Genomic DNA, 144,179 nt, shown 5'->3' with positions numbered 1-144,179 from the left:
GAATATGAGTTAAAATTAAATTATTAAGATTTAAATTGGGTGTTCAGCCACAAGTGGTGACTTTTCAGCCCTGTTAAATATATATATGATTTGGTTATTACCATGAAGACATCATTTGCTTCCGCAATTCTGAGATTTTTGTGTAGGGAAAATTCTAAACCTACTTGTATTGTGTAATGGGGAAAAGGAACTTATATACTAACTTACTAACTAATACAGAGAGCGAATCGATTCAATTGAAGATTGCATCGATTTTTGTCGGAATTTGCTTATAATATTATGTGACATTACATCTAATGGTTCTATATTTGTGAGTCTGTGTAACTCATTTGTACTAAACCAGGGAGGACGCTTCAGAATCATTTTCAGAATTTTATTCTGAATCCTTTGAAGCGTTTTCTTCCTGGTGGAACAACAGCTTGACCAAATTGGTACCGCATAAAGCATGGCTGGTCTGAAAATTTGTTTATAAATTAACAATTTGTTTTTTAGACAGAGCTTAGAATTTCTGTTTATAAGAGGATATAAACATTTAATATATTTATTACACTTTGCCTGGATTCCTTCAATGTGATCCTTGAAAGTGAGTTTTTTGTCATACGTTAAACCTAAGTATTTAGCTTGATCAGACCATGTCAATTCCAAGCCATTCAATTTGAGAATGTGATTATTGTTTGGTTTAAGAAAAGAAGCTCTTGGCTTGTGAGGAAAGATAATTAATTGCGTTTTTGCTGCATTTGGTTTAATTTTCCATTTTGACAGATAATCACTGAAAATATTTAAACTTCTTTGTAGGCGACTGCAGATCACTCTTAGATTTCTACCTGTGGCTAACAGACTTGTGTCGTCACAGAATAGCGATTTCTGACAACCAACGGGTAGATTTGGAAGATCAGAAGTGAAAATATTATACAAGATTGGAGCTACACTCGAACCCTGCGGAACACCGGCTCGTACGGGTAGCAATTCAGATTTACAATTCTGATAGCTAACCTGAAGAGTACGATCAGTTAAATAATTTTGAATCATTTTGATCAAATAAATAGGAAACTGGAAATCAGACATTTTTGCTATTAAACCTTTGTGCCAAACACTGTCGAATGCTTTTTCTATGTCTAGAAGAGCAACTCCAGTGGATAACCCAGAAGATTTATTTGCTTTTATCATGTTCGTTACTCTGACAAGTTGATGAGTAGTTGAATGTTCATGACGAAATCCAAACTGCTCTGGTAAAAAAATTGAATTCTCATTTATATGAGTCATCATTCTTAACAAGATAATTTTTTCAAAAAGTTTACTGATAGAAGAAAGTAAGCTAATTGGGCGATAACTTGATGTTTCTGCTGGGTTTTTATCAGGTTTTAGGATAGGAATTACTTTAGCGTTTTTCCATCTTTTTGGGAAGTAAGCTAATGAAAAACACTTGTTGAAAATTTTAACCAGGAGTCTCAAGGCAACATCGGGAAGATTTTTAATAAGAATATTAAAAATTCCATCATTACCAGGAGCCTTCATGTTTTTAAGTTTTCTAATAATTGATTTAATTTCATCAAAATTCGTCTCAATAATGTCATCGTGTGATAACACTTGAGTTGAAATATGATCATATTTCAGTGAGACTTCATTTTCAATAGGACTCACAACGTTCAAATTAAAATTGTGGACACTCTCGAACTGCTGAGCAAGTTTTTGAGCTTTTTCGCCATTTGTAAGAAGTATTTGATTTCCTTCCTTGAGAGCAGGAATAGGTTTCTGAGGTTTCTTAAGAACCTTAGAAAGTTTCCAGAAAGGTTTAGAATATGGTTTAATTTGTTCAACTTCTTTAGCGAAATTTTCATTTCGCAAAAGAGTAAATCTATGTTTAATTTCTTTTTGTAAATCCTTAACTATGTTTTTCATAGCAGGATCACGAGAACGTTGATATTGTCGTCGACGAACATTCTTCAACCGAATGAGCAGTTGAAGATTGTCATCGATGATAGGAGAATTTAATTTAGTTTGAGCTTTGGGAACTGAAAGATTTCTAGCTTCGATAATATAATGATTCAAATTATCAATTGCTGTGTCGATATCCGCAGAATTTTCTAAAATAGTTTCATGATCCACATGATTTTCAATGTGAGATCTGTAATCCAACCAATTTGCTCTATGATAGTTGAAAATAGAACTAATTGGATTAATTATAGCTTCGTTGGAAAGTCTGAATGTTACAGGAAGATGATCTGAGTCAAAATCAGCATGAGTAATCGGTTCACTACAAATGTGACTTTGATCTGTTAGAACCAGATCAATTGTAGACGGGTTTTTCACTGAAGAGAAACAAGTAGGATTACTGGGATGAAGAACTGTAAAGTAACCAGCTGAGAGTTGATTATGAAGTATTTTACCATTACTGTTATTTTGCCTACAATTCCACTGGACATGCTTAGCATTTAAGTCCCCTATTACGAAAAATTTCGATCGATATCTTGTAAGTTTTTGCAAATCGCCTTTAAAGAAATTTAATTGTTCGCCGGTGCATTGGAATGGCAAATATGCTCCAGCGATGAAATAAATTCCATGAATGGTTTCAACTTCGATTCCCAAGGTTTCAATAACTTTAGTATTGAAAGAAGGTAAAATTCGATGTTTAATTTGCCGTTGGACAAAAATGGCAACTCCACCACCAATTCCAGTAAACCTGTCAAATCGATGAACCACATAATGTGGATTACTTTTCAATTTTACATTTGGTTTAAGAAAAGTTTCTGTCACAATGGCAATATGAATTTTGTGAACTTTGAGAAAATTATAAAATTCATCTTCACTCGATTTCAAAGATCGGGCATTCCAATTTAAAATATTCAAATAATTATTTAACATCACTGTTAAATTTTAAATTCATTATAATATTATTTGCAAATTTCCATCCGATTTGAAATGCTTCAAAAAGTGATGAAGTCGAATTCATTTGGATGATCATTTGAAAAAGTTGATCTTGTAGGTAGATCATTTTATTTTCAGTTATATCGCCTAAATCGACTTCATTTAAAGAAGCGAATGGCATTGAAGGAATATTTGTAGGTAGACTGCCATTAGAAGAAGATGATTTGGCCGGTCTACCTATTAATAAATTGTTTTCGTTAGAAGAAGAACTGCAAGGCGGTCCTGTGTTTTGATTATTTACATTAGAAGAAATAGGAGATAGATTTCTACCTAATATACCAGCATAAGTGAAATTAGAAGAAGATGATGACGAGGTCGATCTACCTGTCAATAAATTGTTTTCGTTAGAAGACGAATTGGCAGGTGCCTTAGAAGAATTTTCAGGTATGTTCTGTAAATTTAAGGTCGTTGATTTGACTTGTTGTCTAAGCGAACGAGCGTTTAAAATTTTTTCCCTGACAGGACATTTCAAATAATTGGATTTATGATTTCCATTGCAATTTGAACATGAAAATTTATCAGTGGTTTCATTCATTGGACAAGCGTCTTTCGAATGCGATTTACCACAATTCAAACACCGTATATCCATATGACAATTTTTGGTTCCATGGCCGAAGCCTTGGCAACGACGACATTGCGTTAAGTTTGCAATACGATTATGCCGTTTATAATGTTCCCAATGAATTTTAATGTGGGAAATGAAACGTACTTTTTCTAAAGTTTTCAAATTGTTTACATCACTTCGATTGAAGTGTATTAGGTAAAGTTCATGGGAAATTCCAGAGCGTGGTTTAGAAGTACCATTCGCTCTTTTTTTCATAAGTATTACTTGGGAAGGGGCAAAACCAAGCAATTCTTTTAGTTCATTTTTAATTTCATCAATACTTTGATCATTTGATAATCCTTTCAAGACAGCCTTGAAGGGTCTGTCTGATTTTATATCATATGAATAAAATTTATGAAGTTTTTCGGACAAATATCGAATAAGACGTTCGTAATCTTCCAATCCATCCACCAAGACTCGACATTCTCCTCTTCGTCCGATTTGAAATGAGACTTTTACTTCCGGGAGAAAAGTAGAAAGCTCAGTACGGAATGCTTTGAAGTCGGAAATCATCACCGTCACTGGTGGCATAGATTGATGTTTCTTCCCAGAACGACAAGCGTCCATTTTGGGAATTTTTGAAGAATTTTCTTCTATGTCGCTACAATCGGATTCAGGAAGAATCTCGTAAATATTGTTAGACGGCATAGGATCAACGGTAGGGAAATCCGTCCGTTGTCTTTTATTTTTACATTCAGATTCTATAAGATCGTGAATGTTATTAGAAAAATGTTGAATAACGGATTGTGATTTATTCCGTATTGAATTATTTTTAGCCTTAGGCTTGTTGCCTTTCCGGTTGGACGCAGGCATTTTTGAAATTAATGAAATTTTAAATTAAATTAACTAGGCTAAATTAGTCTTCGATTAGACTCCTAGCTAGCCTTAAAAAAGGCTGATTAATTTCTTAGTCACTCTAATATCACTCTTTGTATCACTTAGTCACTCTAATATCACTCTTTGTATCACTTAGTCACTTAGTTAGTGATTCAGGTAGCCTTGAAAAAGACTGAAGCCTTGAATCAATGAAACTCTAGGTAGCCAGAAAAAAAAAATCCAGGAGCCAAGAGCTATACGCGTGCGGTGCGAACGACTGTTCAACACCGACTGTCAATCATAACGTTGATAAACCCTGTAATGTACGTATAAAGTTTCCTTCATCGTATCCAGTTTTGAAAATAGTATAATCTTACCGCAAGAAAAAATAATAATGAAAAACCAAAAAAAATATTGAAAATATTTTCAAAATGAGAAACTTTCCTGTAACTTGTATGAAAATAAACAATTATAAAAATGACCAAACAAAACACAATTTTCAAAAATTTCTTCTAATATGTTTAGATATTTGATCATGATGATGAATAAGTCGCCACTTAATTCAAATATTTAACAGTGTGAAAATAAAAACAGAGTGCAAAAAGATTGGCGAAAATAAAATCTGACGTAGGTAGAAGGTGAATTGGATTGATAATAGAGTGTAGAGTAGAGTTTTGTGGCAAAATGATGACACAAGAGTGAGACTGAAAATTGAACTACGTACTGGTCGTGCAAAGTGAGAACAAAGACGGAATTTTCCACAATTGGATTGCTCTCTGAGTTGTATTTCATCACATTCAGAAAAGTTAAATTTACAAAATAAATTGCCCGGAGAGAAGAAAGTTGTGGGTTCAAATCCGATCTCTGAGTTAAAGTTTTGTTTTGAAATTTGTAATCTTCTGTTTAATTCATCTTTTTCAGGTCAATTTTTCGTCGATTACTGACAAAATGTTCGATAATATATTTAAACATGAGTGTTTTGAACATTGCATTCACTGCACCATCGAATGACCTTACTTCCCTCACTCGGCAGGAATTCGCTGTTTTGTCGCAAAATCACTGCTGGCCGTCGCCAGTGTCCATCGGGGTCCGATGACCCCAATCAAATGTTCGGAACTTCTTCTGCTGCACAAACACACGCTGATAACGATCTCGATGGCGAGATCGAGCCAATAACCGTAGCAAACCGAGGAGCAATCGGAAGATCGTAATCTCGTAAATCGATTCCCTTTTTCCCATGGCATTACTGCGAACGGCAGCATCCTCCTGCCGAGGGGAAATGGGTCGCGGGATCACGGATTGAACAAATATTCAAATCGCGCCGGAGCAGTTGCTGTTGTTGTTGTTGTTGGTATTTTTTTGTCGTTGCGAGTAAATACTTATGCGACAACGAAGACGACGATCAAACTGCCGAGTAGTTGGAAAAGGCCGGCGCACGTCAAATCTTCCTGCCCGCAACGCGCGGTGAGGAATGATTTGGTTTCTTTCCGCCAGGTTGTTGGTTGGATTTTAATTTTTTTTGCTATGCTTTTCCACCCGTCATCGCCACTATCGCAGGCCGGTCCGTTCCGGATTTTGCAATCCACTCCGATGAAGTGCAGGAGTCGACCAAAAGGTAGTCAGCCGGTGAAGATAAGAATCTACGCGAGCACACCGTAGCTTTCGCGAGACGGTTTCGGATTGGCTCCGAAACCCCCGGTTCATGTCAAAGAACTCGGAGAGAACGCTGCCGTATAATAAAAGTCGCTGCGGTCACACACCAAATCGAATCGTTGCGCTGCAAGGTGTTCCGAAGGATGCAACACAGTGGACGGCAGGTCGGACGGTCGGAACCTCGGTAGGAAGATTACGATCAATTTTGATATTTTTGACCGCAGTTCTATTTATTTTATTTTATGCTTACTCTGCTGGTTGTTTCACTTTATTACTTTTAATATAGGCGGCTTCCTCTTGCCAGTGGTCTGCGGAGAAGATGTGCATAATTCAATTGCTGCGGACCTGACCATGGCATCCAACTCACGGATAGCCAGGCAGGCAGGAAAGAGAAAGAGAGCTTTGCAGAATCAGCACAATGTTTGTTTTATTATTATCATTTCATGTTTAAATGTCGGATTGTGCTTCAACTCGGGCGAAGCTATTGGCGGAGGATTGAAAGTGATTGGAGTTTTGCTCCGCTCTTTAGCCAGCGACCGGTAATTTGTGGTCTTATCAAAATATCTAGAAATGTCTTCGCCTCTGTGTTGAACCGGCGACTTTGGTGATTGCCATGCATTGAAATGGTAGCAGTAGTTCGAAGCAGAATTCCCTGTCCAGGTAGAGAAGATTTGTAAATCAATAACAAATTTTATTATTAAAACCAAGTATCTCAATGGCAACAATTAGCATTATTTTGTTTGAAATAAAAGTTAAATTATCAAAAATCATAACAATAACAATCAAGTGTAAAAATCTGTTATTGCATTTGACGTACAAATTGGTTCGGTTCGTTTTAAAAAGATGGCTCTGGCTGTTACGGACATTGTACAGTAACAACTGATGTCGATAGTTTCAAGAGGTTAGACATCTGTCATTAATATTCAGTTTATATTGCTGCAAGATTTTATAAAAAAAAACTATGTTTTTTACTGTGTTAGTTATAAGCAGTTTTGTGTTTACTAAGCAGCATTTGCGGGAAGTTTTAGTTTTTTGTTTCAATTGGAAGAAAGGTGCAGCTGAAGCGCATCAAAAGCTTGTAGATGTTTATGGTTATAATGCTCCAACTGATAAATCATGTAGGAAATGGTTTCGAAGTTTCAAGCCTCGTCCTAGACAACCAGGGAACCCTACTCGAAGACAAACAGTTAAAGGCATTACTCGATGAAGATTCCAGTCAAACGCAAGAGGAGCTTAAAGATTCATTGGAAATGGCTCAACAAGCAGTTTCTGTACGATTAAAATGCAAAGAAATAATTCAAAAGCAAGGCAGTTTTGTGCCTTATGAACTGAAACCGAGAGACATTGATAGCCGATTTTTCACTTGCGATCAGCTGATTCAAAGGCAACAAGAAAAGGGAATTGCTACTGGGTATGGGAAATGAATGGTCTATGATAATCCTAAGAAATAAAAAAATACAACGCTATTTCAGGTCAATTGTTGGCGTCGATCTCAACATCAACCTTAAAACCGAATGAGTATTAATGGTTCGAAGGTCATTTTGTGCAGCTGCTACAACCAGGCGATCGGTATAGGCTGCAATTGATGCGTTTTAGCTGTACATAACGAGAAGAACGGCCGGGATACAAGCAAAGACATGATAATGTTACACTCCTGCATGACAACGCTCGGCCATATGTCGCATAAGTCGTACACAAATATTTGGACACGCTCAAGTGGGAGATTTTGCCGCATCCGCCGTATTTTCCTAACATTGTTCCTTCTATTTGTGTTTTAGTCTTTTTGTTGAGACGTAGTGCCGTCTTGAGCTAGTTTTAAACACGATCAGTATGTAACGGGGAAGCAGATTTGAAAATTGACATGCGAATGCAATTATATAATGAATACTGCGAAAAAAGTTACCGCGAAGATGGAACTCGAACCCGCAGGTAACTCTTAACCGAGGAAATTGTTTTACCAATTAAATTACCCTGCATTTGAAAACACATGAAGTGTCTCTCGGGCACAGTCACAATTTTTATTGGAATGCTTCATAATGACAGTTCCAGTGGAGAAGTTTAAAATCTGTTAAAACGCCGGTAAAAAGCACACCGAGAATTAGGTACATACGAAATATTCAGTAACCTTGCACTATGGTCCGAAACGGGAAATTAGTGTGACAAAAATATTTTCACTATTTAATGTAAGTTTTTGTAGTTAGTGTCTTCACAAAAGTTGTTTGTAATCAAATGGCGATACTTTTGATAAAAAAGTTACTAGGGTGGTCCTTATTTAGATTGAAATCTGAAATCTAACTTTCTTAATTTAACTCAAAAATGATTTTATTGTGCAGTAAAGTTGTAGGAAATTTCATTGCGAGCAACTTTGCTAAATAAAGTACCTCTCTAGCTCTTTATTTGATCGAGTTACATCAATTTTCCCGAGTGAAGGTAGGGTGGCTCCTGATATATCACTTTCTTTGTTCCAACTTTTTTGTGAAACGTTCCACCGAAAAGTTGTCATTAGAAGAGTTGTTGAACTAGTCATTGCGCGTAATTTTGCTCAACCAAACTTTTTCATATGAGCTACCAGTAAAAAGTTATGATTGTTTTTCCATCGCTCAAATATCAAGTCAAGCTTCAAATATTAATATTCATTAGATGCCAGATCGATAAAAATGTATCTTATGCGGTTCCTGAAAGGTCATAATATAAGTGAAAATTCCAGAGAAAATTGGAAGGGTGTTATTTTTTTAACTTATTTAAATTAGTTTTAAAAATACCTTCAAAAAACTAAAAAACATTGCATAACTTTTAAACACCTTATCGTATCAACATACTTTCTTCAGCAAAATAATAATATCAAATTAGTTCTACAAATGATCCATACATTGTCCTTTCGAGAAATGAGACACACAAAAACTACAGCTGAAAATAGATTGCAGTACAATTTTAATACATTTATTACCAATATAACTACTTCAATTGAGTTTGAGCAACTGAGGATTAAAGATACTGTGTAATATGGTTATTCCGAACTAGTTGGCCATGATAAATTTATGAACACAAATTTTCATGATCTCGACAACCATTCCAACAAGCTGATGCAAGTTGGTAAAATGCAAAAAAATTTATCCACATCGTGCCAAGAAGCCTGACACTGGCCCTTCTTTCTCATCCACTTGTTTACCGAATAGCCTACAAAAGCCGGAAAACGACGCACAATGAGTTTTGGTTCGAATAAATACATTCTACTCATTGTAACAAACTAATGATTTCCTTGGGTTTCAGGAAGTGCTTTGACTTCCAAAAAATCTATTTTCGGCTGTAGTTTTTGTGTGTCTCATTCCTCGAAAGGACAATGTATGGAAAATTTGTTGAACTAATTTGATACTATTGTTTTGCTGAAGAAAGTATGTTGATACGATAAGGCGTTTAAGAGTTATGCAATGTTTTTGAGTTTTTTGAAGGTATTTTTAAAACTAATTTAAATAAGTTTAAAAAATAACACTCTTCCAATTTTCTTGAATTTTTACTTATATTATGACCTTTCAGGAATCGCATAGCATACATTTTTATCTAATGACTATTGATATTTGAAGCATGACTAGTTTTTGACGAAAAAACAATCATAACTTTTTACTGGTAGCTCATATGAAAAAGCTTGTTTGAGCAAATTTATGCGCAGTTCAACAACTCTTTTGAAGACAACTTTACTGTAAATCGTTCCACAAAAAAGTTAGAACAAAAAAAGTGATTTTTCAGGAGCTACCCTACTTTTACTCGGGAAAATTGATGTAACTCAATCAAATGAAGAGCTAGAGAGGTGCTTTTTTCAGCAATGTTGCTTGCAATGAAATTTCCTACAACTTTACTGTATAACAAAATCATTTTTGAGTTCAATTAAGACAGTTTGATCTCAGAAATAAGGACCACCCTAGTAACTTTTTGCATCAAAAAGAGCGCCATTAGATTACAAACAACTTTTGTGAAGACACTAACTACAAAAAACTAATATTTAATAGTGAAAATATTTTTGTCACGCTAATTTCCCGTTTCGGACCACTGTGCATTGTTATTTTTCATATGCAGCGTAGTTTAATTCGTAATACAACTTTCCCGGTTAAGAGCTAGCTACGGGTTCGAGTCTCGTCTCTGCGGTAACATTTTTTGCAGATTTCATTCCATAACTATATTCGCATGTCAATTTTACAATCTGCATTTTCTACTACAATACTTTACCTTCTATTAAATATCTAGTATCGCTATGACAAAACAATGAATATCGTACAAATAGTCAGCTTATAAGAAAGTACAGGGTTGCGCAAAGGAACTTGACACATTTAGCTCTCCGGTTACACTGGAACCAAACAAACGAGGGAGATTCCGAACACGGCGTCGGAAAGTAGAAGAACACAGATAAAAATATTTTCTGAATTTACATCTATTTTTATGCACTTATTAGGAGCAGGCAATGAAGCATAAAGTTACTTTACAATTCTGTAGGTTTCAATATATTTTAGCCTAAAAAGTAAGCGTAATTAAAAGATACAGTTCTATTCATCGAATGGAATCCAATTTAATTTTGCATCGATCATAGTTTTCAATCAAACTTTCGATTCAACCCGTGTCTGTTCCATTTCATTATTTCTTTCTGTGAATGAAGGTTTATTTTCGTCTAGTAGTTTTCCGCCATGGTGCACTGTAGTGTCGCTCACTGCGATTTTCTTTTTAACTTTCCTAAGGTTATACGAAGGTGTCACTCTGTTTTGGACGGAGCTTGTATTGTCCCGTTACACGAAACCGGTAACCATTGTTGTTGTTTTTGTACCGAAGGAGGCCAAACTCGCCAGAACTTCGCCCAATAGGCAAACTCCGTGAGATTATAAAGGGAAAGCTTCGGCAAACAGGAAGATCTCAAAAACGACAAAGATTTGAAGAAAGATTGAATGAAAGTCTATAAGAAAAATGGCGCATGTGTTGCCCAAAAGTTTGAAGTCCAAAGTGCGAGCCTTTACTCTAGGAGAGGCGGTTGATTAAACCATCTGCAGAAGAACATAGAAAATATGAGTTTATTCATTCCATGAGAGTTTCTTAAGTATCCGACTTATAATGAATTTTTGGTGATCAGTTTAGTCTTTTGCTCTTTCTCGAATACAGTTTTTAGTCTTTTTCTTGTTTATAACTGTTATGTACATATCATTCAATCATACAAGATGCGCAATATTTGTTTCAATAAACTGGTTCGTAGAACGAAAAATTCTATGACAGACGTGGATCACTTTCCAATGAAAAATAAACGACTGAAAGCAAAGATCGGATAGGTGAAATTGAGTTTGAAAACCCCGTTTAAGTATATTTGAACGCAAAAGCCGGACAAAAAACATCGAGAGCAAAAACCGGACACGGATTCGACTGTGAAAGAATCGTTGAAAATATGTTTTCTGCATGAACCGGGAAAAAAACACAAAATGCAACAAAAACCGGACAAAAATTTTACCGGATCAAAACACCTTTTTTGCAAAAACCGGACAACAAAATTTTGAATGATAAGACCGGCCAAGAAAATAATTAGTTCTTCCAAAACTTTGTTTTTATCCGGTTTTTGCATTCAAAACGTTTTTTTCCGGTTTTTGAAAAAAATATCCATTTAAATGATTGCTAAATCCGTGTCCGGTTTTCGCTCTCATTGGTTTCATGCGAGTTTTCCAGAATAAGTTGCACTTATCCGACTTTTACATTCAGCCATTCAAATAATCTTATAAAAAGTAGCAGTCAGTATTTCAGGGCATAAGATACAGGAGCTACAAGGGAGTTGTCCTTTGTTCGAACTACACGAAGGAATTGACGGAAACATAAAAAATCATTACTTGTTGTTGCTGTATATTTCAAGAGAAGTATTGTTTTGCAATCACTTGAAAAACCGACTAGAAAAAATTGATTCGGAGGGCCAAGTGTCATATACCATTCGAAACGGGTCATCGAGCTGAGCAATGTGTGCGTGTGTGTGTGTCAAATAAACTCACTAGGTTTTCTCGGAATGAAAACTCTCACGGTCTCATACGGAATTCCTGAATTTCATCCCAATCCGACTTCCGGTTCCGGAGTTCTAGGGTAAAGTGTGCTAAAAATCGGTAGCCATTATCAGTAGGCAACTAAACAAACCGATTCCAACTATCCTGGTTTTCGGTCTCCGGTTCCGGAAGTACCGGAAATAGTGGTCATATATTCCAAAATGGATCTCACTCACCTTTCTCAGCAATGGTTTGACCGATTTTTACAAACTTAAATTCAAATGAAAGATCTCACAGTCCCATACGGAATTTCTGAATTTCATCCAGATCGGGCTTCCGGTTCCGGAGTTATAAGGTAAAGTGTATTCAATTATGTACCCCGTCACTTAAACTGGCGGAACAAAATCCGTCAAAAAATGTTGTAAACTTGACTCAAAACCGTTATTCCCGATCTTATGGTCAAATGACATATTTTATGGTCCTACCAAAAATTACTGCATATTCTCGGATACAACAAAAATTTAAACCGTTGCACAGTGATGCCAAGGTGGCAGAAATCCAAAAAAATAAATTTATTTTTTTCCTGCACTGTATTAATTTTTTTGAATTCTCAGATAAGTGAAAGATTACAGTTTAAAGTATAAAAATTTTTGAATAAGAAATCATCTCCAGTTCACAAACTTTGGTTTATAAACTGGAAAAGAAATTAGTTAAAGCTCCTAATCAATCCTGAAATGAATAAAAATACACAAGTTAATTTATTTTAAAAAAAGTCGTCATTTTCCGGTTCATGTCCATGTCCATCATGTCACTTTTAGGTGGATCGAATGTTTTTTCATACATTATCAAGATGGAAATATATTCAGAGACCTCAAATTATTAATAAAAAATCATCCAGCTGACGTTTATCGACGTAATTATGGTTTTTGCCAACTTTTGTATGGAGAGGTATCACTGTGCGTCGTTTAGAGTACGATGGCAAAATTGTATAAAATCTTCAAAATTTGAATAAAAATTAGTAGAGTCTGTACGTCATGTTAGTTGGTGACCGTGAACCGACCTCGTTTTCTTAAGGGTGACCTACGCGAGCAAAGCACTGTTTCATTCTGTACACACTATAAAATTTTGCAGAATTCGGTAATTTTTTACCGAATTTTCAACAGCTGAACGTTCGGTAATCAGTTCGGTAATTAAATTGATTACCGATCGTTCGGTAATTGCTGAACTGTCAAACAACTACCGTAAACTGTAAACCAAATGGATCTATCTGATTGTTCGGTAATTTTTTGTTTGTTTGTTTTCCTTTGGTTGAAATTCTCGATTTTCGGATTACAAAAAACAACACAAATTCAAAAAAACGAATGAAGGAAATTCCAACCTGTTGAGACTATGGTTTTATTCCACAAAAAAGGGTCAAATGTTCCGGCTGACTGGAATTATGAGCGCCTTCCAAAACACTGCACAATCCGTCGAGTTCACCAGAAATTACCCTCGAACGATTTGTGTAGGCAGCAAGTGGAAAAGTGATTTATTATTTGCTGCTTATAAGTAAACAAAAAGTTTTTAGTGGTTCTAATGTTTTAAAAACTTTAGCACCTGTACCTCAATCCATTCGATGTACTCTTTAAGAATTTTTTTGCTTGGTTAATAAAAAGACACTGACTGAAAATTTTAATAACTGTTTGACAGTTAGTTTAACAACAATCAGTTTTGACAGAAGTTCGGTTATTGAAAGATAATTTTACCATACGGACAGTATTTTTTTTACCGTACTCGGCGGCTATTCAGATATATCGTATGAATTGTATATCTATTTACAAAATGCTGTAACGAAAATTTACGTCAAACTGATCGTTCGGTAAAAAATTGCATAATTATTGTAAAATATAACTCATGTATCGAAATATCGGTCATTTTTATAGATTACCGAAATTTCTCGTCAAAAATATTGCCGAACAAAGGAATTGATTCTTAGTGTGTATGTTATACTAGTTAATGCACAAACAATCTCTTTCAAAAATCGAAGAGAAAATTTTTGAATAGAATACCACAATATTATATATGAGAAAGGTATCATTACACCACTAGGGGGATTAAAACAGGATTTCATTTATATATTTATTTATTAGGAGTAAAGGAAAAACCCGCTGGAGCTGAGATTTTTGTTCTCCTTCTTCACTAGGCATAAAACCTTCTCATCTTTTTTATCAACAGATTACATTTGTCCCAATTCTTCAAAATTATTTAAGCTACAAAGCTAACTAACAACTATTCATATAGACTAATTAATTGAATAAAACTAGCGGGTCAACATTCGGTGTTTGATGGTATTACGCGATAAATTGAAATCAAATTCATCAGTGCAAATATTGAATAAAAAATCGTGCTATCTCGTGTTAAACACAGTTGTCAGAGCAAGAAACATCGCTCACTGGTCGTTTGGAGCATTTTCATTTCAACGTAACTCTTATGTATCGTAGACACTGGTAGATCAATGATCCGACTTCAAAGAAGGTAATAAGTTGGAATAAGTTGGTATGTATTCGGGGCTTGTTTTTACTCGATTGAAACAGTTGCAATGACCACCTAACCATTGCACAGTCAAAAATACTGACACTGTCCTAGAAATTCAAATTCACTAATTAAATAAATCCATTTATTACACCACTCAAAACTCGCCGGAAGCGAAAACAATTACTCGCTCGGCCATTGTCAATGAGTGACAGATTTTAATGATCCTACCCCCGACCTACGACCGGTGACCGTTGAAACCCCCCACAATGACTTCATTCGTTCAACCAAACAGCAGAACTTGTTACCATGTTGTTCATGTGTGTGTGTGGACACCGAAAACTGTCGCGTACCGCAAGGTTTCGCCGCTATTCATCGTAGCTTATTATCTGCGTTTGCTGTATGACTCGGAATTTACCCGCCGAAAAAGCACATTCGTCATTCAGTTGTTCTGGCCTCGGGTTCCAAAAAAAAAACACAAACCACAAAAGTTTCGAACTGCGAACCGTATCGGACGTCGACAAAAACACTCTCCTCATGTCGATAGCGATGGGTCCTCCGGGAAGTTCAAAATTTTGTAACATTGGACAATCGTTTGAATGGGGCAAATTTCGTCCACAGCGCGAGCAGCATTGTTCGGAATTTTCGAGCTGGAATCAACAGAACATACGGCAGCTCACTGTTCGCAGGTCATCATTGGGGCGGCTAGCTAGCAAGGACGGGTCCACACACACGTCGAATAAACGGACGAATGACAATGGATTGGAAATTGTGCGGTGTGGAAGGTAATTTTGCTTTGTGACCGACACAAAAAAAAATTTTTTTTTTCGACAACGACAACAAGCATTATCTCCTATCCATTCGGCCGGTTACCCAGTCGAGCGGCGAAGGGTTGAAAATCATGTTGGAGTGGGTGCACTGTGTATGTTTTGGTTCACTCGAACTCACCACAACTCGAACCCGGTGTTACAACCCTTCTAGCGGGCAACGATGGCCACAAATTCCGAGCCGGGTAGCAAACCAGTAACTTTTCTCATATATGCAGTAAGTTGATTTGCTGGTGATGTTATCAAATTTTCGAGCCGGTTCGGGGAAATTGTTTGGCCGGTGACCAACCGAAAGGATGCACTTGAGATTGTGTGTAACCACGAGATGACACGGTTTTAATTATACACATCCGGGTGTGCACAAATCAACGCACGGGTAGGGTTTGTCAATGGACGGATTCGATCATTTCGGTGGTTTAAGGTGAAGCAGTTCCGGTGAGTGACGACATAAAAGGTTGCGTGACGAGTTGAAAATTAAAAAGGCCGTGCATACTTCACCGTTTGTCCGGTTGGCCTGGTTACCGCGTGGTTGATCAGTTCGTTATAGGCCACGGATGTGTAACAGTGATAAGATGCGTGCTTAAAGTAGGGGAAATCGATACTTTTGATTAAGGATATGTTGCTGAAAACTAGTAGTTTAAAGTATTAAGAATATATTTGATCCCGACGCATCCCTGTTTAGCTGCTTATGTTGAACTACTAACAGATCGGCTGAAAAGTTCGTATCGTTTCTATGAGAGGGCGCCACTAGAATTAAATCCATACCATTTTCAGTTAGTACCAACCTTCAAAAGATACGTGTATAAATTTGACAGCTGTCTGATTATTAGTTTGTGAGATATTGCATTTTGTGTGAAGCTACATTTGTTATTGTGAAAAAAATGGAAAAAAAAGGAATTTCATGTGTTGAAGAAACACTACTTTTTGATGAAAAAAGTGCCGCCGATACCAAAAAATGGCTTGATGAGTGTTATTCAGACTCTGCACCGGGCAAAGCAACAATTCGTAAGTGGTTTGCAAAATTTTGTACTGGTCATATGAGCACCGAAGACGATGAACACAGTGGACGTCCAAAAGAGGCTGTTACCGATGAAAACGTGAAAAAAATCCACAAAATGATTTTCAATGACCGTAAAGTGAAGTTGATCGAGATAGCTGACACCCTAAAGATATCAAAGGAACGTGTTGGACATATTATTCACGAATATTTGGATATGAGAAAGCTTTGTGCTAAATGGGTGCCGCGTGAGCTCACAATCGATCAAAAACATCAACGAATTGATGATTCTGAGCAGTGTTTGGAGCTGTTATATCGAAATAAAACCGATTTTTTTCGTCGATATATAACAATGAACGAAACATGGCTCCATCACTTCACTCCGGAGTCTAATCGACAGTCAGCTAAGTGGACTGCACGCGATGAACCGAACCCAAAGCGTGGAAAGACTCAACAATCGGCCGGTAAAGTTATGGCGTCTGTATTTTGGGATTCGCATGGTATAATTTTCATCGACTATTTCGAATAGGAAAAAAACCACCAACAGTGACTATTATATAGCGTTATTAGAGCGTTTGAAGGACGAAATTTAAAAAAAAACGGCCTCATTTGAAGAAGAAAAAAGTTTTGTTTCATCAAGACAATGCACCGTGTCACAAGTCGATGAAAACCATGCTGAAATTGAACGAATTGGGCTTCGAATTGCTCCCTCATCCACCGTATTCTCCAGATTTGGCCCCCAGTGACTTTTTCTTGTTCTCAGACCTCAAGAGAATGCTCGCTGGTAAAAAATTTAGAAGCAATGAAGAGGTAATCGCTGAAACTGAGGCCTATTTTGAGGCAAAGGACAAATCGTACTACAAAAATGGTATCGAAAAGTTGGAAGATCGCTATAATCGCTGTATCGCCTCTGATGGCAATTATGTTGAATAATAAAAACGAATTTTGGCAAAAAAATGTGTGTTTCTATTAAACGATACGAACTTTTCAGCCGAACTGTTAGGTGACATAGCAGTTCAATATGAACTGGCTTTCATCGTATCAAAGAACGCTCACTAGCAACTCTTCACACAATTCAATCAGTGTCATCAAAGAGAAACGGATATCATCGCAGCAACCGACATGGTTAATTTAACATAGAATAGACACCAGTGCGAGAGCGAATTTCTCTCGATGACCTGAAGTTAGCGCTGAGAATCAAAGGTTAGCTCACTGCTGTGCTCAATTCTCTCTGAACAAACAACTTATTCTCGTTTCGCGATCCGATTCTGTAAGGGCAGTTGATAATTGCGATAGAATCATTTTACTATTTACTATATCGATTTTGATTGGTTCTTTTCGGCAAGCATTAACTGAGAGAGACGAAAGATATGAAATGAAAAGACGGATAGGTATTCTAGATTGAATCAGTTATAAATTTAGAACGGAAAAGTTAGCCGGTGTCAGTAGCATAGTGTGGTGAAGAACTACACTTGTTACACGACCATACTTGGGGACTCGAATTTAGTGTTCGACCCCCTCAAGTAGAAGGTAAAATAGAATTCATTTCTTTCTTCTGATCATGCCTATATGAGCCTGCCTAGGCTAACTTTTCCGTTCTAAATTTATAACTGATTCAATCTAGAATACCTATCCGTCTTTTCATTTCATATCTTTCGTCTCTCTCAGTTAATGCTTGCCGAAAAGAACCAATCAAAATCGATATAGTAGACATTATGCGGCAATTAAAACCAAATAACATATCATTTTACTATTGCCGCTTATTCTGACTATGTGCATATAACCTTTGTATAAGTTGTGTCTATGAAAATGTAAGTGAATTCTCCACACAAGGATTTTGAAATATTGCAACCTAGTATGAGAATCATCAAGTCGAATCATCGTGTCGATTTTCTGCGATAATTGTCAACTTGCGATTCTCTCTTGTTAAATTCCACACAGAACCAATCATTATCAGACTGCAATTTTTTTCAAGGGCCGTGAAATACTCACAGTATGAAGTGGAGCAAAGAAATGTAGAAAAATTCTCTCGCGGTTCATGCATTGAGAGACTCGAGTTCTTGTAGCATCTCATACCGGATTGAAAATATTGATAAATATCGAGCAGTTTCTGTCCAATTTTTCGGCAATCACCAACACTCGTAGAATGCTCTATGAAACCCTTTATATTTCTTCCCCGTATTATGAATAGATTTCCTAAATGTCTGAGTCGGAATGTTAAAGAAAAACAGTAGAATTTGAAGAAGGGGATCTAGATTTTAGAGAAACGAAATCTGTCATCAGAGTTTCACTATTGTAGCAATTGATAAACGTAGGAAAATTGCTTGGTAATGAATAATCATTTTATGAAACAGATATCATTCAATTCTAATGCAGAGTTCCGTACCACTTTCCATTTTCGCATCTAGACATAGATATAAAAAAAAACAGATAATGTTCCAAACGTAACGCATCTCACCATTTCATACTAGGTAGAGGTTACGCAAGTCTCTAACCTCTCCAATAGCTGCGCAATGGGAAGTAGATTAGCTTAGCTAGATTAGACAAGGATATACAGTTGCTGTCGTCGTCGTCGCCGCCGCCGCGGCCGCAGCAATCGCAGAAGAAATGGAAACGGACAGTGCCTTCCCATAAACCATCCCATGGACATCACACGATTGCTGGGTACTAATCTTGTGCAAACACACACACACAAACACGCATGTGTGTGCCCGTCGCGAACCGAGAATGCATGTGAGCTAAAACAATTATTCAATTTGCACGCGGCTACGCGCAAAGTCACGAAATGAAGGTTTTCTTTTTATTTGCAAAGGTCACGGCACTTGGTCATGTGTACGCCCGTTTGCGCTGCACCGTTTGCATACCAAGCAGGTCCGAAACGAAGGCGCGTGAGAATTCCATGTGTGGGCTTCGGTGCTTCGCGCTCATCGATGAGCAGTGTTGAGGTAGGAGGTGGTGTCCCACCGTAACGTGGAATTGAATAAAGTCATCTACCAAAGTTTGAGTCCGAAAGTAATTCGAAGCTCTTATTTTCCCCCAAACAAATTCGTTTCTCTTCGAACATCATGTAAACATTGAAATTGACCAAGTTCGATTGCCGTCGATTCCTCTGACATGCACCCGTCTGCCGCCATCGCCATCCAACTCCACAGGAAAAGCTAGACTGCTTTATGATCATACTCCGGCGTACCGGCGCATGGCTAACCCGAGAAAAAATGAGGCAAAGGACGACCCGGTCGAGCCTCGCGGAAAACTTGTCATTCAATCGCTGATCTGCGACTACCTTTATCGGGAATGACTTTTCTTTCGCTTCAGGTTTTTTTCTCTCTACTCTGTCGTTCACTCGCCCATCCGTTTCTTCATCCATGACGTGTCCAATAAATTGACAATCTCCTGGGAAGCGAGCGAGCGATCGAGCGAAGGAACGCGGCAAACGCGACTCGAGGTCCAAATGAAGACTTCTGAACGGCTGATGGTTCTACGGCGCGTCGTTCCCAAGGATCTGCCCGCAGCAGCCGCCGTATCATTACCGTCGGTTTCGGTCTTTCGGATTATCATGTAAAATTGAGATGAATGTGACAATCCGTGGTCAATTAGAGGAAATAAAATAACTACGCTGAAAGCCGCGCGCTCGTGGTCGTCCCAGTGCAACGACGCGGCCGAATGGGAAACTGCGAGTGCCCGCTCCCGGTTGTTTCTGCTCAGCGCAGCCAGTCAGTCAGAATTGTCGTTGAAATGTGGAGAAATGTGACAGGTTCGGGAAAATTTATGTCTTATTTAAGCGATTTTGTCAATGCCGGTTATAGGAACTCGGTTGTGCTACTGCGAGCACTGAAGATTGGTGGTTGGTTTTTATTTTCGCATGTCGCATATACAGAGCTGTATCTTTGGGTCTTCGCCGTTTGTAAATCGGTTGATTGGTTGTGAATGTATTAATATGTATGGTTTGTTAATATGGTTTTGTATTAATATGTTGTTATGAATCAATGAAAAAATTTGATTCCAAATGGGCTTGAATCATTGAACAAAATATCGTAATATCGTATAAATAAATTAACGTTAATCCACTGCAAATTCGTACTTTACAGTACGAATCAGACGATCTGTCTACTTCCGTCAACGGAATGGAACGGAAAGGAATGCCTGCGAACCAGCATTAACACGTGATTTAGCGACACGAAAAATTTGAAAATTTTTATTGAACAAATATTTCTATTAAGCATGAACATTGAGATAATATTGCAACAAAAAATACAGTTGCTATAATTACTCGAAAAATATTGATATTACAACATTTTGAATTATTTCACATTCAAGAGACTGATGGAGTACTTAGATTCGCTTGAAAAGTTTTAGACTCAAAGAGTAGAGTCATTCTAGTTTTAACGTTTAGTTGACTGTCTGACCAACGGCTGGTTCTTTGAAATCCATGTTGTGGTTTCAAACCAGAATATAAGAGATTTGAATCAGAATATGATTATTTGAAACTAGAGCTTATTTGCTACAAAATCAAAACTTAGAGAAGGTATTTGACACAGTCATATAATTTTTTTTTCTGCGAGTAGGATTGAGTTATAATAATTAATATGTAGTGTGGTTTTGGAGCACAATTTTGACAGCAAATAAAAGTGGGATTCACACGTTCCTTCAAACGTCCGCACAAAAGGACGACGGAACGATTCCACGTTTGACACGTGAAAATGTTCCGGTAAAGAAAATATAAAAGTTCCAGTGACGATGGAGAAAAGCTCTTTATTTTAATTGAAGATAACCGGGGCGAATTAAAATAATGTTAGCTGAATAGGAGAAAACTATATTTCAAGTTAGAATCGATCATTTTCTTTCCCTTATTTCAACAACAATATTTAGAATCAACGTAAGCAATAATTGTAAGATTTCTTTCATTATTTCAACTTCTTTTGATTCTTCTTGCAATGGAACAGCAAAGTTATTAGCTTGTTAATTTTACAAATCCATGAAATGTGTTCTCTTGATGCAACACGAAACAAATTCGTTTTAAAATTCGTTAGAAATTAGTGACTCTTTCCAAACGGAACACCGAAACATAAATGCACTACTTTACCAAGTTTGAGAAGTTTGAAGGTCAAATCTGTATGCATCGAAACGCTCTGGGAAGTGAAAAAATTCCCGATTATCATGAATGATTAAACGTAACACCTGGACAAAAAATTCGTTATTCGTTTGATCCGAGAGCTATGAAAAAGGCGGTAAAATAATGAAAAAGTTCGAGTAAAATTTCTCATTTAACAGAAAACTTGAAGCTGCAGACTGTAGAGTGGCGACTTCGTTACATTTGAAACTATGAAACAGAACGTTTTTCTCTTCTCTAAGGTCACAAGTAATTGTATATATTTGCTGTTAGTTCAATTCAAATAGCGTTGGTCCGGGTTGGTGGTTCAATGCATAGGGCGCTGGTCTTACAAGCCAGTTGTCGTATGTTCGAGCCCCGAGCTGGAAGGATTCTTAGTGTCAGTAGGATCCATAGTACTAGCCATACAATGATTCTGTACACTAAGAATCGGCTGCGAAGTCTGTTGAAACAGAAAGGCCAAATTCCACAAAAGGAATGTAATGCCAGGACTTTGCTTTGCTCAATCCAAATAGCATTAGTTATTATTATTTCAACTGTGCATTATTAGTCATGTGAGTTATAGTTACAGTTACCTAGTTGGGTTGCATGATGAAAATCAGAGATGGCATTTCACCAGAGTGATACACGCTGGAGTCAGATTCTTGTCCACAGCGAGGATGCAAAAAACGAAGCACCGCACAAAGAGGAAAGCGCACTTCTTCTCAGTGTCGAATAGACAGCATTTGAGTGTGTGCTTGTAGTTAAAGCAGCTGGCGCGAGTGAAACACATTCTCTTCGCATGAATCGCTCACACGCGATCTCGTCTAAATACACCCAAGTGACCACTGGCGCGTGATGGTGAGCGAACACTTTTGTGAACTTCAATTAATAGAGAGTAGATCTGGCCTTGCTATGAAAAATTTGCAAGGAAATCCGAAAATTTTACGATAAATTGTTTTATATTGCTGATTTTGCGTGTCCACGCTTCTTCTACGCAAACCATACAGCAGAGTGCTCACCGGCGTTTACACCTCTGTGAAAGTACCTGCATCCACCTCAGAGAATTTATTAGCTAATGCTCTAGCACATTGGTGCGATTCAGTGGAAGAGGTAAAAGGAAATAAACAAACGCACTCATGATGCGTGCACACTTTATACAACAGTGGTGTATAAATGTGAAAGAGAAGAGCTCTCGAATTTCGAAAATCTTGAACAAGAGTTCTAGATGCATAATTTATGTCAGTTACAAAATTTAAATCTGAATTTTATAACAAGAAAAACTGGCAGCCCCAGCCGTGTTGTACTCGTGTTTCAAATATACAAAAAATAGAACGGCTTCGTAGACCAGCTTTAAATTTGACAGAAGAGCTGGTCGAATAAATAAAACTAGAACGGCTTGCTGGGGATACGTTTGTTCCAGTTTCTGCTCTATTAATCTATTTCCATATAGAACTATTAGCTGCTGAATTTTCTCTTAGTAATCATTAAAAATGGTATTAATACTTCTCGTGTAAGGGCCGCTCAATGGAATTTGAAAGAAGAAAAAATATTGTGCACAAACACTTGGACAATCCGGAGTGGTCTGTTTTAAATTTCAAGCTGGCTAAAATGATGAAGAGTTTTTAAGCTAAAGTGATGAAGAGTTCAAGTTCTAAGCTGGAAAAAGTTTTGTTACGATATTTACAACAGGCAGGCAGGAGGCCAGAAGCAAGTAAATATCGTAACAAAACATGGGTTCAATTGCATTGAAGGATGAGAGGTAGAAACAATTCTGTATTTATTTTTTCGCAATACGTATTAAATCTGAATCCTGTATAAAATCCGCATGGACGTATACAAATCAGTACATTACATATAATTCTGTATGAATGGCAACTCTGTCGGTAAATGCAAAAAACTACAAGGATCAGCCCCATGGGGTTGTTCGAGCCATTGATGTGGAACAAGGCAACCAAAATTTCTAATGATCTACGATCAAACAGTTCAATCAAACGTCACGCTTTTGAATCCGCAATTGCACGAGAGTCTGTTTAGATTGATCTTGATTAGGAACCAACACCGAACAATGTTTATTTTATAGCCGACGAAATTACTCCAATATCCCAAATGTATGCAATTATATCTTTGTACATACTTGCGATACGGATTTCAATATTTAAGCTTCTCTTCGCCAAGCTTGTGTTAAAGTTTTGTATGCAAGCAGTTATTTTTAGAGCATTAAGTTTCTCTACCATTACTACTATTCTGCGATTTCGGTTGAAGCGATAAACTTTTTCTCATTATCAATCGAGTTCATCTTATATAAATTAGAAATTAATCTTAAGCACTCAAAATTTACGCTAGGGTAGTTGTCAATTTCTCAGGCGAAACGACATAACATGCAATTTCATCCGAGTTTGCGTGACACAAGATCAGAGCATGCCAATTAAAGCTTCAAATCGTTTTATGGCACTTTTTGTCGTGCTGTCTAGCAACAACCTACCTCTAGCATACTACGCGTAGGATTGAAACATTAGTTCTGTATAAAATGTTCAAAACGACGAATGTAACAATGAGGTATTCTCTTTGTCTACTTTCTCTTTCGATTATTACCGTACTCTTAGCAATCCTTCTCTCCAATTATTTACCGATAATAATAACTAAAGCTATCATCTTTTAATCTGAACTGAAGAAATTACCGCAAAAAGCAGGGATATTTCGCAATAATCGAAAGAGAAAGTAAACAAAGAGAATCTCTCATTGTTACATTCGTCGTTTTGAACATTTTATACAGATTTATAATTTCGCTTATATTTATAAATTCTCGTGCTTCCAACAGCTTCGCTTTTGCATCGATTGACCAATCAGAGCGATGCTTTCCCATTGATATATCGCTTACTCCATCAAAACCGTCTTCTATGGCAGGGAAATCCGGTATGCCGGAGATTTTTAGCAGACAAAATAGGACACTGCTCGCTACTAATCAAAATTTCAATCATTTATAATTGAAAATACGTGATATGATACAATCAAATCGAATCTTTGAAATATTTCCAATCAATAAATGAAATAATATTAATTATTGATACCAAATATACTGAGCTGTAAGTGTTTAAAACCTGACCACATTTCTACGTGAATTTTTCCTTGAGTTTCTGATTTGCCTATATAGAAAATAAAGATGTGTTCCACATAAAAAAAACACTGAAAATCATTTTTTCCTATTATTTGAGAAATCACTTATTTTTTGGGCTACCCAAAAATAGGTCTTTATTTACTCACTTGACTTTGACTCGATCGTAAAAAAAGGGTAGCGTGCTTTGTTATGGCATAACACTGGGTAAACTTACATTTACCTGAATTTCATCACTCGTAACCTAAAATTGTGGAGATGCACTTTAGTTGATTTTGGGTAGGTTTTGACCCAAAATTAGGAAGCGGCTGGTAAGAGTGTAGTCGAGATGACAGATTGGATGTTTTTGATAGGGTAACGTGTCGCCATCATGACATATGCGAGTACTGTTGCCAAGAAGATCAATATTGAATCCTTCGAATTGTTCGGAACTCGGACCAATCGTAAAATATAGGGTTTAGTTTAACTCGGTTAACGACCATAATTAGGTAAAAGTCGGATACAAAAAAAACGATATAAAAAAATAGGGCAATTTCTAAACAGTGACTTCAACGAAGTGACGGAGCAATCAACAACATCCAGCAACTGTGGCACAATGAAAGAAATGCGTTGATGGGCTCCATCAAGGGGAACATTCGACATTCCGTTCAAACTGGAGAAATGTAACCTTTCAATGCTGCAACTTTAAAATTTTGATAGAATAACTGTAAACTGTAACAGATCTTTTTGTGCGTACCAAGTTACTTTCAGTCAGCCTTTAGGAAATGTGCATTCCTTCCCCAACTCACCTTGGCCTGATGTGGACTAGTATACAGCGGCTGGGCAATGTTTTCGATGTCGTCCTGAGACGCACCGACCGCAATAGCAGTGTACGAACCACGACTATACGGCTGTTTGTTCCAGCTGGTACACACACATCGCTTTGGTTTGGGAATGAACGGGTCTTTGAGGAATCTTCGCAGGATTTCGGTACACTTTTCGGCTACCACTTCGTGCGAAATACTCTCCATGTAGGCCGCTTCCTTCCCGGAGATCCAACCCAGCAGCAGCGTGTCGGACACCTTGGAGAAGGAATAAATCTTTTTGAACCAATTCAGCTTAATGTATTCTTCCTGGTCGACGTCCGGATCGGGATCGACTTGCTCCCAGAGGAACATGATTTCACTGATTTTAGCATTCAGGAAAGGCCTATCGTACTCTAGAATGATTTTATCTACAGTTCCGTACAGTAGGGAATCGATTGATTCCAGCTTGTATTGTGGTAGACTGGGCAGGAACATTGTCTGACCGCACTCCTTCAACACCCCTAGCGGGATAGTACAGATAACGTGGTCCGCTTCATAAACCGTGCCATTTTCGCACACAATTTGAACGTTTGACGTACAGTGCTTTAAGCTAATTTCACACGTATCACTAGTACCGACGTTGTCGCCAGTTGGTACTTCGGTTACTGTTTTGTCGGAATCGTCCGAGTCAATATCATCTTCATCCTCTTCGAGGATTGTATCGGTATGGTCATTGGTTTTCGATGGTCGGCTTTTCCGTTTCCAGTGAATTGTCTTGACCGGGCATGAAAGGACAATGCTGTCATTCGGCAATGTATCACAAAGAGGCTTCAAAATAGAACTGTATCCCGATGGCAACACAATGTTTCCTCCTTGCAGTTCAGTATAGCTTCCGAGTTCTAACAGATCGATTTCATCCATATTATCGCATCCAGTGATACACGTTTCTCGTTTTAGTAGACACCATGTCCTGAAGTTGTCAGTGCGAGGGGAGAAATTTTGCTTGCTCTTCGTCACACAGAGGAGATAGACATCTCTGATGAAAATAACGAACTTTCGAGTTTACTTTAGCCATTGGGGTCTGTGCAGAATTCTCTGCAACCAATTCAGCTGCTCTTGTTCAAGATTTTCGAAATTTTTCAATAGTTGTAGTTTTGTGTATATATCACAAGAGTTCACGAGAGCCCGATACCGCTCGGTAGGTCACAACCTCGGGCAGTGAGGTGGATTCGCTTTTTTCGATATAACATGGACTCCATTTGCTTTATACCATTTCAAAACATATTTGGCTTTGAGACAAGATGCCAAAACTCATCATAATAGCGAGGGAACGTCATGGCAGCGATGAAATGGTGACAATCGCTTTGGCTTGCAAGACCACAGCTGAATATAGCCTGCCAAACCAAATATTTTTATGGAAACTTGGCTTTTTCCTTCGTAATGAATTTCTTCTCTACGATGTTCAGTTGAATGCAGTATACAGTCTTTCAGCACATGAGTTTCATCTTACATTATCACGCAGAAAAACTTCGTCAAATATTCGCGATACAACAAGCGAGCCCGAGTTTCTACCGTCACATTCTGTTTATCATTACGATTTAGTACTGTTTTCACCTTGAACGACCTCATATTTTGTCGATGCACGAAAGTTTTTCTAGACATTTTTATTTTTTTTTGCGCAGTACGTACCGAAAGTTCTGCAAAAGTAGATTCATTTTCGCACACTTTTAATGGTTCCTGAAATCCGTTTTCTTTCTGTTCTCAGCCTTCCTGGCTGTTGTCAAACGTGTATCGGAAGGTTTCAGAACGTTATGGACAGTATTTGCAGGAAAACCAAGCTATATGTATTTAGGGGTGTCTATGTCCAACCTACCTGACGAAAAATATGTGTCGTCATTTCACCCTGGATACGAAGGAATACACCTTCGAAACGTTGGCCGTTAACGTGAAACAAATGTTTTAAAAGCAACTAATGACCAAAAAAGCCATCCTTTAATTCAATCTTGTATGAAGCTAAAAGTTCGCAACCAAGCTGGTATTCGATACCTTCAAATGTTGATGTATTATTATCATTATATTATTATATCGTTTATTCATACCCAGCTTAAATGTGGATGTACTAATTCGAGGAAAAAATATTATGAGCACTTGGTATTCGGGTTCTTTTGTCTCGAGATCTCATCGCAAGCTGAACTTTAGTCGAAAGGAAGATCCACAGACGACTTCATAAAGTAGTGGGACTGAAATTATACATTATTTAATCGAATAATGGATTGAATAAGCATACATGCAATATGAATGTTTAAATAATTCTTCCACGAAATCTGGATATCTAGAACAGAGATGTTTTTGATGGAACAAAAAGCATTACCCTTAAATCCTTACAAAACGTTTACAATGTTTCATTTTGTTTCTAATAAGCAATAAATATATATACTCATAAAATGCTGTCCTTAAAATAATTTCTGAACGATAGGAACACAAATTTAAGTCTGGTTAAATTATTAACGTTAGGAAATCTATCAATATTTCAGGCATTTCAGATTAGATATCGTTTATTTTACCCCGGATTTCAAGTTTTTTCATTTTTACATTTTTGAAAAGTATTGCCATAATGGAAACAAAGATAAGTCCCACATTCGAATTAAAACGGAGTTTATTGAATTGAGAAAACTGGATTTAAAACATTTGTTGGTATGCTTGGTCGAGGCATGATTCAAAATTTCTTTGAACGAAATTTCAAATGCAGAATATGATTTATTTTGGGTTTGTGTTCAGCAACTGAAGCTGTCTTGAACTCAGTTTTTTTTTACTTTTCATTGGTACCAACGAGAATCAGACAAAGAGGAAAGATTGATGGACGAAACAGCGAAAAATATAGTAAAGATGGCAAAATATTTTGCTTTATTTATCTTTTGCGAATAGCAAAGCCTTGGTATTACATTCCTGTAGTGGAATTTGACCTTCTGTTACAATAGACTTCGCAGCCGATTCAGAGTGTACAGAACCAGTGCTTGGCTGGTGCTACGATTCTACTGACACTACGAATAGCGGTGTAACATTTAGTTTTCGAAGTGCATATACATTCAAAAAAAATCTACACAGTTAGAAAAAATCTTGTGATTGTTACTAATAAGATGCACATGAATGGAGTGTCGTATTTCACACAAATTTAATTCAAGAACATGTAAAAGTATGTGATTAGAAAATTAAATGGCTTGAAATCGAGTGAAATAATAAACAAGCGAGCTATATTAACAGCGTGACTCGAACCGAGAAACATAATATCACAAAGCTCACCATTTAATCGACTGAGCCACAGAAGCACATATTTGCTTAATGAATAATTAATGCTTATAAATCCGTACAGCGGGACTTGGTAGCCGAGTGCGAATTACACTTGTAGCCTGTGAAATTCTGTACGAAAGGAATATTGCATCATTTGACAAGTTAAGTAGTTTTGAATTGCATCTTTTGCAGAATTATGTCACCTGTAAAATTAATTAATTTTCTGTGCAGTACATACATTTTCGAAGCATTCTAGTATCGTAAACTAGTTGTGCAAATTCACACTCGTTTGCATTGAACTGTACGCCTCTATCAGATTTGGTAGCAATACTATACGAATTCGAAGGAAAAGTGAACAGTTTTAATCTCACTTAGAAAATTTATAAGAAATTCACACTTAAAGAAATCAGTGATCTTACATCTTATAAGATGCACATAAAAGAAGCGTCGCAGTTCAGGCATATTTACGTTCAAGCACATTTTATATTGTGCGAAAAAAAATACTGATTGGGGCCGCTGCGCGACTTGAACCGAGAATTGTTGGATTACAAAGTACGTCCGTTAATCGACGGAGCCACAGAAGCACACACTAGCTAGCCGAATACAATTTATAGTCGAAACCAGTAAAATACTTACTTATCCAATATAAAGTCGCAAACAAATAAAATTTTTGTTTGAGAAATTAGGTCTTCAGGAATTCCATCGTATGAAGAATTTGGTCACCTCATAATCCAAAAGAATTTTTTTTGTTAAATCTCACATTAATACGTAAATTTGTTTGAACTGCGACGCTCCATTTATGTGTATCTTAAACTGTGTGTAAAACCACAGGGTTTTTTCGAAGTGTCTACGTTTGAATCGATGCTAGCTGTTTCATGGAGTTGACAAATTCGACCATGCCAAAGCATTTTCATAACCTTGCTCATATTATCATATGGTGTTCTTGGAAGAAAACAAAAATAAATGTTTTGGCTTCAACTAACATAACTTACAAATCGGAACGGCAAGAAATTTCAAACACAATTTCTTGTGTAATTTTGGATACGATACTCAGAAACGGGCCAAATTCAATAGTAGCCTACTGAACCAAATCAATCAATCCAATTGCAGCTTGTTGAAATCGGTGTCATATCCGAGAAAAATGATAACGTTCGATTTTGGAGTTTCTGACTGCATATATTCTACATTTTGATTCCTTTTGAAAAAAAAAAAGATTTGTCAAGGCGTCCAAAATAGGCTTCCGTTTTTGTAATGACCTCAACATTCGACGAAAATTTCTTTCACTGAAGAAACCTTTTCAGGTTTGGAAATAGATAATAATCACTGGACGCCCGGTCTGAAGAATACGAGGGATGGTGGACCAATCCGTACCGCAGGACACGAAACTCATCTTTTTCCACAGCGTCATGAAATTTGGTATTGGGCCATCTAGCGACTTGTTCTCAACAGAAATATACACGGTTCGAAACTATTCACGTCTTTTCTGTGAGAGGCCCGGGACTTTTCATTCGATGGAGTGGCACAATAGTGCTTTTTATTGAAGCCTACATTTGTGAAAATCGGTTCTGCTATCTCTGGAATTAGAATTTTTGATACATACACAGCTTAGTACAGAAATTTGTGACATTCATTTTTCAGTTATGCTTTTGTCTATTGGATCCCTGCAATCATTACGATGGACCCCCAAAATATGAACATTTCTCAATGAGTGAGTCCATTCCGGACCGAAGCAGAAGTCGACCTCTACCGACGATGGCAATATAAACCATCTCGCCAACAAATAAATTGATTGTACACTACTATTCTGCTGCAGAATCTTCGATCTGAATCTTTGAACCACCATCCAACCGTACAACTTCCATCGAAACCCCGGAGGTAATCTTTCCGGTCAGATCTACGGCCGTAGCTTCTTATGGCACTAGCGTTCGTCGATTCTTATCAGTTGGCAATGAATCTAGTCTCGAAGATGGAAGCTAGCAAGAAGGACCAAACCAATTGAATTTAATTTAAATTTATGTCTTTTCCTGTGATGCTACTCGCTGACTGCCGGTACACGTCGGTCCTCCACCAACCAACGGCATCACGGCAGCCCGAAAGAGTGGGAATAGTCCTGTCCGAACGGAAAGATAATAAAACTAACCAGACAGAATTAATCGTGAGAAGATTGCAGGTTTCGAACCGTGGCAGCGCGTTTCGCGGTTTGTGTCTATTATACAATTCTGCTGATCTCGAATCTACGCGAAAAGTCCACATCCCGGTCCGCTCTGCAGATGGCGCTTTTTGTTTATGGTACATCTTCCCGGCGGATCACATAAATAAAGATCAAACGCGAATTTCGAAGGGAAGTAGCCAAGTTTGCAGAACAGCTCCCAAAGTCCTCAATCGGAACCAGAATCGATTGCCGCTCGTCGAAAGTAAATATTTACCTTTCAGAGAAACGAACGGGAGATGATCTTACCTTCTGGGTGGGTGGTAGAATGAAGTAAAAAACCGGAGGAGCAAATCTTCCCACTTAATCCCATATCGATAGCGAATGATTTATTTACGAGCGAGTTCACAATCAGACACGGGGCGGCCGCTTTGAAGCATCCTCCCGGCACAAAGGAACAGCAAATTCTTACATTTTCACTTTCACCACCAGTGCCGGGATATTCCGAACGCATCGCAGCCGGGGCCTCCTCGCTTTGCTTTGGCTGAAACTTAATTTACTATACGCGCTATTTCCATCCGTGTCGGAAAGTAGTACCGCTGTTTCGGCCGGTATCTGCCCTAGTTTGGCGAGTAAAAACATAAGAAAAAATAAAATGAAACAGAAGGACCTCCACGAGGGTGAAACTGTTCGCGACCGGAATACATAAGACGCTGCGAAAGGATCTCACGCGCGAAAAAACAACGGCAGCCGAGTCTTGACAAGTTCGCCACCGACAGACGGGCCTTCGCTGGGAGTACATAGGAAAAGCATAAATTTTAAAAAAATATACATAATAAAGCGCGGTACTTGCGGTATGGCGAGAAGAATTCCGTGTAACGGAAGAAAACGAGTAAAAAATCAAAATGGGAAAACTCTCACTTTTGCAGCTGATTTTCCCAGTTGTTTCACTGACTGATACGCGAACCGAGGCCACCGAGGTTTACGGCAAGCGGGAGAAAATTTTAAAGGAGCAACCGCACGTTTTTTTTCTTTTTGCTTTTTCGCGGCTGGATGGATGTAAAATCGATGAAGTTAAAGTATGTTGGTGGTTGGGCACTTTCTGCTGTTTATGCATTCAAAATCATCACGAAGTTTTCTAAGATCTAGCAATTTACAGGTCCAGTCCATTTTGAGCAAATTTCGTTCTTGAGTTACCTCATGAAATAAGGGTTTCCGTAAAATTTCAATTTTTGCTGGGTATTGCATTCAACTTTCCGCAAGAGAGAGGATTGTTAAAGTTCACTAGGGACCCATCTGACCTACCATTGTTTACACATGTAAATAACTTTAATCTAGGACTCAGGGAGGTGTTGAACAAACCGATAACCCATTTCGTATACATGTCACCGTGGTCACCGTTCGATTCGACCTGCCCCGCCTAAATGAAATGTTTGCATCAAATGGATTCAAACATTATAGAAAGAGTTTTGATCCCGGCGCTGGGACAGTTCTGTTCATAGTGGGTACCGCGTTTGCCCACTGTCGACCAAACACGAGTCAATAAAAACAATGGCAAAACTACATGAATTGAACTTTGAATATCTCTCACATCCACCGTATTCGCCAGATAACGGTGGATGTGAGCGTATCAGCGCATTCGCCGACGAATGAAGAGGTTATCGCTGAAACTTAGGCCTGTTTTGAGACAAAAGATAAATCGTTCTAAAAAGTTGTATTGATATGTTAGAGTGGCGCTGGAATGATTGTGTTGCTCTTGATGGAGATTACGTGGATGAATAAAGTTAATTTGAACCAAAAAATCGTGTTCTCTTTGTTAGGCCCGGGACTTTTCAGCCCATGTGTTAAAGTTGTATAATGGTATTATGAGGTCATAAAACTCAATTTAATTCATTGTAAGAAAGACAGGCATCAGGAAAAGCTACCATAAATATTACGAATATCAATTCATCAACAATATCATTTTTATTGAAACTACACTGTAAAAATAACTGAAAATTAAATGTAACGGAAATTCTATGCTGACTTAAATAGTGAGGACGGAAGTGTATATGAGCTATAACTATAACCATTCAATGTAACATCAATTCAAATTCATTTTTTATGCAGCATTACACTCTCAGAAAAAATGAAATTTACGCTTGACGAAAATTCAAGTGTGCCGTAATTTCTTCGGTGGTGACACAACATCACATCTACTAACACATAAAAATAAATTTTGCGTCTGTATCGATGCAAGCTTTAGCTTAATAAACTGTGAAGTAAAAGATATGACCTATCCTTATATATTTTGAATTGTGAATGTAAGTGAATCGCGACGCTCCTTTTATGTGCATCTATTAGGATGTAAATATTTCAAAGTAGGTAGCTTTACCATAGATAAAGCTCATTTTTCTGTCTACCAATTGTATTTATCGACAGGATTGATTGAGTTTTACATATTTCTCACAAAATTTTCACGGGGACTGCAACTGTATGAGTTTATATGCATCATTTACCTGTTACGCACATATGTGCTTCTATAGTTCAGTCGATACACTGACACTTTTTGCGATCTAATGATTCTCAGTTCAAGTCCCAGTCGCTACCAATATTTTAATTTTATATTTCATTGAATTTTTAGCCATTCAATTTTCAAACAGTACATCAAATTTAGGTATCGATGGACGATGACGGACACCGTTTGTTACAGCTGATTCAATGGAATTGTACCGGTTTCAATCTAACTTTGTACTCTTCGACAATAATAAGCCACTGAAAAGTCATTTTCATTCTAGGCTCTACCACAAGAACTAAGAAACGATATATGGATTGAGCATCCATCGCGTCATTAATTTAATTCTCATTATTGTAAGATTAAAAATAATAACCAATAATAGTTTGGTGTACATGGACTATTTTGGAACGTACACAGAAAAAAATTATGTATTTTACAAGTGACATATCTGTACATACCATACACAGATACCATTCATAAAAATTAACTTGTCAAAGGCCGCATAATATAACATTCATACAGGATTTTACAGACTCCAAGTGTAATTTGCACTCGGCTACTCAGTGCCGCTGCATGGATTTATATGTATCAATTATTTATCAAGCAGATATGTGCTTCTGTGGCTCAGTCGATTAACCGACGTTCTTTGTGATCTGATGATTCTCGGTTCAATTCGCGCTGTTGCTATCGATCTTTTTTTTTATTCAATATTATAATATAATTTTTAGCCACACTGCTTAAGCTCTAAGATGCCAAGGGTATTTACTAATCTTAATTACGACTAACTTAAAACTAGAATAGCATAATTATGTAATGTAGTATCGGGGTAGCGGATTCTCGAGTATTCAGCTTTCAGCAGGCGACTATCCATGTTGGCCGCATCCTTCGGTCCTTGTGGGTCCGCGAGAAACACCCCCAGGCTACGAAGGCCCGGCGGGTGCCCCGCATGCTGGTTTTCGACTGGAGCGGTCTTCCGTGGACGATGATGGTGATGTTGCGGAAGAGAATGAAAAAAAAAGTAAATATTTTGGAAACGTGGTAAAAAGGGGATGTGGGAACAAAATGTCTGAAAACGATAGAGATCTAATTAGTTGCCATCGAGATGGTGAAGAGACAGGGAAGGGGGAACGAAAAGGTTAGTGACAAAAAAAAAGATCTTGTTAGTTCCAATGAAGATGGTGGACAGGGACGGGGATATCGATCTTTTGTTTTTTATTTCATTCGATTTCAAGCCATTTAATTTACAAATCACACAATTTTACATGTTCTTGAATATAAATTTGTGTGAACTGCGACGCTTCGTTTATGTGCATCTAATAAGATGTAATATCCCATGGTATTCTCGAAGTGTATATGAGTAACTTCATAGTTTGTTCTTCATATCTTTATATGAAAGTTTTGATGGAAGGAGCAACAAAACCACTTAAATAAAAATGATTTTCGTTCGACAGTTTAAAAGTCGTTGTAACATCATTAGAAATTTATAGTTTAAAATACTACGCTGCTCTTTAATTGCTGGTAGAAAATCATTCGGGATGCATTTAATGTTAATAATTTCGTTGGTGACTTAGTTTTGACTAGCTTGATTGAGTACAACTTATTTTTATGGCAAGGAATGATAAGCCTTTTTGGCATGACAACTTATTTTTAACTAATCTCCAATATACCGCTTTTTGATTTGCACAAGTGATTAGATGTTAGTAACAATCCCTCAAAGTTTTTGTTGCAAACTAGTCACCAATAAATTACCGTAACAATAATTGTTACTTGAGTAAAAACGTAAACCCTGATAATCTATTGCTTTCTGGTGAGAGATAAAAATGATAACGATACGGATTTTGAGCAGGATTAGAGCTGGCTGGACCGAAGACTTGATTTCAATGAATTTAAGCTTGTGAAAAGATTCTGATTTGGCAAGGTATCTGCAGTTGTGGTGAAATAATTTATTTCAAATGAACTGAGGAGCATAACTGAATCAAGCTGCCATTGAGATTTAGGACGAATTGTAAAAGTTGCGATTGCAGAAAAGAGTTCTGTAAAAATATTATGCTTCGGCAAAAACGGACTAGATAATTATACTCTCCCAACTGACTCCACTGCAAATTTGTAGCCTTATAGCCAAAAGCAAAAACGCGATGCCCGGATACAACAAAAAATGTCCACCGAATGGTTTGAGAAGTCTGGTCAGAGTGTTACAGTTCTTCCATAAAATTAACACAGTTATGTGAAAGAACCTTATGTAAAGTTCACAGAGATGTCTCAAACAAATTGCTAATTGCGGGTATACTAGTAAGCTCGTGAGAAAATTCATGAATTGGGAAGCAATTTGTAGCGGCAAACATAAAACTTTAGTTTTCCTTACACTTGAGTCTACGCATTCCAACCCCTAGAGAGTGCCAAAAAACATATCTTTTTAGTTATCGAAGTACACACGAGCCGTGTAAAGTTTTGAATAGCTGTCACTTTAGTTCAGAGGCTCTCCAATGGTATAGTGAGAACAGGCTGGATTTCATCGAAATCGACAGCACAATTGCCCTCAGTTTCGAGAAATATTTGGCTATCGTTAAGCCAGAACTGCAGAAAAAGCTAAAAATGTTACTCGGGATGCTTAATAGAGAAATACAAAAAAGAATGAGTGTTGATAAACATCTGACTTGTATAAAGGGTGCAATTTTCTACTCGAACAACTGAATTATTAGTGTTCAAAACCGGACGATTCAATTTGTTACATTTAAATCTCACGGTTTTGATGTTAATGTTGGATCAAACAATTCCCGAAAATTTCAGTAGTAACGTGAAATTATGCTTTATTTCGACTGGGGTGATAATTGTGGGAGCTCCGGAAAACGGCTGTCGCAGTCTTACAATTTAAACGAAGGTTGTTTACTGTCCGACGTTTTGGCCCTGGTGTAAGACTTTTTATAGGGAAATAAATTCTATCGTTTTTTAAAAGCATAATCTAAAATTGACCAGACAACGTATCGTCAGGCATCGACATGTTGACTATAAACGATAGAATTTATTTTCCTTGAAGAAGGTCTACACCAAAGGCCGAAACGTCGGACAGTGAACAGCTTTCGTTTATATTTGAAGACTGAGATATCCGTTTTCCTGGAACATGAATTGCATATCTTTTCCAACAGTTATGCCTGCTGTATTTTTATTTATTTTGTTAAACTCTGAGCATTCGACGTTTTACCCAACAAGCAAAATTGAACTAGCCTCTAATTTTATTCCTTTAGTTTATTACTATAGATCAATCAGATATAGATTAAACTATCTAGAGAACAGCTTTATACATGTTGAACATTTCTGGTATCAAGATTTATACAGACATTTTCAGGTTGACTGATCTCGTAGCTCTGAAAAATCAATATAAATCACATCTCGAGATCATTTGATCGTCATTTTCGGGGCTTCCGCAACCTGGTGTCCCATCTGGTCAAGAAAACTTCGTTTGACCATGAATCATCGTTATATTTTATTCATCAATCAAATGTTTCCCCATCCCCCTTTTCAGCCATCTCAACCATTCGCAACGTTGCACTTCGACCAATTCGGGCGATGCATCTGACTTGAAAAAGGAAGCACCATATTGCAGTATTCCTGCGGTTCCGTGCACTTTCCCAGGACGACACGCGTTCAAACACTGGCCCGAACTACGAAAAGATGAAGACCGTGGCTGTCGGCGAGATGGTATCGGGTTTTAATTTTATGTAAATTTCCGCCAGATTGCGTAACAATACGTCTCTCCTTCTTCTGATTCCTCTTACAATGCCGTGGCGCGGTCTTGCTTTTGGGGAGTAGAGCGGAAACGTACGGGCATCCGTCGTCGTCGTCGTCGTTGTCGTCTTTGTCGTACTGCTGTTGCCACAGAACTTAAACGAGAGAACGATGACGACCACTATCATCCAGCTTACGTCCGTTTGTCCCCTCTCCACCCCTTTTCCGGTGCCATGGAAAGCTCCAAAAATACGCGCCCGTTGTCATCGTGACGAAAGCACGTCGAGCGGCGAGCACCAGAGTCCACAACAAGCTCTAGCAAAAGGGTAGGGTACCAACCGCCAAGCCTTGAACGGGCAGACCGCTTGCCGACCAAGGAATGCGCCTGTCCTGGAAATACGAGCGGAAAGACTATTCTTAGAAAATTTTTGGCTTCCTATTAACGTGTTGAGCATCGCCGGAAGGCATCTCCGCTGACGACCGACGACGGGGATCGGGAGCTTCCTACTTCCATCCGTGAGCGCATCAGTTCACGGGAAAGTGGAATTATTGGAAACCTAACCTATAATCATAAATTTCGTTCCGGTTCCTGCTGCTGCTGCTACTACGGTCGGTGAAAAGTAGAGCAAGCAACAGCCCGGGTTCCGGACAGTGCATTTCGTTTGGGGAAAGCGTCTGGAAATTGAAACATTATATCGAGTTTCGTTTCGAGAAGTTCCCGGTGTTTGGGTTAGCGAAAGAAGAGAGTGGTTTGCGAATTTGTCCGGCTAGAGGTGGAGATTTTTGAGATAATTAGGAAGAAGTTTGCAGATCACCTATTACTACTAGAGAATGGATTAAAGGTTTATCCAAGAGATTGTTGTGATTGCCATTGTAAGGGAATTTATCGTTAAACTTAATGAATCAGTTTTGTTAATAATATCTGAGCTGCTCTCGAACATAACCTCTACAAAGGGTTCGTTTTGAATTTTTGTTATTGTAACTGGGTCGGTAAACAGCCCACGAATTTAGCAGGGTTGGCAAGATGGTTCGAGAAAAAACTCGGGTTGTTAAAATGTAAACAAAATACTCACCAGGTATATAAAAAAGTAATGACCATTTTTTTCAAAATTGACAAATCATAACACCTTCATAGTCGATTTACTCTAACTACTATTCAAGGTGATATTTTGATTCAGCAGGTGTTTGCTTATCTGTGCGTACAGTGAACAATGTTCTCGATAATAAATATTATAATGTTTTTGTGTGCAAAAGAAGCTACTGAAGTTCATCGTGAGTTGAATCTACTGGTGGACTATAAAGCGATCTGATCATTGTTTGACAATCATTGTCCTAGTTGATGAATTTTCTCACTCTGGACACTCTATAGTCTACAAACTATATCTTTTCTTGAACTGTTATAAGTAGGAGAAAGTAGAGAACTTTGAACCATTAGTTATTAGCCTCATCGATGGGGAAACGGGGGGAATTTCGAACCTTTGTGCTCCTCAATGTATTTTTAATGCTTCGAAATATTTTCCATGCGAAATAACAATAAATTATCAGAAGCAAAATAGTTACGTTGCTAGTCGCAATTTATCACCAGCACAGGAACACAGGAAACGAATAAACAGCACCGATTTATATCTATATATTCAATTGAAATCTTAATTTTGTCGTGAAAACGACTTACTTTACTATGGAGCGCCTTTTCAAAATTTACCCTTTGAGAGAGTGATAAGTTTTTGATCGTGATTATTTTTTGTTATATCTAACGTATCAACCTAATTTTTGATACATGTCATCGCAAATATGATCATAATTTTATGATAAAATATTCAGTTGTTAAACTTTTCTGAAATGTTGTATTGCAACAACATTGAAGTGTTTCAATGGTACACTATTAAAAATCCTATCTGATTTGACCTATGTCATCACCAGCCAATCAGAACGCGAAAGCACACAAAATATCTGCTGCTGTACAACTGTATCGGTATAAAAGATGAACATTCCACTTTTTCCGTCATTTTCAGAGCAACACTTGTCGAAGCGAGACATACGGGAAAGAAACATGGAAGACCTCACGATTTTGGAATGAAGCGAGCGCTGAACAGCAGAATTGTGCCGAAGAAATCGCAGTCGCAACCGGGCACACACAGAAAGCCTCCCAGTGGAAGTCATCTGTCGTCATGGGAACGCTTCTCAGTTCAGTTGCCCGGAATTTGAGTCGGAATTCATTGTGAGTTACAAATGCACCTACCGATTCCCCCCGAAATGGATTGTTCCATCTAGGTTGGAATCCAATTGAAAATCACAATTTATTCCGAGTCAAATTTTGGACGAGTTTACCGAGTGTAAACGACAAGAGCCATCTTAGTTCTGTCTAAATGTAGATCCTGTTGGTCATGATAATTCAAGGCACTTTACAGTTCCACAAATCATCATTAAGAATTAATTGGACTTTCTCCATTTCCTACCAAAAGCATCAGATATAGAAAAAAAAGAAGTTGAAACAAGTTTTCGTCGTCACTAACACATTCAATTGACACGGGAAACGCTCTTACGCATTGCAAAAATGAAAGTATGGATCGAGAACACATTTTTATACTAGTATGGGTGTCGTTTCGAAGTATGCCGTGTGAAACAGTGTTGCCACATATACAGATTATTCTGTATTTTATGTCTTCTGAAAAATACAGATCTACATGTTGCGAAAGGAAAGAAATACTTAAGATCTTAACATCACTAAAATTCCACATTTGTTTAAAACGTGTTTTTTTTTTAATTATATAATATACTTTTTAAAAAATACGCCGACGATAGTTGTGGGGGATGCTTTAAAACAAGATAATATTAAATACATTGATTTCATGAGCATGTATATAAAGTTAGATATAAAATCTGCTGTTTCACTACTACGATTGGAGGCACATATATTGATCTCGTATTTGATAGGAACATTAATATAGAAAGCCGTAGATATATTTCATACTTTTCATATAGATTTATAGGCATATAGTATCATTAATCAACCCAGCGAATTAATATGTTGTTCATTGGAAGATTATAATCAGTTGTGAACGCTATACCTTCGCCAACCATATCAGTATCTCATAAACGAACTACAGGTCAGCTTGAAAATAGATTACGGAAGTCAACGGCATCCATCGAAATTCGAATTTAACTAATCACTCTGCAATACGAACGCCTTTATAGAAGGTTCTTTGCTTCATTATTTTATTATAAAAAACGATAAAAATTACTTCATAATATTTAATTTTGTATCAGAACGTTTGATGTAACTTATCCGTACTTTAGTGTAGGTGTATCGTTTCAAATTTTAGTAGTTATGGAGGGAAATGCTTGCACAATTCACACAATCGATCAACTAACTGATATTTGGAAGTGTACAGAAAGCTTGTCAATTTTATTCATATTCACGACATCCAGTTATGTCTCTGACATTACCCACTCACCTTCTTTTGGCGTTAAAAATGCCTTACTCTTCACTATATCGGGCTGGGTGTCAATTTAAAAAATGCAAAGCAAATCCCGTAACCTTTTTCTGTCATATTTTAAGCGCTTAAAACTCAGTCATTTGTTGATGGATTTATATAATTCAACTACCAATCGATTAGGAAACATTTAACTTAAGCTTACAAGGTAACGTCGTTTAAGTATTTCAATAGTTTGAATCGACCTATGTTTTGACGGACCAATCATATCCTATCGAAATTATGTCATCATTTCGTCTGACTTGCAGTACGAACTATCGTACAAAACCGAATCTATAAGGTTATGCACCGATACATATTTTGCCAGTTAACGCTTGGCTATGAGGGAGGCAAGTAGTTTTGGCTGGTGAGTGGATGACAAAACTGAAAGTTACATACATTCGTTCGCTGTATAGTTGCTTTTGTATGTGTGCTGTGTGTTGATGAATATACACTATGGTATGTGTTCACTTGAGTATATTGAATACCAATTAGCTGGTGATTTTGATTCTTCGGTAACTAGCAGGTCATAGATTTTCCGACTCTAATTTGATGCGCTTGTATCTCGAAGATTTGGTGATGGATTTGTCACATTCAACATGATTCTAAAGTATGACTCCAAAATAGTACGCCTCAAAATAGGGTAGTGTACATATTTTAATCTCCATTTACATACGAGTAAACGGTGGCAAATGAATTTAGTTCAAAGTTGTTTTATGATGATAATCATAGATACTTGTTTTATTAAAGCGGCCTACCGTGTTTAGTATTATAAATGAGTTGCCCTGCCTCACACATACAGGTGTGCACTGATTACTTCACAGAAAGCCGTTTCGCCGAATAGGTCATTTCGCCGAAAGGGTTATTTCGATTACATCATATTATCATTTTTTGTGTTATTATATCTCCTGAATAATTGATGTGGCGCAGCCACATAACCGATGCCAAGGTGGCTGAGTTGGCCGCCGACCTACCGCCGGAAGCGACGACGTCTCCCATACAAACGCATATAGAATCAATCTAATACAATACACACGTATATAGAATTAAGAAGTACAGTTTTAGGTCAACAAAACGTGAGTTAGCGCTTTCATCGATCGAGAAGACCCTTTCGCCGAAATGGATTTCGGTATGTTTTATTTCTTGTATTGTTGCCATATTATTTAGCTTTTTTAGGTAAAAATTTATAAAACCTTCTTTTGAATCGATTCACTGTTTATAAAAATAATAAGTTTGTACGTTTCTCGAAAATTATTATCATAAAATAAAATGGTTTCATTTGTCCAGGTAGCAATTAAAACTTGTTATAATTGACGTGCTTCACAATTGCTTCAGATCGGTTATTTTTGTGGGATATGCTAGACAATTGACTTGTTGATTTAGTGAGGGATGTAAAATTCATTCATATTACTGCTTGTGAAACCAACTCAAAAACCTGAATGGATTAAGTTCCACATCCGGCTTTTCAACTGACTATATGACAAGCTTATTTGAGCAGTTTCAATTCCGGTTTCCACTTAGCAAATGTTACTGTTGTGAAACATATGAAACAAAAAACTTGTTGCACATCATACAAAAAACGTGCGCTTTTACAATCGCATAATCATTGCGAGAAGAGTTAATAAATTCAATATTTGCTACTTGGGGAGATTGTTTGAATCTAAAATTGAGTTCCAGTTAAAGGACGTTATTCAAAAACTTCCCAATGTAAAAATTTGGGGGATAAGATCAAAATAGAATAGAATCAATGTTATTAGAATTTACCATGGGAACCATAGAATTGTTCCATTTTTATTGTAATTGTGCTCGGTCTTGTTTTGCATACAACCATTTAATTGTTTTTATTACGAAGTAATAAATAAACTTTTAATAAATTGTTTTTGTTTTGTTAAGATGTAGAGCCGTCTTGGGTTAGTTTTAAATTCAGTATCAGTATCTAACGGGGAAAACAGATTGAAAAAAATGGCATTCAAATGCAACTATGTAATGTAAATCTCGAATCCGTAGATTGCTCCTAAGCGGGGAAATTGTTTTGCCAATTAAACTACCCTGCAAATAAAAATACATAAAGAGACAGCCTATTGACTAGAAGAATCTAGTGTTCGCCCTCAGAAATTTTTGTTCGTCCGGAGAACCGGAAGTTATCCTCCAGGGCTTGGAGACTTCAGGCAATAACCCGCGATCCCGGGCCAGTGCGGATGACAACCATTTTTGAAATTGACATTGAAGCGAAATGAATATAAGAAATAATCACTAATACCTGTCAATCAATGTCAATGATAATTTTAGTGAGTATGTAAGGTTCATTCATATCCTAACTATCAAATATGAACTCTACTCATGTTCGTTCGTAGCGTCATCTTACAAAAATATAATTGGACTGGTGTTTAAAAATTTTTGTTATATACTGAAATTTCGAAATAATTTTTATTTCGTTTTTGAAGCCATTGTACACGTACAAGTGTGGTTACCTTGACAATCTCGAGTACAATTGGCGATCAATTTTAAACATTAGTTTCCTTGTGCACAATAGCTTTGCTCCTCGCAGATGTTTCGACTGAATTCAATACCGCAAAGCACCGTCCGCGCGCGCGCTGCATCATGGATTCAATTATCAAACCAACCCAACAAAGTGACAACCAAAACTGTGCCATTACACAATCCTCCAGCGCGGCTTGCGGTTTCGATGCGAAACCCGCAATCGACGACTCAGTTAGCCTCTACGCTACCGCCCCGGTTCGGTTGCCGGTTGGTGAGAGTTTCCAATTTCCTCCACAGTCAGCTCGGCTCAACAGAACTACGGCTAGTTGCGTAATCCTCCAAAACCGTCATGTCAACCGTCCTCGCGCACTTGTCGTTCTGATTTGAACCAAGGAACCTCCTCGGCCCCCTGAAAGCGGTTGACAAACTATCGATTACGGCGAGTCTCCATTAGTCAATAGTCGCCGCTCGGAACGATCTGAACAGATCGGTGGGATCGACTTTCAGCTTGGTACAGTTTACTCAGTAAGCTGACCACAAATAGTGGCTTTCCATCGATCGGTGCCGTCCACAACGGCAAAACACCGATCAACATTATGGCGGCCGTCACCCGTCGGTTATGACAGCGTATGATTAGCAATTTAATACTCAAGTTCACCTCCATGCCTGCTGGTCCCGGAATGACTTCTCGCCATTGACGTAAAAGGACTCTACCACGCCCGTCGCCATTTCCGGACAGGCGAAAATTTGCGTTCCAAGTGTTCGCAAGTACCAACGCAGTGCGCTTGCCGTGCCGGCATCAAGGGGGAGATTGAGTTGTAGCGTGTAGCAGTAACAATTTAACAAAAACCTCCGCACGGCCAAGACGCCAACAACGACGAAGAAGTGAAGCTTGTCGAATCAAGATTTCCAGTCGGACCAATCAAAATCCGTGCCGGGCGCGACAATCTCGCGCCACATACACAACTACCAACACGCAACCTCGCGCGTACTCCCCTTCCATGTGTTTTGGAATTCGGAGAGGGGAAGCCCAAAAAAAAGAAAAGAACAGACTTGTCGAGTGTGTGAGCGCGGATTTTTTTTCCCATTTCGATCAGCTTTCAACATCAGGCACCGACCGTGACTCGCGACAACTTCCAAATCTGCGACAACTCGGAGAGTGAGAGCCCCAGGTGGGCTCACGTACTTCCGTGTGCTGGTGTGCGTACGAGGTGCCACTCCACTTTATGGCTTTATTTTGTTTCGTTTTTTTTTTCGTTTTCGGGGTAACCGGATCGGTACCGCCAACTTGCCCCGGAGCGATCGATGGTTGGCCGGTGCGCACCCCGCCAAGTGGGTTTGAGTTATTAGCGCTCGTTAAATTGCTCGCGAGAGACGAACGCGCGCGCGAGTTGCGCTGGTTGTTGAAAAATACCCGTGTATGGATTCCGTGTACCCGAGCCCGCGCGATGAGTCAGTTTTGAAGTCTGGCCCGGACTGACTGACGGATACGATCGCGGGTTGGGCTTGCCGTCTCCGCTGTTGCACGACGACGACGATGATGACGACGCGAAAGAGGTGTGACTTGGAATTAATTATTGACTGGTCCCGGGCATTTTGTGTGTGTTTTTTATTTGTTGCTTTATGCGAACGGATGAGGGCTTGTGTTGGTGTGTTCAGGAGTTGTCGTTAATTCGGATCGGAGCGCTGGAAAAGGATTGATTTTGATTTGAGGCTTTTTATCAGGTCCGGATCAGCTAGGGCGGCTAAATTTAACCGATTGATGCGTTAATAACTACCAATACAACAATAATTTCAAAGATTTAGTAAATGTAGTTGAAAACCAGTCATCTCAAGTTTTAAACAATTGCGTCTACGGAAAAGTTCGTTTGAAAGAACTCATTTGAACGCTTTGAAGCTTGCTATCATAATGAGATTTTCACTCATTATAGACCGCCAATCGTAATTCTACTAGACACTACGACGACGCTTCAAACGCAATGTATTGGAACATCAAGGAACCGGTTGCCGACAAAGCTTTGAGCCGATAAGACCTGCTAGAAACCGTTGACCTGTACACTTAGCTCCAATTGCTTTGATGACCCATTCCGGCTATATGATAGGATGATTACCGGTTTACAACTGGACACAAGTACCTTTTTACCCAGAATAGACTCATAAGCAAGCGCGATGGCTATTGATGAGCCATCATAGAAATCAGGACACAATTATTGCCTTATCAGTGAACCTCCGCAACGTGGTTCCGCAACGGCAGAAAGAATGAGAACTCATTTTGAACTGACCGACAAAGAACGATGTACGATGATTTCACTTTAAAGGTGTGCACTGATTACTCATTTCTGTTTTAAAAACTGAGTTTCGTCAAATGATTGGGTTGTTGTGCGATTTCTAAGCATATCTGTGATCCGGTTATAACCATTTAGAATATTTCAGTTATTTCAATATGAAATCATTACTTACGAATTTGAAAATTTTTCGCATGAATGTTTTGATATTCATAATACCTGAAAAAGAAGAAGAAAAATATGTTAGCTGATTTAAATTAAACGAAATTACATTTTTCTGGCCTAGTCAAAAGATGACCAATACGATGTAACAGCCTCATCTTATAATGACAATCAGAAAGAATCTTTCCAAGTAAAGGCTCGGTCAATCAAGGATCAAAATATGAATTCCTGTGTTTTAAATCCCGCAAGCGAATTAATCCGATTTTAGATTCTCTTCCCAGAATTGACGTGTGTTTAACCCTCATTCATCGGTCGAAACAAGTAATAATCGGATGGAATCAAGTCTGTACCACAAACTGGGTGTGGCAGAATCACCATCACTTAATTCACATTAACACTTGCATTAGGGACTGTCCGAGTGTCATCTTTCTGATCTTATTCAAAATCAATTGAGTTTACATAACGGTGCTTGGAAACTACTTGTTCTAGAATTTCACATTGTGGAAACTGCATTGCAGATTAATAACAATGCATGCCACTTTAAACACAAATCAACTTGGAAAACAAAGTTCTTTTTTTGCAATTGTTCACCACACTCCTCTACACCAAAAAACTACATGCTGGTGGATGCAACTAATCTCAGTTGATTAACACTGGCAATGTTAATACTAAGATAAAACAAGAGAAACTGAGATTACAAACAATTTATTCTAAGATGTGTATTTAATTAATCAACTATTAACTACACACTTAAAAAAACCCTGTGATTTTACATCTTATTAGATGCACATAAATGGAGCGTCGCAGTTCACGCGAATTTACGTGGAAGAACATATAATGTTGTGTCTAAAACTCCATGGCATGAAATTCATTGAAATAATAATAAAAAAAGAATGCTGATAGCAACCGACGCGACTTGAACCGAGAATCATTGGAACGCCAGTACGTCTGTTAATCGACTGAGCCACAGAAGCATACATCTGCTTGGTTGGTAAAAGGTGCATTTAAATTCATACAGTCGCACCTGTTAGCAGAATGCAAGTTACAGTCGAAACTAGTAAAATTCAAGCTAATCCAACATTAAGTCATTACAAATGAAATTCTCCATCATTTGACAAATTAGGTCTTTATGAATTACATCGTATGAGGAATTGAGTCATATGTATTATTCAGATTTTTTGGTGTGTAAATATCGTTAAATTATATAATATATAATACTGTCGACGTTTAACTAACATATCACACTTAAAAAAATCCTGTGATTTTACATCTTATTAGATGCACATAAATGGAGCGTCGCAGCTCACGCAAATTTACGTGGAAGAACATTTAATATTGTGTCTAAAACCCCACATATGAAATAAAAATAAAAGAATACTGAGAGCAACCGTCGCGACTTGAACCGAGAATCATTGGATCGCAAGTACGTCTGTTAATCGAACGAGCCACAGAAGCATGCATCTGCTTGGCTGGTAAAAGGTGCATTTAAATTCATACAGTCGCATCTGCTAGCAGAACGCAAGTTACAGTCGATACCAGTGAAATTCAAGCTCATCTAACATTATGTCTTTACAAATGAGATTTTTTGTCATTTGACAAATTAGGTCTTTATGAATTACATCGTATGAGGGATTAAGTAACCTGCAAAACTCAATTTTTTTAGTGTGTAGATATAAATTACGCTAGTTTGAACTTTGCGCTTATTGTATAAAAATTTCATTTAGTCTCTACCTAAAGTGATGCTTCAGTCTATATACACCGAAAAAAATTATGAATTTTACTGGCGACAGAATTCTACAAACGATACAATTCACAACTACTTAATTTTTCAAATGACGCAATATTCCACTCGCACAAAATTTTACAAGCTCCAAATGTAATTTGCACTCGGCTATCAAGTGCCACTGTTTGAATTTATATCTATCAATTATTCAACGAACAGATATGAGCTCCGTGGTTCAGTCGAGTAACCGATGTGCTTGTGATCTAATGTTTCTCGGTTCAAGTCGCGATGTTGCTAACGAACTTTTGATTTTTATTTCGTTCGAATTCAAGTCATGTAATTTTCAAATCACATAATTTTACATGTTCTTGAATAAAAATTTGTGTGAAATATGACGCTTCGATTATGTGCATCTTATTATAAGATGTAAAATTACAAGATTCTTTCGAACTGTGTATTTATTAATTTGGGAGCAGGGAAAAGCCTTCTGGAGATGAAATTTATGATCTCTTTATCCAAAAGGCATAAAACTTCCTCAACTTTTCTACCATTAGATTACAATATATAAATGGTACAACATAAGACTTTGATGAAACTAAATTACATTGCAAATTAGTTGTATAGTATTTGCTTGTAAAATTGCCCTAGCTCTACAACTAGATAGATAATGAAGCACGGAACAATCGCTTTATTGCATTTCGGGATGAATGAAAATCAAAATCCTCAGAGCAACTATCAAATAAACGACACATACTAGATATAGGCTCATTATATCCGTAATTGGTTCCAGCAACAGGAATTCTAAGAAACGAGAAGACTGCGACGATGAATGTCGTAAGAGATCAACACAATCGTCACGTGATTGTATGAAGTCTGCGATGAAAACGGCCTTGTAAACACTCGCATGGAACGAAAGATCATTTATTTCATTTTTAAAAAGATCAATGACGATAAATTAGCGTTGAAATATTGATCAAGAACATCTACGTATCTGTTCATCGAGCTAATAATGGTACTGATATTATGACGGGGTTAAAATCAACAAAGAGTCTTGGAGTTCCGTTAAGATTCAAGTTGCCTAAATAATTTATGTATATGAGAAATAATAAAGGTCCTATATTACTACCTTGTGGTACACCAATTTTCATAGGAACGAGGTTGCTACGTTCACCATCAAAGGATACAAATTGTTGCATACACAACAAACATGGCTTATAGGATTAATGGATTACTAATTTTTGTCCAAAGCTAGAGAAAAAGTCATTAAATGTCTTATATACTTCTTTACAATAAACTTTTTTCTACCATTTTCTATGATTTTTATCTTATTATAGGTTGAACCAAATGAATTTTTCAAGTTTTCCAAGGACAGAGAAAACTTTTTACGTTGATGGTTTTTCGTTACTGTTCTGCTGTAACGCTCGAGTAAGTAATTTGTAGGCACATATTATTGATTGAAGTGTCGATGCAGTGTTTTCATTGATATCAGTCCTAAAAAAATAAACTGGAAAATTCGCGATTAATTTGACGACGGTTAGTGACTTTTTTGTCAGTAACATTGGATCCTTTTGCGCAAAAAGCTCAATAGCTGATAATACTTGAGAATGGTCACTAAGATTATAAAAAAATAGTTTTTTTTTTCAAAAATAGGTTTATTTCTTAAGGCAATTTTTTCTTCGTCGTAGTAGTATCACTTTTACATACAATTCTTATCCTAATATAATTCTAACACACTGAAGTCTTTTTATACGAGTTTACGTCTCGCATAAACAAAACCGCATAACTCTGAAAATTCGCATAAAAAAACCACATAACTCTGAAACTTCGCATAAAAAACCGCATGACTCTGAAACTTCGCATAAAAAAACCGCAGAAAGGAAACCGCATAACTTTGAAATTCGCATAAAAACCGTATAACACTGAAACTTCGCATAAAAAAACCGTATAACTTTGAAAATTCGCATAAAAAAGTCGCATAAAAACCCCATAAAAATGACCTTAGTGTATAGTCACTCAAGAAATCATATTCCTCATATTTTTTTAATTCCATATTATTTGAACCAAACGATTAACTGCTATAAATTATAAAATAAGCTGAAATTTTTATACATTTTGTTGTTGATTTCATAACCTATTTCGAGTTTGTTTTTTTTGTTTAAACTGAACTTTATTTCTTCCATTTAACCCTGGTTACATATTTTTCTCTTAAGTGATACAGTATGACATTTTTCATCTTTGGTAAATTTTTCTTTTTGTATTATTTTTACGTTTCGTCTTTGACTCATCAGTGCAAAGCAGTTCAAATTGAACTGCTTAGTGCTAAACTCTGCAGTTCAATTTGAACCGCTAAGCAGACGTAAAGTTTCTGCTATTTACAGAACACTTTTTGGTTTGCAACAAGTGCAATGTCTTTTCTGACGTGCCGAACGAAAACGTGTTTTCGACTATTTCTGGCCGATGCAGGTTTGGTCATTTAGGGGTTAGCCAAATTTTGTGCTAGGGAACATAACCGTTTTTATTATTTTTACGTTTCGTTTCGTTTTTATTTTTTCTTGTCTTGCTCATGTTACAATGTTTCCAATGGTTATTGGATTTGTCACGGATTACCGATTTGTCGGGATTGTTTCGTTTGAGTTTGTTTTTATCAACATTTGTCCCGGATTGGCGGTTCAATGCATAGGACGCTGGTCTTACAAGCCAGTTGCCGTATGTTCGAGCCCCGACCTGGAAGGATTCTTAGTGTTAGTAGAAACAGAATGGCCAAATTCCACAAAAGGAATGTAATGGCAAGACTTTGCTTTTTTTATCAGCACATCATATTTAATAAAATTTTGCTATTGGATGAACTAATGGACGCAGTAGGAGTCAGAACTAAGACACACAAGGGTCAATTATTAAATTGAAACTTCAATTGTCTTTATGAAATGATAAAGAAGTTTCATGTAAGAAAGGTCACGACATGCAAGAATGTCTCGAATGTCGAACTGGGACATTGGATGGTCGCCTTGGCCACAAGCACAATGATTAGTCTCGGAAAGTCCGATTCGAAGGAGATGTGTATCTAACGTGTAGTGATTGGACATGAGTCTGGACATCACACGAATGAAATCCCTACTCACATCCAGTCCCCTGAACCATGCCTTAGTCGATAGTTTAAGAATAATTGAGTGCATCCACCGACACAGATCATCTTTATCCCAAGAAGCTTGTCAGCTGGCAAATGTTCTTTGGCGAGACGCGCTATAGAATTCGTTGAAAGCAATCGGTCGCTCATAAATTTGACCATCAATAGCACCACGTTTTGCTAAAATATCGGCTCTTTCATTGCCTGGAATGAAGTAATGAGCCGGGAACCAAACTATTGTGATTTAATAATTATTATTCAATATGTCGTTCAGACACTGTTTTATTTTGCCCAAGAAAAACGGTTCATTTTTGCCAGCAGCGTTTGAGCGAATGACTTCAATTGCATTCAAACTATCTGTGAAGAGAAAATAATGGTTTGGAGATAATGTGACGATTACACTCAAACTGTAATGAACTGCTGCTAACTCTGCTATATAAACAAATGCAGGTTCTCGAAGCCTAAATGAGACCGAATCGTTATTGTTGAACATACAAAACATTTTCTCAGAGTCGATATGCCTGAACTTATTTGAAAATACTTTTGGGATTTCCATCGAGCGTAGGTGATCCAGGATTCCACGCACTTCGCGCTGCATGGATGTGTCGAAAAATAAAGTTGAGTCAAAGACATTTAGGAGGCTGACACGGATAGGAATAACAGATCGGCTGAAAAGATCGTATCGTTTCTATGAGAGGGCGCCACTACAATTAAATCCATACCATTTTCAGTTAGTACCAACCTTCAAAAGATACGTGTATAAATTTGACAGCTGTCTGATTATTAGTTTGTGAGATATTGTATTTTGAGTGAAGCTACTTGTGTTATTGTAAAAAAATGGAAAAAAAGGAATTTCGTGTGTTGATGAAACATTACTTTTTGATGAAAAAAAGTGCCGCCGATACCAAAAAATGGCTTGATGAGTGTTATCCAGACTCTGCACCGGGCGAAGCAACAATTCGTAAGTGGTTTGCAAAATTTTGTACTGGTCATATGAGCACCGAAGACGATGAACGCAGTGGACGTCCAAAAGAGGCTGTTACCGATGAAAACGTGAAAAAAATCCACAAAATGATTTCCAATGACCGTAAAGTGAAGTTGATCGAGATAGCTGACACCCTAAAGATATCAAAGGAACGTGTTGGACATATTGTTCACGAATATTTGGATATGAGAAAGCTTTGTGCAAAATGGGTGCCGCGTGAGCTCACAATCGATCAAAAACAACAACCAATTGATGATTCTGAGCAGTGTTTGGAGCTGTTATATCGAAATGAAACCGATTTTTTTCGTCGATATATAACAATGGACGAAACATAGCTCCATCACTTCACTCCGGAGTCCAATCGACAGTCAGCTGAGTGGACTGCACGCGATGAACCGAACCCAAAGCGTGGAAAGATTCAACAATCGGCCGGTAAGGTTATGGCGTCTGTATTTTGGGATTCGCATGGTATAATTTTCATCGACTACCTTGAAAAGGGAAAAACCATCAACAGTGACTATTATATAGCGTTATTAGAGCGTTTGAAGGACGAAATTTAAAAAAAAAAAAACGGCCTCATTTGAAGAAGAAAAAAGTTTTGTTTCATCAAGACAATGCACCGTGTCACAAGTGGATGAAAACCATGCTGAAATTGAACGAATTGGGCTTCGAATTGCTCCCTCATCCACCGTATTCTCCAGATTTGGCCCCCAGTGACTTTTTCCTGTTCTCAGACCTCAAGAGAATGCTCGCTGGTAAAAAATTTAGAAACAATGAAGAGAGTATCGAAAAGTTGGAAGATCGCTATGATCGCTGTATCGCCTCTGATGGCAATTATGTTGAATAATAAAAACGAAAATGTGTGTTTCTATTAAACGATACGAACTTTTCCGCCGAACTGTTACATCTTGAAGGGTTGATTTCCTGTGACATATGGTTAAAATATACTGTCATGAATCTTGTTTGAGATGTTAGCCTTTCGAATTTATTTAAAACCAGGGAGCTAAAAATGATTTGTTGTGATTTTTTTCTATTTATCACTGAATTTGAAGGCTGTATTTTCATTGAATTAGTCTTGCCTCCTACAGAACCCCGTGATTTTTTGCTCTCGTATGGTTCGCTTTGTTATATTACCGTTAAAATTATGTAAGTGACGCAGATCGTCAAATTCACACAATCAATTTCAGATGCGTGGATACTAAAAGGTAACGCAATCACTACGAAAACCGACTTTACAATCGAAGCCTACAACTTCAAATATCTAGATTATATGTATGTATGATCATACATCATTTTTTCGTGGTTGACTGAATCAAAATACGAACGGTTTGGTAGGGCATGATTAGCTGCTACTGAATGTTGTACGGTGTCGACTGCCTGTTCAGGAATTACGGATACATGAGAACACTGAAATTCCACCAACCAAAGATTTGATGACTGCATATTTTCATACAGTCATTTGAATTACAATGCAGTGACGTGTGTGAAATTTGAAATATTGGTCTGATTTATTTTTCAATTTATATGACGATTTAGTGTGATGACCAAATTAATTTACACCGTCCTTGTCAGTCCCAGAAGCCGGAAATTGTAAAAATTGCCAATTGCCCATGTATCATCCAATGTTTATTTATAAAATTGACACAGTTACAGTGTGTGAAGGAGCATAAGTATCGCTGTTGGACACGATTTTTTCGGATAAACAGCGTATGAAGCGTGCCTGGTTGGGAAACGGTACTAATTTCTAAGAGTGCACACTGCCAATCATACGATGAAAGTGAATATTCTACTCAGAGCAAGAATTTGATATCTTGGAGCATTCCACAAGAATTGAGAATGCACCGAAAATGCTCGAAATGATCGAACGAAGCTTCATGATGATGATGATGACGAGAAAATGTTACGACAAGTTTACAGCAATTGGGTCTTTCTAAATGTTACTGACCCAATGCCAAGCGTCGCCCCTGTACTCCTAAATCCTATTGAAAACACGAATGAATCATAGTGAAGACCAAACTTGCAGGAAAGCCTATTTACAATTTTAAATAGCTATTTCGGAAATTCGGAACATTTGGGATCCTCTTCCAATAAACCTTGAAAGTGGTGGTGACAATATTGCTTACTGGTTGATCGTACCGAAGTTTGTGGAATGTAATTAGCATAATAACTAAACTTGTACTCGAAATACACTAAATAAACCTGCGAAATTCATACAAATGTTCCTAAAACAAGCTAACGACAATCTTTAACAAAATTTTTCAGAGAACGATCGCCACTGAAATTCAGTTCTGAAAAAAAGATTTTTGAGCCTATTCGCTTCCAATTTCAATTTTACCAATCAGCAGGGCCACGTGATATCATTTAGGCAAACTATGGCCAAACACCATGAGTAACATCCACCAAACTCCGCGCTATCATTTTCGCCCTGACCCAGTTGAAGTCAACCTGTCAAACAAGCGGCAAAGTCACCCCCATATATCCGAGACCTGTCAGTCGAGGTTGTAGTGCCCCGTGTCACTGGAAGTACGATTGTCGTTTGGATGCCCTCATTAGGCGGCCCCGTTTGTATTTTATTTTTCCATACTACAAGTTTATTGTTCTTCCCCGCGCCGGGACCTCCCTCTTGGATTCGACCGAAAGTCTTGTTTGTTGTGTTGGAGTTAATTTTTTCACCCACACCTCGCGTTAGCTAGCCAATGCTCCGGGCGTTGTTCAGCCGAACAAATGTCGATTCCACACTGTTGCCAGTTGCTAGTGGTGGAGTTGCGGCGAGTGCTCACTCCGCACCAGCCACGTTGTCCGATTTCGATCCTGCGGTGCACATTGGGTGCTGGCCTGATGCAGTGGGACACGGTAGGTCATCGGCTGTCCTACAGACCTGAACCGGGTGCTCCTCGCTGTTATCACAACGACTGTTTACGTGTGCATTGTGCACCTACCTGGCACCTCCTACACTCTCCAGTTTACCACTGGTGAACTGGTGCGACGGTTTTAATATGACCCGCACGATTGTGTACTAACTATAAACAATATAAAAAAAAGCGCAGAATGACAACAGTACTCGTCCCCAACAACAGAAATAACAACGCACACTGGTCGTATTTATTAGTGTTATTATATGACACAGAAGATAACACTCGTATCGGTGGTGACCGTGGGCAGCAGTGGCTTTGGTTGATGAACAGTGAATGGGGAGGAATTCGTGCCATGAGATGTAATAAAAGCTCCAGCTTGACTGGTGATTTAAGTTGGTCAGAAAAGATCCGACTGTCGCGGATGTAAGTTCCACGAACACCTTAGATTTAGTTCGAGTTCTAGAGAAGAAAAAAATCCTGCTCAGAAACCGGACGAGCACAGCTCGACCGACAAACAAAATGAGAATAGTAAGCAAATGTTTGATTAAATTCGTAATTAACAAATAACGCGACATCGGCTTTGTCACCGGTATTACCAGTGGCCGGGTTGGATCGTATCCGTTGGTATATGTATCCTCTTTATCAGCTAACCTGGTTTTCCCTCCAAACAATGGTTTGTTTTATTCATACGAAATTATTATTTCACAATGCGAGGTAACGTTCTTCGTTAACCGGTTTCTCGTTTCGACCAGCAGCGGCACTCGCAATGCCACACCTTGCCCGAAAATTGAAAAAATAGAAGACAATCAGCCAGTGAATGAACCAGTCTGTCGAAGATCATCGATCTTGATCTTTAATCCCCGATGGAACCCGATTGGCCACGGTTGACTGCCACCGTTTCCCGAAGGCTGGTCATATTCGATATTGTCCAAAAAATCCAAGCAACCATCGACGGTCTAAGCCTCTGAACGATTGAACGACCTACCGTTTATGGTGGTGCTTTATTGCTCTCGCTCCGGGTACGAATTAAACAATTCGATCCATTCTTTGACATGCTCTAGTTATTACGAGTTGTCCCGTTGAATTGGGCGGAGTGGGTCGGAGGGGTCCTCGGTTGGCGATGGTGACGGTTTGGCTACGACACGGGGCCAGAAAAAAACATATTGGGAACGACCTGTGCCTGTGCCGACCGGTCTCCCCCAAACCGTATCGACCAAGCAACAGAATCGACATCGACGACGGACCAGCCGGATATACGTGCTCGTCACGTGGCAAGAGGCGACTGTTTACCATCAGGAAAGAGACAAAACGCACTCAAGGGAGGAAAAATAATAACTGTGAATATTTTCCGCTTCATTAAAATTTGACTCTTTTGTGCTGTGGAGTTTGTGGAGATCTGGTAAGAAAGACAACGGGGGCAGCAGCATGATCATGGTTGGTCGAGCGATTCGGTTGACGTTTATTTATTTTTTTTGCGCAATCTGAGCTCGTGTCATCGAAGGTGTGCAATTTGCGGTGGTTTTTCCGGCATGGATGTGTGTTTTTGTAAGCGACAGTTCGTGATTATCGCTATTCCAGGGTTATTTGATTCGATGTCTGGCACTTGTGAGAGTTGATTATAGTTAAAGACGGAAAAAGCATCTTGCTCCCGAGATTTGTTTAAAAACTTTTCGCACGGCAAACAGACAACAGAGAACGAATTGGAGTGAGCGATTTTTTGTTAAAATGTAACACTATATTTCAAAGAGCAAACTAGAAAAAAAAAACTTTCAAATTATTGACCTTTGCTTTCTACATATCTTGACCATCTTTCTGGTTATTTAATTGCTTACTTGGTTAAGTATAACTAGCAATAGATACAATTTCATGACACCCTATTTTCGACTTTTCCGTAGGAATTGAAGTGCTGCTGTTTGCCAATGCGTGGCCCGTCGATGAAAACAAATGGTAGTCGCGAGGGGCTAAGTCTGGTAAATACGGCTGATGCGGTAGCAGCTCGCAGCCAAGTGCTTGGAATGTATTCTGAACTGGTTTTGCTTTGTGTGCGGGTCATTGTCGTGTTGGCGTTTTTAGAAAAATTTATTTGTTCTCTATAGCGATTTATAAAAGGTGATTTTTTAAGATTTTTTAATTTTTGAAGATGATTTCAAGCAAATGTTGGCCGCGGCTTCGTTTTAGATGGCCTATGTGCAAGGTCCCATTTTGACATGCATTCTTCAATATATGGGCAGGTATTTCACGAATAAATGCTTTAATATTGGCTTCCAGTGCGCCGATCGTTGCTGGTTTATCCTTGTAGATATGAGCCTTAACATGGCTTCACAAGAAATAGTGTTAAGTCACATGATCTAGACGACTGATTGACGAACCCAAAATGTGAGATAAACTATTCACCGAAGGTGACTCTCAATTTGGTCATTGTTTCGCGTGCCGTGTGGGATGTGGCACCGTCTTGTTGAAACCACATGACATTCATTCCTAATTCTTCTATTTTGGGTAAAACAAAATCGTCATTCATCACACGGTAGGGCTCGTTATTCACAGGAACTTTCCGCTTATCAACAGTGACTTTTTTTAGATGCATTGGTAGCTCTTGCAATTCTTCTGGCTGCTCTTCTCTCCAGATGCGGCAATTTTGTCTATTGACGTATCCATTCAACCAGGTATGAGCTTCGTCGCTGAACACAATATTTTTATAAAAAGGTGGATAACCAACCGTGAACTTTGATAGTAAAATTCAATAATTTGCAAGCGTTGCTTGTTCTAAAGTCGATACATGAATAAATTAGAGACTAAACACAAGACTCGATCCACGCGTGGTTTGTCAAATACAGTGTTGCCGAAACGATACCAGCAAAAAACACACCGTTTATTAACAGTTTCACCAGGTTTTGAAAGCTCATGATACACCACACCAAACATAATATATTGCCTTTTTGCCTTTCTCATATAGAAAGGTTATGCAATCACTGTGAAAATCGACTTTTGAACCGAGGCCCGGAGGGCCGAGTGTCATATACCATTCGACTCAGTTCCTCGAGTACGCAAAATGGCTGTGTGTGTATGTGCGTATGTGTGTATGTTACGTTTTTTTGCACTAACTTTTCTCAGAGATGGCTGAACTGATTTTCACAAATTTAGATTCAAATGAAAGGTCTTGAGGTCCCATATAAAATTCCTGAATATTATTTGAATCCGACTTCCGGTTCGGGAGTTATGAAGTAAAATGTGCAAAAAAAAAGAAAATATGTGTTCTAGCTTTTCTCATAGATGGCACGACCGATTTTCACAGACTTAGGTTCAAATAAAAGGTCCTGTGGTCTCATGCGTAATTCCTGAATTTCATGCGGATCCGACTTCCGGATCCGGAAATATAGGGTAAAGTGGGTTTAAAATTATATACCATCACTCAAAATGGGGAAAAACCTTTAAAAAACCATCACTCAAAATGGGGAAAAACCTTTCTAAATCGACCTCAAATCTTTTCCAATTGATAGTGTTTAACAGTAGACGGTCAAACAAAGCGATTTCGGTTATTCTTTTAAGAATCGAAGAATATTATTTTGAAGATTACCGCAGTATTATATATGATAGTATGATTGATATGAGAAAGGCATCATTACACCACTAGGTGGATTAAAACAGGTTTTCCGAATCTATCTGGTTTTGCAGTCTACGTTGATCTGATTTTCTTTCGTGCCTTTGATGCAACATTTCACAAGTGTTTTTTCGGCTTCCCCTTTGTTGTATTTCGTTTCATTCATGTGGTACCCTTTTTCCACACTTTTGGATATTTCTTATAGCTTTTAAATAGTCAGAAATTGTTTGTTTTGCAACATATAACATTACTGCCAAGTTGCTTTTGACTAGAAGTATCATCTTCATCCAATATTACTTGCAATTCGGTGCCTTCAAACTTTTGTTATGGTATTCCATGTTCTTCATTTCTCGAGTCAAAATAATTATCTCTAATCCGTTCAAGCTATCTTTTGCACGTGGCTTTTGGCAGAGCATGATCACCATATGTCTCAACAAGCATTCGGTGCGACACTGCTGCACTCGAATTAAAAATCATAAAGCTCGTTCACACAAAATGTTCACTATCGACAAACTATTGGAAACAACTATTCCGCAGTTTCCTTTTAAGCTGCCATTGTGAACTCCAGTCGTATATGAATTCGAAAATTCCGAGACAGTTAATTCATTTCAAATAATAATTCTCAATATTTCATGCATTTCATGAATTCATGCAAAAATTCTCAGACATCCATTCAATTCTCTGAAAGATATTGTTTTCGACAATCCTTAACTCGTTTGAAAGTTAAGTTAAGTTAAGCTCTTTCACTGAGGTCTTTTTTTCCTCGGGGATACGTACCGCGTAAAAAAACCGCACAAAAAAACTCGTATTTTCAGAAATTTGCTTAAAAGACGTAAACTTCGGAAATCCACGTAAAAACACAAAACTAACGACTTTTGATGCCAAATGTCTTAAAAATGCTTGAAACTTCGAGATTTGGTGTAACCTCAGGAAAAAAAACTTTAGGAAACTTCGAGATTCGGTGTAATCTCAGAAAAAGGACTTTAGGACCGTGTAACTTCGGGAATTTTCAAAGAAAAATGTCGCGTGGAAAAACCGCATAAAAAAGGGTTCAGTGTAATTTATTAAGTTGATTCATGGAGGATACTTTTTGTTCCGGAGATATGATCGGTTACCAAACATTTTCACACATTTTCACATATCGATAAAATTTAAATTTTATGATTTTTTCGTCTGAAATTTCGCCAAAATATATAACGATTCCCGAACAATGTATCGTGTTTAAATACGACTTTTAAAGACGAAAAAATTTTTAAACATTTTCAAAAATACGTGTTTAATATCTATTGACGAATGCAAAATTTTTCAATGTTAAAAAATATATCAGGTAAACGAATTAAAACAAATGATAGTGGGAAGGGGTCAAGTCTGGTGAATACGGTGGTCGGTGTAGCATCTGCCAGCCAAGTGTTTTGATAGTATCCTGAAACGGGTTTGCTTTTTTGAAGGGGCATTGTCCTGTAACAAACTACTTTGCCGTGTCTTCTGGTTCATTGAGGTCGTTTTTCGATCAATTCATGGATCAAATTGATTATTTGTTGTCTGCAGCGATCAGTATTAACAGTTTCATCAGGTTTTAGGAGTTCATGATACACCACACCTTTCAATGACTTGATGTATATTAAATGTTTGGCAGATATCATACGAACCAAACAAAACAAAATTAAGGCTCGTTTACACCGACAATCGACACATTTGTATCTTAACGTTAAACTTCTAGATTTCTTTTACCCGCGAGAACGAAACTTTTCTTTCAATATAACATAATGAAATGGACACTATTTAATTCTTTTCGTTTTTATAAAAGTTCGGTAACATTACTAAAACGGGAAAACATTTGTCTTATCATTTTAAAACTTGATTCACTTAATATTTGGTCTTAAGAAACAGACTCTTTTAATCTGTCCCAAGTTACGCTTATCATTTGCACGATATATCTTGATTTATCGATGACATTCACCTTGTAGTCACTGTACCATAGAAGTGTCCCTCAACTGTAGTGGCAGTTAGAAATACCTCACCAACATCTCTTAAGGTAGTTGCTTCAAGCACTCTTTGTTGTACAACTTTAAGTTATTAAGCTCATTCCCAGAAAAAATTCTTCGCATCGACCAGTCCTATATCTTCGTGGTTCCCAAACTTTTTTGATTTAATGTCCATTTTGAATACGTTATTTTTTTTACTACCCACCAAGCTAAAAAACTTAAAATTTTGGATCGATGAAATAATTAATTAATTAATTTAGTTTTTTTTGCAGTTTACTTGAGTCGTGAATGTAAAATAAAAAGTAATGGTGAAAAACTAGTTCTTTTCCCAATGCAAGATAGTTTTTCTAAAAATTTAAAATAGGACTGAGACAAAAATGGCTGACTGTTTCATACAACCCATTGGTTTGTTTCACTTCATCAGCAAAAACACCTAACCGTCAGTAATTTATATTTGCTAATTACCACTTGCAAATTTCTAGGTGCAAACGTTAGATAATTTTGATTTCGTTATTGTACCGATTTATTTGTGAAAATTTTTATTAACAATTATCTCCACATATTAACGAACAGGGACATCTAAATTTAAGCTATCGTCAATTTTCCGAATTAAATCCTTCTGAGAGAACCCTACATGCGCACTGTATTCCAGCAAATCTCCACCTTTAACATATCGTTGGGTGAGATACTGAGATTGTGTAAACTTTCGGGTTTAAACTTGTAAAGTTTGCATGTAAAGCACAAAAGTTGTTGTCCTAATTAAATTGATCGCGTTGCAAGCCGACTTACGTACGCAGAGTACGCTATTTCACTTTTTACCTTATCAAACACCATGGTTTTAAAAAAGGCATCGAAGCAAAAGTAGCAATGAGTCAAAGTTTTGCTTATCCATCGCGAAAATCCGAACTACTCGCACGCAGTCGCAGTAGCCGAAATTGATTGATGTGACAAAATTAACTGTTACTAATGTCCTGAAAATATTCGGAGAACGTTTGTCGTCCGCCAGAAAGACTGTATCGGGAGGGGTTGAAATCGAACACCGGATATCGCAAAATTGTCGAAAAGAGTGACTGTTTCAAGCGGAACCCTAACTTCTCTATCCAAGATTTCACAAACAAGCTGGGAATACCGTGAATCGAATTTAAAAACGAACAGAATTGTCAACTTACACGAATATGATGAATCCAAACCGTGCGATTAGCAAATCAAGTTGGTTGGTCACGGAAACAGCGGATGAAGTTTGGTTACAGGGTATAGGATTATGAAACCTATCTGAGGACTTTCAGATTTGAAAGAGCTTACTAGACAGTAATAAAACGTAAAATATTGGGACATTTTCAAGGGCAAACTTAAGAAGAAGCGACAGATTGTTGTCAGAGAGTTGCAGTTTAAGGCAAAAATCACTATGAGGAAATTTAATGCTTTTGTTCTGTAGAATATACAAATATTTTAGTGTGTAAATGACTAATTTAAACACTAAAATACCACATTAGTCAATTTCGACTACAGCGACTGCGTGCGAGTAGTTCGGATTTTCGCGATGAATAAGCAAAATTTTGGCACGGTGCTACTCTTGCTTTGATGCCTTTTATAACACCAAGTAGCAAATATATATAATTAAAACACTAGCAGCTTGCAATTGCAACGCGATCAATTCATCGCAAACAAGAAGTTATGCAAAGGCCGTAGGATTGATTCATTTTTAAAAAGATAGTACTGTTGTCTTTAATAGAAAGATTCAGGAAAAATACTGCATAAAAATTTAAAGATTTTTGAGTTTTTGTTTTCGGTTAGTTTTTGGAAAACCATTAAAATTATTTCTACTACATACTTTGTGGGATTCCCGACTGATTCCCATAAACTATTTCCCAGCTATTTTCTTTGTTCAGTTACCAGTTCGAGAGCAAGGAACGGATATAACGTAAATGGTAAATCGGGTAAAATTTCACGCATTCCACCTGCATTCGATTCTCAACCCAGGACATATAGAGCCAGAAGGTTTTTCTGACCTGAGATGTGAACGACCTTAAGGTTAAATCTTCATATAATAGAAACAAATAAATATAGTTATTGAGCTTAGTGCTGAGCAGGTAGAAATACTTCCATCATTTTCAAAAGTCAGTCTTGAGCTGAAATGGTCACTCTATCTGTGCAAAAAAAAATGGTTTGCCATACAGAAAGCATGTGCCAAGTTCCACCGAAATCGGACCACATGAAATATGATGGCTTGCTACTCATCTATGGAATCACTCATTAGAAATCCGATTGAAATTCGTTTAGTCTAATGATATTTTGCATAGTAAAATGTTCCAACAAAGAGGAAGAATCACCATTTGAATTCAGTTCGATTATTTGACACAGCTGTTATACGGAGCCAAGCATATTTCTTACATTGATGTGGATACATTATACCAAGTCTCGTTTCCATCCCATGAGAAGTTTGGAAATTAAGAGTTTACAAAGTGTTTAATAAGCAGTATTTGATAATATCGATGTCTTTCAAGAATTCGAGGATTTTTTCAATGTTGAATAGAATAAGAAACTTTCTTTGGGTATAAACTAACATAACCTTTTCAATTTGTAAACAGTTATGTCAAGTTAATAAGAATTGTTCTTTATTTTGCATCGTCGCACTAAATGATTGAACACACTTTACCCTATAGTTCTGGAACCGGAAGTCGGATTCGGATGAAAGTAAACCTATAGCAACTTTTATTTAAGCCTGTTTATGAAAATCAATCAAATCATCTCTGATAAAATTGAGTTAGTCTCATTTTAAACTTTTTACCATTTTATTCGGTATTTCTGGAACCGGGAACATGGGACCAGTTTAGTCGAAGTCGGTTCGTTTAGTAAGTAACTAATATAGCCTTCAAATTGAATCAGTTTTAAACCAAATCTAGAAGAATTTTACCCTTTTTTACATCGCCGCTCTGAATGACGGAGTGAAAAGCAATAGCAACTTCTGGGACTATGAGATATTTAATTTTATGAGTGACATTATTTGGCACATACTCATACACATACCCGCACAGACACATTCATTACTCAGTTTGATGAACTGTGTCGAATGATATAGAATACTTAGCTCTCTGGGCCAATTTTCACTAGTAAATTTTTCAAGAGATTGCGTAAACATTCTATATGAGAATATTTTAAGTGTACTTTTGTAGAAAAGCATTGTTATCATGATCTTGTAATAACACTAACAAGTAGGTACAAATTGAATTTACAATTTTTTTCACCTGAAAAATATATATTTTAATGTGGCAACCCTGCACGGTATACGAAATTGAACAAAGCACACTGCGAACGGAGCAAAGCCGCACGTACCGACACGAACCAGTTTTGCATCGTTATTTTGAAAGACGATTTGAATGTTTTGACACTCATCGCCCTATACGAGGTCTGTTCAAAAAGTTCCCGGAATTTTTTAATTGCGCGCGTCTGGAGAGTCCGGTGGTCAAAATTTTTTTTATTGTGTTGGTACATATGTCCCTAATGTATGGTGAAATTTTCAGCTGTATTCATTGTTTACATTCTGTCTTGTAGCGGTTGGTGTAGACGTGTTTTTCTGAGCTGGGCGATTTTTGTCTTGGTGACGTTGGGTGCTTCCACGTGGACGATTGTGCTTTTGTTTCGACATCATAACCGTACACCCATGTTTCATCACCAGTTATGACCCTTTCAAGTAAATTTGGATCGTCGTTGACGTCGTTTAACAGCTCCTGAGCGATGGTAATGCGTTTGTTTTTTTTTATCAAAATTCAGCAGTTTTGGAACGAATTTTGCTGCCACTCGTTTCATGCCCAAAACATTTGAAAAAATATGATGGCATGAGCCAACTGATATGCCAACTTCATCAGCAACTTCTCTAATACTGATTCGGCGATCATCCAAAATCATTTTTTTCACTTTTCCCACATTTTCATCGATTATTGACGTGCTGGGTCGACCGGAGCGTTCGTCGTCTTCAACGTTTTCGCGGCCATCTTGGAAACGCTTATACCACTCGTGAACACTTGTTTTTTTCATAGCAGACTCACCGTAGGATCTCTGTAACATTTCGCACACTTGGTTACACTTTATTTCATTTTTCACGCAAAATTTAATACAAATTCTTCAATTCTTCCATTGTTTAAACTAACAAAAATCGCCGAGCTCAAAAAAACACGTCTACACCAGCCGCTACAAGACAGAATGTAAACAATGAATACAGCTGAAAATTTCACCATACATTAGGGACATATGTACCAACACAATAAAAAAAAATTTTTGACCACCGGACTCTCCAGACGCGCGCCATTAAAAAATTCCGGGAACTTTTTGAACAGACCTCGTAATTTCGGAACCGGAAGTCGGATCAGGATGAAATTGCACAGAATATTTGAAGGCAATGAGAGCTTTAATTTGAATCATGATTCGTAAAAATCGGCTCAACCGTTGCTGAGAAATCGAAGTGAGTCCCGTTTTCTGAGATTTTCTTTACTATTATCGGTGCTTTCGAAAGCGGAAACCGGGGACTAAGTAGCTTTATATATTCACTAACTAACGAGATCTGCCAACTAGATGTATTTAGCAGTAAGTTCCATAAAAATGTGCACCTCGTTTCGCTATCGTTTGTGGAAAAATAATTAGGAAATCGAAAATTTCCACTAATCCCACTGTAATACCGAAACCGTATGTAGGATCTGGATCAATTTTTCGGGGACTTTTTAAAGAATTTTAAGACCTTCGATTTGTTTCTTAATTTGAGAAAATCGGTTAAGAACTTTCCGAGAAAATTGAGGGCACATTTTTCAACAAGCTTGCAAATATTTCCTTGTAATTCCGTAACCGAAAGTCGGATCCAAATGAAATTCAAGAAAATTGTATGAGGCCTTAAGACCTTTTATTTGAACTTAAGTTTGTGAATATCCGTTCTGCCATCTCTGAGAAACGTGTGTGACTATTTTTTGGTGCATATCACCCTGTAACTCTGGAACTGGAAGTCGGATCTAAATGAAACTCCAGAATTTTGTATGGGACCTTAAAACCTTTCATTTGAATCTGAGTCTGTGAAAAAATGTTTAGCCATCTGAGTGACATTATTAGCGATTTCATAGCCTTTCTATATGAGAAAGGCAAAAATGTATTGAAAGTTTCCGCATTCGAATAAGAAACCTGCCAAGTGAACTCTTTTCTCATTGTATCCAACATTTTCAATATCAGTATACTCTAGTGGTGTCGCAACATCACCTAATATGACTGACAAAATACATTCCAGTTCCAAAAACATACGGTAAAGAAAACACGAAAACAAACCAACTTATGCAAACCAAAACGGTGTCCATCTGGACCAATATTTGCCGCCTTATAGTTGTCGGCGTAGAACAATTTTTGTTACGTTCGAACCAATTTCGTGTCGCAGAGCATCATTGCCCGACGTGTCCATTCCAACAGAAAAAAATGTTCAACTGGAAGGCCATATTTCAGACAAGCTTTGTTCAGTTGTTGCACAGGTCGGACTTGGCCTCCGGGCGTTTCCTTTGTCCCTCAGCTCGTGTCGCTCAAGTATTTGTCTTAGATTTTGGAAGGAAACAGTTTCATTCAATCGAATTACGGAGAGCTTGCTGTTGACTGTTTCAGTGTCTGTCGGGCTGTCGGGAATCCGAATGTCCTTCAATCCGTTATGCCGCGTGCCTCGATACAATAAACCAATCCAAGGGGGCTTCTGTTACCATAGACAATCACGGCTAATTTAGGTCATAACCATTCCCTGAGTGATGAGGGGAGAGGCTGTTGGCCCTGGCCATTGTCGCCACTGGCGACTTGGCCGTACCGTATATTTTCGGGAAATATACAGTCCCTGCTAGCTGCCGCTTCAAAAAGTGAAGAAACTTTCCATATCATAAATAATTTTCCAAGAAAGTTTGATCGATTCTTGTAACAATTTACCTACCACCGACCTTCCGACCACTGTGCGCTTGACAGAGACGGGCCGCGCCACGAATGTCCTACCCAAAACACGACTCAGCAGAATATCGCACAAAAGTCCATTTTGGCCGAGAGAGCCGACAAACGCGCCAGCAGTCGTTCGACCGGAAGTGGGGAAGTGTTTGGAAGTGAACGGTACATGAAAAAGAAGGTACATTATTTCTAGATTATTATTTTCCACCAGCGGAGTTTCCTTGCTGCCTGGGAGCTGACGCTGGCACTTCGTGTGGGAAAATCGGACTGGCCAGGTGAGTTTTCGGGTTTGGCTTATGTATACGCCGTTTCATGTCGACAAAGGAAATATTAGAAAGTTTGGTTGCCCCGTAGTGGGGATCGGAAGAATCCCCAGCAGTGCGAGGGAGAAGTTTGCGGCAGTTTGTGAAGTCCATTCGCTAGCTAGTTTGACGGTATCCGTTTTGGGGGGTTTTTAAGTTCGGTGTTTGGATAGAGAGCAGTGCACTCAGAGATTTGACAGGGATGAAGCGGTGACCAATGTTTGACCAATTAATGTTATTGGAATTTTCAAAACCAAAATTTCGATTTTGGTTGATTTCAAACAAACAATTATTTGTGCATTTTATTTTCCATTTCAAATTTGACCCTGGTCAAACCGATTGGTCTTGTTTCATTGTCATCCAACCCAGTTCCTTCTATCAAACGGGCTGACTAAAGCCAGTGTATGCGACCGTTGGCAGCCCCTTTGCTGATCAAACCGATAAATCGTTTCTGATATTCTAATGTGTGCTACTGCTGATTGCCCACCGCATTGTTATTTGGTTTTCTATCGTCTAAGAAGAAAGGGGTTGTTTATATCGATCTAATAAAAGCAACCACTTACTGACAGGACCTGGATAGGGTCGGCGAAGACGATACTGCTGCTGCTGTTGCTGGCGGTGGTGGTGGTGGCGATGGACGGTAAAAATGAGTGGAACGGCTATTTTCGAACTAATTTGAACGTATCACGAGAGTGAACTCATTGCGCGTCAAGCAGCAGCAGAGGAGGGGTGAACGAATGAATCAACCTGCCCCGGAGGCGACAGCGGCACAATCGGCGAGGTGTACCGATTCTTCAGTTAATTACTGTTATTATCCTACTTTGCGCATTGATACAGATGTTCAATTACTTGAAATGATTTCATCCATCAATCACCGAATCGCATCATCCGCGAGACAGCTGCGAGGCCATCGATTTGAATACACATAAATCACCGCGTGATATGCGATCATGCATTGGCACTAATTGCTCCGGCAGGAGCTGCTGCATTCTGACTCATTCCGCGTCTCCAAACGGTGAAAAGGGCAAGAGGTATAATTGTTTCTAAGTCATGCTGCTGCACCGAAGGATTCCCATCCAAAACAAGCACCGTGACGGAATCCAAATCGACCGTTCCCTCCACAATTTGTGTGTGTGTGTGTGTGATCCAGGCCAAGTCAAAACACAATAATGATCATCATAATTACATTGCCGATCCGCTCGCTAGAAGTCAGGACAATCCCTTCACGTCGCGCGGCTCGAATTTCTGCGAGTGTATTAAATTACATTAGGATTACCCGAAAACTGACTTCAAGACGAACGGAACAACAAAAAAGCGACTTGACCTCAAATTAAGAAAAGGTCTTCAACGTGCGACGCAAAAAAATAAACCTTTATTCTTTATTCATTCATATTCTTAAGCTGGCCTCGACAAACGAGCGGACGAACCGCGGAAGGCCGTCGTCCTGCGATTTGTTTTCATTCAGTTTCCCACTTGGGAAGAACCCCGACAACAACGAAAAAAAAAAAATTACAACAAACGGGCACTTCTACGCGCTGCCGCCGGTCGCGTCATTCATCTCCAACTCGCCGAAAACTTGGCCTTTATTGTATGTATAAAGTCATCATCGTCATCGCCTGGTACTCTGCAGCAAGCAGAAACGGAGTGACGGACCGGGCTGAATGAAGAGACTTGTGCTAGCATGAATGCTGACGGACGACGCGTTCGGGGCTCTCTCGGGAAACGGTTAGGAAGGGTTAAAGTTGCGTCCCTTTTTCGTAATTGTCCGTTCGTGTTTTTGTTTGCATCACATTTTTATTTTTGCTAAACGGCACAGGCGATGGACAATTTATGCTCATTGTTTCTATGGGCACTTCGGGTGATTCTTTTTCGTCTAAGACCATCGGATTTTCGACCGGCTGCTTGGTTTCGAATCAGTCTCAAGTGGTCAGTTTAGCTGATAATTTGTCGCAGAAGGGATTATTTGGAAACGGGTTCCGGAAATGTAGCACGGATAATCAATTTTAATTCAATCCAACATTTTTACTCTTTCTTCATCCAATAAAATTTATAAGCAGATAGCTAAAGTTGATACCCTCCACGAAAAAAAGAAAGAGTCGATGTATGTGTATGATTGAAAATAATGTTTGCGATATAAGGTCTCCGAGCAGTGCGCATGAAGAGCGCTTTTTCCATCGGATATTTTCTTGAAATACGGTTTCTCTTTAATTCTAAATGGCTGCTGCTTGATGGCAGGCGATTTTGATGATAAATTCGCTGACAAATCAACATATCAGTTTTATCAACACTTTTTTGGAGTCTTCGGTTTTTTAGACTTATTTGAAAATCCTTTTGATGATTGAACTTCTTACTAAATTCATTATTCATTATTCCTCAGGTTCAAGAATTTTGACATAACAAATAATAACATTAAACCTAAATTTGTGCGTAGGGCACCGTTCTGAATTTTGTTTACGTTTCGTCTTAGATTCATCTTTGCATAGCAGTTCAAATTGAACTTCTTAATGCAAAACTCGGCAGTTCAAATTGAACCGCTAAGCAGACGTAAAGTTTAAGCTATTTGCAGAACACCGGTACCGAGGTGCCATGACTAAACTGACGTGCCGAATGAAAACGGATTTTCGACATTAACTAGCCGACTCAGGTTTGGTCATTCAGGGGTTAGTCTAGTTTTGTGCTTGTGGCACATAACCATGTTGAATTTTGTTTACGTTTCGTCTTAAGTGTTCAAACTTTACGTCTGCTTTGCGGTTCAAATTGAACTGCCAGGTTTTGCATTAAGCAGTTCAATTTGAATTGCTCTGCACTGATGAGTCCAAGACGAAACGTAAACAAAATTCAAATCACATATTACAAATTTTTTCAAATTTCCTACTCAAGCGAAGCTCTTATGTTCTATATAGGAAACATCTATTTTTCAAACCATCCCAACAATCCATTCGTTAGTCATCTGTTCCATGCCTCCAAGCACCCAAACTGGGCGGTGAAAAGCAATATCCTCGACCGGATTTTGAGCTTTGAGTGACCATTAGATTCAATCTACACCGATTTTTTTTGCTGCGTTCGACAAGATTAATCATCAAATAACAATCTCAAAGTTGAACTGACTAGGATTTAACGGGTCATTTCTGAATTGGCTTCACGCATATCTTACTGGTCGCGAAATGATAGTGAAAATAGGAGACTGTACAACCTTACCATTCGCCGTTACCTCTGAAGTTTCTCAAGGAAGTCACCTTGGATCGTTTATATTTTTACTTCATCTCAACGATCTAAATTTTACGACCAAGTGCATGAAACTATCGTTCGCCGATGACTTCAAATTATTTCATGTCATCAAATCCACAGTTCCTACAAGAGCAGTTAAATAATTTGACTCACTGGTGTAATATCAACAGAATGGTTTGGACGCCTCCAAATGCTCCTTCATCTCTTTTAGTCGCAAACAGTCTATAGTCAGTTTCGACTATAATATTACACCAATTGTTCTGGAAAGTACATCGTCTGTGAAGGACCTTGCTGTCCTCCTGGACTCTAAGTTAAATTTCAAGGACCACATTGAGTTTACAATCCCTAAAGCCTCCAAGTTGCTAGGATTCATTTTCCGCGTTACTAAAGAATTCGCTGATGTACATTGCTTGAAAGCATTATATTGTGCCTTAGTTCGCTCTACGTTCGAATACGCTTTGGTTGTCTGGTCACCGTACTACCAAAACGATATCCAACGCATTGAAGCAGTTCAACGGAAATTTGTTCGATTTGCTCTACGTCGGCTTCCTTGTAGAAACCCTTGAAACCTTCCAAGTTACCATGCCAGATACAAACTGATTGATTTCGATTTGTTATCTGTCCGTCGCGATGTCAGCAAGGCTACTTTTGTGGCTGATCTCCTCCAATCAAGAATAGACTGCTTCGAGCTTTTACAGCATTTACAAATTGATATCCATCGCCGTAATCTTAGAAACTTTTCCTTTCCTAGGACCCCCTATGCTAGAACTAATTATGGGTATAACGAGCCTTTTGCCAGCATGTGCCGAACATTCAACCACTGTTCCAATTCATTCGACTTTAATCTATCACGAAACGTTGTCGAGAAATTGTTCCTAGGGTTACTATCTAATTAGTTTTAGTTTTAGTTAGATTAGAAATGCTATGTTTAAGTGAAATGTATCATTTGGATGATTGTAATTTGTTGATGCTACAGATGAGGAGATTTTATGACTGTTGGAGAGCAAGTTTGACAGAAACTAACTCCACCGGGCTTTTCCCTGCTCCAAATAAACAAATTCCACCCCTCTTCCAAATTTCGATCGAATCGGAATATCCATACTTCAGCATAAACTTTTATAGAATTCAATTTTAAAACCGCCTTAACAGCTTTTTGTATACATTCTGGATGTTTCTAGAATTGGCAGAAATACTGCACAATTATTGTAAATGCACAAAAATTGTCTGGAGTTTTTTTCAACATCACATTTTAGCAAATCGTCCATAAATGGCCAAATTCTGGCACGACCCCATTCGATTTGCATTCAGGTTGGATTTCCAGAGTTTTTCTGGCCCTAAGAGGCGAATGACCTTAAGGTTACAGCCTCTATGATTGAAAATCAGTCTGATAATCGGACCGATGATCGGACTGATGCGGGTCGACAAAATTTACCGGGTAGAAGCCGATGTTTTCGATTTTGTTATTGGTCCGTTTTTGTGTGGCCACAAATGCATTTTATTTCAAAATGAAAAGAATTTGAAGATTAGTCAAAGTTTCGTCAATTGCATTTTATTCACCTTTCAGGAAATTGTGGAATTCCGTCTCGAAAAAAGGCGGGTGGTGACATTACGTCAGAGACATAACTGGTTGTCGTGAATACGAAAAAACGGACACGCTCCCATCACTTTTCCGAATATCAGTTAGTTGATTGATTGTATGAATTGCGAAAGCTTTCTACTTTTTCACTAATAGAGTTTGAAGCGATGCACCTTCATTAAAGTACAGAATAGTTCCATTAAACAGCTACTATTCTACAACTATATATTCCAAACTTGAAACAATTCCTTTTTAATTTGCTGTAGTTTATTTTTATTGATGCTATGAAGTTCGAAAATATCAGATTCTTCTCGAAATTTCAGTACGAGACAATTGCAATGGCCTGGTCTGAAATGTATCGACGATCTTCGTAATTTTAATACTAATAATGATAATAATAATAATATTAGTAATATAAATTAATCTATATATATATATATATATATATATATATATATATATATATATATATATATATATATATATATATATATATATATATATATATATATATATATATATATATATATATATATATATATATATATATATGTATAAATAAAATATAGATTAATCTGTACATATGGCAACTCTGTTTCACACGACGGTACAAATTATTTTAATTTCCATCTTGATGAATCTTTTGGTAGGAAATATTGAGATCTAGGATGGTTCTTGTGTGTGTCTTGTTTCGGCAACATGCTTGGAAAATGGTAGGAAAGCGACAAAATTCAACTAGTTCTTTATGACTATCTTTAGCACTGAAAAGTGCTTTGAATGGGCCCTGCTGGACTTTTTGGCTGCCTTTGTACCGGTTTTCGGTGCCATCGTGCTGACGGTGTCTCGTACGTTCAGAGTAGCTGCTTTAACTTAAATGACGCTATTTCTCTCATCACATTTCATTTTATACCTGCTACTGGCAGCGGTGTATGGACAGCCCCTTTGCTAGAATTCCTTCCCTGTACGCAGAACGGGAAACAGTGAGACGACAGGTCCTCGATGTTGCTCTCGTGTGTCTTGTTTCGAAAACAGTTGCTCGGCAAATGGTAGGAAAAATGAACCACTCAACTTTTATATGGATGCTCTTGTATAGATGCAGACATCTCGCGTTCTGATTGGTTGGTGCTGTCATGGGTTAAATCAAACAGGTTTTCAATAGTGTACTATTGAAAAACTTCAATGTTTTTGCAATACACGTTCAAGTTAAAAATTTTCGATTCTATTGGTAGTTAGATAATATAAATCCTTCTACGGATCACTGAGCTATGAACTTTAAAAATACGAGAAAGGCAAACGCGCCTTATGAATTATCCTCTTTGACACTCGTTTATACAAAACATTTCAGAAAAGTTTAATTTTGAACTATTTTAGATTATGTTACACAACTGAAAATTTTATCATAAAATTGTGATCATATTTTCGATGGCATGTAGCAAAAATTATGTTGATTCGTTAGATACAACAAGAGATATTCACGATCAAAAACTCTCTCAGAGGGTAAATTTTGAAAAGGCGCCCCATAGTAAAGTAAGTAGTAAAAAATTCTAGGAATATGAACTGAATATTAATGGCAGATGTTTAACCTTTTGAAACTATCGACATCATCTGTTACTGTTCAATATTTATAACAGATAGAGCCATCTTTTGACAGGGAACTGAACTAATTTGTACACTAAATATATCAAGAAATTAAACAATTGGTATTACCTACAAATATTAATCAGATTTGCATTTTACGCATACAGAACAGAGAACTAGTCTGAATCAATTAATTTCTCGCCTTGCGATTAAACCGAAAAAGAAAAATAAGATCTTATCCCTTCCGAAAGAAAGGGAACCTTTTAACAACTTTGGAACAATGGCCATTCAACCCTTTATTTGTTCATTCAGTAGTTCAAACCAACGGCAGCTTGAATGCAGCCAGTGTCGCTCGATCAGAGACTCATCAAAGTCAAGAAATTAGACTTCTTGTAAGGTTTCCCTTCTAGTTGGTTGGTTCGTTAACCGACCGACTGACCGACCCTCGAAGGCATGAATGGCAAAGTCCGGTCAAGATTTCCTGTCTTTCCAGAACCTGACCCCCGGCAGTGCCCGGACGATAGACGTAATCCGAAGCAAATTTTTGTTTATTTAGCATTAATGAATGTCCAGACAGAGGCTTCGTGGTTCTGGAGGGCCGAAGAAAAGTCAAAGGTTGACGGTGATCAAAGGGGTGAGGGGGGTTTTTTTTAGTTTGTTTTCATGCACGGAAACCGAAGTTAATCGCTGACCAGTGGCCGCAGCGATGTGGAACTACCAAAGAAGCGGTCCGGTTTTGACGAGGGGAGCAAAATGAAACGAAAAACGTGTCACCTGTTTAACGTCAGAATTTTTGCTGTCGCTTTTCCGGTGGACTTTTTTGTTGACGATGGAATGCCTGTCGAAGTTCTTTGGTTTGGATGGAAAAAGTTTAATATTGTACATCAATCGGTGTAATTTCTCAAAATAAGTTTGATCCTTGCAAAGTTTTTATTTACTTTGCTCGGGTCAATATATCTTTTTCTGCCTTCGATGTGTCATCGTTTTACGTTTCAACGTTATTATTGTTGCCGCAAAATTGCGGAACACTTGAAGACCACGGAATTTTCTCAGGCGATAAATTGGGAAGCACCGGCAACCTTTCTAATCTTGAATAATTCATATACGAAAAAAAAATTAGTTCGGTTCGTGACGAGTTCAGCCACCTGCTCAACTCTGTGGATGGATGGCATTTCATATTGTGATGCTGATGTCTTCATCGGCATGGAAAAGGCCACTTTCCCAGCACCGTTAATTTTTGCTCGTCCACTCATCATCACCCCCACAATTGGACCGAACAATGTATCGCCCCGCACCAGTTTCGCATGCAAGCACGCAAACCAGCCGGTCCGTTATCTTGCAGATTTTCGGATGCTTATCAGCGAATACGCATATGTGGGGCTAGTGATTCACTCCTCACTCTTTATTTTGCTTTCCCATCAACATCAACAGACTTTGACTGCCTAAGCTGCCCGTCATGTCGTGGAATCGCCGCGAACAGCGAAAAAAACCCCGCCAGGACAATAAATACAACAAACGCCGAGACTACAAAGTTTTATTTGTTTTCCGAATTAGTCCTCCTCTTTTGGTTGGAAACGGGAAAATTCACTGCCGCAATGGTGGGGAACTGCGAGACGCAGTGGCTTTCGTTTCGCACGTTGCACTTCTACAGTACCGACGGGTCGTCGCTTGGCACGAACTCGGACGGAAGGAGGAACATTTTCCACGCTGCTACTCCCCAACATCGCGAAATGTTTCCATCCCAACCTTCATGCTGGGTTTGAGGAGGCCGAGGAGGCTATGGAAGTAACGCTCCTCTCCGAGACGTGAAAGGCGGCAAAGAAAAAGTGCATCTGTATTTAGCGCGAGTCGCGTGAACTGTGTCACGATCGCTTTGTAGCGGTCGCTGTGTTTGTGTCGGACAAAGTAGCGAGAAGAGGAGGAAATTTTCGCCAGCGAAGGGCAGCCAACTAGGAATACGAAAGAAATGCTGAAAACTTCACCAACGTCGTCATCGTCGTCGACGTCGCCGGGGGTCGTTCGGGGTGTTGGGAGCGGTGCCGCGTCCGATGGCTCATAGTGTGAGTGAATGTTGGCGGTTTTTCACGCTCTCAGCATCTCCGTCTGAATGGCGGAAACTGGTGGGGAACGATGCAGTTCGGCGAGGGGCGTCTCAACCCGTCGATTGGCGACACGGCGGGGGGATTTTTCGAGTTTTTCCTCGTGCTCTCGATGCTCCGGTGTTCATTAAATTTTGAACTGTATTTTTCGTAAGTATCTGTCTATTCAGGTTGGCTAGCAGCGTGAAGATCATCGGGTCCCACACAGATTGGAGGATGAAGGAACAGGGCGGGTTGTGAAAAGAAAACGAAAATCGAGTAAATTGGATTTTCTCCTTGCTGGCATTGATGTCGTCCTGGGTCCACCGTAGGATTCGAGGTTTACCATTTCGATTTCGAGTTTGGCTTGCATATTGGTTTGGCAGGGAAGAGTTGGGGAAGGGTATACGGGATACGAAGTATCACATCAATGATTAAATCGAATTTCTTAAGTAAAAATGAAGAAGACGAGAGATATTATTGGAGTTTGCTCTATAATCATACCAATAATAAAATTTTAAAATGGAAATTTGGTATATACAAGACTTGCTACTGAGATTATAATGCCATTTACGAGAGATAACCGAAATATTTATCTCCTAAATCGAAAAAGCCACCAACAATTACGGATAAGAGGATAAGACGCTAGTTTCATTATTGTATGTTCAAGCTTAAGCCTGCAATGAATCCTGTATAAACTTTGCACTTACCAAGCAACTGTCCTGCACTCTAAAAATCCAATAGGGTCACTGAATAACTGAATATCGAATTTCGGCATTTAATTTCATAGCAAACTATAAAAGTGTTAGTAATATATTCCATATGTCAAATTTGACCTCTGTTCCAACATACTTCGCAGCCGATTATTTGCATACAAAACCATCGACTGGCTAGTTTTACAGTCCTACTGACACTAAGAACCCGTCCGGGTCAGGACTCGAACATACGACATATAGTTTATGAAGACCAGCGCCCTACGTATTGAACCGCCAACCCGGGGCCTACTAATGTGGTAAAAAATAGTGAACCTTTGTTCAGAATTTTATTTTTTTTAATTTTTTTAGTAATCCCCCCCGGCTCCAATACACTTGTGCCAACGTTTTTTTCTAAATCCTCGAAACAGTTGCTAAAGTCAATTTCCGGAAAAGCTTTCAATGCGCGTAGCGATTCACGTTTAATGTCTTCAATTGACACAAAATGGCCGGAGCGGTTGTTTAAATTTGTTAAATAGCCAGAAGTCACACGGAGCTAGATCAGGCGAATACGGTGGTTGCGGCACGATGTTGGTTGAATTTTTAGGTGAAAAAATCACGAATAATCAATGCAGTACGCGACGGTGAATTATCGTAGTGTAAAAACCAAGAATTGACGGCTCATAATTCCGGCCTCTTTTTACGAATAGCTTCGCGCAAATGACGTATAACACTCAAATAGTATTTCTGTTTGAAAGTTTGACCGGTCGGTTTTCACGTCAAAACTTTCTCGACCCTCCTTGAACAACTTTTACCAATCAAAAACACTTGCGCTCGACATACAATTATCACCGAAAACCTTTTGCAACATTCAGAACCTTTCGGCACCAGAATTTCGATTCCGCATACAAAATTTAAAGGAATTTCTTTGTTGAATAAGTTCACTTATTGTAAAAATCGCCGATTGCACTTTTAATTCTTCAGAAAGACAGACAAACATTAAACTCTAATGAATATTTTTACGTGACACTTGGCAAGAATGTCACTGACAATTATACCAACCTAGAAAAAAAATTTCAACGAATAAGGTTTCCGCACGAAACTTAATTCAAAAGTCTTACTACGTTTTGCCCACAGCAGTATATCAAACTATGCTGTCATTGCAAAGATTTCACTCAAGTAAAATGTTCAGTTTTCTAGACCTCATAACCTTTTTGCCTTTCTCATATAGAAAGGTTATGCAATCACTGTGAAAACCGAATTTTGAACCGAGGCCCGGAGGGCCGAGTGTCATATACCATTCGACTCAGTTCGTCGAGTACGCAAAATGTCTGCGTGTGTGTTTGCACTAACTTTTCTCGGAAATGGCTGAACCGATTTTCACAAACTTAGATTCAAATGAAAGGTCTTGTGGTCCCATACGGAATTCCTGAATATCATCTGGATCCGACTTCCGGTTCCGGAATTATGGGGTCAAGTGTGAAAAGCTTAGAGCTGTTTGATCAACTACTTTTGCCACCTTCGTAACATACTTCTAACGGCAGAACAGAAACACTCCAACGCGATCTGGAATAACTCCGGTGTTTTTGGACCGCTGCGGTTTCGTGTGAGTCAGCATGGACTAGAAGAAAATCTGTTTTTTTTTTACACTGGACGCATCGAAATTGATCAACGGGATCAAGAGTTATGATTTTTTGAAAAAATAAATTCGTTGAAAATCCCTACCCGAGCGTTTGAGTGTTAAACACTGTTCGGAACATTTTTCTCAAACGATTTGTTGTACAGAAGCAGATATTTTGTTCTCTTCCTCAGAATGCGTTCTGATTGGCTGTTGTTGACATGGGTCAAATGAGACAGGTTTTTCAATAGTGTACTATTGAAATACTTCAATGCTGTTGCTATACACGTTTAAGTTGAAAAATTTCGATTCTATTGGTAGTAAGATTATATAAATCCTTCTACAGATCACTGAGCTATATGCTTTAAAAATACGAGAAAGGCAAACGCCAGAAAAGTTTAATTCTGAATTTTTTGAGATTATGTCATACAACTGAATATTTTATCATAAAATTGTGATCATATTTCCGATGGCATGTAGCAAAAATTATGTTGATTTGTTAGATACAACAAGAGATATTCACGATCAAAAACTTATCACTCTCTCAGAGGGTATATTTTGAAAAGGCGCCCCATAGTAAAGTAAGTCGTATTCGCGACAAAATATGAAAAATGCAACAATAGAGGATTCGAACTCCTTAGAGCAAATTCAGCAGTTAAAAGTTCTATATGGAAGATCTATAATAGAACAGAAACTGGAGCAAACATGTCCCCAGCAAGGTGTTCTAGTTTTATTTATTCGACCAGCTCTTCTGTCAAATTTAAAACTGGTCTACGATGCCATTCTATTTTTTGTATATTTGAAACACGAGTAAAACACTGCTGGGGCTGACAGTTTTCCTTGTTACAAAATCCAGATTTAAATTTTGTATCTGACATAAATTATGCATCTAGAACTAGAACACTCCTGAACATGCCCTTAGAATTCAAAAAAGTTTTTGCTCGAGGAAGTTATTGATTTTGATAATACAAAATTTATTATATTACTTCATGGAATAACACATGGATCAATAAGTCCCGAGACTAAAGCAGAGATGGCGCTCGTAGTAAACCAGTAACCACGTCTTTCTAGAGTACTAACCTTTGCTTGAAACGGGTCAAATTTTTAAGTCGATCCGACCAGAAACAGCTGAGTTATCGAGTTTGGAGTAAAGTCGTTTTGTAGTTTGTTTAAAAAATGGAAAGAACCGAGTTTCGTGTTTTGAAAAAACATTGTTTTTTAATGGGTAAAAACACCGTGCAAGCGAAACAATGGATTGAAAAATGTTATCCGGACTCTTGTCCATCAAAAGCAACGATTTGTCGGTGGTTCGCCGAGTTTAAACGTGGTCGCACCGACACAAATGACGCGGAACGCTCGGGTAGACCTGTGGAAGCCGTTACACCGGAAAATGTGAGTGAAGTGACAAAAATTATAATGAAAGATCGTAAAGTGAAGCTCTGTGAGATTGCTGAGATGACACAGATATCATATGGAAGTGTATTTACTATCCTTCATGAAAAATAGGGCATGAAAAAGGTTTTTTCCAAGTGGGTGCCGCGATTGCTTTCGATGGAACAAAAACAGCAACGAGTCGATGATTCAGAAAGCAGTTTATCGCTATTTACTCGCAACAAAAAAGATTTCTTGCATCGTTACGTGACCATAGACGAAACATGGATACATCACTACACTCCAGAGTCGAAGCGGCAATCATCTGAGTGGCGCACAGCTGGCGAAAGCCGTCCGAAGCGTCCGAAAACGCAGCAGTCAGCTGGCAAAGTTATGGCGGCAGTTTTTTTGGGATACGCATGGCGTGATTTTCATTGACTACCTCGAAAAAGGTAAATCGATCAACAGTGATTATTATATCGACTTACTGGTGCGTTTGAAGGAGGAAATCTCAAAAAAACGACCGCACATGCAGAGAAAAAAAATTCTTTTTCATCAAGACAATGCACCCTGCCACAAGTCGATGAAAACAATGACGAAATTGAACGAATTGGGCTTTGATCTGCTTCCCCACCCCCATACTCGCCAGATTTAGCCCCCAGTGACTACTGGCTCTTTGCTGATCTTAAAAAAATGCTCCAGGGAAAAAGATTTTGTTCAAATGAGAAGGTCATCGCTGAAATTGAAGCTTATTTTGAAGCGAAAGATAAATTTTTGTATAAACATGGTATTGAAAAATTGGAAAAACGTTGGAACCATTGTATTACCCTAAAAAGTGATTATGTTGATGAATAAAAAAAAATTTTGCAAAAACTTATTGATCCATGTGTTAGTAGAGCACATTAAGAATATTTCTATTAAAATCAACATTTCTTTTACAATTACCTAATGCAAAACTCGGCAGTTCAATTTAAACCGCTAAGCAGACGTAAAGTTGACGCTATTTGCGAAACACTTTTCTTTATTGCGCCGAAGCGCATTGTCTTGTCTGACGTCGTGACGGGAAACGCAACAGGCGACTTTTTTGGCCAAACACAGTTTTTGGTAATTTAGGAGTTTTAGTTAAAAATAAATTTTTGCACTGTAGGCGCACATTACCGATTTCAACATTTCTTTACGTTTCGTCTTAGATTCGTCAATACCCCTGAATTACTATCTATTGAAGTAGGGTAAGTGTTTCATATTTCATCTCATTTGTAAGGACGTTACCTCAAAAACCTGATTTAGCCACCAAAATCACTACGATTTTTTCATCTTTCTGCTTAAATCGCCTTGCTCCACATTGGGAATTGATTCATATTCCTTGAAAATTAAAATAATAATTAAAAAATCAGCTAAATACACTTCTGATATGTTCACTACTGTGCTCCTACTTTCATCCCAAAGGTTTTATATTCATCCTATCGTTGGTCCTTTATTCATCCTATAAATTAGCAATGGCGACAGCAATCAAAACCAAAATATTGCATTATTACACTCTCAGGTTCAAAATGTAAGAATTTTCCATAAAATGGGCCTAATGCCAACTATGACACAACACACGATATTTAAAAAAACAGTTTGGAATCAATTCGACGTTTAAAATATTTTGGATCGTTTTTATTATCTTTCGTTTCAAGTTGAAAATTTTACTCTGCGGTTAATTTGGAGAATTAAAAAAAAAACAAGAAAAGAATTGTTACTACTTAGGCCACTTCTAAAAACAAAATGTAGAACCAGAGATACCATTCATACAGATTTATCTGTATTGTATAGATTTTTGCGTTCGCGTTCGTTAAATCAGATTACAGATTTTCTAAATTTAATACAGATTTGTAAAGGTTCATAAAAAGTGAGAAGTAAAGCGTTAGATTTCTCTCTGAGTATCTATTAGTATTTGATTACAATACATCTTTAAAAGCTTATTAATCAACGGACAAATCACATGTTAAAATGGAAATCTTTTGTGCAAATGTTTGATGATGAACACTGATAACATTTATATTAAAGATGATGAACACTGATAAACATTTATATTTAAAACCAATTTGAATTTGATTTGAATTTGAATTTTATTCATTTTATTAGTGAAAACAGATAGAGCAGATACATATTTTCTATGAAAATATCTGGCATCTCTGTGCAAAGCGGATAGAACACACACATTTAACAGTGTTATGGTGACGTATAGCGGAAAGAAACCAGTGCTACTAGATTTGCCACAATGGTTATTTGATTACACGCTCTATTTGGTAATATTAGAATCCGAAACAGTTTTATTCATATATAAATATCAATGATATAATTAAACTAATGTCACGGATACCAAAAAATATTTGTTGATGATAATTTAAAGAAGAAAAAATATTTTTTTTACGTAACATTATGAGAAAACTTGGCAATCTTGCGATACGAAATTAGATGAAAACAAAGTGCAATCAAGTGGATTAAGTGCAAATTTTGTGTGAACATTACTAACTATAAAGTCATCCAACATTGAATAGTGGTGTAATTATGTGAAATAGTGATCATGTTTTGGGACGAATCGATTAGTAAATATTCAGAAACATGATAAATTGTAAAACTTAAGACGAAAGTGGCTCCTAAATCAGAAAGTGAGTTTATTTCAAATAAAAAAAGCGATAGTTGAAGGTTTTTTAACTATTTTTTTTTCAAATAGAAAGTGTGGAAAACCTAGAATAAATGTTTTAAAACGTTCCACAGTTTTGTTCAGGTACGTTTAAAGATATGATTAGTGTTCAAAGTTATTAGGTGAAGGAATGAGATGGAAATTGGAGCTGAGATGAAATAGGGAGCCCTTACCCTAGTTTATTCAATTAATAACGATCGAACATTGTTTCATATTCTTTAAACACGTAGTGAATAAACATGTATCATCGCATAACTAGGTAGAATGAGTACATTTTCAATTTCAATTTTACGAATTAGCAATTCATTCAGATCAGCTTAGACGAAAATAAACACTTTCGCACATTGTTCTTGTGTAGTATTGCTGTACTCTTTTCGAAGCAGTTGTCTAGTTTTACTAGTCCTATATGACTCATCAGTATATTATATTAAACTTGTTCGAATTGCACGGATAGTGTGGCATATTATTTCAACTGGAACCGCTAGAGAGATGAAAAACTTGCTACACGTTCTGCTTTCGGCACAACAGTGCTTAAAGAAGTTCAAATTCAACTGCCATTTCCATCTAGCAGTTCCATTTAAGCCACCAAGCAGACACCCAATTCACACTACCTGATCATTTTTTTTTAAATCGTTCATTTTACCCCGGCTTCAACCTCTACCTGATCATCAAGCCGTTACAAGTTTATAACAAAAAGCTGTTTTCGATTCAAGTGCTGATATAAGTCGCTAATAACGAAAATTTTCTATCAAGTATCAAAAACAGAAATTGTTCAGATATAATATGTTGATCGGGTATTTATGTAACCATTTAAAGATATTGCACCAAGATGCAATTTGTTGACGTTTCGGGCCGCCGAAATTAGTAAATTGTGATTGTCAAACAGAAGTACGACAATCACGATTTACTTATCTTGGCAACTTATTTTCAAATTGCGAACTGGTATGTCTTACCACGAGTTTAATTGCAAAACTTCGGTAAGTCGAAGACAATACGTAAAAGTAAACAACGGTTTGTTTCCGGTGTAACTTACAACATGCGATTGCCGACGGTGAATTGCAAATTCAATTCATACTTATTTCAAAAAATTTAAGGCCGATTTTCATCGTTACGATATATTTGCATTTTTATACGGAAAAACAATTTGTGGAAAAATGAACTGGCCTAGCTAAAGTTGTCGAAAAAAACTTGTCAATTTTTAAAAGATGTAACGAGATATTTCTAGAAAAATTCATCACTCATTCGAAACCAAAACGGAAATATACTGCTGATTTTTGTTCCATATAGTATAACTGTTATTTGGTTTCAATTGCCGCATAACGTTTACTATATCAACTTTGATTGGTTCTTTTCGGCAAGCATTAACTGAAAGAGACGAAAGATATGAAATGAAAAGACGGATAGGTATTCTAGATTCAATGAGTTATAAATTTAGAACGGAAAAGCTAGCCTAGGCAGGCTCATATAGGCATGATCATAAGAAAGAAATGAATTCTATTTTACCTTCTACTTGAGGGGGTCGAACACTAAATTCGAGTTCCCAAGTATGGTCGTGCAACAAGTGTAGTTCTTCACCACACTATGCTACCGAACAAGCATTGCAAGATTTAATAAGTCGGAAAGTTAAAAGAATAACTCTGAATTCAGGATCTTTTCTCCTTAAATAAAATTGCTGCCAGACGAGAGATCTATCTGAGGTGGTAACCCCCTAAATGTTAGTCCGATACTCGTTGTTTCTAGAGACTGCAGGTACTCTTGCGCATCTTCAAGAGTTTCAAGGGAGAGGAATTGTTATAGTAGGGATGGGAGAAGATCTGGGATATGTCTTGGTAAGAAATACAATCTTAACAGTAAGTACTGTGCACGAGATCAACTTCCGAAATTCGTAAAACTCCATACAATCGGCTGTCTAGAGATCTACCACACCGTTTGGCGGGATGGACCTGGTGAATTATTGTTTGATACTGGTCGAGATATTGGGTTCGATTTCTAATTTGTTCAAGGATCTTCCCGGGTTGGAAATTTTCTTGATCAACCCTGGATAGTAATTGTAATACCTTATGATCAAAGAAGAACCGGAATCTTCATTTTAAAATTCCCGCGCTTGTCCAATCGGTAAACTTTTATTCTCTCAACGTTGGCAACACTTTTATACACATTCTGTCAAATTTTGACGCATATCGTACGATTAGTTTTCGTTTGGCGTCTATACAAAGAAGTTGAAAAATTTTCGTGTGGCGATTTTTATAATGAATAAAAATTTAGAACAACGTGCGTGCATCAAATTTTCTGTTGCAAATGAATTTAAATGTTCCGAAACGTTGAAAATGTTAGAAAAGGCCTTTGGTGAATCGTGTCTAAGAAAACCACAGGCATACGAGTGGTATAAATGCTTCAAAAGTGGTCGTACAAGCTTGGATCATGATGAGATCCCTGGCCGCCCAACAACATCTGTTACTGAAGAAAACATTGAATCGGCGAAGCAAATCGTGTTGCAAAATCGTTCTGTACCGATTAGAGAGATTGCTGTGTTGTTGGGCATCTCTTATGGATCAGCCGAACACATTTTAACTGATGTTTTGAGTTTGAAACGCGTCGCTTCTCGGCTGGTGCCAAAAAAGCTGAATTTCATTCAAAAACAGCGTCGTGTTGATGTGGCCAAAGAGATGATTTCCAATGTAGATAGTGACCCCACATTCATCGATTGCATCATAACTGGTGATGAGGTGTGGATCTATGAATATGACGTCGAAACCGCACAACAATCGACCGAATGACGCTTCGAAGGCGAGCCGTTGTTCTAAATTTTCATCCATTATAAAAATCACCACACGAAAATTTTTCAACTTCTTTGTATAGACGCCAAACAAAAACTAATCATACGATATGCGTCAAAATTTGACAGAATGTGTATAAAAGTGTTGCCAACGTTGAGAGAATAAAAGTTTACCGATTGGACAAGCGCGGGAATTTTAAAATGAAAATTCCGGTTCTTTTTTGATCATAAGGTATATAATGTAATATAGTAATTTCTTTTTGTTTAGCTGCTCTATCGAAGGAATGTATATGCCTGCTAAGTTAACCAGCTCGTTTCAATTTTTGATTACTGGTTAAAGCATGTAATAATATTAATTATCACTTAGATAACTCGTTCATCTCACACCTTTGTAGGGGTATGAGGTGGGACCATCATCATCATCACCACACCGTTTGTTAGTTAATTTTTCAATTTGTCTCGACGATAAACATACTTATTTATCGTGAAGATTTGGTCAGATAAAACTATTCTTAGAAGCTAAAAGAATTCTCTCGAAATATTAAGCATACATATTTTTAAACATACATATATGTTGAACGAAGGAATAATTCAGTAAAAGAATAAACAAATTTGAAACACAAAAAAAAATCTGGCAATTGAAATCAGGAAAAGAGAAAATGAGAAGTAATAAACTGCATGAAATTTTAATACATATTTCTCTAACTCCTAACAAACTCGTTTGAGGGAAATCATCTTTTAATAATTGAAAAATGGATGTAATTAATTTCAGTTTCATATTCGACGCACTACAGGGTCCGGCACTCGAAGTGTAACTAATTAAAAAGGCCATAAATTCCGTTTGGAAAATTACTTTTACTTAATTCAAAGTACAAAATGTGTAAAAATAATACAAAATTCAGAATCAATTCACTTTTGCTCGATATGACCACCTTTTGCCTTGACTTGATGACTTGAGAGAGCGAAGGAGTTGCTTCGTTTGGCCGAAAGCGGTCAATTTCCGAACATTGTATTTTCTGACGAGAAAATTTTTCCAATTGAGCAATTCGTAAACTCTCAAAACGATAGGGTTTACTTGACCGACCGTTCATACGAGAATTTGAGTCATCGATTGGCCACCAGGAGGCAGCACCCGCAACAGATAATGGTTTGGGCCGCTGTAACCGCAGATGGGCGCTCTCCAATCGTTTTCATCGAGCCTGGCGTCAAGGTAAATGCGACATATTATCGGGAAAGTATTCTGGAGGTTGCTTTGAAGCCGTGGGCAGACAAACATTTCGGTGGCAGACCATGGACGTTTCAGCAGGACTCGGTACCGTCTCACAAAGCTCGAGTGAACCAAGAATGGCTGAAAAACAACGTTCCGAACTTCATCACGTCCACACAATGGCTCTCGAATTCACCAGATGCGAATCCAATGGATTATTCTCTTTGGGCCATTTTGGAGAGCAAAGTCCGAACTAAAAGATACACCAGTCTCGAGGTGCTGAAAAAAGTTATTGTCCGCGAGTGGGCCAAAATACCTGCAAGTCACATTCGGCCAAACGAAGCAACTCCTTCGCTCTCTCAAGTCATCAAGTCAAAACAAAAGGTGGTCATATCGAGCAAAAGTGAATTGATTCTGAATTTTGTATTATTTTTACACATTTTGTACTTTGAATTAAGTAAAAGTAATTTTCCAAACTGAATTTATGGCCTTTTTAATTGGTTACACTTCGAGTGCCGGACCCTGTAGAGAACCTATTTCCTGCTCAGACTAACTAATTTATTAATTCCTTGTAGCCATTTACGTTCCATTGGAACTAAATTAAGCACCAAACAGGCTGTTTAGTAAGAATTTGTGTTGACTCGATTGACGTCACCCGATAGATGCGTGTTGCCTTGAAATGCAATCACAATTTAAGTTTGAAATGAAACTGATGAAAAACGATAGCATTGGGGACAAATCGTTACTTTAAAAAAAATGGCTGCCTTATTGGAGTCGGCTTACTGGTGGGCGGAAAAAATCTCAAATCCAAACCTTATTTCAAAAGCCGTAAAAACTAATTGGAAAACACTGGAATAGGAAGTTCTATCCCACATGCCATATCAACCGGACATTGCTCCATCCGATTACCATTTGTTCCGGTCCAGTTAGAAAACTACGAAATTATCAAAATTTGGATCGATTCATTAATCGAATCTAATGAAAAAAATTCTTTCTACGCGGTAATCGAGTTTTTTTCCCATTAAGGTGGTAAAAAGCAGTGGATAACGATTCACAATACTTTGGATAAAAATCAAATCCTTGGCATTACATTTCATTTGTGGAGTTTGACCTTTCTGTTTCAACAAATTTCGCAGCCGCGTACATAATCTTAGGAATCCTTCTAGTTCGGAGCTCGAGCATACGACAACTGGCTTGTAAGACCAGCGCCTTATGGATTGAACCGCAAACACGGAGTAATATATTTTGGATAACAGTACTGTAATGAAACTCTCACAATGAATCACTTCGAAACTTTTGCAATAGAACAATGCGAATATAAATAAAATAAATTCCAACACCTGATACATAATCACTGTTCACTGATTTGAAATACTTTACAACTACCGAATTAAATCTTTACGGATTTAGAACATCTAACTTGAAAAAAGCCTCGGCAGAGTCTGGATTAGGTTTAACTGTTGTGAGTTTACATTCTATTATACTGAAAACATGGTACATCAGAACCATAGTACTGAAACACTTTTCAAACGGACATTGAAACCATCGAAAGTTCGTTCAAATGTCACTGCACCATATGCGGTTAGAACAAACTTTAACCAATGTAATAACTTTTCCATTACAAAATTCCTACACATTCCCGAATTCGCAAGCTGTCTTTCGTGGAAACTTGCTAGTTCACCATCGAAAGTGTCCGGAATTCATTCACCAATTCGCGGGAGTTTAAAACTTAAAGCTGTTTCCATCGCCACAATAGCAAATCCGAATCCCACCCTCTCCCCAACGGGAAAAATCGATTCCACGACGCTGCACCGTACGAACCAACAAAAAAAAACGCATAAAATACAAACTTTTCTTGCAACATCGTAACTTTAAAGTCTTCAATTTGACTCGGGACCGTTGGGGACGACGGACGCGACGAGATGATTTTTTTGTTACTTCTAGCAGGAACCCCAAATCTCCCAAAGTAGGAGAAACTGAGAAGTAGCCGATGATGACAAAAAAAACAACAGAAAATTCGCGAGTAGGCGCGAAAGCAAAGGTTTCTTCTGCTCCACGCCACTTACCTTGTGCGATCCGAACAGCTGGCATTTTAATTCTCATTTTGGCAGGATTGTTGTTCTTCCGGCCTTACTCCGGCCGGGCACGTCGTCCTTCTTACACACAGACGACACTCTGGATGGTGTTTTTTTTCTGTTTCTTCCAAAGCTCGCTTTTACTAGCACTGACGTTTTTTTTTCTTCTTTTCTGCGTTTTTATTTTTTTTTTTGGTACTTCACACCACCAGCTGATTTTCCGCGAACTTTTTTCGCGGTCGTAGTAAAACACGAAGCGCACTTTTTTTTTCTTGCTTTGTTCCGGGTTCTTCTACTATATAGGCCTTCGCGCTACGGAGGAAACTTCGAACAATTAGCAGCGTAGGGTGTTTTTTTTTCAACTTTCAAATATTTATCACGGAATCTTTCTTCGTGGTTCCTTCTTCGACTCAATTATCTCAGACAGTTTTTCATTCACAGATTCAACGGGATCGGTCTTGGTTTTTATCTTCTTATCTCTCTTATAGAACGCACCAGTAAAACCGTATATAAAAAAAGAAGTTTCTAGGAAAATTTCCCCTCGCTTTCACACGCAAACAATCACGCCGATTTTTCTCCACTTCAGACACTTTGTTGTTGTCTTCCGGTCTTGGGTAGAATTTTTTTTCCTTCTGTCGGTCGGAATAAGCGTTGTGTTACAACTGTTTCTCGCTTTGGAGAATAAACAGCCTTATCCTAGCGGAAGGACTCACCGATTCACTGGCAGCGAAAAAGTTACCTCTCACAGACATGCATCGCGACCTTTTTTTTCTGCACTTGTTTTTGTTTTTGTTTGAAGATATTTGATCACCGAGGGAACCGGAATTTCCTGGCTCCGTACTCCAGTTGCATCGTAATGCCGTTTTGATTGACTCTACGGAACTCTACGGTAAGGGTTTGTAGATTTTAACTAAATCACTGAATTTTGATTGTTGTATCCGAATGTTCAGTCCGAGGTCCGGTGGCGTTTTTGGACACTTGACCCAGACTGACGATTGACTTTGGAGAACGTAGTCGAACCGGGTGTCCGCGCGGAATCGCAATTGTTTTGCACAAAAACGCTTCCTACTTTGACATCCTCACTTCGCGACAGTCCGTTTGCATCTAATGTGCTAGGTCCGACCAAAAACGTTATATCACACCGTGTCTCGTGTCGTGGCTGGCTGGCTGGCTGGCTGTTGGCGCGCGCGATGACTCCTTTCGAGTCGAGAACTCGAAGACAACAACAACACCAGTGGAGAGCGCACGTCGTCGTCGTCGTCGTTGTCGTTGGAGTATCCGAACGGCTACCCTGCAATACCCGTCCTCTCTCACTCCTCTACTGCTGTTGCTGCTGCTGTTGGTGAGGATAAGATCCACACGCCACACCGTTCCGTGTTCCACTCCGTGTTTTCTACTACAGTACACACGATCATCAACCAAAACAGCACATCTCTTCTTGGGGCCGTCGCCGTCGCTACTGACGATGATTGCGATGATGACGATGAGGCAAACATGAGCATAAAACAACCAAGACTAAACACCAGCACCGCATTAGAGGACGTCGTGCCTTGCCTGGTGCTATACAATCACCGCACATCCAAACTCCCACCCACCGAGCAGGTTTTGTCACACCGGACCCAACACGGAACGCGGAGCGGGAGCGGCAGAGAGATAGCGAGAGAGAGAGAAAGGCCACCGCGCGCGTTGTTGTTGTTGTTGTTGTTGTGGACCTTAGCTATCTCTCCACAGATCGTTCACTTCACGACGAGAACCGTTCGTCCCACGCGCTCTCGCTCTCATGTGCCCTTCCTTCCTTCCGTTCTTCCACGACGCGGCACTAAATTTATGTTCAATTGCCAGGAGCTGTCCACCGCACCGCACCGTACGCACACCAACGTGACACTGAGGATGCCACTGGAGCGCCACCGTACCGTTTACCGTGGGAGAGAAGGTCCGAATCGCAACGTTCCCGTTCCGGTAATATACTATTCGAAGCAATCCCATTATTATGTACAACCAAATCCCAAAAAACCCACACACGATCCCTGTTTCACAGATGGGACACACATGCAAATGGCACACTTGTGCATCTCGCTCGCACCGTTAAATATGTGACTCCGTGGTACAACCAAAACACGGCCGCGTCCTTTCTCCCCTCAAAATAACAAAACCAGCAAATTTCCATATGAGTCCCACTACCACAGGCGCGCTTTTTGTTCTAATCTCGAGCTCTCGCGAGCTCGTTTGTTCTCTCCCGCTCCCGGAAGGCAGGTTTTGACAAATCCATACGCGGAGCGCGTGCGATTAGGTCGCGAAATTTACCTCCCCTCCGGAAGGCAAACATAATTCGCTTGTCGGTGCCGGTCGCGGGCGGGTGTGAAGTGAACACACATGCTTAGACAGTACAGTCCAGCTACAGAGCCTATTCTACTAGCATCGGGCGCAAGCCGCCACCACGAAAAACAAACACACGAGGTGAGTGCTCTCCTGCGATTTGCAATGTACTCTCATTCTCTCACTCGCCGGTAATGACACACTCTCTCTGTCTCTCTCGTCTCGTATCGTCCGAGCAGCCCGAGATTTTATGTTGTTTTTGTTTTCCGGTGCTATCGCGATTGCAGAAGCAGCGATGCTCGGGTTATGTTTGGCATGCCACCCGTCATCGTCACCCAACGCCACCCACCTTTCCGATTCCGTGTGTCGGTTCGGTTCAGGTGCCTTCTGGATACCGTGTGACAGTGCTTCGCAACTGTAGGCTAGGAAAAATCGGCTAACACTTGGGCCGAAATGGAGGTATGTTGAATTTCCTGTGAACATTACGATTAAATTTAACGTTCGGTATTTAGATTTAGCAAACTAACGTAACGTTATTTAGAAAACTTCCTCAGTATCCACCTAGTGGTGAGATAATGTCGTTTTCTTGTCACTAAAACAGCCTCATTAGAATATATTGTTCCACTATGATAATTTCTGACAGGTATTTAGATTAATTTTTGACACGAATTCATTCAGATCGATTCAGATATGCGCATCCACCTGCATTTTCGAAACCCAAAGTATCCTAATCAAGTTTAAACTTGAACATCGGCCACTCTCTGCAAAACTGAACGGAAAAAAGTGATTTGTCGGTCATGTCAATTTTACGATTATATCTTTGAAATCGGAAATATCTATAGTTAGAACTACAAACTTGATCAATGAGATAGTAGCCTTCAAACGAGACTAGGATTTTTCAAATCGGTTCAGCCATCTCAAAGAAAATCGAGTGGGGAGGACAAACGGCGTTTTGTTGGTCTTAGAACCCAAATAACATTTCAAGATTAGCTTAGGCTTGTGAAAATCATGTAATCAATAAAATTAGCGGATTATGTATGGATGATTTAGCGTATAGAAAAAATTATATCTCCGGAACCAGAACGTAATCAGAAAAGCTTAAGCTTGTAGGAACCGGTATTTCTTTTCGTTTCGTCTTTGACTCGTCAGTGCAGAGCAGTCCAAATTGAGCTGCTTCAGAACCAATTGGCTCAAATGGCACGTATCCCTAGTTGTATGGAGATTTGTGCCTTTCGAACCAAAAGTAATAGCCAAACTTGATTCAAAATTCAAAAGCAGATCTCAGAGCTAAGTTTTTTTTATGATGAATTTTTTATTTGGCTCATTTGCTTTAGCTTAACGTGGCCGATTGTCTTGTTGTAATAGGAGAAGTAGGGATGCCGTATTAAGAGGGTGGCATATTCCCCTAGAGTTAGTAAAGGAATGATAGGAGGGTGGGTCAAAACTAAGTTTGTTGACATCGAATCAATTATCGACGGAAATATTGAGTGCAGAGAAGAACACATACAGTCCAGACATTTTCCGGTCTAGTTGAGTGAAGTCGAATGATGTATAACACAAGGGTATACAACACAACGGGGTTCTGACTGAAAGTCTGTTTTTATAGCAATTCCATTACCTTTCTATAGAAAAAGGTAAAACCCTTCATAATCAGAACTAATTGGCTCAAGTGGCACGTTTCATTAGTTATTTGAAGATTTGTGTCATGTATCAGATTTTGAAATGGGTCATTGTTAATACCGATAATTTCAACAATAAAACGTGCTTAATCCACCTAGTAGTGAAATGATGCCTTTTTTTATCAATCCGCATGTGTGTTTTGCATGAATATTTTTCGGTGTTTCAGTTTTCATGACATTATTTTAATGACCGTCGTTTTAAGCGCAATTTGAGATTTTAATCACTCATTACTCTGTAATGTCGAAACTACAAATCGGATCGAATTTGAATCTAAAAGTGTGATAATCGATTAAACATGCCATGATATGTCGAAGTATCAGGTGTACAACTTTGCTTCCGCCGTTTTCCGATAGGTGCCAGTACCGGCTGAGGCTGGTCGAAATACATAGATGATAATGCCTTTAAAGTGAGTGTGTACAGTGCCTAACGAATTGTCATCGCCATTTCAGTGACAGTTGTTCTTGTTTTCGTATTATTCACGCTCGAAAATGTCTGTTTATGTGCCCAATTCTCACTATTTGAGGGAAGTTTTACTTTTCAGTTACAATTCGAAAAAATGCTGCTGAAGCGCATCGAATGCTCTCAGAAACTTAGATGATGCTGCTCTGAGTCAAAGAACGTGTCGGGAGTGGTTTCAACGTTTTAAAAATAATGATTTCGATGTCGAAGATGGTGATTTCGAAGGTGGTGGAAGAGAAAAAACCTTCAAAGATGAATAACAATTTACTACGAGCTCTTAAAACTGTGAAACCATCACAGGAGATCGCTACCGAATGCAACTGATGCGCCTTAGTTGCGCGCTAAAAGAAAAGCGGCCACAGTATCAAGAGTGACATGGCAAAGTCATCCTCCAACACGACAATGCTCGGCCTCACGTCGCAAAAGTGGTCAAAAAGTACCTGGAAACGCTGAAATGGGAAGTCTTGCCCCACCTGCCGTATTTCCCAGATGTCGCCCATTCTGACTTCCACCTATTCCGTTCGATGGCACACGGCCTGGCAGATCAACATTTTCAATCCTTCGATGAGTTAGAAAATTTATTGCTTCATGGATAGCGTTCAAAAAGGACTCCTTTTTTCGAGCCGGGATTCGAAAATTTCCGGAAAGATGGGAGAAAGTTGTCGCTAGCGACGGACAATACTTTGAATAATACATCTGTAAGCACTTTTTCGCAATAAAGCTTTAAATTTTGGAAAAAAAACGGCGGAAGCAAAGTTGTACACCTAATAAGTTCCACTTTGGAGTTTATGGTAATTTAAGGTACTTTCAGAGCCGGTATTCAGGAACCAGCATAACCCAAACCGATTCGTATGGCCATATGATGAATAAATTGCAATAGTTTTGAGTTCAACTTTAAAGCTCTTCGGGATTGTCATCTTCTATATCGGTTTGAATTTTAAAAATTCATCCTGCTGTAATTCCAGAATCGGAAGTCAGAATTGGATAAAATTAATTAATTTTGTATGGGAATTTTTGTTTCTGAAATTCGATTTGGCTTTTTTGAGAAAACGATTGAGCTTTGAGAAACGATTCGATACTGGAACCGGAATTCGAAAATCGGTGTAGCCGAAGTCTGATAAATTCACCTGAGTAGCTGTATAGTTTACATTTGTTTCAAAATGGTTGAAAATCAGTGTAGACATCTTTGATAAATCGTAGTGCGAATTATATTTTTGGGTGCCTTCCGAATCGAAAACTGAATACCATTAAAACTAAAATAAGTTTATTTAGTTATCGACTATCCAAATCTGCTAACCCGATATACCTGATTAATACATGTGAAATAGACATAGACACCCTGTATCCCCTAAACCGGATGTTTGATCTGACTGAAAATCAAGATGTTTTATGAAATCTTAAAACTTTTCATTTCAATCTTAGATAATTCTTAAATTTCATTTGAATCTTAGTTCGGTTCCGCTATCTACGAGAAAAATGAGTTACACAATTTTAATTTCATTTCACATATCATCCTGTAGTTCCGGAACCAGAGGTCGGAATCAAACGTAGTTTAGGAACCTTGTGAGCATACGACTTTTCATATGAATCTGAGTTTGTAGAAAACGTTGAGTCATCTCCGAAAAATATCGAGTGAAATTATTTGTCACACACGCATTTACTGATCTCGACGAACTGATTCGAATGGTATATGGGTGTTATATTTTTCCAGCATTTATTGCTGTAAGTAGTTTAAAACAATATAATTATGGAGATGCTTTCATCTCGATAATTCTGCCATCATCTGGTTTACATATGTCATATTCGAACGATTATGTTGCCAAAAATGAACCGTGCTAAAGTCGGTCCGAAGCAAAATGTCATGGAAAAGAATGCTGTACACAGTCTTTTTGGTACTCAGAAACAATTGTATGTAACAGTATAAAAAATCGTGTTTCGCGTTGCTCCCAAACATTACTTTGTCATACAAAGCTCAAAACTCCTACTGCTGGGATTTTAACTTTCTATGGCTTGTTGAACTGTGCGGAATATAAGTCTGGAAACATATTCTGTTTTCAAGGTCAAGTGTGAAAGATACTGTCAAAAAACTGAAAATTTTGACATAAAACTTCGTATAATTCAAAATATAAACACCCGATCTCAAAACCATTCCAATAACGTTCTGAGTGATGGGGAGATCTTTCATTTACGACTAGTTTGATCAAAATCGGTCCGTCCCCGAGATCTCGTTGACAACACACATACAGACCCACACACACACACACACACACAAACACACACACACACACACACACACACACACACACACACACACACACACACACACACACACACACACACACACACACACACACACACACACACACACACACACACACACACACACACACACACACACACACACACACACACACACACACACACACACACACACACACACGTACATTTGCTCAGTTCGTCGAGATGAATAGATTGGTATATGACATTCGACCCTCGAAAATTTTCTAAAGTTTGAGCGAATTCTATTATTCTATATAATTTTTTTCATATACAATTTTTTCAATATGTTGTTATATACATGACTTTATCAATGTTAAAGGAAATGTTATATATCAATCAGCAGTAGAGTACAGTTCAAACATAACTAGTAAACTAATCAGAAACAAAAGTGTGCATTAATTTACTGGCATTCGAACGAGGCTTTTGATGTAGCTAATTTGGGAAAATTGGGAGATTGATTTCTTCCTTCGTATTCTCTCGCTCTTCGATCATTATAAGCGGAGTGTTGACGATAAAAAGCTTCTGATCATACACATTTTGATGAAATCTCGAACTTTACTCATTATGTTTGGGCTAACCTGAGCAACCATTTTGTTCTATCATCTCTGTGGCATCCCGAGTCGAAGCATTTATGGCTCTCACTGCAACAAAAGAGAATATCGACGCCAACGTCACTCATTCCCCTACGAGAAGATAAACCAAATTAACGTCTGCAGAGAGCCTTTTTTCGTACCCTGTTATAAAGACTCTAGTGACTCGAACCTTATGGTAGGAGTTGTTTACCTGTTTGAACATTTCTTAATTCAAAATAAGCTGGAGGAAAATGGTATGGCTAAATTAATTGAACAACTATCATAAGAAAGGTCGAAAATCCAAAGCGACAAAACTGTAACCGACTTGATTGACGCTAGGTGTCTATAACTTATTTAGATATCTGAACGAACATCACTCGTATCAATCAATTTTTCACTTCAACTCAGTTAACGGAAAAATGTCTCAAAAACTCGTCTAATTGATACACCAAAACAAATGCTTGGATTGTTTGTGGGTTGTGTGAAATACAGCAAAAATGTATACCAAGTTCATATAACTTTAGCTTAGCGGTTGAATTCCAAAGTCACGCTAGAAGAGCAACATTAGCTGCTAAAGCACTAATGAGTCGAAGACGAAAAAAAAAACAAAATACTTCTATAATCTTCATCTCTTCTCTGGCTGTCCTCAAACATCGTTTGGAGGGTCTTAATAGATGTACATAAAAGAACTGTTGAAATTTTTTTAAATTTACATTCATTCAATAGCATTATTCATATCTTTTATTTTCAGATAATGCAGATGGATGAAATATGCTGTTGTAACCCAAGAAAATACGTCATGTTTGAATTTACTTCACGCGATATTTTCAATTTTTTTAGGGTTTACAGTTTTGTTTGCAATTGAACTTCATAATATAAAAAAACTTCAAAATTTCGAGATTGGTGATCAGAAAATATTACATTGATATGAAGAGATATAGACTTAATGATTAGTTGGATGTGTTTTTATTATGGAATGATAAGCCATAGTGCAACAAACAAAATACTTGGAAAGGTATATAATTTTAATATTTGTTCTGTTAACTTTGCAATACACATTGTACATTTGTATATTCTTTATTTATTTTTTATTTATTTTTACAACATTGCTGAACATAAAAAGCATCACGATGTTGCGTAGCCGTCGTATTGTCGCTCGGCAACGATTCTCCCAACTTACTGCTACATAAAGAGTTCGTTGGTCGACAACTCTCTCGTCAGCACCGTCAAAACAAACCGTGGCACTCGTGCTCGCATTTTGATCGAAGCGTTCTCCGTGAAGGCATCTCTCACGTGAGTATTTAATAGCACACAATCATTTTTCTTCTTCAGCCGGTTGTTATTGCAGAAAGAGCAAGAAAGGGAGCCGCATGCTTACTCCTTTCATCACACATGAACCGATCCATCGCCGCTGGACTTCGATTAACATATTTAACCCACTCGCACGAGGATAGCACAATTCGCACACAAATACACTGCCGAAAAACTAACCCTCCGCTAGGGACAATACAAACAAACACTGGATGAAAATCTTTTTCCGTTCCTAGCGTTCTTCAATCGACCAAAAAGGGGTAACGGGAGGATAGCGCGAGTGTATTTACATGCGAGAATACACACCACACACTAGTGCTGCACGGGAACTGGCTGGCCACATGCGCACGCAACTGTCCTTTTATCCCCACCAACGTGTGTAGTGAGGTAAACTTACATGTAGAGACGGGACAGCACACGTACGGGTGGCACGGATAAGGAGTATCGATAAGAGGTGAAGGTTGAAGTGGTCCAGCAAACTTTACGCCCATCCACCCACAGGTAGGCTCGATAGGTACAGGGATCGGTAGGGTTCCATCCAGCCGCTGTACCATTTACAAGTTGATAATGTTTTTTTGTCTTGTACAAAAATGTGACAGGACAGGTGGAAATGAAAACTAGCCCATGCATAGAATTTAGAGAAGCTATTATGGTCGTTTTCAACCAATTTTATGCAGTAAATTTTTATTTGCAGATGTTAGATGAGAATTTTTTATGAGAAATAGTTGCACGTTGTAGAATATTATTTGATACCAGTTATCTGTACTACTTCATGAGAAGAGCATATAACTTTGAATTATTTTCAGACGTTTTCCTGAAGATTAGTTCATTAAAACACATGCCATTGAACCACTAATCACTCTTTTAAATCCGTATAGAGCAGCTGAAGCAATGGTCAAAAGTTGATGATTGATTAACAGACAACAGATTGTGATGTAATCGCTTCGGTCCAGAGAAACAATATCACACCGAAAGTAGTGCCAAAACTTACAACACATCCATCATAACAGCGCGAAAATTGAGACTCCGACAATTATGGATTTATGCAGTCGAAATTTCATTCATTTCTTCGAAAGCTTTCCGGAGTTCTGATATTCAAAAGAAATTAAAAATTGTGTTTGGGTAAAAATCCTTGCTTATTAGTGTCGTTATTTCTTCACACTTTGAAAAAACCTTGTGATTTTACATATTATTAGATTCACATAAATGGAGCGTCGCAGTTTACACAAATTTACGTGGAAGAACATTCAATATGGTGTCTGAAAGTCCATGACATGAAATTAATTGAAATAAAAAAATGAATAATGATAGCGACCGCCGCGACATGAACCGAGAATCATTGGATCGCAAAGTACGTCTGTTAATCGACTGAGCCACATAAGCATACATCTGCTTCTCTGATAAAAGGTGCATTTAAATTCATACAGTCGCACCTGCTAGCAGAATGCAAACTACAGTCAAAACTAGTTAAATATAATCTAATTTAACTTGTAGTTTTTTTGGTATATTGGCTTTCTTTTTTAATTCTCCTACTAAATGTATCAAAGCTGTTTTGTATAGTCCGACGTTCCTATCACTGGTGTTGATCTTTATCAAGGAAAATATTTTAACGTTTCTCAACGGGTAGTCGTATTTCATCAATCACTTTTTCACATAGGCTAAGGTATTCTGACTGTTGAAATATTTTCCTTTAGTTAGTGATCGAAACGTTGGTCAAACTTTGACAGTCCTGCTAATTTAATAAACCACGAAAGCTAAAATATAAAGACAGTATAATTGAGGTCGCTTCATCAAATTGCGTTAACATTTCACCTTTTCCGTTGCTACTTTCATCTCAAGCAATTTTGATCCAGCGATCTCTCGAAGCAATTTATTCTTATTGCCATCACATTCAGTGCGTTCAAGATGAGACGTGACACAATGATTAGGATAAGAGTATTCAGAGAAGCAATAACGCAAGAAAGTGCTGTGCCACATGAGACCTAAAACGATTCTTACGATGCAATGAATGCACTACTCGAGTGTTCTTCGATATTCCCTGTACACCAGCGACAGACTCTGACATGTAGAACTGATTTGCTTCAAAAGTGGTTTATCAATACTATTGTATTGTGTTTGTATTTCTCTATTTGCAGAGCATACGAGAAGAAACTAGTTAAATTCAAGCATCAGTAGAATTAGTGTAGATGTGAATATAAATTATTTGAACATAGAATTTGATTGAAAACCGGAAACACAATTCAATAACTGCGCAACTAAATTTCTAAATATAGGGGAGACCGCGGCTGAACCGGACAGTCGGATATCTAATAAACCAGCATTTATCTCGATGCATAGTAAATGCAATACTGAGTCATTTCAATTTGATGTTAATCGTGTTCATGTCAAAACGTGTATGTTTAAACAGATTTTTTTGGCATTAAAAATGCCTTACTCTTCGATATACGGGGCCGCGTAACCTTTTTCTGTCATAATTTTAAACGTTAATAACTCAGTCATTTGTTAATGAATTAACATAATTTAACAACCAATCGATTCGGAAATTTTTAACTTAAACTTATGAGTTAACGTCGTTTAAGTATTATAATTGTATACCATTAAAAATGTGGTTTAAATTGACCTATGTTTTCACGAGCCAATCACAGTAGCAGCGCGTGAATGATGTCATCCTCTCGTCCGATTTGCGAAGTATGAACTATCGCACAAAAGAGCATCTATAAATATATGGCCGGGAACATTTCTGCTTTAGTTAACCACTGGCTGTGAGCAAGCATGCCTCGTAGGCCGGTGAAGGTGTTTGAATAGTGAGTGGTTGAAAGTCACATCCATTCGCTCGCTGGATAGTCGCTTTTGTATGTGTGCGGTGTGTTCGGTATAGTATAGTAGTATTTTATTTTGATTCTCCGGTAACTATCAGGCCTTTTTAGAACGGCCTAACGTTGAAATCATCATAATTGAATTTCAGCTAAAGGACGATATTCAAAAACTTAATAATGTAAAAATTTGTGGAAGACCGTGTCAGCTTGGAGCGAAATCAAGCTACAGTCTGCCTATTGTATAAGTATTTCTTCTATGAACGAGATTCGATGCGGACTCGCCTGAGGGCGCCATACTCACGAAAAAAGATGTTGCCAATGATTTGTTCGGGAAATGTGAGAGCTGGATATGTTGTTAATATGATGTCTTTGATAGAATCAATTATCATGAATGAATTTAATTGTCAATTTTATCATTCGCTAACAATCTAAGTGCTTAAACTAGAGCAAGTTTTTAATTAGTCACTTCAATAAGTTTTTAGTTTAGTTTATTAGGTGTACAACTTTGCTTCCGCCGTTCTTTTTTCCAAAATTCAAAGCTTTATTGCGCAAAAGTGCTTACAGATGTATTGTTCAAAGTATTGTCCGACAACTTTCTCCCATCTTTCCGGATCCCGGTTCGAAAAAAGGTGTCCTTTTTTGACGCTATCCATGAAGCAATCCATTTTTCCAACTCTTCGAAGGATTGAAAATGTTGAACTGCCAGGCCGTGCGCCATCGAACGGAATAGCTGGAGGTCGGAAGGGGCGACATCTGGGGAATACGGCGGGTGGGGCAAGACTTCCCATTTCAGCGTTTCCAGGTACTTTTGACCACTCTTGCGACGTGAGGCCGAGCATTGTCGTGTTGGAGGATGTCGCTCTTGATACTGTGGCCGCTTTTCTTTTAGCGCGCGACTGAGGCGCATCAGTTGCGTTCGGTAGCGATCTCCTGTGATGGTTTCACCCGGTTTTAAGAGCTCGTAGTAAATTGTTATTCATCTTTGAAGGTTTTTTCTCTTCCACCATCATGTTTGTCTTCGACATTGAAATCACCATTTTTAAAACGTTGAAACCACTCCCGACACGTTCTTTTACTCAGAGCAGCATCACCGTATGTTTCTGAAAGCATTCGATGCGCTTCAGTTGCATTTTTTGTTTTTCGAATTGTAACAGAAAAGTAAAACTTCCCACAAATGGCTAGAATTTGGCACATAAACAGAGATTTTCGAGCGTGAGTAATACGAAAACATGAACAACTGTCACTGAAACGGCGATGACAATTCATTAGGCACTGTACACACTCACTTTAAAGGCATTATCATCTATGTATTTTAACCAGCCTCAGCCGGTACAGCCACCTATCGGAAAACGGCGGAAGCAAAGTGGTACACCTTATATCATCATCATTATCATCTTTATTTTGGTATTTATTATGAGAACCCAAGAAACGTTTCATTTTTAATGTAATTGTGCCTGGTCGTGTCTTGCATACAACCCTTAATTTTTTAATTTCCTGATTATTTGAGTATATTTGATTTATTGCAACGCAACGACGGTCTGTTTAGTGCTTTTAAAAGTTTTCAATTAGGTGGAAAATTAAATTTTAATGGCATCTCGAGTGCGGACGCATAATTTTCGAAAAGAATCTCTTTACGGATTCCTAAACATACCCAAATATTGATATCTATATCTATATAGCGTGATTTTTTCGCTGGTATATTTTTGGAAACACCAATGCATCCTAGAAAAGTCAGCGCCAGGTGGATGATGCCAGTATTTTTTCAAAGGCGACAATGGGCGGAACGTTACAGTGAATGGCGAGTAATACCATGTGGTATCACAGACGGTGCCACATTCCACACGGCACGCAAAGTAATGACCAAATTGAGAGCCGCTTTCGGTGAACAGTATGTCTCACATTTTGGGCCCGTCAATTGGTTTCCTAGATCGTGTGATTTAACGCCTTTGGACAATTTCTTGTGGGGCCATGTTAAGGCTCATGTTTGTAAGGATAAACCAGCAACGATTGTATGTATGTAACATTTTTGTCGTGAATACGACTTACTTTACTATGGGGTACCTTTTCAAAATTAGCCATATGGAAGAATGGGCAGAACTTAATCGTGAATATCTCGACTTGTATTAAAGGCAGCAACATAATTCTTTCACCACTTCATCAAAAATATGATCAGGAATTTAGGATAATATTTTGAACAGTGTGAGATAACCACAAACAATTCAAATATTAAGTTTTCTCAAATTTTGAAAACAACGCGGAAAACTCTGTACTATTGCTTGGCTTTTTCGCACAAGGACGACGATTTTGAGGTAGTCAGGCACATATCTCAAACTGACTGCGTATAAAAGGGGAACCGTCTTCGAAATTCGATCATTTCTTCTTGTGCGTTGGATGCAAGCAGACGTCGTGGGACCAGCAGCTTCGGAGAGTGCACCTTCTGCGTGGTTTAAAACCTCAAACGCTCAGGTCGGAACTAGAGATGTGCGAAACAGCTCACATTGGTGACCAGCTCTGAACCGATCAGCTCATCAAAATGAACCGATTCGATGTATCAGCTCATCAGCTCATTTAGATTGAACTGATGGTTAATTTTGTGACCCGTTTTTCTTGTGCCGTGAGAAGTAAGAGTTCTTACTGATAATGTTTCATTTAATCCGTTGAAGAAAGATAGATGCAGGCATGGAAGAATAACGAAACTTGGTGCAAACATTTCTTCTCGAAGATCCGTTCAGCTCGCATCTTATTCCTCGCTTCACAATTCGGCGAACTGGGTAGCAAATGAGTGAGCTGATGAGCTGCGATTCTTTTAAAAAGAGCTGTGAGCTGTCAGCTCACTTTTATGATTCGATTCATTGGAACAGCTCAGGAGCGAATTGCCCATCTCTAGTCGGAACTCTCTTTTAGACTTCAGTCGTCAGGTGGAGCAGTCGTCGATTAAAGCAGACCTTTTGCGTGGTGCCAAACCTCAAACGCTCAGGTCGTAGTTCTCATTTGGACTTCAATCGTCAGGTGGAGCACTCGTCGATGAAAGCGAACCTTTTGCGTGGTGCCAAACCTCAAACGCTCAGGTCGTAGTTCTCATTTGCCTTCCGGTCGTCAAGGCGAGAAGACGCATTAAACCAGTTTCGCATCATTTGGCACTGCGAGCGGATGTGTCGGTTTGTTTCAGTTAAAGCAAGAACGATTGCATCAGCTGCTGGTGCTTTGCATTGGAGAGAAAGAAAACAAGAAACGAAAAGTGGACAACATTATATAAAATCAGCCGTTCTAATGGCTCTAAATGTTATCTAAAATCCAAAATAATTTGATTTAGTTCGTGCACTTTTCGCTGTGCCAAAATCGTTCGAGATAAATGTTCCGAACTGTGCTAAATATCGTAGAGAACTCCAAAATTTGGTCCTTCTAAAAGTCAGAAATGAATCCTGTACAGCATCTTAATAGTTTCTTTCAATGAAATATGCAAATCCGAAATGAGATACTCGACGTCAAAACTCGTTGAAAAGTTTAGTAGTGAAAAGGGGGAGAGTTTCGCAATTCACACAATCGATCAACTATGAATTCGAATTCGAAAGTGTAAAGAAATCGTGTCAGTTTTATTCGTATTCACGACATCCAGTTATGTCTCTGACATTACACACCCGTACTTTTTTACCTAACTTTCCTCAGTGACGGCTGAACCGATTTCCACAAACTTAGATTCAAATCAATGGTACATTTGTCTCATACAAGTCTCGATCAAACTTCCGGTTCCGGAATTACAGGAGTGTAAAAATTTCAATTTCAAATTACTTCCACTTCCACTTCTCAGAGATGGCGCGACCGATTTTAACAAACTTAAGTTCGAATGTATATTCTCGTGATCCCGATTATGTACCCTCGCTTAAAACTTGTGTTGAAGATTTTGTACCCTCACTAAAAGTGACGAAACATAAACTAAATTGGCCTTTGCACTAATGAAGCCATTAACAGTAGGTAGCCGAACAAACCAATCCCGGCTATAATGGTTCCCGGTTTTCGATAACCGACGGGAGATAATAGTCATATATTCAAAAATATATCTCATTTACTTTCCTCAGAGATGGCCAAACTGATATTCCCAATCTTAGGTTCAAATTAGCTGATGGCCACACTTATCGACTTCAATAATACAGGTTCTCAGGTTTCGGTTCCGGAAGTACCTACAATATGTAGTGGAACTTACTTCGTTCTCTCATTGATGGCCTAACCGATCAGAAAACTGCTTCTTTCTGTAGGTTATACTAGTTAATGAACAAAGAATCCCTTTGGTTTCTTGCAAGTATGGATGAGAAACATGTTGAATAGAATACCATAGTAATATATATGAGAATATGATTTATATAAGAAAGACATCATTACACCACTAGGCGGATTAAAATTGGATTATTTTTGATTTTGCCACTGGTGGCCACTGCAAATATTCTTTCAATTTTTGGATATGCTGTCTATAAATATCAATAGCCCAAGAAAAAATGCGGTGATATGATAAAGCTCGATTTTTGTTGTTGAAAATGCCAATTGAATAAGTTTTTAGTAGTTTTCATAGTGTGTAGATAGAAGAGCGCCATATTTTATAACATAACGAGAAATTGGCGAAGAGAGATTTTTGATTTAAGATTTATAATAGCTGAGTCTGCATTAAATTTTCAATAGATTATTCCTCAAAAACGGAAAAAATTTTCGATTTCTATGGAATGTGCAAAAATTTACAAGTCAATCATTTTATTCAAGCTGAAAATCCAAAATTGGTCTTCAGCAAACCCATCCAAGAGTGTTTATTTTATTTTTTCAGTAGTCGTGTTTCACCTTTCGTTATTAACGTTGTTTGGCAAACGTTGTATGTTTTCGTTCTCTTTAACGTTCTCCCGAACACTGCGCTTCGTTTACAAAAAGGCAGTGATATTTTCTTCTTCCGTACCAGAACGTCCCGATACGTACCGGTTTTGCATCGTTATTTTGTATGACGGATTGAAAGTTGCCCTCTAATTTCTGAAGCGGAAGTCGCATCTGGATGCAATTGAACAGTATCTTTTAAGACAATGAGAGCTTTAATTTGAATCAAGATTTGTGAAATTCTGTTTAACTAGTAGTCTCAGAGTAGGTTTATATATCCACCAACTAACAAGATCTTCCAACTAGATAAATTTACCAGTCAGTTTTATACAAATTTGCACGGCGTTCGGTATCCGTTGTGAAAAAATACTCATGAAATTGAAATGTTTTTACTTATCGTGCTGTAATACCGGAACCGGATGTAGAATCGGGATTGGCTTTTCGGAGACTATTTTTTAAGAATTTCAAGACGTTTAATTTGCGCCTTAGTTTGTGAAAATCGGTTAAGAAATTTCCAAGAGCATTGAGTGCGTATTATCTCATGGAATTGCACATATTACCTTGGAATTCCAGAAACGGAAATATGAAATGAAATTCCATAGCAGCCAATGGGACCATAAGACCTGTCGTTTGAATCTGAGCTTGTGAAAATTGGTTCAGCCATATCTGAGAAAATTGAGTGACATTATTTGTCACATACACACATACATACATACATACACACATAGGCATTTTGTGATCCCGACAAACAGATTGGTATATGAAACTCGGCCTCGGTTGTACAGTCGGTTTTCACAGCGACTGCAATTGCCATACACTAGCAGAAACTTCTTGTTATTTTGATCCAAGTGTTTGTAGGAATTTTTCGTTTTTTGAATTTTCGCTCTAAATGACGGTTTAAAATTTTTAACACCCTGTTTTCCGCAACTGGGAGTTAGTTTGTGAAAATCGCTTCAGCTGTCTCTGAGAAAATGAAGAAAGTTCCGTTTTTGAGTTTTTGACCACTGTTTTTGGGACTTTCGGAACTGAGAACCAGAGTTGCCATTTTAAAATTTGTGTTTCAACTTAAAAGTGTTGCATATTTTTGATCATAATCTGTGAAAATCTGTGAAAAACATTTCGAAAATCTGTCATTTTTATGAAATATTCATAAAACTCTGTAGAAATCTGTGAATTTTGATAAAATCTGTGCTCTGTGACACAGAATCTGTGTGGCAAAATAGGTAAAAAAAATCTGTGGTTTTACAGAACATTCTGTGAATATGGTAACTCTGCTCAGAACCTGAAGCTGAAAATCAGTTCGATTGGCCAGCAACTAGCATAACCTATAAATTGAAACAAGTTTGGGAAAATATTTAGAAGAGTTTTTACGTTTTTTTGCATAATAGCTCTATATGGTAGGTTGTAATTTCTAAACCGGAAGCCGGATCTGTATAAAATTCTACACCAACTTATGGAAACATAATACTTTTCATATCCTAACTCCGGAACCGGAAGTCACATCTATATGAAATTCAACAGCAGGCTATGAGACTATAAGCCCTTTAATTTGAATCTGAGTTGAAGAAAATCGGTAGAACGGTTTTTGAGAAGAAAAATCGAGAAATTTTACCCCGTTACTCCCGAACCGAAAGACCAATCCGAATAAAATTCAATAGCTATCGTAACAAGAGGCCTTTCATTTGAAGTTTGTGAACATCGGTTTAGCTATTTTCCGAGAAAATCGTGTGCACAGTTATGTTACATACACACACGTACTTACTTTTTTCGAGTCGATTGGTATAAGACAATCGGTCCTCCGGGCTAAGATTCAATAGTCAGTTTTTACAGTGATTATAAATGAGAAAGGCCAAAATACGGGTCTAATATTTTTCAATGGAGAACGATTGTACCAAATATTACAAAGAGTGTAACCGGGTTTGCATATAAAAACTGCTCCCAAACAGAAAAAAAATATACGTTGTTTGAAAGGGTTTATATTGGAGATTATTTTCCCAAAATTTTAACCCTTTAACTGCCATATTGGTGTTAGGGTGGCTCTTCTGATTTTTATTTTATTTAAGTTCTTCAAAAACCTCTTTAGCAAAAAAGTTGAAAAAAATCAGGAATATTTTAGGAATTATAGGAAACCGTTCTGATTTTCTTCAGAATTTTTCAAAATTTATTTCATGTGAAAAAAAGTGTTCAAAATTATCAAATTTTTTTCATTCGCACTTACAATTTTGGTACCACTCTAGATTTTACAACAAACATGAATTATTTATGAGTACATTACGCTGTATTTTTTCGAATTTTTTAAAAACGTGGATGGGTATAATATCAGACTTAAAAAAAATCATTCCAAAAACCATGCGTCTCCATCAAATTGTCATCATCCGATGGAGACGCATGGTATTTAGTTATAAAATCATATATCACATGCCTTTAGAACTAAATACCATCTACAACTTGAGTTCAGGGCTTAAGGCCATCGTCCAAGTACCATGCGCGCGGGTGGTTTTAAGAAATTTTCGATGGAAATTTTGAAAAATTTGAGAAAACCAAAACCATACAGACCTTTGAAATACTTTTATCTATCCACAGGGTGAAAATGGCTGGAAAATTCGGAGGATTTTCCGAGTCTTATCAAGAATAGCTCTGAAAAATGAGTGTTTTTGTGATCTGTCACAATTACCTGGAAAAATAATGCGATGACATAAAATTTTTTTACAAATAAACCTTATGATGGATACAAAGATTACATTCGGGCACATTTTTGGAAAACCTTTTCACGCTTTTCATAGAAAATCCACGAATTTAAAAAATTTTCACGAAATCGCGTTTATGAAATTCGTTAATTTTCCATGAAAAACGTGAAAAGATTTTCAAAAATGTTTCCGCATGTGATCCTTGTTGCCAGCATAAGGTTTTTTTGAAAAAAAAATTCATTCCATCGAATTATTTTTTCAAATAATTGTGAAAAATTACAAAAAAATCTTTTATAACTAAATACCATCTCATTTTTTCCAGCCATCTATCTACAGGTGAATTTTCCAGCCATTTTCACCCTGTAGATAGATAAAAGTATTTCAAAGGTCTGTATGTTTTTGGTTTTGTCAAATTTTTCAAAATTTCCATCGAAAATTTCCTAAAACCACCCGCGCGCATGGTACTTGGACGATGGCCTTTTAAGAGAGAATTTAATTCCTAAAATTATTTACACAAGCTCGTACGTTTGTCTCGATTTAACTAGTAATGATGTACGGTTGTATTTCACAAGGAAGAGCACATGAGAGAAACATGAATCAGACCTAATGAATTGACAAATATTTAGCTTTTAATATACGGTTTAAAGTTTTTATTTATGAACCGATAAGTCATTTCACATTTAGAGTAAACTGTTCATCGACGTTCTATATCACATGGTATGAATATACAAGTTGCCTGAAATTGCTCAACAAGACAGCTAAAGTAGTTTGGAGCCGTGCAGCTAGCTCTCACCTGAAAAAAAATACAAACTCTTCAGAATGAGTGTCTCAAAACCATATTTAGTCAACCTCTGCTGTTTTCTACGGTTTTGTTGGACTCCATTTGTACGCGACATTCGAACAACCACAACTCTGGGCCAAAGGCGTATTCTGTTTGTTGGTCCTACAAAATTTAATGCACTTCCCGTTGACATACAACAAATCAATATCCGCATCATATATAAATCTCGAAGCACTACTTTAAGCAGAGACTAAATGAAATTTAGTCGTAATAAGCGTAAAGTTTAAACAAACGTAATCTATCTATACACAGAAAAAAATTATGAATTTTACAGATGACAATTCCACAAAAGGTACAATGCTACGAGTGTAATTTGCACTCCGGTATCAAGGGCCGCTGTATAGATTTATATGTATCAATTATTCAACAAACAGATGTTAAGTGCTTCTGTGGTTCAGTCGAGTAACCGGTAAGCTTATGATCTAATGTTTCTCTGTTCAAGTCGCGCTGCTATTATCGATCACTTGTTTTTTATTTCATTCGAATTGCATCCATGTTATTTTCAAATCACACAATTTTACATGTTCTGGAATATAAATTTGTGTGAAATACTACGCTCCATTTATGTGCATCTTATAAAAAGTAAAATCACAAGATATGGAATCCCAGTGGAAACTTATTTCCACTAATTAGTTAAAAATTAGTAACAGTCAAACAGCTTAAGCTCGACATTTGAAAATGGTTCTTGAATATGATTCGGCAGACTCAAGAAAAAGAGAAGCATTGCGAGCAAGGTGTACCATGAGTAAGAAATTATGAAAATCATGAAATGTGTCTTCTCATGAGTTCATATCTATTATTAATAATACTATTAACAAAATGATTTAAATCATGAAAATGTTTATGGGATTTGCTCACAAAATCATAAGTAATAGGCATGGTCTCATGAGATGTAATGTTTCAGGATTATCATGAGTTCTTAATCGTGGTACCAGCAATGGATTTTTTCCATAAATACGTTTATTTCATAGGAAATATACATAAGTTTTTCTTCGCCGTGGCATCCACAATACATAGTACTTTAAACCTAATAAATTACGAATATTATATTAGCATGTCGCTATTCATTAGTTCATCTAAACACTGTTTTTATCAAGCTAGTTGCTATTATAAATTACATTAAACGAAATACATTTATTTTGTACATGATCTTATAACTATTTCAGGTCTGTTCGTATCAGTTCATCACTTTTATTTAATATAAGATAGCTGGCTATTGGTTGAACTCATGGAAGAGAAAACAGTCTAACATAGAATAAAATTTAAATTGGAACTCCAATGGACTTAATGAAATGATAAAGAAGTTTCATGTAAGGAACGTCACGACAAGCAAGAATGATGCGAACTGGGACATTGTATAGTCTACCTTGGGTACGCAAGGAATTTATTAGTTGAGATCTGACATCACGATACTCCACGCATGTCCAAACAACATGGTCAATATCGCGGTAACCTTCGCCACAAGCACAATGATTAGTCTCGGAAAGTCCAATTCGAAGGAGATGTGCATCTAACGTGTAGTGATTGGACATGAGTCTGGACATCACACGAATGAAATCTCTACTCACATCCAATCCCCTGAACCATGCCTTTGTCGATATTTTAGGAATGATTGAGTGCATCCACGGACCCAGATCATCTTTATCCCAAGAAGCTTGCCAGCTGGCAAGTGTTCTTTGGCGAGACGCGCTATAGAATTCGTTGAAAGCAATCGGTCTGTCATAAATTTCACCATCAATAGCACCACGTTTGGCTAAAATATCGGCTCTTTCATTGCCTGGAATGGATCAATGAGCCGAGACCCAAACTATTGTGATTTGATAATGATTATTCAATATGTCGTTCAGGTATTGTTTTATTTTGCCCAAGAAAAACGGTTCGTTTTTGCCAGCAGCGTTTGAGCGAATGGTTTCAATTACACTCAGACTGTCTATGAAAAGCAAATAAAGATTTGGATATAATGTGACGATTACACTCAAACTATAATGAACTGCTGCTAACTCTGCTATATAAACAGATGCAAGTTCTTGAAGCCTAAATGAAACCGAAACATTATTGTTGAATATACCAAACCCAGTAACCTCTTCAATTCGTGATCCGTCCGTGTAAAATGTTTTCTCAGAGTCAATATGCCTGAACTTACTTGTGAATATTTTTGGGATTTCCATCGAGCGTAGGTGTTCTGGGATTTCACGCACTTCGCGTTGCATGGATGTGTCCAAAAATAAAGTTGAGTCAGGGACATTTAGGAGGCAGACACGGATAGGAATATATCTTGAAGGGTTGATTTCCTGTGACATATGGTTAAAATATACTGTCATGATTCTTGTTTGAGATTGAAGCTCGACTAGCCTTTCGAAGTTATTAATAACCAGGGGAATCAGTACCTCACATCTTATTAGCAGTCGCGATGAAAGCTCCCAACAACGATATTTCAATGGAAGAACTCCCGCCAGAACTTCAAGACTCATTGTATGTGTCGAATGCATGCAGCCTAAGCAATTCGCAAACAACGATACTGAATTCGCTCCAGTTTGATAATATGAGAGTTTGCAGCGGAACGAAAGCAAACGCATCCATATTCCATCACTGAAAGTATCGTTGTCTGATACAATTTTATTAGATCTTCCGGATGAGCACCCCACCAAGATCCTGTTATTGTTCGAAGAAAATTTACTCTTTGTTGGCATTTTGTTATCAGAAACCTAATGTGTCCTCCCCACGTGCATTTGGAATCAAACCACACCCCAAGGTATTTGAAAGTCAAAACCTTTTTTTTTTTTTTTTTTTTTTTTTAATAACTATTTATTGGAATATGAGTTAAAATTAAATTATTAAGATTTAAATTGGGTGTTCAGCCACAAGTGGTGACTTTTCAGCCCTGTTATATATATATGATTTGGTTATTACCATGAAGACATCATTTGCTTCCGCAATTCTGAGATTTTTGTGTAGGGAAAATTCTAAACCTACTTGTATTGTGTAATGGGGAAAAGGAACTTATATACTAACTTACTAACTAATACAGAGAGCGAATCGATTCAATTGAAGATTGCATCGATTTTTGTCGGAATTTGCTTATAATATTATGTGACATTACATCTAATGGTTCTATATTTGTGAGTCTGTGTAACTCATTTGTACTAAACCAGGGAGGACGCTTCAGAATCATTTTCAGAATTTTATTCTGAATCCTTTGAAGCGTTTTCTTCCTGGTGGAACAACAGCTTGACCAAATTGGTACCGCATAAAGCATGGCTGGTCTGAAAATTTGTTTATAAATTAACAATTTGTTTTTTAGACAGAGCTTAGAATTTCTGTTTATAAGAGGATATAAACATTTAATATACTTATTACACTTTGCCTGGATTCCTTCAATGTGATCCTTGAAAGTGAGTTTTTTGTCATACGTTAAACCTAAGTATTTAGCTTGATCAGACCATGTCAATTCCAAGCCATTCAATTTGAGAATGTGATTATTGTTTGGTTTTAGAAAAGAAGCTCTTGGCTTGTGAGGAAAGATAATTAATTGCGTTTTTGCTGCATTTGGTTTAATTTTCCATTTTGACAGATAATCACTGAAAATATTTAAACTTCTTTGTAGGCGACTGCAGATCACTCTTAGATTTCTACCTGTGGCTAACAGACTTGTGTCGTCACAGAATAGCGATTTCTGACAACCAACGGGTAGATTTGGAAGATCAGAAGTGAAAATATTATACAAGATTGGAGCTACACTCGAACCCTGCGGAACACCGGCTCGTACGGGTAGCAATTCAGATTTACAATTCTGATAGCTAACCTGAAGAGTACGATCAGTTAAATAATTTTGAATCATTTTGATCAAATAAATAGGAAACTGGAAATCAGACATTTTTGCTATTAAACCTTTGTGCCAAACACTGTCGAATGCTTTTTCTATGTCTAGAAGAGCAACTCCAGTGGATAACCCAGAAGATTTATTTGATTTTATCATGTTCGTTACTCTGACAAGTTGATGAGTAGTTGAATGTTCATGACGAAATCCAAACTGCTCTGGTAAAAAAAATGAATTCTCATTTATATGAGTCATCATTCTTAACAAGATAATTTTTTCAAAAAGTTTACTGATAGAAGAAAGTAAACTAATTGGGCGATAACTTGATGTTTCTGCTGGGTTTTTATCAGGTTTTAGGATAGGAATTACTTTAGCGTTTTTCCATCTTTTTGGGAAGTAAGCTAATGAAAAACACTTGTTGAAAATTTTAACCAGGAGTCTCAAGGCAACATCGGGAAGATTTTTAATAAGAATATTAAAAATTCCATCATTACCAGGAGCCTTCATGTTTTTGAGTTTCCTAATAATTGATTTAATTTCATCAAAATTCGTCTCAATAATGTCATCGTGTGATAACACTTGGGTTGAAATATGATCATACTTCAGTGAGACTTCATTTTCAATAGGACTCACAACGTTTAAATTAAAATTGTGGACACTCTCGAACTGCTGAGCAAGTTTTTGAGCTTTTTCACCATTTGTAAGAAGTATTTGATTTCCTTCCTTGAGAGCAGGAATTGGTTTCTGAGGTTTCTTAAGAACCTTAGAAAGTTTCCAGAAAGGTTTAGAATATGGTTTGATTTGTTCAACTTCTTTAGCGAAATTTTCATTTCGCAAAAGAGTAAATCTATGTTTAATTTCTTTTTGTAAATCCTTAACTATGTTTTTCATAGCAGGATCACGAGAACGTTGATATTGTCGTCGACGAACATTCTTCAACCGAATGAGCAGTTGAAGATTGTCATCGATGATAGGAGAATTTAATTTAGTTTGAGCTTTGGGAACTGAAAGATTTCTAGCTTCGATAATATAATGATTCAAATTATCAATTGCTGTGTCGATGTCCGCAGAATTTTCTAAAATAGTTTCATGATCCACATGATTTTCAATGTGAGATCTGTAATCCAACCAATTAGCTCTATGATAGTTGAAAATAGAACTAATTGGATTAATTATAGTTTCGTTGGAAAGTCTGAATGTTACAGGAAGATGATCTGAGTCAAAATCAGCATGAGTAATCGGTTCACTACAAATGTGACTTTGATCTGTTAGAACCAGATCAATTGTAGACGGGGTTTTCACGGAAGAGAAACAAGTAGGATTACTGGGATGAAGAACTGTAAAGTAACCAGCTGAGAGTTGATTATGAAGTATTTTACCATTACTGTTATTTTGCCTACAATTCCACTGGACATGCTTAGCATTTAAGTCCCCTATTACGAAAAATTTCGATCGAAATCTTGTAAGTTTTTGCAAATCGCCTTTAAAGAAATTTAATTGTTCGCCGGTGCATTGGAATGGCAAATATGCTCCAGCGATGAAATAAATTCCATGAATGGTTTCAACTTCGATTCCCAAGCTTTCAATAACTTTAGTATTGAAAGAAGGTAAAATTCGATGTTTAATTTGTCGTTGGACAAAAATGGCAACTCCACCACCAATTCCAGTAAACCTGTCAAATCGATGAACCACATAATGTGGAATACTTTTCAATTTTACATTTGGTTTAAGAAAAGTTTCTGTCACAATGGCAATATGAATTTTGTGAACTTTGAGAAAATTATAAAATTCATCTTCACTCGATTTCAAAGATCGAGCATTCCAATTTAAAATATTCAAATAATTATTTAACATCACTGTTAAATTTTAAATTCATTATAATATTATTTGCAAATTTCCATCCGATTTGAAATGCTTCAAAAAGTGATGAAGTCGAATTCATTTGGATGATCATTTGAAAAAGTTGATCTTGTAGGTAGATCATTTTATTTTCAGTTATATCGCCTAAATCGACTTCATTTAAAGAAGCGAATGGCATTGAAGGAATATTTGTAGGTAGACTGCCATTAGAAGAAGATGATTTGGCCGGTCTACCTATTAATAAATTGTTTTCGTTAGAAGAAGAACTGCAAGGCGGTCCTGTGTTTTGATTATTTACATTAGAAGAAATAGGAGATAGATTTCTACCTAATATACCAGCATAACTGACATTAGAAGAAGATGATGACGAGGTCGATCTACCTGTCAATAAATTGTTTTCGTTAGAAGACGAATTGGCAGGTGCCTTAGAAGAATTTTCAGGTATATTCTGTAAATTTAAGGTCGTTGATTTGACTTGTTGTCTAAGCGAACGAGCGTTTAAAATTTTTTCCCTGACAGGACATTTCAAATAATTGGATTTATGATTTCCATTGCAATTTGAACATGAAAATTTATCAGTGGTTTCATTCATTGGACAAACGTCTTTCGAATGCGATTTACCACAATTCAAACACCGTATATCCATATGACAATTTTTGGTTCCATGACCGAAGCCTTGGCAACGACGACATTGCGTTAAGTTAGCAATACGATTATGCCGTTTATAATGTTCCCAATGAATTTTAATGTGGGAAATTAAACGTACTTTTTCTAAAGTTTTCAAATTGTTTACATCACTTCGATTGAAGTGTATTAGGTAAAGTTCATGGGAAATTCCAGAGCGTGGTTTAGAAGTACCATTCGCTCTTTTTTTCATAAGTATTACTTGGGAAGGGGCAAAACCAAGCAATTCTTTTAGTTCATTTTTAATTTCATCAATACTTTGATCATTTGATAATCCTTTCAAGACAGCCTTGAAGGGTCTGTCTGATTTTATATCATATGAATAAAATTTATGAAGTTTTTCGGACAAATATCGAATAAGACGTTCGTAATCTTCCAATCCATCCACCAAGACTCGACATTCTCCTCTTCGTCCGATTTGAAATGAGACTTTTACTTCCGGGAGAAAAGTAGAAAGCTCAGTACGGAATGCTTTGAAGTCGGAAATCATCACCGTCACTGGTGGCATAGATTGATGTTTCTTCCCAGAACGACAAGCGTCCATTTTGGGAATTTTTGAAGAATTTTCTTCTATGTCGCTACAATCGGATTCAGGAAGAATCTCGTAAATATTGTTAGACGGCATAGGATCAACGGAAGGGAAATCCGTCCGTTGTCTTTTATTTTTACATTCAGATTCTATAAGATCGTGAATGTTATTAGAAAAATGTTGAATAACGGATTGTGATTTATTCCGTATTGAATTATTTTTAGCCTTAGGCTTGTTGCCTTTCCGGTTGGACGCAGGCATTTTTGAAATTAATGAAATTTTAAATTAAATTAACTAGGCTAAATTAGTCTTCGATTAGACTCCTAGCTAGCCTTAAAAAAGGCTGATTAATTTCTTAGTCACTCTAATATCACTCTTTGTATCACTTAGTCACTCTAATATCACTCTTTGTATCACTTAGTCACTTAGTTAGTGATTCAGGTAGCCTTGAAAAAGACTGAAGCCTTGAATCAATGAAACTCTAGGTAGCCAGAAAAAAATTCCAGGAGCCAAGAGCTATACGCGTGCGGTGCGAACGACTGTTCAACACCGACTGGAAAGTCAAAACCTGTTGGATCATTCTTCCCATCATATGAAGCTGAAGCTGCGCGGGATCATGCTTTCTTGAAAAGACGACCAGCTCTGTTTTCTCCGCAGAGAATTCGATACCCAGATGAACAGCCCAAACGGACAAGTTATCTAAGGTATCTTGCAATGGTTTTTGCAGATCAATAGCTTTTGCCAAATCGCCATGTGAATAATGCATGCGTTTCTCTGACAAAAGGTTGTGCAAATAATTATTTATAACCACTGGGAGTCTATGTTGGTGGAGCTTGTCTGAAAGAACATCAATGGAAACTGAATCAAATGCTCCTTTAATGTCTAAAAATACAGATGTCATTTGTTGCTTTTGAGCGAAGGCAATTTGGATGTCAGACGAAAGTAATGCAAGGCAATCATTCGTCCCTTTATTTCTACGGAAGCCAAACTGGGTATCTGACAACAAACCGTTCGTCTCGACCCAAGTGTCGAGACGTTGAAGAATAATTTTTTCGAACAATTTTCTGACGCAATACAACATTGCAATGGGTCTATATGAGTTGTGATTGGAAGCTGGTTTCCCCAGCTTTTGAATGGCGATAACTTTCAGTTGCCTCCAATCAGGTGGAACAATATTTTGCTCAAGGAACTTGTTGAACAATTCCAACAAACGTCTTTTTGCAAGATCGGGCAGATTCTTCACCAAGTTGAATTTAATTCTGTCCAACCCAGGAGCGTTATTGTTACAAGACATGAGTGCTATGGAAAATTCCATCATTGAAAAGGGGATATCAATTCCTCACTCTCATTTCCTACGTTACGATTCCGTTACGGGGGGAGCTCTTCCATTGAAGTTAGGACACTTGAAATATTACTTTGGTATTTAATCCAGTCAATATGTTTTGTCAAGTCATATGGAATATTAACTGAATTAGCAATGCCTTTGTTACTGCTAATTGAAATGATGCTTGGTAAATGATCGCTACCGTGTAAGTCAGGAAATACTTTCCAGGTGCAATCTAGCGGAATCATTGTAAACGGAACCCCACATCATTCCGTGCGAATTGAAATCTCCCGGAATCAATCGTGGAGCAGGGAGGGCTTCGAACATTTCATTAAGCTGTCGTTATCCAACTTAAGCTCTAGGAGGAATATATACCGAAGCAATGCAAATGTCCTTTCCTTCAATGTTTATTTGACAAGCAACAACTTCTATACTAGAAGTCGAAGGAATGTTTAATCTATAAAAGGAATAACATGTCTTAATTCCTAAAAGCACTTCGCCATACTTTCGAGACGTACAATGTTGAAGTCATTAAAATATAAGGCTATGTTTGATGTAAGCCATGTTTCGCACAAAGCAAACAGCTCACATTTTTTACTATGCAACAAAACTTTAAATGAATCAAGTTTTGGCATGATGCTTCGACAATTCCACTGCAGGACAGTGATTGAATCATTTGCGGCGGATGATATATTATCCATCAAATGATACAAAACCTGAGGAAGCTGGCCATTGAGCTGATAACAGTTTCAAAAAAGTTCTAGCTATTAGAAGGAATGCCGTTATGATGGTCTATAGAGCTTCAGAAATATTGAATGCTGCGAAAATCCATTCTACAATTTCCGAAAACTTCAGTAATCCTGTTGGTGAATGTGAAACGGAGCCCACTGGATTATTGTCTTTTCTTGTGCTAGTTCCTGAATTGGTTTGTGAATTTGACAAACCAGGAGGCACAGTTTTTGGTTTCAAATTTGGCTTTTTAGATTTAACACGGGGATCTTTTTTGAAAATGTGGTTTTAGGTGTCTTTTTTGGTATTTTGTGGTTTGGTAATCTCCTCTTAACAGACCCTTGAGGAGTGACAAACGAGGTATCTTCACTATTTCCGTCAGAGTCAGATTCCTCTGGCTACGCTAGATTTGAAAAACCGTTTTCGGTTTCCAAAGGTGGGACGTAAATGGTCGTTTCAAGCATTTCTGCATATGTGCGCTTAGACCGTGCTTTTAAAGAAAGCTTCATTTTGTCTTTACGCAACTTAAATGCAGCGCACACTGAAAGATCATCATGAGGACTCTCCCCACAATAAACACATTTTCCAATATCTTTATCTCAAAGATTATCCTTATGAGGACCATGACATTTGTTACATTTGGACTTATGACTACAATAAGTAGCTGTATGCCCGAATTTTTTACAGTTCGTGCAATTCATAATATGCGGTACGAAAAGCCGAACAGGAAAACGAATTTTATCGATATAGACAACGCAGATCCGGCGAATGTTACTCGAAACGAATCTGCGGGACGATAAGACTTAATTCCATCGACATTAGATGCTGAGTACAATTGCTTGCACTCGAGTATCTTAACTCCCTCAAGCATGGAGTTTTTAAAACGACCAACTCCATTTTTAAGTAAATCATCGGCTGTCAGACTTGCTTCAGTCATAACACCGTCAATTTCCACCTCTTATGAACTATGTAGGCACAAAACAGAAGCATCTATAAAACAAAAATAACTGATCTGAAGGAGCAAACAGTGGACTGAGAAATCGCAACTTGTAATTGAGAACTCAACTTATATTCTAACAATACAAAATATCTTATTATTCATAATAATTTTCAATTTATACAAAACATTTGAATTATAAGCCTGTATTGTAGAATTCTGATATTTCCATGATAATTACATAAAACTTTTTCATTATTATACAATAAAATTCTCCCTGGACAATAATCTCAGAACAGCAATTCTGTCTTATTCTTGAACCCATAAAAAAAGAAACATTTTCATCTTGTCATTCGGTTTCACGAATGATCCAGATCGCCATTCCCTTCTCGTCCGCAATTCACTGCTCATCAAATTGCACTAAACCTATCATCAGCGCCGTTCACTCTCACTTTCGCGCGGTGGTGGAAAGGCCAAAACACCAAGTGGCGCGCTTTGCAAGATCGGTTCCCCTTTGACAAGGGATGCATTTCAGAAGAACAACCGAACCAACCATTCATGCTCCAGTTTGTCGGGCTCTACTGGTCCCGGTTCGTTCGCGCGCCTTATTCTTGTTCTCATACCTGCTCCGGCGAACCCCGAACGGCAAACGGAGCTAGCTAGCTGCTGGCGGTGACGATCATCATCAGCATCATTATCGTCATCATGACGGCTTATGGCACCGGGAGTTCACCGGTAAACACGGTGCATAAAATCGCGGCTTCATAAACGCTTTTCTCGCCGGTCGTCGGCTGCTTTGCTTTGCTTTACCTTTGCTTTGTTCTATGGCTTGTTCCGCGAACGGCACTTGGCTCTCAGGCAGCAGCAGCATTATTTTTTATTCACTCTTTAATTTTTCATCCACTTCCTCGAGAGTTGTAAAAATAGCGTGGTTCCAAGTGCGGCCGAGCGGAATGAAGTCAAAGGAAGCTGCACGGGTAAAGGCAAAATCAAGAACACCGTACACTTGGAGTGCATTCTGACCGGGACCGGGAGTAAGAATAGGCTCGGCAATTTGGTTGCACTGAATATCGGAGCATTATTTAGCCTTCCTGAAGCTCGTTATAATACGGGACTTCTTTCAAGACGCCTCACAGGGAATCGAACTGCCAGTGGAGGAGAAAAAAAACACACACACATATTCTGCTAACGCTGCTAACTCCGCTCGGATGCTATCAAAAAATTGGTGTTCCATTGAAGAAAAGGAAAAAAAAGGATTTGCTAGCGTCGGCAGTCCGGGACGAGGCAAACTACAAAAGCGTCCGTAAGCTCGTCCCGAAGTTCAATCAACGTAACTCATTAACCGGCGAGAGCTCGTTAGAAAGTTATGTTGCATTAGAACACTTATCCGCCTCTACTGCCGAGCAACAAATAGAAAATAAAATAAAAGCCAGAGAGAGAGAGAGAGAAATATAGAAAGAGTGCAGGTGTGGGTGAGTTTTGATTGGAAAATCGTGCGCCAACAATAGGGCTCAGTCAGCCAGACAAAGTAAACGAAGTGCCTTCTAATTTGAACCGGGTTGCGCCTGCCGGAAGAGGCTCCCATCACGAATTGAACGGTGCGGTCCTATGCGGCTGAGATTGGTGACTGATAGTGAGTTATGAGTGGGCGAACAGCAGCAGCAGCAGCAACAGTCAACCCCACTTTCGCTACGACCGTGGCGAGGATCACGATTGTTGACTGGATAGGTTTTCTACAGCAGAATAATGATTTCAAGATGACACTGTTGCCAATTACGTGCGAATTGAATGAGTGATGTTGGAAATCGATTTTGAACATAGAAAAATAAAATTCGTTTTCAAACGGCGGTCGAAACTTTGAAAAAATTGCAGATCGTGTGGTTTTCACCTTAAATGCATCTCTCGGCTGGATGAAATTATATTTAAGAGGCGAGTAGGGTCAAACACTTTTAGTAAAACATCTAAGAATATTTTGTCAAATTTTCAAGCCTATCGGAACAAAACTCTGGAAATTATGGGTCTTTATCTTTGCTTATCTCATATTGCGAAGATGCAACAGCACAGGTCCACGAGTTCTGCTTCGGGGGACTTGAAAATTTGACAAAACATTCATGGAATGTTTTAGTATAACAAATTGCCAGAAAAAATATGATTTTTCAAAAGCGTTAGTTCATACGCGCCCCCTAGAAAAATAAATTGTTTCCTTCGATTTTATGGACAATAAACTTTAAACTCGTTTTTCTCGAAAGCACGTTTTAAAAGTACGTGTCCATCGTCATTTAAAAAATACTTCATCAATTATTTTCAAATTTTGCGCACACTTTCTACCAGAGGTGGAAATAAGCCCATTTTGCGCACGAGAATGTGAATCAAGATTTCTGATTGTTAATCAAAAAACCGAACACCGTGAACTAAGAAATTGGATAACAAAACTAAAATTGAGATTATATTTTTTAAATTGTGTTAATTGTATATTACACAGAGTAGCAGCAGACCTTATGCGCTCTTTTTATTGCACTGAGACAAATTTGTTCTTATTCTCAGAAGACAACCATGCGCATGCGAAGAGCTGCTCTCACAAAAACTCGTGAATGTACAACGCTTCGTTCGCTCTCGGCGCATTTAGCCAAGAACAAGGAACGAGTGCTCTAGTTTAATAACATTTATACAATTTTGTAAAAATATTAAACCCTATATTTTTCGGCAGTTGTGTTTTCTGATACTTGTTTAATTACTTTCCTTGGTGTACGACACAATTGTTAATAATTTGGTTTTCAAAAGCGGGAAAAAGTATCTGTGACTATTCAATCATTCTATAGCTTTTTTATCTACTTTTTGAAATTCCTTGTGCGATGTTGCTCACCTTTAGATTTATTTAAAATTGTTTGCTTGGTCATACATAAAAACTATTCAAATACGATCTAGAATCAAACTTTGTACAACTTTGCTTCCGCCGTTTTCCGATAGGTGGCTGTACCGGCTGACGCTGGTCAAAATACATAGATGATAATGCCTTTGAAGTGAATGTGTACAGTACCTAACGAATTGTCATCGCCGTTTCAGTGACAGTTGTTCTTGTTTTCGTATTATTCACGCTCGAGAATGTTTGTTTATGTGCCTAACTCTCGCCATTTGCGGGAAGTTTTACTTTTCTGTTAAAATTCGAAAACCCCTTCTTAATCCACCTAATGGTGTGATAATGCCTTTCTCTTCTTTCATAACAGTCTCATGAAAATATATTTCATACTTTTATAAAATAATTTTCGATACTAATTTTGTCACCAATTGATTCAGATAGATTCGAGTAGTTCACAAAAGCATGCTTCAGTGTTTATGTCACACAGTCAGCATCATTTTTCCAAACTAGTGCTTGACATTTGCGTTGCCTATTTGTAATCAGTGATGCTAATCTAAAAAAAGTCTTCTAGTGGAATTTTCATATATCTTGAAAAATCACCATAGGGGGGAGTACATGAAATTTTCGAAATCGAAAAAAAAATTTTGGTGCCAAAAGGCTTAGAATTGCATGAAACGTCGAGATTTAGTGTCATCTCGAAAAAAAATTTTTTGGAAATGTCGACTTTTTGGGACTTAGAAAAAATATGAAAATTTTTCCCAGAAAGTTGATTTTTTCAAAAAAATTTCTTTTTGAGGGGACACTAAATTTCGATGTTTCATGCAGTTTTAAGAGTTTCGGCATCAAAAAAAAATTTCGATTTTGGAAATTTCATGTGCTCCCCCCTATGGTGCTTTTACAAGATCGAAAATTGTCAAACCTTTACCACCGGGCAGCACCCCTTAAGGAGAAATGTAGCGGAATGCGAAAATCGCGTTTTTGATCAATTATTCAAAAATTAGATCGATTTTCGAAAAACCAAAAACACTTAAGTTTTCGAAATCAAATTTATGATAACTAAGTATTCTTAGAATTTTGAAATTTTGCTTTGCCGAGCCGTAATTGGTTTTTGAAATGTATAAACGGTTATTGTTCCGTTTCACGGGGATGATTTTAGAATTGAAAATAAGTGTTTGTAGCAGAATTTCACAAAGAATCTGAAAATGCAACTCAAAATTATAAAATATTAGCTAAAACAACCGAAATTTGAAAAAGTTTACATAAACTTTTCCGCATTTTTTTTATTGCTTGCGCGCTGCTGTTTCGTATTGAGGTGGTGTGAGAAATGCACGGTGAGCACGGTGGCATTATATCGTGAGCAAAAATTATATATAAAATAATGACGCGAATTTATGCACCATTGGGTTTTATGTTGAAATAAAAACGAGTTGAATACAATAAAATGAGTATTGTAAGAAATCGTTTATTTTCTAAGTAACTGTCATTTATAATGCTAATAATGTCCAATTCTGTTGAGTTCAATGCATTGATGTTGTTGAAGCAATAAAGCTTGGCTGTGTAATATCGTATAACAGGTATTATTTTATATTGTAGCAATTTTTATAGCAAAACTATAACTTCATCATTGACAAGCTACTGAATGAAATGAATACAAGCCAAGTATTATCGTTCATTAACCTGTGATACAAACAATGTGATAAAAATTGAGAGTCAGCTTCGAGCCAGTCAGCATGGAAAACTTATTGGAATTCATTGGTTTTTCAATTATTATGAATACAATGAATCAACTCTTGATTTTCCTTTCAAAATCGATTGAATAATAATGAACCACGAAATAACTTTATATTTAATTTCGTGCCCCAAATATGTGCTTGAGAAAAGATTCACTAAATAATTTTATCTGCATGGTAAGATGAACTCATGCAAGTCATGTAAATACTTTTACGTAAATTCTATCTCATCGGCGAGAAGGGCCTGGTGAACTACTGCAAAGATATCGAAAATACTTTAATGTTATCTCGTCTTCAATCGTTCTTTTGAAGGAGAATCCATGCTTGCTACTAAACTCAGGCATATGGTTAGCAAGTTGGTCAATACATATACATATAGCCTCATGTTAGTCATTCATAATTACTCATGATTTATAGCTCTAGTGTAAGAGTAATCACTAACAATAACGATTGAATTAGCATATATTCAAAGTGTGAAGGATTCAAAAATCCATTATGTCCAGTCTTTTTCACAAGCCAATATAACGAGAGGTAAACCCACTGCGCTCAATCATTGAAAAAAGCTCTTGTTTCTATGTGTCCGTTTTTCTTGGTATGCTTTGTGCGACGGTTCGTTCAACTGAAGCGGATAAAATTTTGCGCGCATTTTATGACGCTACATTTCACCTTAAGCATGTCCCATTTAGGTCAAATTTTGCAAGAAGGCTTTTTTCGAGGAGCTTAAACATTTAAGCACTAGAACATAACGAAAATAGAGGTGATCCCAACATTTTAGCACCCTTTTATATATATATATATATATATATATATATATATATATATATATATATATATATATATATATATATATATATATATATATATATATATATATATATATATATATATATATATATATATATATATATATATATATATATATATATATATATATATATATATATATATATATATATATATATATATATAAGAACGGTAAAAATCAACGTGTTTTGTCGGTTACGTCACTTATACAATCATATCTCCGCAACCAAAAGTCACAGCCATTTGATCTTCGAACTTGATCAATAGCCCGACAGTAGCTTTCAAACGAGTTCAAGTTTGTTAAAATCGGATCAGCCATCTCTGAGAACATTGAGCGCGTTCAAATACAACGCTTTTTGTCGGTTACGTCACTTATACAATCATATCTCCGGAACCAAAAGTCACAGCCATTTGATATTCGAACTTAATCAATGGTCCGACAGTAGCTTTCAAACGAGCCCAAGTTTGTTAAAATCGGTTCAGTCATCTCTAAGAAAATTGAGCGCGTTCAAATACAACGCTTTTTGTCGGTTACGTCACTTATACAATCATATCTCCAGAACCAAAAGTCACGACAGTAGCTTTCAAACGAGTCCAAGTTTGTTAAAATCGGATCAGCCATCTCTGAGAAAATTGAGCGCGTTCAAATACAACGCTTTTTGTCGGTTACGTCACTTATACAATCATATCTCCAGAACCAAAAGTCACGACAGTAGCTTTCAAACGAGTCCAAGTTTGTTAAAATCGGTTCAGCCATCTCTGAGAAAATTGGGCGCGTTCAGATTCATGATGATTCAGAAAGAAGGAAACTGGGTGCCGTACGAGTTGAAACCGAGGGACATCGAGCGCCGTCTATTAGTATGCGAGCAACTGCTTCAAAGACAAATCGTAAGGGGTTTTTACATCGAATCGTAACCGGTGATGAAAAATGGGATCGATACGATAATCCTAAAAGCAGAAAATCATGTGAAAAGCCCGGGCATGCTACTTCATCAAAGGCAAAACCGAATATTCACGGCGCCAAGGTTATGATTTGTATTTGGTGTGATCAGCTCGGTGTGATTTACTACGAGCTCTTAAAACCGGATGAAACCATCACAGGAGATCGCTACCGAACGCAACTGATGCGCCTTAGTCGCGCGCTAAACAAAAAGTGGCCATAATATCAAGAGCGACATGACAAAGTCATCATCCAACACGACAATGCTCGGCCTCATGTCGCAAAAGTGGTCAAAAAGTACCTGGAAACGATGAAATGGGAAGTCTTGCCCCACCCGCCGTATTCCCCAGATGTCGCCCCTTCTGACTTCCACCTATTCCGTTCTATGGCACACGGCCTGGCAGATCAACATTTTCAATCCTTCGAAGAGGACTCCTTTTTTCTAGCCGGGATCCGAAAATTGCCGGAAAGATGGGAGAAAGTTTTCGCTAGCGAGGGACAATACTTTGAATAATACAATACATAGACTTTTTCGCAATAAAGTTTTTAATTTTGGAAAAAGCTGCGTTAGTAACTTCAATTATATTAAACTACTTTTCGAACCTGATAATATCGAAAGTTTGTAACTTTTCACACTTGAATGAATTTTCCGATTCCGAAAAATATTTTAATAGATATATAATATATTGGGGGCATTCCACGCAAAATCAGGCACCCAATTTTTTTTCATGTAACTATTTTTTTTTCGGTAAAGAGCTCGAAAATATTCGACACGTATTTTTTTATTTCAATATGGTACGTGGAATTTTCGAGATATGATTTTTTGAAATATCGTGTTTTCAAAAAAGAGCCTTTTTTCAACAGTCTAATAAAGATACAAAAAATCGCCTAAGACATGAAATGTGCGTCTTTTCCTTAGCTTTCAAATAATTCCATAAAAAAATCTTTAAAGTTAATGAAAAAAGGTAAAAATTAATAAACTAATAAAAATTTTCAAAAATTGCACTGCGGTACGCTCCGCGCGTGCGGGTCGCAATTGAAAAATTCACTGCTCCGAAAGTATTGATCTCTGCACTCTGAAACTTTGCCAAGATTGAGCTAAACCCCTATGGCTTCTTTTTTCAACAAAACTTCCAAGGTTCTTTTATGGAATCGCTTATTTGAAAGCTAAGGAAAAGACGCACATTTCAAGTCTTGGACGAATTTTTGTACCTTTATTAGATTTTTCAGTATAGGCTATTGAAAAAAGGCTCTTTTTTGAAAACGCGAAATTTCAAAAAATCATAAAATCGATAATTCCTCGTACCATATTGAAAAAAAAAATACGTGTCGAATATTTTCGAGTTCTGTACCGAAAAAAAAAATAGTTATGATGAAAAAAAATTTTTTTTGTGGCTAATTTTGCGTGGAATGCCCCGTAGATATAAAAAAAACTTGAAGAGTTTCGACGAGAAGTTGCACTTATTAGCTATTCATATAACGCTCAATCACTTTTTGAAATCTGCTATGTTCCAAACAGTATCACACACAGTTTTGTTTTTTAAAAAGCTTTAAAAATAAGTGTTTCATTTATGTCTATTCATGTTAACCTGAATATGTGTATTAGGCCGCAGAAAACTTTTTTGTTGTTGTTGCTCATTTGAATCCCGATGTAAGAAATTAAAACTATAGTGGTCTATACCTCCAAAATGGAACTGGTATCGATCGATTTTCACGAACTTAGATTCAAAGTTTGAATGGTGCGTTTAAGTTGTTGTAGCAAAATCCTGCACTCCTGTTACTTCTGTGTATGATATTCAAGCTAAATAGGGTAATATTAATCAGCTGCTTAGCACGCACAAAGATTGGACATGTTTTTCTTATTATTATTATTATTATTCATCGCAGCATGTATTAGCTGTTTTTATTGACGACATTACTCCACTACGACGGTATTGCTGAATAAATACATTACGACGCATGATATCGGATAATCCATATCCGATCAAATTGAGTGATAATCAGCTTTGACGTTAACGTCACTTATACCATTATATCACCGGAACGACGGCCATTTTTACTTCAAACCTGTTTAATGAACACAGAGTAGCATTAAAACGAGCCTTACTTTGTTGAAATGTTGATTCCGAATCAGACAGTGATATTGATAACGATGAAGACATTTTTAAATTCTAAGTAAAACCCAAATTTATCTTATCAAAAAAATTTGTTTCAACATTTATTATAATATCTTCATAAAATATGTGATATGAAAAGATAATACTGACTATTTTTATTTACTATGAATTCCCTACTTTCTACACATAAACTGCCCAAAGCCTACGTCCCTTTTTTCGTTTTTTGTTACTTTGTGGAGGTTTTACAACTACAAAATGACGATTTTTTTCGTTGAAAATCGCCGGTTTGACTTTGAACAACCGCCAAAAATTCAAAAAATATCAAACAAAAACGTAGAAGTCTAGAAAAACATCTACAACTCTGATTAATAGCTCTTAGTTTGAAGTGGTTGTAACTAACTAGGAATATAATTACAAGGTCAACGTTGAGTAGACGGCTAGGTCAACGATGCATGGGAGATGTGCATAGTTTTGTTTGAGTAAGCTGATTCTGTTGTCAACATCAACTTTCCAGACGATGGCGTCGAAAAAAGCTAATCTGATGGTTGAAAAAGACTCTCGAACTGTTACATATGATTACATTTTCCGCACGATAAAATTTTAATAATGTAATCCTGCTATGATTGGTACACTGTTCATGTGAAAAGAATAATTTCGCATGGCAATTTTCAAGACAATCGTCCCAAAATTCATGAAGAAGTTATTAAAAGAACGTTTATTTTAAGAAACATATTACCATAAGATAGAGAAATCGTTTGAATAGCAGGATCACATCAGTATTGACATCTAGGAAGTAGCTGAATAAAAAGATAGGATAAGTGAGACTTGAAGCAGAAGTATTTTTGAATGCGAAAACCGAAAAAAAAAACATTGGGTGCGAAAACCGCACTCGGCTTTGGAAATGTAAAAATCGCTCAAAAATACCTCGCAAATATACTTAGCAAATTCTTTCGAAATAAACATTTTTGTCCAGTTTTTGGTTTCAAAAGAACTAGTCCTACTCTTACTCTTACTCTTACTCTTACTCTTACTCTTACTCTTACTCTTACTCTTACTCTTACTCTTACTCTTACTCTTACTCTTACTCTTACTCTTACTCTTACTCTTACTCTTACTCTTACTCTTACTCTTACTCTTACTCTTACTCTTACTCTTACTCTTACTCTTACTCTTACTCTTACTCTTACTCTTACTCTTACTCTTACTCTTACTCTTACTCTTACTCTTACTCTTACTCTTACTCTTACTCTTACTCTTACTCTTACTCTTACTCTTACTCTTACTCTTACTCTTACTCTTACTCTTACTCTTACTCTTACTCTTGCTCTTACTCTTACTCTTACTCTTACTCTTACTCTTACTCTTACTCTTACTCTTACTCTTACTCTTACTCTTACTCTTTTATATATCTTACAATATTTTTATGGTGAACTTGTTATAACAACAAACTTTTGAAGATAACTTGATTTGTGTTTTTTTTCAAATGTAGAAGATGCTGCTAAAACAATATAAAAGCATTTGCAAAGTTTCAAGTTTCGAATTTTCTTTTAAATACTTGAACATCATTTTACAGTTTAAATGAAATAAATTTGTTATAACTAACTTTTCTCTAGATCGTTTTGAATATGTTTTAAAGAACTCACGATTTAGTACAATTGTATTTTCATCTATTCTGTACTCTGTACTTCTGTATCTTATTATTACAAACCGCTACAAACATTTTCACTTCACTATAAAATTTATTATCAATCTCCGGCGAACGAGGTTAAAGCCGAGTATAAATAAGTTATATAAAAAAATATTATAAATCTTGAATTTTTTTTCCAAATAAATAACAATAAATTTTTGCGTGAATTCTCAAAATAACGACCTATTTGTTTAGTTCCAGAAATCGATGAGTCTCCCAAGCAATTATTCGCAGGTCAGTTACTATGAGAGTCTGTAATCTGTCAATCCAATGGAGACGACAAAAACTCGACAGAAATTGAAACCAAAAATGTAACTTCCTATAATTCGATATTGAATAACAAAGGAACCTCAACGGAATCTGTAGTGATGATTAACTGATTCGTTGCACTTGTTCGAAGTCATCAACACTAAGATTGCCGCCATCGAAATTTAAGTCCGCTCGGCACAACTTCACGGTCCAACATGCGTGGCGTTAATTGACAGCGGATGATGATGACGACTCGTCGTGGCGTCCCTTCTGTGTTCTGGCTGTCGAACGACCCTGGTTTCAGATTCATATGGATTATTGGAAGCATTGGATTGTGGACAGCCGGTTAGGGTGACCAACCGTTCTCATTTTACAATATTAAAATTCATACCCTGATCGCTGATCACCTTGTCAAGTGGCTCTCTTGGGTGACTGTCATCCTGCAACTTACAAATGAACCCATTAGGATGTCTTTCCATCCAATATTGAAGGAAATGCTCACGGATCGAAATCGGCAGCCGTGAACGTTGTCGCTGGTGTCGTGATTTTTTATTTTCGACAATTTTTTGACCGCTTGAATAATGGGAAACATATGTTGGCCAGAGTGACTGAGCGATAAATTATGGCAGTGCTCTTGAAAAAAATAAGACGACGATGATCGTGTTGTCTTGCGGTTCCCTGCGTCGGTCTCTAGCATAGGACAAACAAAGGCACTTTGTGAGATTTTCCAGAGATTAACCGGAGAAAATCGCGCTTGTTGTCACGTTAGAGTGACAGTGCACGGGAAGGGGAACAGCGCCGCCGCCGCCGGACCAAAGTGGAATAATCATCCGAAGAAGTGTGCAAGCCGTTCGAAAATGTCCAAAATATGACTCGAACATTAGCGTGGAACCTGCTGTACGCGGTGATGTCCGTGGGCAGGAGGTGGAGAAAGAGTTGAAGTACAGCAGCTCTCCTTTGCAACGGAATGCCACACATGTGAGACACATTTGATGCAACTGGATGTTCCACCAAATATTTTTATCCTCTGCGTTGAGTGCAGGAAATGTAATGTAGACGATGTACATGATTTTTTTTTCTCTTTATTTTTGGTTTCATATTCCACAGAACCACTTTTTTTTCGAAACAGCTACCGTCAGTTTGACGCGATGTCACCTCAGTAGGAATATAATTGCCCCTCTGGATGCAACCATAATTGTTTCTGTAGTTTAGGTAGACTGCAAGCGAACTCTTTAAAAAGAAAACCAGAATGAGGCATATGAGGGACATCCAAAACCGTCACATGTAGGCATTGAGAAAAATCGATCTTTGTGGGTACGTGTGTACAGGGTCCGGCACTCGAAGTGTAACCAATTAAAAAGGCCATAAATTCAGTTTGGAAAATTACTTTTACTTAATTCAAAGTACAAAATGTGTAAAAATAATACAAAATTCAGAATCAATTCACTTTTGCTCGATATGACCACCTTTTGCCTTGACTATGGCCTTGAGACGGTCAAAAAACGAATCGCAAGTTGCCGAATGTGACTTGCAGGTATTTTGGCCCACTCGCGGGCAACAACTTTTTTCAGCGCCTCGAGACTGGTGTATCTTTTAGTTCGGACTTTGCTCTCCAAAATGGCCCAAAGAGAATAATCCATTGGATTCGCATCTGGTGAATTCGAGAGCCATTGTGTGGACGTGATGAAGTTCGGAACGTTGTTTTTCAGCCATTCTTGGTTCACTCGAGCTTTGTGAGACGGTGCCGAGTCCTGCTGAAACGTCCATGGTCTGCCACCGAAATGTTTGTCTGCCCACGGCTTCAAAGCAACCTCCAGAATACTTTCCCGATAATATGTCGCATTTACCTTGACGCCAGGCTCGATGAAAACGATTGGAGAGCGCCCATCTGCGGTTACAGCGGCCCAAACCATTATCTGTTGCGGGTGCTGCCTCCTGGTGGCCAATCGATGACTCAAATTCTCGTATGAACGGTCGGTCAAGTAAACCCTATCGTTTTGAGAGTTTACGAATTGCTCAATTGGAAAAATTTTCTAGTCAGAAAATACAATGTTCGGAAATTGACCGCTTTCGGCCAAACGAAGCAACTCCTTCGCTCTCTCAAGTCAAGATTTTTTTTCGCGTTCACTTTTGGCAAAATGCTTTCTTGCGCTTGTAAACAATACAACTCCGAACTGTCATTTAGCAAATATCTAGAGAGCTGATGCCCGTGCGTCAGCTGCGCGAGCGATCTGAAGTAGGTTACACTTCGAGTGCCGGACCCTGTAGTGTTACGAACCTAATACCATCTCCTGGATCTGAGTGAGATATGAGAATTTAAGAATGTCACGTTAGTAAATTAATTTACTTTTTTGGAACATTTTTGTGTCACTAAAAGCGCAAAACTATACGCAAAATGGTTGATATCAACTAACTAGTAGAAATATAAAATCTACGTGTTATAAACAATCTGAATTCCGCTTCAAAAATTTGCTAATTTTGCACAGAAAATATACACAAATAATCTTTGTCGGGGCTAAAACTAAATGCATAAGATTAAACACTTTACGAATTGTTAGGCAGTCAGTCTGATATTTCTAAGTAAATGCATATAAGTAATGTTGTCAAGTTTCTAAATTGATATACATTAGGCTGAACGAATTATAAAGGTCATTTTGGTTTTGGTACCTCGTGGGTACCGATTTGTGCAGAAGTGCACATGACTGTTTTGATAATTTTACGTTTCGCATTCAGCTCATCAGTGCATTAGCAGATTATGTTGACTGCTAATGCCACCTCGCGGATCAACATAATTATAAAGGCTTAAGCCCTTGAGCTGAGCGAGTTGCAAGTGTATTTGTTTGGTATATTTCAGTTCATCGACCATTTGATATTGTCTCAGGAAATAAGCTTCCTATGTATTACAAACGATGGAGCCACCAGTAAATTTTGGACTGGAATGCCAAGTTTTATGTGTCATATTGAAGGTTTGATCATCGGTCAAAAAGGGTACATTCTTATGTTCATGTAAATTATACAAAAATTAAGTCTAAGAAGAAGTTGTAGAAAATCGATTGGACACTTTAAAAACTAAAAACTAGAACAAAGGATTAAGCTTTTCAAAGAGGTGCAAAATCAACAAAAACATGAATATTGAAAAAATACTACAGTTCGAATTTTTATCAAATGTTATGTTTTTTTTGTGAAATGGGCAATTTCTGGGATTATATTTAACGTATTTCAAAATTTTAGGTTTTTGATAAAAACTAATGATTTAAACACTCGAATATTGTTTTACAGGTCCAATGCAATTCAATAGCTCATATTGAGCTTTCTCTTAGAAGTAGCCGTTCTCGAAATTAACGACACATTTCAACAAAAATCTAAGTTCTTTGAATTTCATGTCCAAACAGGGACACCGAGAAAACCACCTAAACATAGGTATAAAAAAAAGACATTGTAAGCATGGGAATATCATCGAATCAAGAGATTTTTGAATGCATTATTTTAACAAAATAATTCGCAAGCCGATTTTTGTTTTTTTTTGTTATGAAGAACGAAAAAACAATTTTGAATCTTTGAATTTCCTTCGAAATTTTTCTAATTGTCATGTTTTTCTGTACGCTCAATTTTCTTGGAGATGGCTTAGCCGATTTCAGCAAGCTCATTAGGTTCTCTTGAAAGCTACTATTGTATTGTGGATCAAATTCGTAGATAAAATGATAAATGAGACACTGACAATGGAAAAGCATTTTTAAATGACAGGAAAAAGATTTATTCAAGCAACTAGGTACATTATGAAGAGTTTGTTTTCAATAATTTTATGATCATTTACGGGTTAGCCAAATTTTGTGCTTGGGCACATAACCGTTTTTATTATTTTTACGGTTATGTGCCCTAGCACAAAATTTGGCTAACCCCTAAATGACCATACCTGCATCGGCCAGAAATAGTCGAAAACACGTTTTCGTTCGGCACGTCAGAAAAGACATTGCACTTCGTTCCAAAACAAAAAGTGTTCTGTAAGTAGCAGAAACTTTACGTCTGCTTAGCGGTTCAAATTGAACTGCCGAGTTTAGCACTAAGCAGTTCAATTTGAACTGTTCTGCACTGATGAGTCAAAGACGAAACGTAAAAATAATAATTTTATGATGACTAAAATGAAATAAAAGGTGATTTTTTTGAGGTTAGGATTTTCATGCATTAGTATTTGCTCAGATTTTTTGAGGTTATGATTTTCATGCATTATTATTTGCTCAGTATGCTCTGACATTTCATCATGAATAGACTTACTAACGAGCAACGCTTGCAAATCAGTGAATGGGCCCTAGAAAAGTTGGCAGAAAATCCGCTTTTTTATCGACAAATTTTGTTCAGCGATGAGGCTCATTTCTGGTTGAATGGCTACGTAAATAAGCAAAATTGCCGCATTTGGAGTGAAGAGCAACCAGAAGCCGTTCAAGAACTGCCCATGCATCCCGAAAAATGCACTGTTTGGTGTGGTTTGTACGCTGGTGGAATCATTGGACCGTATTTTTTCAAAGATGCTGTTGGACGCAACGTTACAGTGAATGGCGATCGCTATCGTTCGATGCTAACAAACTTTTTGTTGCCAAAAATGGAAGAACTGAACTTGGTTGACATGTGGTTTCAACAAGATGGCGCTACATGCCACACAGCTCGCGATTCTATGGCCATTTTGAGGGAAAACTTCGGAGAACAATTCATCTCAAGAAATGGACCGGTAAGTTGGCCACCAAGATCATGCGATTTGACGCCTTTATACTATTTTTTGTGGGGCTACGTCAAGTCTAAAGTCTACAGAAATAAGCCAGTAACTATTCCAGCTTTGGAAGACAACATTTCCGAAGAAATTCGGGCTATTCCGGCCGAAATGCTCGAAAAAGTTGCCCAAAATTGGACTTTCCGAATGGACCACCTAAGACGCAGCCGCGGTCAACATTTAAATGAAATTATCTTCAAAAAGTAAATGTCATGTACCAATCTAACGTTTAAAATAAAGAACCGATGAGATTTTGCAAATTTTATGCGTTTTATTGTTTAAAAAAGTTCTCAAGCTCTTAAAAAATCACCCTGTAGAACTAATAGTGTTTTCGGATGAACTGATCAGTGATTTTAATATTAGTTTTATTTTTTTATTATTTTACAACTCAAAATTAAACAGTAACCATAAAAATAACAAAAGATAATAGTTGCAGTATGCTATTCAACGGAGTAAAAACTCGATTATGTAGAGCAGAATCTTAAATTTCATCGCTTTTACAACTGGAACATCGCGCAGTATTTCATCGGATACTTCGTGAAGCTCCTCGAATAAGGTTCTAACGCTTGGCTCAGGCTCATCCGGTGATATTGGAAGATCCTCATCGAATCCGGAATCAAAACTTGAGCTGGAAGAATCCTATAGAGAGTAAAAGAACATAATCAAATATCATATAATGTAATGTAATGTGAAAATGTAATATTATTACATCGATCATTTGATGCGGCTCTGTGTCCGATTGATCTATTATCTTTTCTGTATGAACTCTGGTTGAAACAAAAAAAAGAATCAATAGAATCAGATCAAACTAGAACATTTTAAAGTAAGTAGATTTACCGAGTGCTTTCTGGAATCGGTTGCCAATAAATGAAACAATCATGTAGGCTGACTATCCAACCCCAACTCTTCTCGCTGCAATTAAGCAAATAAATAATCATTAACTAAATGACCAATATTAATATTTGCAAGTTATCGAAGTTGGATGATTCAATACAATTAATTTTACATCGCAAATATAAAACTAGATTTAAAGTTTGTTCAAACATTTGAAGTCAACTCGCAGTGGAGACAAACACTGAAATTCGCGACTGCTTGTTGATTGTCAATTGAATTGGTATCCGCAAACCGACATTTGAATGTTCGGGACCCGCATTGAAAACATATCTGATTGTTGATCAAAACTTTTAACCCCCGAGTTGGAAAACTATTCACTTTACTGTTTTTAATTTTTTTTTCCAAAATTTTAGTACTATATACAGAGATGTTCAGAGAGCTACAGAGAAATAATTGAATTCATCCAAGCAATCCTTTTTCACCTAGCTATGTAACACCAATGTCAAGGACCATAGTACAAAAAATCGTCGAATTTCAGTATGAAACACAGCTTGAACTTTTTTTACTAACTTAAAACATAAAGTATTCAGTAAAACTTTTAGTAAAATAATAAAACTAGTTACGATAAAATAGATTTAATTTTATTAAAAAAATTACAATAAAATTAACTTCTACAAACTAATTAATAGTTCCCGTTCTCGCATTACACTTTTGCTTGTCGGATTCTTTCGTGGCCCATGCATTACGGTTCTGTGTTCTTTCTGTTGTTCGACGTCCAGAATGTTGCTATCAGAAGTCATTCCGCTAGAAGTCAGTCTTCACTAGAAACCTACTGACCTGGAAGTCGTTCCGGTGATTTGTGGCCTAGAGAATGTACACCAGGATTCCTCACAGCCAATCATTCTTCCTCGAGACGCAAAGTGTTTTCGTCTTGGATAACACCCGAAGTTTCCCGCATAGAATACTCTGGGTCCGAACACTTATGCCTTCAGATCCAGTTTCTTGGCCAGATACCACAGATGAAGGCACAGTTCTAGCATCTATTCTGGTGTTACAATTGGAGGGAGCTGAATCAAATCAATTGGAACCGCTTACAGATCTGTGAATTGGAAAATAGAAGATACGACAGCTTAATGTTTCATCTAATCCACTTTCACTGCCAAGAACTAAGGTCAACGTTGCCCCGACAATATCCTTCAAAATAATTTGAAATTTTACTTAATTTGGAATCAATATTTACGATTCCTCGAATCGAAAAAATTAAGATTCTATGCTAATGCCTCACTGAAAAACGATTTTAGTAAGAACGGGTTCGATTCACATCCTTCCGAACAAGTTTCATACTTTCCATGCTACTAGTTCGATACGTACCCAGGAAAAATGTGAATCTAACCCAATAGAGTAACTTTTCATTCAAATAAACCTACCTCCAATCGGTAACAAAGCAGTGGGCAGCCATTAGAAAATGTTTCTTTGCTACACGATTGGTAGCACAGAAATCCTTCCGATACAATTCACCGTACGGGAACACCGTTTGCGAACCAGATATCTTCCTGAACACATTCACAGGAAGGTTAACGATCGCGTCCTGTCCGATGGTAACAGTATCCGTCACGAAAAAGCCGATAGCGGCCATTAGCGACACTAACGAAAGCGTCAGCAGATTTCGCATCTTGATCGCTTTGCTATCAAAAATGTTGAAGTTGTGAAAACTTTTATACGCGCAACGATTTTTCGCAAAGCGTTGCATTAGCTGCAGTAACGGCGTCAAGCGATGCCTGACTTTTGGGTGAATAGTGACAGAAACAAGTTCAACCGAAAGGATTTCCAAAATAGTTTAATTTGAATTCCGTGAAAATTTCAGGTCATCTCATACGGATTCGGCATGGGATCAACCTGAATGATTTAGGGGAAAAATGCCAAAGGAATACGTTGGACCTTCGCAATGTTCAATGAATCAACGAACGAAGGTTCAAAATTCGGGATGAACTTTTGCCATTTTTTGAAACAGATCATTCAACCGGGGCCATTTCTGCCGTTCAACGGATCAGTCAGACAGAGGTTAATTGTTGAGACATGCTTAAATATTAGCCATCAGAAGTTCATTCAATTGATGAAACTGCTATGGATTAGTTTGCATATAACGGGGTAGAAGTGATTTTGTACAGAGTTTACGAGAAACTTATATTAAATTTTGAAAATTACCAGTTAAATCAATCGGATTACTTTTGAGGCTGAGATAGATCTATTTCCGGTTTTGGGAAGCGTCGTATTTGCCATATACATCTGGAAAAAAGTGTAAATTTACGTTTTCTGAAACCGACGTATACGAACATAAAAATAATTCATTTTTCCAGTAGATGTAACACATTTTTAATGAAACATGGTCAAAACATGTAAATTTACTTATCTACTTCAAAGCGGTATTTCAATCATTATTGTAAAATTAAAATCATTCTAGTAAAATTGAGTAATTTTACGATTCATGTTCTTATTGATTGTGTCATATGTAGATTAGCGTCACATTTAACACAGTGGCTAAAAAGTCCCGGACCTAACAAAGAGAACACGATTTTTTTGGTTCAAAACTAACTTTATTCATCAAAGTAATCTCCATCAAGAGCAACGCCATCAGTTCGTGCTCGCATCTCATCCGACACAGTCGAAAATTGCTTAGCTCGAGACGACAGAAACAAAGACAATACAGTGTAGTGAACAATAGAGTGTACGAAATGGGCAAATACGAACCTGAAACTTGGACTTCAAGGCCAAATTCAATTTGTGTTGATTTCTACCTCTGCAAAGTTAGACCCGTAGCAATCGAAATTGAAATTTTACTTAAGGAACGAATGCACTTTAACGTTAATGATGTAAGTGAGATTCAACTAGGCGTGTGTACATTATGTTCAAACGTGAAAGAGATGCAATTGCATTTTCTTCGGTTAACAACGAGGTGCACAGTGTTGAACGATGTTAAATATAAAATCCCTGTGTACAAGGTGGACAATGCCATAGAAGTATGCGTGCGAGTAGTACGTATGCAACTACGTAAGGCAATTCCATCTTACATCATTTGTGGTCAAAATGGGATACATCCGTGTAAAACGCTGATTACAAGGCGCATCTACAGCAACTAGCAACGAGCCCAATACTGCGAATTACAAGGAAAACGAAGAGAAAATGGAATTCAACAACAATACCACCGATGCGGCAATGGATGGCGAGCCGATACACGAACAAAGTGCTCCTCAATCCTCGCAGGATGGAAATGGAAGCACCTCTCCCCCTAGAAAAAGAGTGACAACGAGATCCAATAATAAAAAAACATATTTCATCTAATAAAAATAGGGCTCAATAGGCCATGTAAAGCTTGTTCGCATATTGGTCTGAATAAAAAAAATTGTCAAAAAATGAGCAACGCAATCATTCTAGCGCCGCTTTATCAGGAATCAGAACAAATTGGCTCAAATGGCACGTTCCCCTTGATATTTGGAGATTTGTGCCTTGCCATCAATTTGTTTTTAGCATCATTTTCCCGATATATAAGAGGGAAGGATTGAAAGGAAATGGTAAGGGTTGGACTAGGAGGATGGGAAAAATTGACGACACAAAAACACATAAAAGCAGAAGTAAATTCTGCACCCCTAAGGGATGCTGAACAATCTGCTGAGGATCACATTTAGTGGAAGCAGAAGGAAATTCTGAACCTCTACGAGGTCCCGAACAGTCTGCTGTTAATAAAACCTCCAACCCCCGAGAGGATTTAGAGATCTTACAAAAGCGACACCATTCTCGGAAGAATGCAGAACGACTCGCAGTATGTACGAGCAGAAGTAAATTCGGCACCCCCCAAAGGATGCCAAACAATCTGCTAAACCCTATTTAAGGTGAATACAGAAGGGATTCATTCACTCCAGGAAGAACGATGAACCCTTCTGACTATAGCTCCTTACCCCATTGGGTGAGAAACGAGAGAATATCCTTCAATTTTAGCTCCGCATACACAGACTCAACCATGTATGGAGAACCAAAAACCCGGATACGTAGCTGCGTCAATGCGGGACAGTTACATATCAGATGATATGAAGTACCATAATCGCATTCACACAAATCACACGAATAATACTCAGCACGTTGAATAGTAGCCATGTGATAAGTGAGTTTGCAATGTCCAGTCAGAGCTCTGACCAGAATACTGCAATGATACTTGGAGAAATGCAGTAGACACTTTGACATTTTCAGATTTAAATCTGGTAGAAATGCTTTTGTCTGAGCGCAAGTTTGCAAGCTGCGCCAGTAAGACGGTATGCACAAGATAATGCTTCTTGTTTTAGGAACACATGTAGTGGTTTAATGCACAGTAGCGCCTCTAGAGCAGCATTAGGAGTTGTCGTGAATGCTCCTGTCATCGCCATTAAGACCATCCTTTGGAGATGATTTAGCTTCGACTGAACTGTCGCGACTTCTCCTTTCTGCCACCATACAAGACAACCTAAGACCTGCTAAAATTGGTCTAACGATAGTTGTGTAGATCCAATGAATATATCTGGGTTTGAGTCCCCATGATTTTCTAAAAGCTCGTCTGCATTGGCCGAAAGCCATGCAAGCTCCTTCAATCCTGAAGTCAATGTGAGCAGACCAATTCAGTTTTGAGTCAAGAATAACCCCGACGTATTTAACTTGATCGACCACAGTGACCTCTGAACCAAAGAACTGCAACGGACGAGCTCCTGTAATTATCCTACGATGAGTGAAAAGCACCATTGATGTTTTGCCCGGATTTACAGATAATCCAACCTGACAACACCATTGTTCAACAGATCGCAGGGCTTGCTGCATTAAATCAAAGAGAGTGTTAATGCTTATACCGGTCATCAATATATGATAATCGTCGGCAAAACCATAAGTCGAAAATCCAAGGTTATTAAGTTTCCTTAACAAACCATCACCGACTAGGTTCCATAAAAGTGGGGATAGTACACCACCTTGAGGACACCCACAGACACTCAGCTTTCTAATCTCTGCTTGCCGAAGCGATGAACAAAGAAGTCGATTGCTAAGCATTGCGTGTATCCAGTAAGGGAAAAACCCAAGATATTCCGTTCACGACTGCAATGTTTAACCTCCTGCAGCCATTCAGCCATCGGTACGGAAATACACCTTGACTTAGGAGTTCCTATTTTTGTGGCCTTTTACGACATGGAACAGGAAACCAGTGGATCAATTCTTGGTAAAAAATAATTCCGCCGGATGCCACACGGCTTACCTGTTTGGTGGACTTATACCATCGGTACAGGTGGACCGTAGCGTTATTCTTAGCCAGTTGGGAAACCGCTACCGACACTACACGGCTATCTAGGCTGCTCAGAGAGGGAAAGTTGACATTGATGGTCAACTTCCATGGATGGCCGAGCAGCCTGTGTACAAGGTGGACAATGCCATAGAAGTATGCGTGCGAGTAGTACGTATGCAACTACGTAAGGCAATTCCATCTTACATCATTTGTGGTCAAAATGGGATACATCCGTGTAAAACGCTGATTACAAGGCGCATCTACAGCAACTAGCAACGAGCCCAATACTGCGAATTACAAGGAAAACGAAGAGAAAATGGAATTCAACAACAATACCACCGATGCGGCAATGGATGGCGAGCCGATACACGAACAAAGTGCTCCTCAATCCTCGCAGGATAGAAATGGAAGCACCTCTCCCCCTAGAAAAAGAGTGACAACGAGATCCAATAATAAAAAAACATATTTCATCTAATAAAAATAGGGCTCAATAGGCCATGTAAAGCTTGTTCGCATATTGGTCTGAATAAAAAAAATTGTCAAAAAATGAGCAACGCAATCATTCTAGCGCCGCTTTAACATATCAATACCACTTTTGTAGAACGATTTATCTGTTGCTTAGCAAAAGACCTCAGTTTCAGCGATAACCTCTTCATTCGTGTGAAATTTCTTACCAGCAAGCATATTTTACTACTGCGAGCAGCCAGTAGTCGCTGGGAGCCGAATCTGGCGAATATGGTAGATGTGGGAGCAGTTGTTTTGAATGACTTGTGACACGGTGCGATGTCTTGATGAAACAAAATATTTTTTTGTACCATATACGGTCGTTTCTTTGCAATCTTTCCCATCAAAAGCAGTGAAAAATTAAAACACGTAATTGCTTTTGATCCATTGTTCTGATAATACCAAAAGTAGCGTCACTATTAGCACAAACTAATGAATAGAACATCATAAAATTTTGACAGTTGTCTTTTAAAGGTTAGTATCAACTGAAAAAAATGTGACTGCAATAAAACTTTTCAGCCCATGTGATAAATTTCATATTTTTTTGCTGTGTATGAACGTTAATGAGAATGGTATCATTTCACAACTAAAAAAAAATGAACAGGTGTTTTTTAGAATATTTAGACGTTTTATATAGAATATAAAAAAGTCATTCGTGAAGTATAGTATTTTTTTACACATCAATGAATTTGTTCAATATTTTCTTGCGATTTTACTACTCTGAAACTGCAAAAGTTCATAGCGGCATTAGCATGTTATGGCAATTGTGTAAAACACAGTAAGTAGCGGTTCAATAACTTCGAAACGCAGCTCATTTAGATAATCATAAAGATTCAAATGAAAGATCTTATAATTCTATAAAACCTGTCGATGCACAGCCTGAATTGATAATGCCGGTAGAAACGAAACTTTTAGATTTTCGACCACAACTACAAATGACCTGCCAAATCATATACCTCTTGCGGAATTCGGACAGCTACAGCAGGTGGAAAAATGAATTCCTCGTGAGCTGAATACAACAGAGCCGCAAAGTAAGACCTGGAAATGAAATTTTACTTTCTAAATATGAACCAAGGGTTTTCTGCATTGGATCCTGACAGATTAGGAATTACAGAAGCAGAAAATGGGTTGATATTGGCCAATGAACGACAATAACTGAAAAACCTAATCGCATCTGAATGAAAACTATGCTGTGCATTTGATTGGACCAAAAAGGTGTCTTGCACTACAACTTTCTCAGCCCTGGGGAAGCTGTAAATACCAATCGCTATTGAAGGCAAAAGATGGAATTGAACTCAACTCGTAAAATGAATGCTCATCACCCTGTAAACAATGGGAAAGTCATTCTGCAGCACGACAACGCCCGCGCACAACACCCGTGCAAAAGCAGTCCAAAATATCATTTTGGAAATTAGATGAAAACTTTTGCCCATCCCATTGTACTACCCGGACTTGGCTCCTTGCAGATATCACTTGTTTTTATCGATGTTTCATGCACTTGCTGAGCAGCACTTTACTAGTTATGAAGATGTGGAAAAATGGCTTCACGACTGTATCGCTTTGAAAAATGAAGTTTTTTCGACGTAATATTCGTAAGTTAGCGAAAAGATGAAAAAATACATATTTTTCGAAACAACTTCAACCTATTACCATAAATAAAATAAAATAAAATAAATAAAAAGTACATCCGTTTCTCACTTGAAGCGCTGCTAGTGTCACCGTACAGTGGGAAGTCTATGTTTACTTAATTTATGCTATTACTTACAATCAACATGTATTTCAATTCATCTGTAATGTCATTTTACAGGTTACTAAGATCATGATCCATCTCGCGAATTATTTTAACTTTTAGTTAAAATTTGACAGTTGAGCCGTAATTTTTTGTCGAATAGTTAAATTCAACTAAAACAGCGGCTGATTTCAAATATTGATGAATGGAAAGTTATTTGGATTTATTTTGCGCTGAGCTTTAAATGATATCAAGTGAGGTAACAATTGCAATACAGAGAACGTAAGCACTTTGAGAAAAATTACACGAGACACGACCGATCATAATGACATTAAAAAAGCAATTTTGAACTCTCTCATCAAAATTTTTAAATTTGCAAAATAGGCAAATAATTTGTGAAACACTAACGTTATTAATATATCATCGTCAACTGCGTTCAAGAAGTATTTATAATAATATTCTGTGTTTTTTTTTTGCAAAGTTCGGTTTCCGCTCGTAAATAGAGATTTCTGTTCACGGCCAGCGCAATCGCAACCTAATCTAATGTTCATCGAAAAATAATATATTTCTATCTTCAAATCACCTAGTCAAAAGCGTTTAAAATTAAGGTAATTCTGAGCTAGCTCTATAAGTAAAGCGTTTTCTGCAATCCATAGGGCTACCAATTTGCCGCTAGCTACTAGCTTCTTGCCGGGCTGCCGGGCCGCCGGGCCGCACATTTTTGAAACATTAGTAAATAGTGACAATCCAAAAATATTATGTAATTTAAGCATTACGACGTTTTTCAATCGTCAACAGTTTCATTGGTGTTCTGTTTCAGTTTTCCTCAACGCATCAAACAATCCTCCCCCGTTCACGAGCAAATTGTTTTTGCTTGCCGGGTGAATGAATAGCAACCGAATCGCTCACCGGGGAATCAAACTCAATAGCGAATTGCAATGCAGTGAACACCCACACAAACGAATACATATCTGACATACATCGCCGCACTGCACACACGCTAAATGTGGTAAATCTATTAGCAAACTACCGAGCTACAAACGCTTCAAATTTGGTTTAAAAAATCTATCGCCGAAAATTCTGAATTGGCCTCAAATACTCAAACGAACACGGTGTGCAGCAGATGGAATAAAAAGACATCCACACGCCACAAAAAGCAAGCTCCTAGCGAGCGAAATGCTACCTGCTTCGTTTGCGGCTGACTGCCGATTACAGTTTAAATTGTAGGATGGCGTATACTTATAGATACCCTTTTGTGCGAACGTTCATGCAATGCAGAAGGCAACGATACTTTTTCTTGCGTGACGTACACGCTGCCAAAAAATTACCTAATTTTAAGTACTTTTCACTCAATAGAGGGGTTGTGTGCAGGAAGCCAATTTTGGGTAAAATGGGTTTTACTTATTTTTGAGTAAAAGCATCAATAGTACTGATTAGGTAGAAACTACGCAAGCGATATAAAAATCAACTTGGGTAATTTGATTTCAGTTTTCGTTCGATGATTTGAAAAATAAAACGCAAACAATAAAGTCAACTATGAGTACTTTATTTATTTAATATTAATCTTTTTACATATTTCAACAATGTAACTATATCATTGAACTACCAAGGCTGTTCTATTCAGCTGCTGGAACTGCGCCGTTGAGCGATCGAACGCTCTCAATATCTTCCATCGCCTGAAATGATATTGCGGTTTAATTATTATTTCAAAAAGAAATTATACAAAGCTACTCACACTGCGATTGATGACAATCATTGAATTTTTCTCCCAAAACCGGCAATTTTACAAAATAATTTCACTCACTTCAAATCTGACCGATAGTTTCTGCAATGCAACACACAAAATTTTTTCACCCAACAGCAACTTATTGAAGTAAACTACACTGTTGAGTGAAAACTACTCAACTGATACAGTACTTTTCACCCAACAATTAAAAACATGCTTGATTACTTCATGTTAGGTGAATTTAAGTCAACCGTTGGGTTTTTTTTTGGCAGCGTGTAAATAATCCCTAAACCGAACGAAGCAGTTCTTTGAATAAGTATGAATAAAATTACACAAAAGAAATTTTTACTAAAAATATGAAATTAGAATTTTTAAGTGTCGGAAAATTATTATGGAGCTGTCAAAAATAATCATGCTTCCGAGCAGGGTTATTTTTGACAACTAATGAAAAACTGCTCGGTGGGTAGGGTGTAAACGATGAAAAAAATCATCATTTTTACGAAATTTTTCCAGAACTATCGTTCAACAAAATAGATCCAAATGTTTTGCATGCTAAAAAGCATCATTCGAACGACATATTGTAATTTTGTCGTTGAAAAATATTGAGAAATAAGTCGGTGAAGAGGAATTTTTGAGGAGGCTTCCTAAAAATCATGATTTGCGGTGTCCACTGTATCTCAGCGCAGACTAATCAGAAGTGAACAAATGAAAGCAGCATAGTTAGAGAAGAAGTTTTTCTATTTGATTTTTTTTTATTTTTTAAATTTTTGGTGGTTGTTCAAAGTGAAAACTACTATTTTTCACGAAAAAAACCGACATTTTGTAGCTGTTAAACCTCCCCAAAGTAACAAACAACGAAAAGGAAAAAGTTGGGGTCTGGTTTTTTATATGTAGAAAGTGTGTGCCAAATTCGACTTTCAAAACTTGCTTTCGAGAAAAACGCGTTCAGAGTTTTTTGTCTATAAAATCAATTGAAACAATACATTACTCCAGGGAGCCCGCAGAGTCTAACATTTTCAAAAAATCATATTTTTTCTTTTATAATTTTTTTATAAGTTTTGTCAAGTTTTGAAGACAATCGAAGTAGAAATCATGGGCCTGTGTGCCGAGCTCTTACTTCTTCGTTGAATGAGATAACCATACAAAAAGGTCCATAACTTCCAGAGTTTCGTTCCAATAGGCTTAAAAATTTCACAGAAAATGTTTGAAATGTTTTACTATAGGAAATTATAAAGAAAATAATAAATGATTTTTCAAAAGTGTTAGACCCTACCCGCCCCTTAATAAAACGCTATTTAGCATGACACTGTTTTATAGAAGCAACAGGAGCGCAAGATTTTGCATGTTTCGGTTGCATAACAAACGCAGCGTTTAAATTGGTGTTACGATAATCTACGCTCCTGTTCCTTCTGCGTATGGTGTTCACGCTAAATTGGGTAGTTTTTTTTAATCAGCTGCATAACATGATCTGTGACTGGTGTTTTATTTATATTTTTATTATCATTATAACTATTATTAATCACAGCACTTGCTGCTTTTATTGATGAATTTACTCCATCACCACGGTATTGCTGAATGAATTTCGAATATATCAACAAAGCAATAAATTACAAGAGCTAAAACTCTGCGCGCACTGTACATTTTCAGAAAGGTTCAGTTTTTGTTCATCGGTGAATTTAGGCACCATTAATTTTGCAAACGGTTTAGATATAATGGCTATGAAAATTCATTACCCAAAAATCTTCTGTTCGAGAATCATATCTTCCTAACTTTTTCCTTAAATATCATCGAGGAGAATGCTTGCTAGAGAAATTTTCAAAACTAATTTTTTAGCCATGTGAGAAGAATTTCAGTAAGAATCGCGTTTGCAACAAATCAGTATAGTGATGGTTTTTTTTACGGTCAGATCACACCTTTCGTTTGTTTACTTGTTTGTGCGGTTGAAATTCTGCGTTTTCAAAATGTCGCGTATTGAAAAGGAAGTGAAAATTAAGGTTCTGGACACATGGCTAAGTGAGAAGGGTATTACTATGAGAAAATTGGCGAAGCGGTTTGGAATTTATCATGCCAGTGTTAAAAGTATCATAAATAAGTTTGGGGAACACTATTATTTAAATGAGTTACCAGGAAGAGGCAGAAAACCTGGTTCTTCCAACCCGAAACTGAACCAGAAAGTGGTATCTCTAATCATAAAGAACAAATCAATATCAATAAGTGATTTGACCAAAAAAGCAGGAATGAGTGTCGGAATGATCCAACGTATTAAAAGGGCGAAATCACCTGAAGACCTACAAGAATCTGAAAATCTCGAAACAAAGAATAAAATAAAATGAATATGAATAAAATGTAGTAAAGTGTGTTGTTTGTAGTATCTTCTCAAAAACAAAGTCCACAGAGTATATTGCGGTTTGGTATGAATAAAAAACACGTTCGAACATGTAGTTAATGCTACTTCCGAATTTAAGCATTTAC

At 37.6% G+C, this 144,179-nt stretch overlaps 1 protein-coding gene across 1 annotated transcript; it reads right to left on the bottom strand.

The window, feature by feature from the left end:
- Window positions 1-25,248: 25,248 nt before the first annotated feature.
- Window positions 25,249-134,127, bottom strand: LOC131428702 (spermine oxidase-like). Its single transcript, XM_058592747.1, has 4 exons — window positions 133,883-134,127; window positions 132,331-132,388; window positions 132,123-132,260; window positions 25,249-26,368 (listed from the first exon to the last, which is right to left on the bottom strand). Exons 1-4 carry the CDS (start codon window positions 134,125-134,127, stop codon window positions 25,277-25,279), a joined length of 1,533 nt encoding a protein of 510 aa, XP_058448730.1. The 3' UTR covers window positions 25,249-25,276.
- Between the last annotated feature and the right edge of the window lie 10,052 nt (window positions 134,128-144,179).

This window comes from Malaya genurostris, chromosome 2 (genome assembly GCF_030247185.1).
Source record: "Malaya genurostris strain Urasoe2022 chromosome 2, Malgen_1.1, whole genome shotgun sequence".
NCBI lineage: Eukaryota > Metazoa > Arthropoda > Insecta > Diptera > Culicidae > Malaya > Malaya genurostris.
The sequence above is the reverse complement of the archived record's forward strand: the minus strand, read 5'-3'. Positions and strand labels throughout refer to the sequence as shown.

Excerpts from the sequence above, each read along its gene's own strand:
- LOC131428702 (XM_058592747.1), bottom strand. The coding sequence starts at position 134,127 with ATGCGAAATCTGCTGACGCTTTCGTTAGTGTCGCTAATGGCCGCTATC. Across the intron at positions 132,261-132,330 it reads AGCCGCATCAAATGATCGAT|GATTCTTCCAGCTCAAGTTT; the intron begins GTAATAATATTA and ends TACTCTCTATAG. Across the intron at positions 26,369-132,122 it reads TACTGCGCGATGTTCCAGTT|TTCGTTATTTTCATCAGAGA; the intron begins GTAAAAGCGATG and ends TAAACTCGAAAG.